We start from the raw sequence: 144,179 nt of genomic DNA on the forward strand, positions 1-144,179 counted from the left end.
TGGCCTGCGCGCGTAGTGGATGGCAGCTTGAGTCCGGAGCTCCGGAACACATCGGGGATCTAGCGGCACAAACTGACTCACCGGGACCCTTCCACCCCGTACGAACAGCCTGACACCCGCACATACCTCCGCAGCATGTCTCGGAAACGCAAGGAGCTGCGCAAGTCCCAGCGCCTGATGGACTTTTATCCACACAAGCTACAGGAGGGTAAGCAAAATGGCCACCGGCAATCCTCCACACCATTGAACAATGCGGCCTCCTCACTCCCCTCAGCTACCCTGTTTCCCCTAAAATAAGACCTAGTGTGATTGTCGGTGATAGCTGCAATAAAAGCCCTACCCCCCAAATAAGCCCTAGTTAAAGTCCTTGTAGGTCTTCTTTTCAGGGTAGTGCTTATTTTTGAGGAAACAGGGTAGGGCTTATTTGGGTGGTAGGGCTTATATTGCAGCCAACACCGACAATCAGGCTAGGTCTTATTTTAGGGGAAACAGGGTAGCAATGGTCATCATAATGACAGCTCCTCAGCAAACTCCCAGCTTAGCTCTCCCTCCCCCATATCGGGCAGCCCAGCAAAGGCCAAGTTTAAGCTGGATGGCGATGGATGCAATCAGCAGGCCTACCATGCTTCAGACTCAGGAGATGAGACACATGAACTTCCAGACTCCATTGAATCGTTCCCTACACAGCATCAGCCTGTCATGGACACTGTGCTGAAAGATATGCTATTATCCCTGAGAAGCTCACTCCAATCCGACATGGCACAATGCATGCATAAGTTTCACTCATCTATACAGGGAGTGGAGACCCGGGTTGAGCACATTGAACAGAAAATGGGTGAGTTTGCTAACACCATTAATGATCTGGTGGATTCACATGAGGAAAGAGAGGGGGATACTGAGTGGATTAAATCAAAACTCGCTGACATTGAGGACAGAAACAGGAGGAATAATTTGAAAATCAGAGGGATACCAGAGTCGATACAACAAAATGAGTTACGCACATATGTTTCCTCATTGTTTAACGCCCTGGACCCCAATCTTTCTGACCTTGATATAACTATCGATAGGATTCATCGTCTGCCTAAACCATCTTTCTTGTCAGAGCAGGTCCCAAGGGATGTGATCCTACGTCTTCACTTTTACCATGTGAAAGAACAGTTATCAATGCTGATGCGTAAAGGTGAGCATATTCCTACACAATACCATAACCTGCAGTTTTTTGCAGATTTGTCGCAATACACATTGCAAAAAAGGAAGAATCTGATCTCCATTACTAAGGCGCTCAGGAATCACAAAATCATTTACTGCTGGGGCTACCCTACTAAGCTCTCAATCGTGAAAGATGGTCGCACGCACGTCATTGACTCTTTAGAAAAAGGACTAGCCCTCCTAGAGCAATGGAAGATTATCCCTGAGTGATTGGCGGACACCAAGTCCTACGTGGACAACCATCACACATAAGAATACACATTCCCATGCATAACCCGGTTGGGTACTATGTTTACTACATTATCCCTGATGGTCTTCTCAAGACTGCCTTTAGGCTGAATAACTTTCTCCTCTTTTTTTGATTCGGAGCAGTTTGTCACTGCATACCGGTGCTACAAGTTTTTCCGCTCCCGTTGGAAGTGGTTAAGTTATGTGGCTTTATGATAAGTCACTTGGTTCTATGGTTCGCTTGTTTTCGTTACTTTACTTTGTTGTTTCTTACTTTTCTCTGTTTCAAGTTCTATTAATCGGAATTCGGAGACTCCAAGAAGTATCCACTGCTCAAGAGCACCTCCTGGCGCAAACGGATGTCAGACACAAACTGCAGTTCCAAGACGTTCGGCACAGTAAGTACTTCATATCCACTATTCAGATAGTATGTGCCCTCCTGTACTCTTCCACGATAGCATACGGGATGAGAATTCACCGCCTTCTGAGTTTAAAGTCCACTGCTACAAAGCAGCTTACTTTAGATACTACCCATGGGTATTAAAATTATCTCCATCAACACGAAGGGTCTTAATCACCCAGTTAAGAGGAGATCCATGTGGAATGAGGCAATCACCAACAAGGCTGATATCCTGTGTGCCCAGGAGACACACTTTATTGCGTCAGCCCCACCACGCTGCTTACACAAAAGTTTTCCCCACGTGTTTACTGCTAATGCTCCCACGAAAACGAAAGGAGTCCTAATAGCGATCAAGGACTCAATAGCTTTCTCTCCAATCAAGGTCATTAACGACGCCCAGGGTCGATTCCTCATATTGATTTGTGAACTCAATTCAACCACTTTCACCATAGTGAATGCCTACTCACCTAATAGGCGCCCGGTAAGCTTCTTCCATAGCCTGATGAAAAAAGTGAAAGCACACCAAAAAGGGAGACTTATCATTTGTGGGGACTTTAATGCTACCCCCGATCCGACTACGGATTCCTCCTCAGGCTCCAGGTGCACTGGCCCATCCTTGCTACCCTCACTCCATAGGCTTGAACTGTTTGGCGCCTGGCAGGGCTTTCACGCTGAAGAAAGAGACTTCACTTTTTTTCATCTCCACACTGGTCGTATTCCTGCATCGACCTGTTCTTGGTGGAACAGGATACTCTAGCAGACGTGGCCTCCACGACCATTAACACCATTACGTGGTCTGATCACGCCTCTATTACCTTGACACTGTCAGGGTCGCTAACAGGGGGTATATTTATGCAATTGGGGGCGAGGATCAAGAGGCAGCAACGTAAGCAGGTTACAGATTTAACTGAGCAGATTTCTAAATTAGAAACTCATAACAAACATAATCCATCCCGCAAAATATCCAACCAACGTAGTAAGCTGCGACATGAGCTGAGATTATTACTATTGGGGGATTTTGAGAAATCTTCCCGAAGGCTCAAAATGTCCTACTACTCTACGGGGAACAGGGCAGGTAAAAACTTAGCAAATAGAATAAAGGGACTGAGACATAAGACCAGAATTCCATTTATACTACACCCTGTCACACATAGCAAGCTTTACCACCCCCAGGAGATAGCGGACGCATTCAGCTAATACTACAGCTCCCTATATAATTAGAAAAATGACCCTCATACTGCCCAACCTACTCCTGAAGCAATTCAGGCGTTTTTGGACAAACTGAGTGTTCCTGCTGTCTCACAGGATCACTTAACAACCCTAAATCGCCCATTTACCACAGAGGAAGTCCATAGAGCTATTAACTCCCTCCCATGTAACAAATCACCGGGTCCGGATGGGTTCTCGGGGGATTACTACAAATTCTTTAAACTCTTATTGACTCCATATCTTGAACAAGTTTTTAACACTGCTGCTGCCTCTGCCTCCTTTCCCCCTGAGTAGGGATGAGCTTCGTGTTCGAGTCGAACGTACGTTCGACTCGAACATTGGCTGTTCGGGCGTTCGGCGAAATCTGAACTCTTGGTCCGTTCGCGTCAAAATTCGTATGGCGTGCGCGGACCACAATGCACTGCAATGGCGCAGTGCATTGCTGGCTCATGATTGGCCAAGCATGCACTGTGACCCCGCATGCTTGGCCAATCGCAGCGCCAGCAGCGAGGAGAGCCATGATTGGCCACAGGCATCCTGCCTGTGGCCAATCATAGCTCAGGCTGTGTAGTGCACGCCCCACACTATATAAGGCCGCCTTTGAGGCGGCCTCGTGTAGTGTGTTGGAATCTGAAGCAGTGGGTGTTCTGTGTACCTTCAACACAGTTACACACCAATCGTTTTTGGCTGATTTCCTATCTTGCTCTTGTGTAGTGGTTATTGTCTGTGCCCTGACCGCAGTATACACCACTACACTATATTCACCTCACCTATATAGCTAGCTAGTGATCTATCTTTAACCACTTAACAACCGCCTATTGCCGATTAACGGCTTTAGGGCGGTTGTTTAACTCTGAGAGGCCGTTAATTAACGGCCTACCAGAATTCGGCTCTCGCGCGCCCCCTGGGGAGCGCATTCGAGAGCATCCATGACCGCCGGGTCCACAGGACCCGGCGCATCACGGATCACGGTAAACGGCCGCTCGTCACGGCCGTTTACCATGTGATCGCTCCGTCAAATGACGGAGTGATCACTTGTAAACAAACCGGCGTCATGTTATGACGCCGGTTCCTCCCTCCCCTCTCTGTACCGATCGGTACAGCGGAGGGGAAAGAGATCGGTGTCAGCAGCGATGTGGGCTGCATCTGCAGTGCCCACATCGCTGCTCACCGAATTTAACCCCTCAATTCCCTGCCAATACTCTGCAATACCAGTGCATACTCTGCAGTACCCTGCCATTACTCTGCAGTACCCCCCATTACTCTGCAGTACCCTGCCTTTACTCTGCAGTACCCCCCATTACTCTGCAGTAACCCCCATTACTCTGCAGTACCCTGCCATTACTCTGCAGTACCCCCCAATACTCTGCAGTACCCGCCATTACTCTGCAGTACCCCGCCATTACTCTGCAGTGCAGTACCCTGCCATTACTCTGCAGTACCCTGCCATTACTCTGCAGTACCCTGCCTTTACTCTGCAGTACCCTGCCATTACTCTGTAGTACTCCCCAATACTCTGCAGTACCCTGCTATTACTCTGTAGTACCCTGCCAATACCCCGCCAATACTCTGCAATACCAGTGCATACTCTGCAGTACCCTGCCATTACTCTGCAGTACCCTGCCATTACTCTGTAGTACTCCCCAATACTCTGCAGTACCCTGCTATTACTCTGTAGTACCCCGCAAATACCCCGCCAATACTCTGCAATACCAGTGCATACTCTGCAGTACCCTGCCATTACTCTGCAGTACCCCCCATTACTCTGCAGTACCCTGCCTTTACTCTGCAGTACCCTGCCATTACTCTGTAGTACTCCCCAATACTCTGCAGTACCCTGCTATTACTCTGTAGTACCCCGCAAATACCCCGCCAATACTCTGCAATACCAGTGCATACTCTGCAGTACCCTGCCATTACTCTGCAGTACCCCCCATTACTCTGCAGTACCCTGCCTTTACTCTGCAGTACCCTGCCATTACTCTGTAGTACTCCCCAATACTCTGCAGTACCCTGCTATTACTCTGTAGTACCCCGCCAATACCCCGCCAATACTCTGCAATACCCTGCCATAAATTGCCATACCCAGCCATACTCGGAGATACCCAGCCATACTCGGTGATACCCTGAAATACCCAGCCATAGACGCCCCTCACCGCCCTCCGGTGCTTCTACCAACTCGCCAGTACGATCAAAGCCAGAATCTTTTTTTATTTTTTATTTCAGGCTTCCCAGCCTAGAGGTGAGATGTGGGGTCATATTGACCCCCAGATTTCACTGTAAAGAGGACCTGTCACCCCATATTCCTATTACAAGGGATGTTTACATTCCTTGTAATAGGAAAAAAAGTGATCAAAAATATATTTTTGGGGAAAAAAATGTCAAACTAAAATAAAGAAAGTAAAATGAACAATAAAAAAAAAATAAAAAATTAAAGCGCCCATGTCCCCATGTGCTCGCATGCAGAAGCGAACGCATGCGTAAGCCCCGCCCACATATGAAAACGGTGTTCAAACCACACATGTGAGGTATTGCCGAGAACGTTAGAGCGAGAGCAATAATTCTAGTCCTAGACCTCCTCTGCAACTCAAAACATGTAACCAGTAAAAAAAAAATGTATGAAGAAAAAATTACTAATCTGCTAAATTTTATAACAGAAACAAAGAAAAATTCATTTTTTCGCCGAATTTCCGGTCTTTTTTCTTTTATAGCACAAAAAATAAAAAAACTGAGAGGTGATTAAATAACACCAAAAGAAAGCTCTATTTGTGTGAAAAAAAGGACAAACATTTCATATAGGTCCAGTGTTGCATGACTGAGTAATTGTCATTCAAAATGTGAGAGCACCAAAAGTTGAAAATTGGTCTGGTTATTAAGGGTGTTTAAGTGCCCAGTGGTCAAGTGGTTAATAATAGAGCTTGCAGTCAGTAGTGTTAGGAGATAGTGCGTGCTGTCTGCGTGCTCTGTACCCAGTACATACCGCTATAATATAGGGCAGGCCCCTACTTTCAAACATCCAACTTACAAACATCTCCTACTTGCAAACGGAAGGAGACAGCAGCAAGTGAGATGAAAAAAGACGGATGGCAAAACAAATTATACAGGGGTGATAACCCTTCCCTATGTTTTCCAAAAAGCTTAAAAATAGTTTTTTTGACTGGAGCTACACTTTAAAAATGTACCAGTTGAAAATTACAAACAGATTCAACTTAACACAACAAACCTACACAGTCCCTGTCTTGTTTGCACCGCCTGTATACTGCTGTTCTGAGTATATAGGGCCTGGGGGCCACACGCATTTCCTTTTTTTAATATGGGTACAGGGTTCCCCTTAATATGCGTACAAGACCCAAATAGGCTGGTAATGGGCAGGGAGGGCTACCCATGCCATTTTTCTGAATGATTTTCAACCATATTGCAGGAACCAGATATAACATTAAAACCGCAAGCAGTTTTAAATGGTGTTATTTCCGTTAAATGTCATTTTGTGCAGGGACTGTTCTAAACACGGGAAACACGTGGCATTTCACAGGCATACTACAGACACCCCCCAGGCACCATATTTAAAGTAATATTTCACTTTTTTTTTCACTTTAATCGTCATTAAAATCAGTGCTCCCGCCAAAACGGCCGTTTTTAAAACTTTTTTTTGCATTGACCCATGTCCCCTGAGGCAGGAGTCAGGTCCCCAAACCCTTTTTAGGACAGTATCTTGCATATTAGCCGTTAAAATTAGCACTTTCCATTTCGAACGTTCGAGTCCCATAGACTTCAATGGGGTTCTAACGTTCGTAACGAACGCGGGGGCCGTTCGCAAGTTCTGGTGCGAACCGAACCGGGGGGTGTTCGGCTCATTCCTACCCCTGAGATGTTAACTGCTGTCATTGTAACATTGCCGAAGCCAGGCAAGGAGCCCAACACTCCTCAAAACTTCAGACCTATCTCGCTCCTTAACATCGACCTGAAAATATATGCTAAAATTATTTCTTTCCGCTTATTAGATCTCCTGCCCTCGCTTATACATCATGATCAGACAGGCTTCACCAAGGGACGGCAGACGTCTGATGCCACACGTAGACTGATAAACATTATCCATTTGGCCAGGTTACGGGGGAGGCCTTCTCTGCTGCTAGCCTTGGACGCGGAGAAGGCCTTCGATCACATTCATTGGCAATATCTTACCCAGGTTCTATTGAAATTTGGTTTCTCTGGTAGTATCCTTAATGCCATCCTGGCCCTTTACTCCAAACCCTAAGCCCACATTTACACCTCTGGAGTACTGTCTAGGCCGTTTATGATTACGAACGGCACTAGGCAGGGCTGCCCCCTATCTCCTTTCATTTTCAACCTATTAATGGAACCCCTGGCGATCCATATCCGATCTCACCCGGATATCTCAGGCTTTCACACAAGTAACTCAATGCATACACTCAGTCTATTTGCAGATGATATCATAATGATCTTGACAGATGTGGAAACTTCCCTGGCTTCGGTACATGCATCTCTCACTATGTTTAACGAGATATCTTATTACAAAGTCAATGACACTAAGTCATACATAATGGATCTGGGAGTGGACCCACAATTCCCCTATGTGTGGAAGCAGGATGGGATCAAATATTTAGGTATAACCCTTACGGAATCCACTGCAGGGTTTTTTGCAGCCAACTATTCTCCTTTCTTAGATATCCTCAGTGCAAAATTGCAGGAGATCTCAAAAGTAGAATTGTCTTGGACAGGCCACCTAGCAGCCTTTAAGATGTTGGTGCTCCCACAGCTGTTGTACCTGTACCGAGCTTTACCTATTGTAATCCCCAACTCCTTTTTTACCAAAGCACAATCTCTGTTGAACACATATCTATGGCGAGGTAAGAAAGCTCAATGTGCCTTTAAAAAACTGGTCAAGGCTAAAAATGTGGGAGGTATAGGTCATGTTATATTGAAAGATTACTACTCTGCAGCTGTCCTCGCACAAGCTAGGGCCTGGTTCCCCCATCCGCAGAGTCCTAGATGGGTGGAGTTGGAGAAAGCACAGATCAATGAGAGGGGACTGGTGGACCTACTTCTGTCTTCCACCTTCCCCACTCAGATCCATGCGCACTTAACGGTTACTATGGAGGCCACCCTAAACGTCTGGAAACAGTTTACATCTTTAGACTTTTCGGGACAGGTTTTAAAAGCAATTCCACTCCCAATCTCTTGTATTTCATGGCTAGTACCTGATCTTAATATGAGTAGGTGGGTGGCTAAGGGAATCATTAATTTGTCAGACATGATGACGGGACCTGCTCTTAAAACATTTGATGCACTACATGTAGAATACGGCCTAGAGGACAGTGAACATTACAGATACACACAGATAGTTCACTTTCTTACGAGAAATCCCACCCTACACGTACAATTACCATGGTGCACTGTTCTTTATCCCACTAACCGATTTACCACTATTAAGGGCATATCCATGTTTTACTGTCTTTTTCATTCTAAGACAAACTTTAAAAAATCCACTAATATTAGGGCGTGGGAACGCGAATTGGGTGCAGAATTTCCTGCAGACCAATGGATTAAGGCCTTACAAACAACCTTTAAGGCGACTAAAAGCACTAACCTTTGGGAAATGACCCATAAATTAATACTAAGATGGTACCTGACGCCCTACAGGGTCTCCAGATTCTCTCACCAGTCCTCCCCCCTTTGCTGGAGAGGCTGTGGAGAGACTGGAACTCTTTACCATGTCATGTCGGATTGCCCAGAGTTGAGGCAATTATGGTCTGGGACGTTTGGTCTGATCCCCACCCTTACAGGGAAATTAGTGCTACCTACTGCAGCTGTAGCAGTTTTATCCTTGGGTATTGAGCAATTACCACCACAGACTAGGACTATAGCCACTCATATTCTCCTTAGCACTAGATTAGTAATATTGCGTCATTGGAGAGAGATTAACCCTCCTTCCCTCAGAGAAGTCATTGAAACAACTAACACGCATGCCACATACAAAATTCTTTTTGCAGCCTCCCAGGGTAACTTTTTGCAGATGAGCATTAAATGGTCAAGTTGGTCTACGTGGTACGCCTCTCGAAGTTGTTAGTGAACACAACCTCTTTTTTTTTAATGTTGTTTACATGGTTTACAGAATCAATACTTATAGAAGTCTCTAACCCTTTCTTTCTTGTTATACTTCTCTTCAAGTGCTATTTGATGTACAACTCTTTGACTTTCTAGTATTCTTGCTCTTTTATTGCATGTAAAACTTCTCCGATATTGTATGAACACTGATTATCTTAATAAAAATGTATTGAAATTAAAAAAAGAACAGTGTGGGGGTCCCTCCTATTCCATATGATGCCATTTGGGTCATGTATTGATTTTAGGGGGTTCCCCCAAAATCCATACCAGGCTCTTATGTCTGGTATGGATTTTAGGGAGAATTCTATCCGCTGGCCTGAAAAGAAAACAAAGCCAGTTGAACACGGCCGCTCCCATCGCTTGGCATTCGCCTCATGACGGCACTCAGAGATACTGCCCTGTGACATCATAAGTTGACACCACGTCAACGCGGTCTCCAAACGCTGTCATGCGGGTGGGGTAATCCCCTTTGATTACTTAGCGGCAGGGGGAAGCGGCGCTGTCATTCTGCAATTGTGAAGTGGCAGGAGGCATTTTTTTCTCATGCGGGTGCGTGGTTATGGTTCTTTGTGATTGAGGATTGGTTTATGGGTTTACTTTGGCGGACATGTTTATGTATTTATTTTTTAATAAAGGGTTTGTCAAATCTTGTGTTTTATTTACTTTTGACATTGTTTTGGTGAATAAATAGAAGTACTCAATCACATTGGGGGCCCCCTTTTTAAAGGAGGCCTCCAGATTTGGATCAGCTGCCACCTGAACCCTCACAACCACAAGGCCAGTGTTGTTGGGAACATGCCCTTATCCTCATCAACATGGGAACAAGGTGTTTTGCCAGGGGGGTTCCCCCCAGCAAACTGCTATGGTTAAGAAGGGAGGGAGATCTTGCTCTTCCCCCTCTTTACTGGTCTTCTGGTCTGTATGGTTGGATAAGGGTCTGGAATGGATTTTGGGGGGAAGCCAAGTAATTTTTGTTTGTCGTGGGGTTCCCTTTAAAATCCATACCAAACCTATCTTGGGGGGGGGGGGTCTATGCATGTTTGTTTGTTTTTTGCCATGTGGACCCCCTTAAAATCCACACTAGACCCAAAGAAAATGGTATAGATTGGATTGGATTGCTTTTTTATTTCAACGTTGGCTCTTTTGTATATACTCTGCTGTCAGTGACTCATCCCTGTGGGTGCCAGCTTCTTAATAATGAATGACTCATCCTTGCTGCTGATAGCAGGGATAAGTCACTGGTTGTTAGGATGCCGGTGGGTGCTGGCTCCTAACAGCCAGCACAAATCACATTGTGAAACTGATTAAAAAAGCACATAGATGCAATTTTGATGCATGTCCATTGAAGTTTATGGAGCACAAAATTGCACTGCATCACGCTAAACTTGCAGAGGACCCTTTTCAAAGTCAGATCGCAATCACACTGCATGTGTGTGAATGGGCTCCATAGAAACTGATGTTATTGCACTTGTCATGCTATTCACATTAGAAATTGATCAGTATGAACCTGTGCCAAAGCTGGGTACACATTATAAGTTTTTTTTCATTCAACCCAATGAGCTGAACAATAAAAAAAAACCCTGAGAGATCGCTGTACTAACACAAGCTTACACAAAATGTCTCCCTCGCTGTGCTATTGTTTTCTGATAGGGTAACTTCCCAGGGCCGGATTAACATAGGGGCTATTGGAGCTGCAGCTCCAGGCCCCTTTCTCAAGATAGGCCCATTTGCCCAAAAAAAAAAGATTGACTTCGAGGATTGTAGCTCGGCGATCAGGAGTCAGAGAGACCCCACATTTGGGGGGTAGGTAGCCAAAGACCCACTCCAGCACTGGTTAAAATATGGGGCTGCTATCATCTTGCGCAGCCTGTCAGAAGCTACATACAGAGCGGCCAGTTTAAACACAATCTGGAACACTCTGCAGCAGACTGAGAGGATGAACTCACAGTGCTCATAATAATTATTTGTATATTACTTATGGAAATTAACCCCTTGCCACCCAGGCCCATTCTGAGACTTCTCTCCTACATGTAAAAGTCATCATTTTTTTTATGCTAGAAAATTACTCAGAACCCTCAAGCATTATATATTGTTTTAGCAGACACTCTATGGAATAAAATTGTGGTCTTTGCAACTTTTTATGTTACATGACATTTGCGCAGGAATTTTTCAAACTTTTTTTTTGGAAAGAAACCGTTTCATTCATTAAAAAACCCCACTAAAGTTAGCACTATTTTTTGTTGTGTACTAAGCGATGCTTTAAATTTTTTTTACAGGTTACACGTTTAGAGTTACAGAGGAGGTCTAGTGCTAGAATTATTGCTCTCGTTCTAACGATCGTGGCGTATGTAACCTGTGTGTATCTGGCTCTGATACTAACCAGTGCCTACCCAGGGACTGACTAGTATCTCTCCCCAGCCTGTCCCCACACACCCTCTCACCTGCTGACCTGTGAATGGGGCAATCACTCCCGAGGTGTTATTGTGTTCTGCCAGTGAATACAATGATTAGTGTTGCTAACTATAGCTGGCAGCACTGATTGTTTTGGGGAAAACCTGACAGGCTGGTTGTACTCAAGTCGGTTAATAGGTTGACTTGTGTAAAACCAGCTAGCCCATACATAGATCGACTATGGCTGGTCTCTGATTAATTGGTGTAATTTCAATCCATGTATGGCCCGATTAACCACTACGCAGTCCCTAAACATCCTTCCACAAACCTTTACATTTTTCCTTCCCAGATTACTTCATCCTCCTCTCCCATACATCGTGCCCACTGTCATACTCTCCACACTTCTCTCCTATACATAGTGCCCACTGTCATACCCTCCACACTCCTCTCCTGTACATACTACTCACTGTCATACCCTCCATACTCCTCACCTATACATAGTGCCCACTGTCATACCCTCCACACTTCTCTCCTATACATAGTGCCCACTGTCACACCCTCCACACTCCTCTCCTGTACATACTACTCACTGTCATTCCCTCCATACTCCTCTCCTATACATAGTGCCCAGCGTCATACCCTCCCTCCACACCCCTCTCCTGTAATTACTGCTTACTGTCCTACTCTCCACACTTCTCTCCTGTACATAGTGCCCACTGTCATACCCTCCACACTCCTGTACATATTGCTCACTGTTATACCCTCCACACTGTTCTCTTATACATAGTGCCCAATGTCATACCCTCTACACTCCTCTGCTGTGCATACTGCCCACTGTCATACCCTTCACACTCCTCTCCTGTACATAGTGCCTTCTGCCATACCCTCTGCACTCCTCATGTACATAGTGCCCACTGTTAGACCCTCCACATTCCTCTCCCTCACCTGCACATACTTCCCACTTTTATACCATCCATACTCCTCCCCTATGCCTCTTACCCACAAAAACTGTTCTTTAAAATTATACTGAATATCCTCAATGTTACCAGCTCTAGAATGGGCACACTTTTGTCAGTTCAACTAAAGGAAATCTCACAGTCCTCATATTTGTTCTGTCCCATTATTAGTATTTATTTAATTTTGTAATTACTACTGTGATGTATAGAGGAACATAGGGGATGTCAGCTACTCTAAATATAGCAATTGTAAAAAAGCGTTCCTGAAAATATTTTTGAAATGTTGACAACTATGCACTTAGGCACTGCCCAAGGGCCACAGGGTCAGTAGGGGGCCCCATGAGAGGCTCATGATATTAAAGCAGTAGTAAACTTTTCGAACATTACTACTTTTTAGAGGCCCTGGGGTAGGTATGCCATAATGTACAAGTATGCCCAGCATATTAGCACATTAGGGTACACTTAAATTGTCAGACTGAGCCCTCCAGTGCTGTGCTGTGATCAATCCGGTGGGGCCCGGGCACTAACATCTTCACCGGGTCTTCCTTCTGGGTTCTGTGCCTTCGGTCACTTGCCTTGGCCAGGCTGCATTGATGTCATTCCCACACATGCTCATGTGCATCCTCTTTCTCTCTCATCCTCGATCCCTTACCCCTCACACCTCTTTCATCCCCTTTCTCTCTCTCTCATCCTCCCTCTCTCTCTTTAATTTAATTTGTTATATCAAAAAAATGTTTGCATTTTTATTTACTTATTGTTTATAAAAGGCCCTACCAAAATCCTCAGCACCAGGCCCATGATGTTCTTAATCTGGCCCTGTAACTTCCCCTTCGCCAGAACACAATGATCAGTGCTGGCAGCCTTAGGTTGGGTGTCGGTTGGATACTGGTTTTCTAGCATGCCCATTCAACAGAAGCCATTGGAAGCTTCTGCAGTACACACAAGCCAAAAGGCGTCCCATTACAGATGAACCAAATTTTATTCGGCTGATTTTTGGCCTGTGTCTACCCAACTTAAGTCTTTTTCCTACAACTCCCTGGGTTCATTTCCCTCCTTCACTCAGCAGGGAAGGCCACACCTAATGAGGCAGAAGTAGCTTGGCAAGTAAGAGGTCCTTACGGTCAGATATGGAGTGGGAGTCAGCCAAGCAGGAGCCTAAAAGCAGGCAGTTTCTCCAGAAGAACCAGCTACTGCAGGAGAACTTTTTTCTCCAGAAGAACCAGCTACTGCATAATTATATTCATTTTTGCTGTTTCATTTCATGTATTGTAATATTTCTGGTAACTAATAGTAGTAGTAAATATCACTTTATCAGTAGCTAAATATTAGTTGATCCGTTAGTTATTTTCCTGGAAGCACCATCCATGTAGAAGTACAAAACGTGTATCTAAAGTAAGGGCTTTTAATATGGTATCAGGAAAATAGAGTAGATTATACATACCAAAAAAATTTGAATACAATGTTATTTTTATATATATATATATATATATATATATATATATATATATATATATATATATATATATATATATATATATATATATATATATATATATATCTCATCAATCAGAGATTATAAATGAATTAAAAAATACATATAATTACCTGTAAAATAGGGTCACAATGATATTTGAAAATATAATTTTAATAACATAAAATAATAATACATTCAAATAAATAAATGTTATAATACATTTACAGTTTTTGAGATGATATTGTTTATGGTATACTGTATATATAATAAAAATGCAACATTTTATTCAAAGTTTTTGGTATGTATAATGAATGTTATAATTTGCCGGTAGCACAAGGAAAGTGCTTACTTTCAACTATGCCATGTGGCAGACCTGTGTAAATCTTATATGTAGTTCAGTTGTGTAATTAGTTGCTTGACTCAAATTCAACTTTCAGCATTAACATTTTAAGAGATCATTTATTCACTGTTGCTGTTTAAATATTGCATGTATTATATTCTTTCTAGTAACTCATAGTAGTAAATAGAATTACATTAGTAGTGTAAACCTGAGCTAAAGCTAGATCCCTTTTGTAATAAAGTTTCATTTTGGAATTACCTGGTAGCCTTTCTGTCTTGAATCTTTTTATCAGTGGAAGCTGCCTGCTGTCATTTTCCCGATTGGCCATGGGTAATTTAGTGTCATTCATATGCAGGAGCTTAAGAGTACGCTCTCCTATGACATTCCAGGAAGCAATAGGCAGCGACAGGAAAATAACAAAGTCCCCTCACTAATCCCCTATCCTATTTTATCTGATGGACTGAGCTGCGGCTAAAGCAACAGCCTGTGACTAAAAGCAGAAGACACTTAACAAAATGTGACCTGTTACTGCCTGCGGATCTCGACCTGTGCACTGTGGGGTAACCTATGGTTAGTTCACCATGTGTATTTTGCTGGTCTTCTTTGGTTGCTTAGTGTTTGGAGGCCTTCCTTTATTTTGCTTCACCTGTCCATCTCAGTGCAGCTGCACTTTTCACTCACGCGGTGATGGATCAAAGTCTAGGTATGTCAATATTTGTGTACCCATACTCTTGACAATCCCTTTGTCATCTTTTAGGACATCATGCGTAAGCATTATATTTTATAATATGTTATTCCTTTCCATTCACAGTATGCTGTTGTTTCCTATGTTCAAAGGATTAACTTCTGAGCACATTATAATCTGATTTTAAAGAAACCATTGAATGCTTACTGCACTGCTCAGAGGCTGCAGAATTATAATAGTGCTAGATATCAGGGGATACTCGATATCCTGATATAAAATCGGGGCATACTCCCAGAAACTAATGCAAAATTGCCTGCCCATCTTTTGTAAAGAGCAGCCATTTTTTATAGGAAAAAATAAGGAAAATAACAGTTTTAAAAGCATAATTGAAGATAAACTACATTGTTGTGTCTTTTGTTCTCCAACAACAGTTCCTTAAAAAAACTACCTCCTGTGTCTCCCTCCCTAATTGACATACATTTTCCTGTTTATACCTACATTATGGTTGGTTTAGTATTGTCTTTGGATGATTTATTTAGAAAAGTTGAATCCTTGTATAACTGTAAAGAGTTGACATTACATATAATTTTTGTAAGTAAATTGCACCTTCACTTGTGTACCTACGTTTTTTAAGATAAATGAACCCATAGGTGTAAAATTATGGTGTCTGATTCTGATGATTTCATAAGCAAAGCACGCCAGAGAACCCCAGGCAAAATGCTCCTGGTAGAAAAAAATCTATGAGCCAAAATTGGTTACTCTTGGCCATTGGCTGGTATTCCTACTAGAAAATAAGGGTGCACTCTGAATGCATTGCCTTTCTTGCTTTTGAAATTCCCTAATACATGTAATCTGTTAAAAAAAGATTGTTCAGTAATTAGTAAATGAGTGAATGTGACATCAATTTTACTGTCCACTTTAAACTGGTTGTAGAGGACCAAAGTTTCACCAAAATGTATACGCAGTGATAAATCTGTCTATTCTCTCTCTTCTTTTCTGCACAGCACTTGCTGGAATATTTTTCTAATTTCAGATAGAAAAACAAAAGTTGTACATGTATGGTGAAAGTCTTTACAGAATATTAAAAGATTAGCTTCCATATGTTACAAATGATGATTCAATATATCACATTGCACGGTATTACTGGACAATACATGGACAGGCTACATATCTTAAAACCCCTCTCAGTCCATTTTTGCTGCCTGTGTTAAAGTGGAGATTTTTTTTAAGGTTGTTAATAATATTACTAATTCGAAGCTATGCAATTATTTTCTGTTTTGATGACAACTATAAAATGTATATACGACTATTACATTTTTTTGACTATGCTCACCAGGACAAATAGAGACATTTTCCCTGTGGGGACACAGACAGCAATACAAATTTGACAGGGGTTCAGACTTTTACCCACTCTACCGAAAATTTGGTTAAAAAAGTTTTAGCTCTACATACCCTTTACATATGTTTAATGCAAAATTGGGTTTAGTATTCTATATATGGAGGTTTTCTATTTATTCATTATATTTATGTATTTTTTTTTCTATTGGTTGAACTATATGGACTTTCTTCAACTATGTAGCTATATAAAATACAATTTCATTAACTGATACTCAACCTGAAACAGAATATTTAGCAATCAATGTAAACCTGTTCCAAGCCTGTCATAATTCAGAATAAGCATATAATGAAAATGCTACGCAATGAGAGATCTTGCTGAATTTATATATCTTAACTTTTCCTGGTGGTTTTGTTCATGACCTCCACCTCTCTCTTACTGCAAAGTGTCAGGCTTTTCCATCAATAGGTAGGCTTGAAAGGCAGATTGGGACAAAGCAGAGAGTAACCTTTACCGGAAACATTAAGATGTGCCTATAAAATCAGATGACTATATCTGTGGATATACTGACTTAAAAACGTTTTTTTTTTTCTCATGTCCATGATTTGAATAGCCTAGGTTTGTAAGCTACTTGCTTTACATATTTTAATGCTATTGTTTTCAATTACTATTAGGGTCCATTCACATCAGGGTGGTCTGTTTTTCATTTGAAGGGACTGCCTAATATACTACAGTAGACCAAAAATCAAGCCTAGCAATCGTGTTTGTGTTACGGTGCCATTCACAATGAATAACATTAATAAATACACCAAAATGTGTCACTTATTATTAATGAATCCCAATATAACATTAGGTAGAAGTTTTTTAAATACAATTGATTTGGCTTATTCTAGAGCAGATATTTTTTCACATAAAAACATTCCATATCATTTCATTTCAAAACCTTATATATAAGCATACTTAACATACATATACATACATAAAAAAAAACACATAAAAAACACAATCAACATAACACATGGATCCATCTCAAAATATATTTAAAAAATATTAAGGGTATTCCACCGTCTCACCCCTCTCCCACCCCCCCCCCACCCCCAACCCAGTGAGGAAAAAAAAAAGTACATCATATTTTATAGTGTGTCTCATTACACTTTTTACTTTATTATAGTAACCCCCCCCCCCCCCCCATTTTCTTGTTCCCAGACATATTGTCCTTTATCTTAAAGGACAATAAAGGATAGTTATTTTAACAAAGTTATAGCAATCAAAACCATATATATTTTAAGCACACAGTTATAAATATAATGTATTAGGAAAAAAATAGAAAACAACTGTTTTAATAGTCAATATTAGGATAACTATTCTTTTTGATACAGTAGTCCAATTCACATACAATGAACACCTAGCTATCTCTGACATCAAGTGTATATTTAATCATCGGCCAATTTAAATAGTACAGGCTACAGATGGCTTTACATGAGGATAAAATCACAGGCACATGAGCCAGTTACTAATGCAATCAGCTGCAACTAAGCAACGTATTGCGATTAAAAGCCAGTTAATTTTATTTACATTAGGGCAACAGAAGAGAAGGTCAAACCAGCCTAAGATGCCATTAATTCTGATTGCTATTAACCCATTTGGACCTTGCTCTACAGCTGTTTGGGCCCTTAGCCCAGTACATTTATTGTTAGGTTTAGAAATTGTCTGGCAGCAGTGTTACCAATTTTTTTCATTTATTAAAGGTTATACTTTGCTAAGAACTATATGCACTAAAAATAGTAAAAGCATACAATACACCACCTGAAGAAATTTTCCCTTTTACATTTAGCAATTGTATCTACTATATAATCAGTGAGACACTCCTATTAGAAGCCCAGGTGATTGCCAACACAGGTTGGAACCCGGTTCCACTACAGCAGTTGCTTCAGTATCTGTTTGCTCATATGTAAGGGGTGTAAAGTCTATGTAAAGTCATTGCAAACCTAAAGATTGTGTACTCTGCACAAGTGAGTTTAATGCTCCATCTACTGGAAACTAGAGTAAAACATACAGTGTTGGAAGGGGGTAATTTTGCTAAAGGAACTGGAGAGCTCTATCATAGCTATATGTTTTTTTTTTGCATGCCAAGGTTTGTCTTAATATGTACAACAGGGGTGGTTCTTCGTATATTGGGGAAGAGTTTCTACACATAAATTTAACAAACTTCCTGAATACTAATGCTGGCCATAAACGTGATTTTTTATGAATTTATATTACTTTCAACCAGCTTTTAGTCATAAAAATTAACAGCTGTGTCAAGGCAAACTACTATTATTGCTCCCATATGAATGATAACATTTAAATGTTTGGTGAAAGGTTGCATTGATCTCTGTAAATTAAAGATGGTTGGAAGTTGTTGAAGTTGTTAGAAAATTGCCAAATAGTCTACATACTGAAAAGGGCTCTTAGGAAATAACCTAGATAGCAAAGGAATTGTGCTGAAAGTTTGAAAATCACTTGCTAAGCCAATGCTAGTCTTGCCAGACTTCACAAGTTTGTTGCAAAATTGCAGCAAGTCTGCATTGCATGACTCCTGATCACCTTTCTTTGCAAACATTCTGCAAGTTTATTGCAAGTTCCGGTTCAGTTATGTTTTACAATAGTTATCCCCCCACAGGGGTCACTGTGGCTGAATTTTCATGCTATAGACTTGCAGAGCTCTTGTTGTAGACTCACCACTGCAACTTTGTTCTTGCTAAAAACTTGCCACGCAAATTTGCTACAAATTGGAAAAGTGTCAGCTAGAACTTGTTCTTCAAGTGCTCTGCAAGTATACAACTTGCCAGTGAAAATGTGCAGCAAGTTAAGACAGACGTACAATTCAACACTGCCACAAATTTGCCACAAGTTATCCTTGTGATCTGGGGAGCTTCTACCACCACACATTAGAACTTATAAACACTTAGTATCAATACAATTCCAGATAATCATCACCATTTAGAAATATGCCACATATTAAAATCAATGCATGTACCCCTTATACCGGTTCTTTTAATTAGTGAAATGCCTAAAAAGAAAATACACTAATAATCAGTCGGTTACTGGCTCCATATCAGGGAGGACTGCACATAAATGAGTAAAGTACAGCTCTGTTGGGAGAGAAGATGGTCAAAAAGTTAGAGGTGAGGGGGGATCAGAGGAAGCAATAGTAGGGCAGGGGGTGCTACTGGGGACATTAGCAGTAGTGTAACTAGAATACCTAAACCCAAGGTGAATAGTTTGGAGCCTCAGAACAACAAAGGAGAAAATAGTATGTGCCCGTCCAAATTAAGAAGCATGTACACAAATGCCAGACACAGCTAATAAAGTGGAAGAACTGGAGCTGCTGGTATATGAGGAGGATTTTGACTTTATGGGAATATCAGAAACCTGGTTTGATAGTTCACATGACTGTCAAGGGGTACTCCTTGTATTGAAAGGACAGGGAGGGTAGAAGGGGTAGGGATGAGCCCACGGTTTGAGTTGAACATAAATTTGACTCGAACATCAGGTGTCCGAACATTATGGGGCATTCGCGGGAAATTCGAGCGCCTGCGGAATGCTCCATAATGCACTGTGACGCAGTGCATTGACGGCTGCTGATTGCGCAAAGCATGCACCTGACCTGCATGCTTTGGCCAATCACATTGCACTCTGCTGTGAGAGCCATGATTGACCAAAGGCAGGATTCCTTTGGTCAATCATGACTCAGGGGGCTAAGTCCATGCCCCACACTATGTAAGGCTGCTTACATAGCAGCCGTACATAGTGTAATGAATGAGAGCAGCAAAATTAAATTTCTAAAGGAAAAAATGTAATTTAAAACTGCTTGCAGCTGTAATTACATATAGTTACAAAGTTACATAGTAGGTGAGGTTGAAAAAAGACACAAGTCCAACCCATGTGTGTGATTATATGTCAGCATTACATTGTATATCCCTGTAAGTTGCAGTCGTTCAGCTGCTTATCTAAAAGTTACTTGAAACTATTGATGCTCCTTGCTGAGACCACCACCTGTGAAAGGGAATTCCACATCCTTGGCGCTCTTACAGTAAAGAACCCTCTACGTGGTTTAAAGTTAACCTCTTTGCTTCTAATTTTAATGAGTGGCCATGAGTCTCGTTAAACTCCCTTCGAAAAAGTTTTATCCCTATTGTGGGTTCACCACTATGGTATTTGCATATTGAAATCATATCCCCTCTCAAGCGTCTCTTCTCCAGAGAGAATAAGTTCAGTGCTCGCAACCTTTCCTCATAGCTAATATCCTCCAGACCCTTTATGTATTGTCGGATCCCGGCAATATACATAAAAATCATTGAAAAAAACAGCATGGGCCCCCCTAGTCCATTACCAGGTCCTTCAGGTCTGGTATGGATATTAAGGGGATCCCTATGCCAATTTTTTTTTAATGTCGTGGGGGTCCCCCCAAAATCCAAACCAGACCCTTCAGGTCTGGAGTAGATTTTAAGTATTTTAAAGGGGAACCCCATGCCAAAATAAAAAAATGGCATAGAGGTCACCCCAAAATCCACATCAGACCCTTATCTGAGCACGCAACCTGGCAGGGTGCAGGAAAAGGGGGGACAAGAGAGCATCCCCCTCCTGAACCATACCAGGACACATGCCCTCAACATGGGGAGGCTGCTTTGTGGTCTCCCCAAAACACCTTGTCCCCATGTTGATAGGGACCAGGGCCTCATCCCCACAACCCTTGCCCGGTGGTTGTGGGGGTCTGAGGGCAGGATTCTTATCAGAATCTGGAAGTCCCCTTTAACAAGGGAGCCCCCAGATTCCGGCCCCCCTATGTGAATGTGATACTTATTCACCAAAAAAAGTGTCAAAAAAGTAAAAAATGACAGGAGACTGTTTTGGACACTTCCTTTATGAAAAAAATAAAATAAAAAGTGTAAATCCATCTTCAATCACAGCGCCGACGGACCAAAAAAACTGAAAAATTCTACCTCGATGGGACACATGATGTCAGAAGGAGATGGGGTCACCCTGGTTATGTCACCATGTGGCCCCTCCCTTGGCTATATAAGAGCTGTCAGTGCAAAAATGCTGCAGTTGTGGGGACACCTCCCATTGGGGCAGAGTTTTTGGGGGAGTTTTTTGGTCCATCGGCAGGGGGACGGAATCTGGGGGGCTTCCAGATTCTGATAAGCCCCCACCTGCTGACCCCCACAACCACTGGGCAAGGGTTGTGAGGATGAGGCTCTTGTCCCCATCAACATGGGGACAAGGTGTTTTGGGGAGGCCCCAATGCACCCTCCCCATGTTGAGGGCATTTAGTCTGGTCTCCCGACCCCTCCTTTTACTGCAGCCTGCCAGGCTGCGTGTTAGGATAAGGGTCTGGTATGAATTTTGGGGGGACTCCACAATATTTTTTTATTTTGGTGTGGGGTGTCCCCTCAAAACTTTTATTGCATTGATACATGTCCCCTGGGGCAGTACTCGGGTCACCATACACTTTTTATGTCAATAAATTGCATATAAGCCTTTAAAATTAGCACTTTTGGTGTCCCATAGACTTTAACGGTGTTCGTGTGTTAACACTAATTTTTTGCCTGTTCACATGTTCTTCTGCGTACCGAGCCGGGGGTGTTCGTCATATCCCTAGGGAGGGGATTGCCTGTATATAAAGATTGATTTTTTAGTGAACACGAGGGACGACATTACTAATAGGGCAAAGTAGAAGGTGAAATAAGAGTGGCTGGAGCTTCAAAGGGAAAAAAACATATGGGAAATGAATAGTGCATTGCAGAGTGTTGCAGGGTATTGGCGGGTGTTGCAGAGCATTGCAGGGTGTTGCAGGGTATTGGAGGGTGTTGCAGAGCATTGCAGAGTGTTGCAGAGTGTTGCAGGGTATTGCGGAGTGTTGCGGAGTGTTGCGGAGTGTTGCAGAATGTTGCAGAGTGTTGCAGAGTGTTGCAGAGTGTTGCAGAGTATTGCAGAGTGTTGCAGAGTGTTGCGGAGTGTTGCAGGGTATTGCGGAGTGTTGCAGAGTGTTGCAGGGTATTGCAGAGTGTTGCAGGGTGTTGCAGAGTGTTGCAGGGTGTTGCAGAGTGTTGCAGAGTATTGCAGAGTGTTGCAGAGTGTTGCAGGGTATTGAGGAGTGTTGCAAGGTGTTGCGGAGTGTTGCAGGGTATTGCGGAGTGTTGCAGGGTATTGCGGAGTGTTGCAGGGTATTGCGGAGTGTTGCAGGGCATTGCGGAGTGTTGCAGGGCATTGCGGAGTGTTGCAGGGCATTGCAGAGTGTTGCAGGGTATTGCAGAGTATTGCAGAGTGTTGCAGGGCATTGCAGAGTGTTGCAGGGTATTGCAGAGTATTGCAGAGTGTTGCAGGGTATTGCAGAGTGTTGGCAGGGAATTGAGGGGTTAATTTTCGGTGAGCAGCGATGTGGGCACTGCAGATGCAGCCCACATCGCTGCTGACACCGATCTCTTCCCCCTCCGCTGTACCGATCGGTACAGAGAGGGGGAGGGAGGAACCGGCGTCATAACATGGCGCCGGCTTGTTTACAAGTGATCACTCCGTCATTTGACGGAGCAATCACGTGGTAAACGGCCGCGATGAGCCTAAGGGGCTGAGTTCAGCACTCAATTGTCTAAACTATACGCAGCCAAAACCCCCTTTTCTACTTCTCAAGCTGACGCTCTGCTCCATCCTTTACAACTACCCCAACTATCTTCTACAAATCTCGACTCTATTGAAGCCCCTATCACTTTGACTGAAGTTCTGGCAGCCATTAAAACCCTCAAACCCCATAAGCGCCCCGGACCTGACGGCCTACCTGCATCCTATTACAAAAAATTCTCTGACACACTAGCCCCACTCCTAACTAACTCTTTTAATTCTCTTCTCCAAGACCAATCTCTAGGCAGGGACACATTGACAGCCATTCTTACCATGATTCCCAAACTCAATTCTGACCATTCAATATGGTCCAATTTTAGGCCCATTTCTTTGCTCAACGTAAACGTCAAGATCCTTGCTAAGGTCTTGGCTCTACGCTTGAACCCGTTTATAGGTAGGCTGATACATAAAGACCAAGTGGGATTCATCCCTCAGAGGCAGGCTAGTGATAATATCCGTCGTGTGATTCTCCTCCAACATATAGCAAAATCAAGAAACATCCCTATGCATCTGCTCTCGCTCGATATACGCAAAGCATTCGACACGGTATCCTGGCAATACCTTCACTACATTTTACAACGTTGGGGTTTCGGCCCCCATTTTCTACGTTGGATAGACGCTTTGTATACCCAACCCCAAGCTTACGTTAGATACGCTGGCTCACGCTCATTACCCTTCCCTATACAAAGGGGGACGAGACAGGGATGCCCCCTCTCCCCCATCCTATTCGCTCTGGCGATAGAGCCCCTGGCGGCTATGATTAGGGCGCACCCCGATATACGCGGTCTCGAACTAGCCTCGACATCCCATAAGTTATGCTTGTTTGCCGATGACGCCCTGCTTTTCATCACAGCCCCCCATACTACTTTACCTAATCTTTGTAAACTTTTAGATGGTTTCGCTACAATATCAGGCCTAGAAGTTAACCAAACTAAATCCAGAGCCCTCAATGTGTCCCTGCCAACAGATGAATTTATACGGCTGCAAAGTAATTTCCCTTTTTTATGGTCCTCGTCCTCTATTCCCTACCTAGGCATTCAATTGACAAGTGACCCGTCCTCCCTTTACCGTTCAAATTACCTCCCTTTACTCAGGAAATTTGCGAGTATCTTGGCTTCTTGGCAACCGCTTTGTGTCTCGTGGCTGGGTAGAATTACAGCGGTCAAAATGTCTCTTCTACCTAAACTACTCTATCTCTATAGGGTCCTCCCTATCACGGTTCCCCCATATTTCCATCGTGTTATACAAAATAAAACTCTTAAATATATTTGGGAACCAACCAGACCGAGAATCGCTAGATCCGTCCTCTTCCGCCACGGGACACAGGGCGGCTTAGGGGTGCCCAACTTCTCACAATACTATCGAGCAGCTCAGGTGGCCCAGCTAGCCCTTTATCACGCTAAGTCAGAAGTTCCCCTATGGGTTAGCCTTGAAGCTGTAGATGTCCACCCCATTGCCATTTCTAACCTACTCTGGTTACCCCATTCCAAGAGAGGCTCCCTTACAAACCCAGTAACTGTGCATTCTTTGAAAATCTGGGACGTAACTCGCAAATCCTCTGCACTCATATCCACACACACTCCATTACTATCTATTTTTGGTAACCCGCTCTTCCCCCCAGCTTTCACTGAACCAGGCCTTTTTACAGCCTGGTCCGGAGCAGGCATAACTAGAGTCTCAGACCTCCTGAAGGGTGGCTTGCCAAAAACAATCCAGGAACTCCATGAACAATATCACCTTCCCCGTACGGAATACTTCCGTTACCTTCAAATTCTACATTTCTTACAATCCCTGCCTAAGCCCAGTCCGACTCAACACCACATGTCATTCTATGAAAAAACATGCGACTCAGATCCGCATGCCCCAGGCATCATATCACAACTATATGCCCACCTCACTCTCCCCCCCCCTTCCCTTCCACTCTATGCAACGAGATGGTTGACTGATCTTTCTAGAGACCTAGACGTTGATACCTGGGACGAGATTTGGGCTAATACCAAAAACGCATCTCAAAATGTTGTTGCCTCAGAGGCTAATTTTAAAGTACTAATGCGTTGGTATCTAGTTCCAGCTAGAATCGCCAAATACGTTCCAGGATACTCGGCGCTCTGTTTTAGGGGCTGCATCGACATTGGCACCCACTTGCACATCTGGTGGACGTGCCCGATAGTCCAACAATTCTGGGAGGCGGTGTTTCAAATGGCATCTACTCTATTCAAATTCACTCTACAACCAGACCCTGTCTTTGCTCTACTTAACAAATCTCCTGAGTGCTGCACTCGTAATCAACTGAAGCTCTTCCTCCAACTCACCACCGCAGCGAAACAAACCATAGCACACGCCTGGAAGACCACAACTTTACCCCTGCCCGCTTTTAAGAATCGGGTAACACAGGCTATGATTCATTGCAGGATTGAGGCCAAATTCCTTGACCGCCTCCCCAGACATAATAAAATCTGGCAACCATGGGCCGATCACTTTTTGCCTCTTGATGTTGACTTAGATACATTGGACTGCTGACATAGCTTGTTCAACGTTACACGAATCTTTGTTCTTTATGGACCCCCGTGCCCGGGCGGACCGGCTGGCCTCCCCCCTCTGCCCACTCTCCTTCCCCTTCCCCACCCCCCTACTTCACATTTCCTACCTCTTTCTCTTCTTCTCCTTTTCTCTTTCTACCCCCCCCACCGAAAATTTTCCACCACACAGTACCACGATCCCTACATGGGATCGACCCACAAATTCAGGAAGGCTCTGTCCCTCGTCCTTAAGTATCTTTTAATTTATAACCTTCCTTACCATACATTGGTTGTGCTTTTTTTAATGTATCCTTCCGTGACCACTCTATTTTACTGTTCGGGTTCTGACGCCCATTGTGAATGTAAAATATTTGTTACATTATCGCAAAATGATCTGTAATCCCGCACTTCAACAAGTGATATGCACTGTGTAACTGTTATAATGCATGTTAATAAAATGTGTTACAAGAAAACTGCTTGCGGTTTTAATGTTATATCTGGTTCCTGCAATATGGTTGAAAATCATTGAGAAAAATGGCATGGGTAGCCCTCCCTGCCCATTACCAGCCTATTTGGGTCTTGTACGCATATTAAGGGGAACCCCCGTACCCATATTAAAACAAGGAAATGCGTGTGGCCCCCAGGCCCTATATACTCAGAACAGCAGTATACAGGCAGTGCAAACAAGACAGGGACTGTGTAGGTTTGTTGTGTTAAGTTGAATCTGTTTGTAATTTTCAACTGGTACATTTTTAAAGTGTAGCTCCAGTCAAAAAAACGATTTTTAAGCTTTTTGGAAAACATAGGGAAGGGTTATCACCCCTGTATAATTAGTTTTGTCGTCCATCTTTTTTCATCTCACTTGCTGTTGTCTCCTTTCGTTTGCAAGTAGGAGATGTTTGTAAATTGGATGTTTGAAAGTAGGGGCCTGCCCTATATGCTCTGCAGAAATGGCGGAACAAGGTGTTGGTTTTGCCACAACATTGTAAGCGCTCAAAGTGACTCTTGGTGGGCGCTGGAGCGCCCTGCTGTGAACGATTATATCAAGAATTGTAATTACATGCCATTGTTGAACAGTGGTAGAAAAATTGACCTTTGGTGGTTGTGGTGCTGGTGCCACAACACTATAAGTCCTCACCGTTACTCTGGGTGGGCACAGGAAGGGGCCCTCCTGTGAAATATTATATCAAGAATTGTAATTACATGTCCCTGTTAAACAGGGGCAGAAAAATTGGACCTTAGGCACTGGTGCTGGTGCCACCACACTGCAACCTCTGCCATATACTCTAGTTTTATTGCAGGAATTAGCCCTGCTGCAAAGCATTGCATCAAAAATTGTACTTAAACGCCCCTGTTAAACAGGGGCAGAAAAATTGGGCCTTAGGCACTGGTGCTGGTGCCACCACACTGCAACCTCTGCCATATACTCTAGTTTTATTGCAGGAATTAGCCCTGCTGCAAAGCATTGCATCAAAAATTGTACTTAAACGCCCCTGTTAAACAGGGGCAGAAAAATTGGGCCTTAGGCACTGGTGCTGGTGCCACCACACTGCAACCTCTGCCATATACTCTAGTTTTATTGCAGGAATTAGCCCTGCTGCAAAGCATTGCATCAAAAATTGTACTTAAACGCCCCTGTTAAACAGGGGCAGAAAAATTGGGCTGATGGCATCAACCAGAACCAGAAATGTTCTTCCAACATATCAGCGGAGGAGGAAGAGGATAGACAATCAACATAAAAGGACAGTCACTCAGCATCAACATAGGCAGTCTTGAAGGGATGTGGTATTTCAAAAAAAATTATTCGGTTACATCAGCTTCAGGTGCTTGGTAGCTGTGGGTGATCCAAGACTGATTCATCTTGATGAAGGTTAGTCGATCAACTGATTCGGTGGACAGGCGCACCCTGTGATCGGTAACAAAGCCACCAGCAGCACTGAAGGTGCGTTCCGAAAGAACGCTGGATGCAGGACAGGCCAGTAGCTCAATTGCATACTGTGCAAGCTCTGGCCAGTGATCCATCCTCAAGACCCAGTAAGCCAGAGGATTTTCGGTGGGAAAGGTGTCCAAGTCTGACCTTGCCCCTAGGTATTCCTGCACCATGTAAATCAGACGCTGGCGATGGGTGCTGGAACCGATCATACCTTGGGGCTGCGGACTAAAAATTGTCTGAAAGCATCAGTCAGACGGCCACCTTCTCCACCGCTCCTTCTGACCGATGCCTCAGCAGCACGTTGTCCAGGACCAGGAGTTTGTAACCTCCCAGTCTCTGGGAACGCGTTGCACAGACCTTTCTGCAAGGCCTCCCGGAGATGTCTCATCCTCTGCTCCCTCTGCGATGGCAAGATAAGGTCGGCAACCTTACCCTTGTACCGTGGATCAAGGAGAGTGGCCAGCCAGTAATGGTCCCTCTCCTTGATCCGAAGAATACGAGGATCCTTCCACAGGCTTTGCAGGATCAGGGAGGCCATGCAGCGTAGGTTAGCTGAGGCATTCGGTCCGGAGTCCTCTGGGTCACTAAAGACAACATGATCCGCAGCTACCTCCTCCCAGCCACGTACAAGTCCACGTGTTTCTTGGGACTGTAAATCATCCCTACAGGACTGCTGCTGCTGCTGCTGATGCTGAGTGCCAGCCTCCACCTCCATGCTGACACAATCATCCTCCTCCTCCTCTTCCTCCTCCTCATCCTCTTCCTGTGTGATGGGTGGCACAGCAGGAACACTGTCTGGATAAAGGGGGCCTTGAGAGGCAAGGAAGTCCTCATCTTCCTGCCTCTGTTCTGCCTCAAGTGCCCTGTCCATTATTCCACACAGCGTATGTTCCAAGAGGTGGACAAGAGGTACAGTGTCACTGATGCATGCACTGTCACTGCTCACCATCCTTGTGGCCTCCTCAAACGGTGACAGGACAGTGCATGCATCCCTGATCATGCCCCACTGGCGTGGTGAGAAAAAACCAAGCTCCCCTGACCCTGTCCTGGTGCCGTAGTCGCACAGGTACTCATTGATGGCCCTCTGCTGCGTGTGCAGCCGCTGCAGCATGGCCAATGTTGAGTTCCATCTGGTGGGCATGTCACATATAAGGCGGTTCTTGGGCAGGTTCAACTCCTTTTGGAGCTCAGCCAGCCGAGCACAGGCATTAAATGATCGGCGGAAATGCACACAGACTTTCCTGGCCTGCTTCAGGACATCCTGTAAGCCGGGGTACCTGCCCAAGAACCGCTGCACCACCAGGTTAAGGACGTGAGCTACACAGGGCACATGGGTCAGTTGTCCCTGTCGGAGGGCGGAGAGGAGGTTGGTGCCATTGTCGCAAACCACCATTCCTGGCTTAAGCTGGCATGGCGTCAACCATCTCTCGGCCTGCCACTGCAGAGCTGACAAAACATCCGCCCCAGTGTGGCTCCTGTCCCCCAAACAAACCAGCGCAAGCACGGCATGGCATCGTTTTGCCTGCGTACTTGCGTAGCCCCTGGAACGCCTACGGAGCACCGCTGGTTCTGAGGACAGAGCACTGGAAGAGGCCATGGAGGAAGAAGAAGAGGAGGGGGTGGAGGAGAGAGGTGTGTCACAACCAATAGTAGCATTTTGGAGGCGTGGTGGCGGAACAACCTCCAACACTACTGCACCTTGTCCTGCATCCTTCCCAGCTGCCAGAAGAGTGACCCAATGGGCCGTGAAAGACAGGTAACGTCCCTGTCCATGCCTGCTGGACCATGAGTCAGTGGTAACATGCACCTTACCGCTGACCGCCCTGTCCAGCGAGGCAAGGACATTGCCTTCCACATGCCGGTAGAGAGCCGGAATCGCCTTCCGTGAGAAAAAGTGGCGTTTGGGGACCTGCCACTGAGGAACCGCACATTGTACAAACTCACGGAAGGGGGCCGAGTCTACCAACTGAAAAGGCAGCAGTTGAAGTGCTAGCAATTTAGCCAAGCTAGCATTCAACCGCTGGGCATGTGGATGGCTGGGAGTGAACTTCTTCCGCCGGTCCAGCAGCTGGGGCAGGGACATTTGCCTGCTATAATCGGACGTGGGTGTACCGCTAGCAGAGTTCCCGGAAGCACTTGGCTGTGACACACCTAATTCTACACCTTCATTCCTCTCAGAGCAGGTTTCAGAGAGGACTCAAGGTCTAGTGGGGTTGGAGATGCCAGCTGATGAGGAGCAAGGAGAGGTCCGCTTTGTTCTTTGGTGTGGGTCTTTGAGGTACGCTTGCCAACGAGCTGCATGGCAGGTCAACATATGTCTGGTCAAGCATGTGGTGCCCAAGCGGCTGATGTTTTGGCCACGTGAGATACGCTTGAGACATATGTTGCAAATAGCAGCGGTGCGATCTGATGCACTCGTCTCAAAAAAGGCCCACACCAAAGAACTTTTAGAATAACGCGCAGAGGCAGCGCTCTGCACAGGCGGAGCTCTGCGGTGTGATTCAGTCGATGTGCTGCCCCTAAGCTGGCCCCCGGAGGGCATCCTGCCTCGTTGGACATGTGCCTCCTCCTCCTCCTCCCTCCTTCCAGGCACCCACGTGGAGTCAGTGCCCTCATCATCCCCTCCCTCTTCATCGCTGTAGCAAACCTGGCAGTATGCTGCAGCTTGTGGAACATGACTGCCAGATTGCTGTCCTTCTTGAGCATCCCCTCTGTCTGCGCTCACGCTACTGCCTTCCTCTAGCTGAGTGTCATCATCAGAGGCTACAATACACTGGGCATCCTCCTGGAGCATGTACCCAACACTGTGCTCAAAGAGTTCAGGAGACTCCTCAGGAGGACGTGGTGGGTCTAGGGAAGGAGTCACTGATGATGACATTGAGAGGAGGGAAGACGATGCGTTGGCAGCTGCTTTGCTACTACCCTGAGACTGGGTGAGAGAGGATGAGGAGAATGAAGAGGGCTTGGTCATCCACTCTACCAAGTCGTTGGCATGTTGCGGCTCAACATGTCCAGCTGCCGAAAAGAAGGACAAGCATGTCCCATGGCCACGTGCTGATGACAATGCACCGCGTCCACGACCAGCACTGTTGTCTCTAGACACAGAGCCTGCTTGCCCTCTTTTATCGGCTCACGCCTGTCTGCCTCTCCTTGCTGGCATTCCAGACATGGTAATGGCCTGAAGGGAGTTGGGTAAAACAGCAGTTGGGTAGTGTATATTGTGCTGGAGGCACACAACACCCACTAACTCCTGCAGATGCCTTTATTATAGAACACCAGAGATAAAGGGGTATATACAGATGTATACTGTGCTGTGCTGGAGGCACACACAACTTCCAATAACTCCTGCAGATGGCAAGTGGGCTCAAATAGAGAACAGCTATGTAGGTGGATATAGCGGTATGTACTGGGTACAGAGCACGCAGACAGCACGCACTATGTCCTAACACTACTGGGTACAGAGCACGCAGACAGCATGCACTATCTCCTAACACTACTGACTGCAAGCTCTATTATAAAAGATAGATCACTACTACTAGCTATATAGGTGAGGTGAATATAGCGGTGTATACTGCGGTCAGGGCACACAGACAATAACCATAGAACACCAGAGATAAAGGGGTATATACAGATGTATACTGTGCTGTGCTTGAGGCACACACAACTTCCAATAACTCCTGCAGATGGCAAAAGGGCTCAAATAGAGAAGAGCTATGTAGGTGGATATAGCGGTATGTACTGGGTACAGAGCACGCAGACAGCACACAGTATCTCCTAACACTACTGACTGCAAGCTCTATTATAAAAGATAGATCACTAGCTATATAGGTGAGGTGAATATAGCGGTGTATACTGCGGTCAGGGCACGCAGACAATAACCAGAGAACACCAGAGATAAAGGGGTATATACAGATGTATACTGTGCTGTGCTGGAGCCACACACAACTTCCAATAACTCCTGCAGATGGCAAGTGGGCTCAAATAGAGAAGAGCTATGTAGGTGGATATAGCGGTATGTACTGGGTACAGAGCACGCAGACAGCACGCACTATCTCCTAACACTACTGACTGCAAGCTCTATTATAAAAGATAGATCACTAGCTATATAGGTGAGGTGAATATAGCGGTGTATACTGCGGTCAGGGCACGCAGACAATAACCACTACACAACAGCAAGATAGAAAATCGTCCGAAAACGATCGGTGTGTACTGTGTTGAAGGTACATAGAACACCCACTGCTTCAGACGCCAACACACTACACGAGGCCGCCGCGATGGCGGCCTTATATAGTGTGGGGCATGCACTACACAGCCTGAGCTATGATTGGCCACAGGCATCCTGCCTGTGGCCAATCATGGCTCTCCTCGCTGCTGGCGCTGCGATTGGCCAAGCATGCAGGGTCACAGTGCATGCTTGGCCAATCATGAGCCAGCAATGCACTGCGCCATCGCAGTGCATTGTGGGCCGTGAGCGCCATGCGAATTTGACACGAACGGACCAAAATGTTCGGATTTCGCCGAACGGACGAACAGCCAATGTTCGAGTCGAACGTACGTTCGAGTCGAACGTACGTTCGACTCGAACACGAAGATCATCCCTATCACTGACCTATGACTGAATATTGTCTACTGTGATTGTACAAAATAAAGAACCGTTTCTGACAAAAAAAGAAATTTGAAAAAAAAAAGAAAATGATCTGGGGGTCTTAGTAGATCACAGGCTTAGCAATGGCATGCAGTGCCATGCTGTAGCAAGTAAAGCCACCCATTAAAAAGGGTATTTACTCAAAAGATACAACTATAAATATACCAGTTTACAAAACTCTGGTCTGGCTTCATCATGATTATGCCGTCCAGTTCTGGTGACCAGTCCTCAAGAAGGATGTGCTGGAAATGGAGAGAGTCCAGAGAAGAGCAATGTCCTGTGTACCTTTATTAACAAAAGTAGGTAGAAGAAGGAATATTCAAATTTTTGTCTGTCTAGGTATAATAGGGTGAGGGGGAGCGATCACTCAGTTGAATGATTGCTTCCATGATTTTCTTCCCTTGAGTTATTATTAAAGTGTATCTATAGGCAACACCTTTACATTTGGATTGAGTGGAGAAGGGTTGGACCCTCTGCTTTTATTTCTGTCTGTATTCCCACTGGGGAGATTTTTACTGGTAACCATTGAAAGAAAAAGGGGATACATCCAAAATAGAGTTGTCCCTAGAATAAGAGGTAAAGAGAAAGCTTTAAACAAGGACATCGGTTATCGGTTCCTGGGGACAAGTGTCTTACTTTGGGAGATTTCCTCTTACTTCCTTCTCTGTCTCTGGGACAGGAAGTGAATGAAAATTTCTCCAATGCACAAAACACCCCAAAAAAACTGGCAAGTGGTCTAACTCTGTCCCATTGTTTAGGTGGGCCTTTGCACAAAAAAGTTATTGGTAAATCCGAGGATTATATCAGATTCAAAAAAAGTATGGTGAAGGCTTCTGACATTACATTGCATATTCTGTATAATAAATCGCAGCACTCAGCACAATATCAAAAAACCCAAAACACTTGAAGTGTTATAATAGTGAGTCCAACATTGAAAATATAAAAAATAACCAAACATAGAATAGTTCTTATGAAGAGATATCAAGTGATATGATTTAGGTGATCTCTCTCCTCAAGTGCTTCAATCACCCAGTGCGACCTCCACCAATGTCAGAAAACGCACTCACCAGATATAGTTGCTGTCTAATAAATAGAACAGGAATAATTGCATATGACTAGATCCAGGTCATCTGATGTCACTTGATATTTCTTCATAAGAACTATTCTGTGTTTGATTCTTTTGAATATTTTCAATGTTGGACTCACTATCATAACACTTCAGGTGTTTTTTTGTTTTTTTGTTTTATATTGTGCTGAACGCTGCAATTTTTCTTTGTTATTGTTATCACAGTGTTTTGTATATCTACACTAATTGCTAGCATCTATACCATTAGCGCTGACACATTTTTTTTATTCTTTCACTGTATAATAATACGTTTAATGTATATTTATTTTAACTATGAGTGTGCCTCTACATATTTTTGTTACAATTTTATTTTTTTACCACTTGAGACCCGCGCTATAGCCGAATGACGGCTACAGCGCGGATCTCCTTTTCCGGAACCTGAGGGAACCTGAGGGGCGCGCGCGGCGCGCTCTGTGATCGGCGAGTCTACGAGACTCGCCTGATCACCGATCCGTGCAAGGGGTCGATCCCGACCCCTTATCAGGTGATCAGCTGTCAGCCAATGACAGCTGATCATGTGATATAACGGAGCCGGTAATCGGCTATTATTCCTCCTCGCGCTGACAGCGCAAGGAGAAAAAAAAAAAGCCGATCACCGACGGCCGTGATCGGGACATCAGTCCCGATCACGGGCAGCCCTGCCAGTGCCCACCTGCCCCCTGCCAGTGCCCACCTGCCCCCTGCTTTGCCTGCCTAAATAAAAAATGTGTCCCCCCTGTCAGTGCCACCCAGCAGTGCCCACAGTGCCACTCAGCAGTGCCACCCAGCAGTGCCCACAGTGCCACCCAGCAGTGCCCACAGTCTGCCTAAACAAAGGTGCTGCACCCCAGTGCCACATATCCGTGCCCAGCAGTGCCGCCCATCAGTGTCCAGCAGTGCCACCTATCAGAGCCACCTATCAGTGCCACCTATCAGTGCCCAGCAGTCCCATCTATCAGTGGTACCTATCAGTGCCCCTTAGTGCCACCCATCCGTGCCACCCATCTGTGCCACCCATCCGTGCCATATTATCTGTGCCCATCTTTGCCCATCAGTGCCGCCTTATCTGTGCCCATCGGTGCCGCCTTATCTGTGCCTATTAGTGTCGCCTTAACTATGCCTATCAGTGCCCACCAGTGCAGCCTATCAGTGCCCACCAATGCAGCCTATCAGTGCCCACCAATGCAGCATATCAGTGCCCACCAGTGCAGCCTATCAGTGCCCACCAGTGCAGCCTATCAGTGCCGCCTCATCAGCGCACTTCAATGAAGGAGAAAAATGACCTGTTTGCAAAATTTTATAACAAACTATTAAACATGATTTTTTTTTTTTGCATCTTTTTTTGGTTATTTAGCAAAAAATAAAACTCCCAGCTGTGATTAAATACCACCAAAAGAAAGCTCTATTTGTGGGAAAAAAATTATAAAAATTTCATTTGGGTACAGTGTTGTATGCCCGCGCAATTGTCATTCAAAGTGCATCAGCGCTGAAAGCTGAAAATTGGTCTGGGACTGAGGGGGGTTTAAGTGCCCAGTAAGCAAGTGGTTAAACAACAATATAGTGCACATAATTGTATCTTAGTACCTTTTTAAAAAATATCTAATGTCTAAATGTCACTGATAATTTGAATAGATAACATCAGGTTTCGGAAAGGCATTGGGCATATAAAGTGGATTAATATTCTTTCTGGATATCAATGAATATATTTTAAGTAGGGATAATGGCAAAACTTTTTAATTTTTGGATAGAGTAAGGGGGAAGGGTTATAACCCCTGTCAGTATTTTGCTGTCTGTGCCCCATTGGGAAGATTTCTGTTCACTTTCTGTACCATAGAAAAAACAGGAAGTGAAAAGAAATCCCTCAGAAGTAAGAAGGATGAGTTCCCTCTACTTTTGTTCTGGTGCTAAGCCGTAATTTGGGATTTTCTTTCGCTTTCACTCTTGGTGAAGCATTACACAAGCAGCAACAGGAACATGACTAGTGCCTAGTTCTAGTCTGACTAGTTCTAGTCCCTCTCTATTCTATCCAAGAATGTAAAAAATATTTTGCTCTTAGTTATACTTTGAATAAACGTTTTCAGGCTCAGCCTAGGTTCACATTCAGAGATCAAATCGCATGACAAGTCGCAGCCTATTGGCGGCAATGGCACTGTTCCAATCGGTGCGATACCAATTTTGTGGTGCCGCCTCTATTTGCAAAAGTAGTTCCTGCACTACTTTTGCCGTTTTCAGGCACAATTTCTATAGACATCTGTGTATGTAGCCACACAGAGGTCTATATCAAGTAGCACCTGAAATTGCGCTGAAATTGCTACTTTGAAATCTCGCTCTTTCAAGTGAGCATCAATTTGGAGAAATTGTGAATAGTAACCAATTAACTTCCAACTTCAGCTAATTCAGTTAAGCTTGAACAATCAATGCTAGATATCTCTTTGTGAGTCAGCAGATATAGGGGTTTATTTATTAAAGACAAATCCAGTTTGCACTACAAGTGCACTGTAAGTCCATCAGACTGTTTCCATCAGAATATCCGACGGACAAAGTTTTAGAGCTGGGCTATAAAACTTTCCGACAACATGATCCGATAGGACTTTGTCCGATTGTGTGTAGAGAATTCCGATCTGACAAAGTGCCAAGCATGCTCAGATCAAATTCCTAGACCAACACTAGTGGCTACTAGCCTGAACGTAGTCCCGTCGTAACGAAATAACGTCGTCACGTTACGTACGATCGGATTTTCCGACAACTTTGTCCGATCGTGTATATGCAACACCAGTTTCGGACAAAATCCGTCAGACAAAATCCGACGGATTTTGTTGTCGGAATGTCCGACCGCGTGTACAAGGACTTTGGCTTTATTCCTCTGTTTCACCTGGTGACCACAGGGGCACCTTTGGCCAGCAGCATTGTCAGTCTGGGGGGGAGGGGAGTGTTCATTGGCAGATTTAAATACACTAAACATATTGAAGCTGAATTCCAGATAACACTTTGTAAGCTGTTACACCAAACAGTTTTTGTTTTCCTTTTGAGATTAAGGTTTTACATAAATAAATAAAAGCTCCCCGGTAGTAAATGGTTTGTCTGAACCCTAACGCTGCACATCTGCAGACAGCTTGCTTTGTTGAAAAACACCAGATCACCAGGTAAAAATAAACGAAAGAAAAAAAAAAACGAATGCAGCTATTAAATTTAGGAATTGGTAAGCTTTAATATATACACGTTTGTTTCTGGGTTTAATACCGCTTTAGGAAGATTGTTTACAGAGCTCAGTAGCTCTAGCTTAAAGCTGAACTTAAAGCTGAACTCCAGGAATTCAACAACTCTGTAAAAAGGGCAAGAACACTATGTGCTAAATTTAACAAGGTGCCTGCCACTTTGTGGACTTACAGTATCTATTTAGTTTATGGCTGACAGGTTTATAGTGCTCTAGTTTCTGGAGCTTCAATGCTGAATGCTCTGAACTCAGCTCCTTCAAATGTAGAGTCCATGCAGATGTTATGCTCATCCCTTCCCTCTTCCGGTTTAATCACAGAAGCCTTTGTATTATGTGAACTCATTCACAACATACAAAGGCTTCTGTGAATGGGCAGCAAAGTAGAGGAAAGGGCATAAGCTGCTGCGTGTGCTTTTCCCCTCCCACAGCCTTGGTGTCTCTTCCAGAAGCTCAATAAATCTGTCAGATATAAATAATAAAGATACGTCCAGGAGATGGCATGCACATTATTGGACTTGACACACAATACGCGTGCCATTTTTACAAAGATGCTGAATTCATGGAATTCAACTTTAAATATGTATTATCACAAGTGGATGCATCAGAGGAGTAGATTACCCCTTCTCTGTTTCTCTGCTGGAGGTTTTTATTAAGAGTCAAGGTACCTAAACTAACTGCGGCATTATCTGTAAAACCCATAGTACTTTGGGAATCCTATGTGAAGTAGTACAGTTTTTTTGGTAAAACAAAGTGAAAAAACTGTAAAAAAAAACACCAGTTTAAAACCTTAACTAAAATTGTCCCAATCTATTATTTTTTCCTTTTAATGTAAGTCCTATGTAAACAGATGCAGAATAAACACATGCAGAGATCAAGAAAGAGTGTGCTTGCAATGTCTATGCTGTGTAACTTCCACTTTCCATCCTGAAGTAAATGTTTGAATCTATTTGATGGGAAACCGAGAAAGCTCTCAGTAATGTAATTTTTTTTGTATCAGTTTTTTTTCTGTGTGACTGACAGTAGGGGACACCTTTTAAGCTTTTCCAGATGTGTATTCCAGGATCACCAGATTAAAGTCAAATGAAACTGGAGTGGACTTATGCACCCCAGCAATGCCTGAATGAAAAACGCAAAGTACATGTAAAGCCTAACTGAATTACATTTTGTTTGCTAAGACATGTGTAGCACCCTCTATCTTAGATAGGATGTGATAGAGGTAGTGTTTTTTTTTTTTCAGTCAGCTGAATTTAGGCAGGCCTAGCAGTGTGCTAGGCCTGTTCATTTTGATCTCGGGCTGGGAGTGGTTTTGAGAATAGCAGCAGGTGACTGACATGCACTTAATCTCTCTGGCACCTCCTCTGTTTCTGGAAGGTTCTGGAAAAGAGGCAGGGCAGAGGATTGGAGTGGCATAGAATGTATCTGGGAGCCCTGACCAATCCCCAACTAGGATTGGCAGGAGGCAGGCCTCCTATATATACTCATGGTCAGCCTGCCGAGGGAGGAATTGTCCGGTCGAAAAACTAGCTATGGAGTGTTAGGCTGTTGTGGCACAGTTGAAATTTGGGTCTGCAGCTCGGGAGTAGGGAAGGAACCCCTTCATACAAAATCTGTCTCAGGTTATCCTGAAGAGGAGCAGAAGGAGAATAGTAGGGATCATTGCCGGGCAAGTCACAAGAAGGGATCCATTCTGGAGTTGGTGAGTGACAGGCACAGTGTGGAGATCTGGAGAAGACATGCCAGGATTAGATAGACTGAGGGAGAGACTGTGATGGCAGCTATTGGGCAGTTGGGACTTATTCAGAGTGAGGCTTAACCATGTGCTGTAAAAGGATTCTAGGATTGCGCAGTAGAGAAAGTGGAGCTGACTCAAGTGATGTGCTGGAGGAGTACGGAGCTTTAGAAACTGCCAATATAGATCCAAAATCGTTTGTTCAAATTACAATATCAATTATCTGAGCATCCCATGTCACTTTTCCCAATCCAAATTGAATCTCCTATAAAAAAAAAAACAAGAACAAGCAGAAGGACTGTTCATTGTCTGGCGATGTTTGTCTGGAAGTGAATGCCTGGCTAAGCAGGTTGACTGATGGAACTACTACACTCAGCGACCCTACTGGGGCACCTCTACACATAAATGAGTGCCATTAAAAAAACATGACAAAAATCCCCAAAAAGAAAACGTGTAACATTTTGTTGAAACTCAGCATAGATACTCCTCATTTAACGACTTACCTGTTGAACGACCACTCGGACTTACGACCAGCTCTCCCCACTCAACGACGTGCTGTACATCATTGTATTGTACAGTACAGTACAGAATGTGCTTTTGTGTTCTGTACTTATGCAAATTAAAACAATGTTATTGAGCTGGCGTTTGGTGTTTTAACATTTTTATCACAATACAATACAGTACAGAACAGTATTTTTCACTCCATAAGACACACTTGACCATAAGACGCACCTAGGTTTTAGAGGTTGAAAACAAGAAAAAAAATATTCTGAACCAAATGGTGAACTAAAATATTTTCCAGTGCCCATGAAATACAGCCTGACCATTGCCAAAGAAATGCCGAGTGACCATTGCCATAGAAAATGCAGAGTGACCATTGCCATAGAAAATGCAGAGTGACCATTTCCATAGAAATACCGAGTGACCATTGCCATAGAAATACAAGAGTGACCATTGCCATAGAAAATGCAGAGTGACCATTGCCAAATAAATGCAGAGTGACCATTGCCAAATAAATGCAGAGTGACCATTGCCATAGAAATTCAGAGTGACCATTGCCATAGAAATGCAGAGTGACCATTGCCATAGAAATGCAGAGTGACCATTTCCATAGAAAATGCAGAGTGACCATTGCCATAGAAAATGCAGAGTGACCATTTCCATAGAAATGCAGAGTGACCATTTCCATAGAAATGCAGAGTGACCATTTCCATAGAAATGCAGAGTGACCATTTCCATAGAAATGCAGAGTGACCATTGCCATAGAAATGCAGAGTGACCATTGCCATAGAAATGCAGAGTGACCATTGCCCTAGAAAGGCAGAGTGACCATTGCCAAAGAAATGCAGAGAGACTATTTCCATAGAAAATGCAGAGTGACCATTGCCATAGAAATGCAGAGTGAACGTTGCCACAAACGCAGCCTTACCTGATGTTATCCATTTGGCCTAACAGAAGACAGAGCAGCCCGAGTGGCCGAATGCTCTTTTTTCTGTCTCAGAAACTAGCCGGAAGATCGCCCAGTGCCCACGGAGGTTTGGAAGTCTGTCCCCCGCTCTCCTGCCTCTCTTCCGGTGGTGGCGGCAGAAGGCGATGCAAGCGGTGGCAGGTGTATATATACACACATATAAACAAAGTGTATTATATACATTTAAATTAATATTGGAACATATCATATAAAAACCACAAACTTTCAACACTGAAGTAGGCATAATTCATCAAATTTCCCATTAAAACTCAAACCTCCTGCAAGGTTTCGCAGAGAGTTTCTTAAAGGGATCTGAGCAAAAGATGATTGTGTAACACAATATATAGGCTTAAAGATATGATGCGCTGCCAGGTTCCAAGGTGAGGAAGGATAAGACAATTAAGTCTTAAGGCGAATCCCCCCCCCCCCCCCGGGAAAAAGGAAGGAAAACTCAGATCAAGCCTAAGGGAGCCCCGTTTTTTGGGCAGGCCTGTTCACAAAACATTCCATCATGCCCAGGAGAGAGAAATTCCTGCTGATGGAGTCACCGTTCAAAAAAAAAAAATATTTTTTTTGCAGAAAAATAGCATGGGGTCCCCATATTCCATGGAGGGTTGGTGTTTGATCTGTAATGTTTCATTGAAAACTTTTCCATCTGCTGCACTCCTCCAAACATTGTAAACATGATATTGCATGTATGCATCAGTGACCATGACCAATGTGTGGACAGGCTTGTCTGTCTGCTGTGTTGCTAAAGGTCTTGCCACTAAATGTTTCCTAGATATGCTGTTCTTCCCATAAAATAAATGATTGTTCTTTTGCATTCCTCTAGATCAACTGTGGGTATAGGAGGCTTTCTATATGTGTGCTTTTTTTGTTATTGGTTGAAATAGATAAATTAATGTCGTTTTTCAATCAAACTATGTAACTATAAATAACATTTGACAGGATAGTGACAGATGGTGCTGTGTAGGGATGAGCTTCGTGTTCGAGTCGAACGTACGTTCGACTCGAACATTGGCTGTTCGGCCAATTCCGAGCGTTTGGGCCGTTCGCGTCAAAATTCGAGTGGCGCGCGCGGACCACAATGCACTGCGGTGGCGCAGTGCATTGCTGGCTCATGATTGGCCAAGCATGCACTGTGACCCCGCATGCTTGGCCAATCGTAGCGCCAGCAGCGAGGAGAGCCATGATTGGCCACAGGCATCCTGCCTGTGGCCAATCATAGCTCAGGCTGTGTAGTGCACGCCCCACACTATATAAGGCCGCCTTTGAGGCGGCCTCGTGTAGTGTGTTACTTAGCATCTGAAGCAGTGGGTGTTCTGTGTACCTTCAACACAGTACACACCGATCGTTTTTGGCTGATTTTTAGTGATCTAGCTTTAACCACTTAACAACTGCCCGATTAACGGCTTCAGGGCGGTTGTTTAACTCTGAGAGGCCGTTAATTAACGGCCTCCCAGAATTCTGCTCTCGCGCGCCCCCTGGGGCGCGCACTCGAGAGCATCCGTGACCGCCGGGTCCACAGGACCCGGCACATCACGGATCACGGTAAACGGCCGCTCGTCGCGGCCGTTTACCACCTGATCGCTCCGTCAAATGACGGAGTGATCACTTGTAAACAAACCGGCGTCATGTTATGACGCCGGTTCCTCCCTCCCCTCTCTGTACCGATCGGTACAGCGGAGGGGAAAGAGATCGGTGTCAGCAGCGATGTGGGCTGCATCTGCAGTGCCCACATCGCTGCTCACCGAATTTAACCCCTCAATTCCCTGCCAATACTCTGCAATACCAGTGCATACTCTGCAGTACCCTGCCATTACTCTGCAGTACCCCGCCATTACTCTGCAGTACCCCGCCATTACTCTGCAGTGCAGTACCCTGCCATTACTCTGCAGTACCCCCCATTACTCTGCAGTACCCCCCAATACTCTGCAGTACCCGCCATTACTCTGCAGTGCAGTACCCTGCCATTACTCTGGAGTACCCTGCCATTACTCTGCAGTACCCCCCATTACTCTGCAGTAACCCCCATTACTCTGCAGTACCCTGCCATTACTCTGGAGTACCCCCCAATACTCTGCAGTACCCTGTTATTACTCTGTAGTACCCCGCCAATACCCCGCCAATACTCTGCAATACCCTGCCATAAATTGCCATACCCAGCCATACTCGGAGATACTCAGCCATACTCGGTGATACCCTGAAATACCCAGCCATAGACGCCCCCCACCCCTCACCGCCCTCCGGTGCTTCTACCAACTCGCCAGTACGATCAAAGCCAGAATCTTTTTTTTATTTTTTATTTCAGGCTTCCCAGCCTAGAGGTGAGATGTGGGGTCATATTGACCCCCAGATTTCACTGTAAAGAGGACCTGTCACCCCATATTCCTATTACAAGGGATGTTTACATTCCTTGTAATAGGAATAAAAGTGATCAAAAATATATTTTTGGGGAAAAAAATGTCAAACTAAAATAAATAAAGTAAAATGAACAATAAAAAAAAAAAAAAATGTTTTAAAGCGCCCATGTCCCCATGTGCTCGCATGCAGAAGCGAGCGCATGCGTAAGCCCCGCCCACATATGAAAACGGTGTTCAAACCACACATGTGAGGTATCGCCGAGAACGTTAGAGTGAGAGCAATAATTCTAGTCCTAGACCTCCTCTGCAACTCAAAACATGTAACTAATAAAAAAAATTTTAAGCGTCGCCTATGGGGATTTTTTAAGTAGCGACGTTTGGCGCCATTCCACGGGCATGTGCAATTTTGAAGAGTGACATGTTTGATATCTATTTACTCAGCATAACTTCATCTTTCACTTTATGCAAACATTGGGCTAACTTTACTGTTTTTTTTGTTTGTTTTTTAAGCACAAAACTGTTTTTTCCCCCCAAAAAACGCGTTTGAAAAATTGCTGTGCAAATACCGTGTGAGATAAAAATTTGCAACGACCACCATTGTATTCTCCAGGGTCTTTTGGTATGCATATGCTGTGTGTGTGAAATAACCTGATAATATGACAATTTTGTGGAAAAAAAAAAAAAGGAAATAGGCCGTCAGTACTTCAGGTGTGATCAATTTTCAGATATTGGCACCATAGCTTGTGGACTCTATAACTTTCACAAAGACCAAATAATATCCACCAATTTGTACTTATTTTTACCAAAGATATGTAGTAGTATGAATTTTGGCCAAAATTTATGAAGAAAAAATTACTAATCTGCTAAATTTTATAACAGAAACGAAGAAAAATTCATTTTTTCGCAGAATTTTCGGTCTTTTTTCTTTTATAGCACAAAAAATAAAAAACTGAGAGGTGATTAAATACCACCAAAAGAAAGCTCTATTTGTGTGAAAAAAAGGACAAACATTTCCTATAGGTCCAGTGTTGCATGACTGAGTAATTGTCATTCAAAATGTGAGGGCACCGAAAGCTGAAAATTGGTCTGGTTATTAAGGGTGTTTAAGTGCCCAGTGGTCAAGTGGTTAATAATAGAGCTTGCAGTCAGTAGTGTTAGGAGATAGTGCGTGCTGTCTGCGTGCTCTGTACCCAGTACATACCGCTATAATATAGGGCAGGCCCCTACTTTCAAACATCCAACTTACAAACATCTCCTACTTGCAAACGCAAGGAGACAGCAGCAAGTGAGATGAAAAAAGATGGACGACAAAACAAATTATACAGGGGTGATAACCCTTCCCTATGTTTTCCAAAAAGCTTAAAAATAGTTTGTTTGACTGGAGCTACACTTTAAAAATGTACCGGTTGAAAATTACAAACAGATTCAACTTAACACAACAAACCTACACAGTCCCTGTCTTGTTTGCACCGCCTGTATACTGCTGTTCTGAGTATATAGGGCCTGGGGGCCACACGCATTTCCTTTTTTTAATATGGGTACGGGGTTCCCCTTAATATGCGTACAAGACCCAAATAGGCTGATAATGGGCAGGGAGGGCTACCCATGCCATTTTTCTCAATGATTTTCAACCATATTGCAGGAACCAGATATAACATTAAAACCGCAAGCAGTTTTAAATGATGTTATTTCCGTTTAATGTCATTTGGTGCAGGGACTGTTCCAAACACGGGAAACACGTGGCACTTCACAGGCATACTACAGACACCCCCCAGGCACCATATTTAAAGGAATATTTCACCTTTTTTTAACTTTAATCGTCATTAAAATCAGTGCTCCCGCCAAAACGGCAGTTTTTAAAACTTTTTTTTGCAGTGACCCATGTCCCCTGAGGCAGGAGGCAGGTCCCCAAACCCTTTTTAGGACACTATCTTGCATATTAGCCGTTAAAATTAGCACTTTCTATTTCGAACGTTCGAGTCCCATAGACTTCAATGGGGTCCTAACGTTCGTTTCGAACGCGGGGGTCGTTCGCAAGTTCTGGTGCGAACCGAACCGGGGGGTGTTCGGCTCATCCCTAGTGCTGTGTGATACAGCATTCACTGCAGGCATACTTACACTTGGGGGCCAGCAGGGTGACATGTCAAAGGAATGGTCTGTGCATGTGCATGCAAATAATGATGTACGGCTTTCCAGAGTGTATCTCTATGCATTGCCACAGTGCTGAGAGAGCAACCCCCTGTGGTTACAATGCAGAAGGGCAGTGCTATGCAGTGGACCTGAAAGGCTGCTAATATCACTGCTGCTTAGACAGGGTGATACGCATACTAACATTGGCCCAAGCAATGTAACTTTGCAATAAAAATGATACCTAAACTTCAGCTTTAAAGCTTATAATATATGGTAGTGATAGGGTTTGCAGACTTTAAATACTCAGTAGGTAGGCTGTGCTTCCTGCGTGCACCTCAAGGTTGTCATTTTTCAGTTTTTACTGGAGTTTACACATATTTTGTATATTTTAGAATTTTATTTTAATAATTTTCAGTATCTATCCAAAAAAACTACAACCATACAGTGCCTTGAAAAAGTTTTCACACCCCTTGAAATTTTCCACATTTTGCAAATACAAACGTAAATGTATTTTATTGGGATTTTATGGGATAGACCACCACAAAGTGGAACATATTGTGAAGTGAAAGGAAAATCATAAATGATTATGTAATTTTTTTTTTACAAATAAATATTTGAAAAGTGTGGTGGGCATTTGTATTCAGCCCCCTTTACTCTGATACTCCTAACTAAAATCCAGTGGAACCAATTGCCTTCAGAAGTAATCTAATTAGTAAATAGAGTCCACCTGTGCGTAATTAAATCTCAGTATAAATATAGCTGTTCTGTGAAGCCCGGAGAGGTTTGTTAGAGAGCCTTATGCCTTGTACACACGGTCAGACTTTTCAACGGACTAGGTCTGACGGTCTTCCCGACAGACTTTCGTGGGAGGTCTGACAGACTTTCTGAATGAACGGATGGCCACACACGACCAGACTAAGTCCGTTCAAAAGTCTGTTCATTTTGAACGTGATGACATAAATGGGACTAAACAAGGAAGTTCAATAGCCAGTAGCCAATAGCTGCCCTTGCATCGTAACTGGTCCGTCAGACTAGCACACAGACAAATGGTTTTCCCGATTTTTAGTCCATCGGACTTGAGTCCGTCGGATAGATTCGAAACATGTTTTATTTCTAGGTCCGTCTGACTTTTGGGGAAAAAAAGTCTGCTGGAGCCCACACACGATCACATTTTTCTGATGGATTCCGGTCCACCGGACCAAGTCTACCGGAAAGTCTGATCGTGTGTATGCGGCATTAGGGAATAAACAGCATCAGGAAGGCCAACATCTCATGGAGCACGGTTCAATCCCATATCTAAAAATGGAAAGAGTATCACACGACTGCAAATCTACCAAGACATGGCTATCCATCTAAACTAACAGGCTGAGCAAGGAGAGCATTAATCAGAAAAGCAGCCAAGAGGCCCATGGCAACTCTGCAGAGATCCACAGCTCAGGTGGGAGAATCTGTTCACAGGGCATATATTAGCCATGCACTCCACAAATCTGGCCTTTATGGAAGAGTGACAAGAAGAAAGCCATTGTTGAGAGAAAGCCATAAGAAGTCCCATTTACAGTTTGTGAGAAGCCATGTGGGGGACACAGCAAACATGTGGTAGAAGGTGATCTGGTCAGATGAGACCAAAATTGAACATTTTGGCCTAAAAGCAAAAAGTTATGTGTGGTGGAAACTAACACTGCACATCACTCTGAACACACTATCCCCACTGTGAAACATGGTAGTGGCAGCATCATGTTTTGGGGATGATTTTCTTCAGCAGGGACAGGGAAGCTGGTCAGAGTTAATGGGAAGATGGATGGAACTAAATACAGGGCAATCTTAAAAGAAAACCTGTTAGAGTCTGCAAAAGACTTGAGACTGGGGCAGAGGTTCACTTTCCAGCAGGACAACAAAGCTAAACATACTGCCAAAGCTACAATGGAATGGTTTAGATCAAAGCATATTCATGTGTTAGAATGGCTCAATCAAAGCCCAGACCTAAATCCAATTGAGAATCTGTGGCAAGACTTGAAAATTGCTGTTCACAGACACTCTCCAGTCTAAATCCAATCTGACAGAGCTTGAGCTATTTTGCAATGAAGTATGGGCAAAAAAGTCACTCTCTAGATGTGCAAAGATGGTAGAGACATACCCAAAAAGACTTGCGTCTGTAATTGCAATGAAACGTGGTTCAACAAAGTATTGACTCAGGAGGCTGAATACAAATGTACGCCACACTTTTCATATATTTATTTGTAAAAAATAAATAAAAACATTTATCATTTTCCTTCTACTTCACAGTTATGTGCCACTTTGTGTTGGTCTATCACATAAAATCCCAATAAAATGAAATTAAAGTTTTAGTTGTAACATGACAAAATGTGGAAAATTTCAAGGGGTGTGAATACTTTTTCAAGGCACTGTATCTGCTTATGAACATTTAATAACCTGCATGAATTATCAGCTCTGTTTTTGGTGAAACTTGACTAACCTATTGTAGAAAATTGTGAAATAGAAATATATCAATTAATTGTGCATGATTCTAATTTATTATTCATAACAATATAACATATGATTTATTTTATTTTTATTTATTTTTTCAAAACAGGGCAGTTCTTTGTAATGATCCAGAGATGACTTTAACACCGGTGAATATTCCGACAGACACATTTAAACTTCGAATAGAAAAGACATCTATCAGGCGTGTGCAAGGAGATGCTTTTTATCTACTCTCAAATCTTGAGTTTCTCTGGATGCCCTATAATTCAATTTTAGGCCTGAGTGTAGTGACATTGCGAGGCTTGCGCAAGTTGCAAGAACTTAGACTGGATGGCAATGACCTCACATCTTTTCCATGGGAAGCCCTAGCCAGCACACCCCGATTACGGTTGCTAGACTTGCACAATAACGAATTGTCATCGATACCTAAAGATGCTGCACGTTTCATAAAGAACATTACTTACCTGGATCTGTCTAGTAATAAACTGGTTACACTCCCTCAGGAACTAATTGCATCCTGGCTAAACCTCCACTCTGCGTCATATTTCTCCAGTGATCACTCTACATTAATCCTTGGTAAGTACTGTCTCTATATGAAAATGTCGCTTAAAGGGAACCAAAAAAAATCTGTTTTTACAAAGATATTTTAAAAGTCTTGCTGTGTGGATAATTCAATAGAAGTGCTGAAATGCAAACATTTCCTGGAGAAAATGCTGGTCTACACCTGCTTCATTGCTGGCCACATATCTAACGTTCTAGGTGTTCTTAGTCATATGATTTTAACTACAGGAGAGGATCAGATAGTCTGAACTTTAAATCATTCCTTCCACAAAGATGAACTTGAACAACAGCTTACAGGGATGTGAGCAGGGCTTTGAGCAACATTTTCACCAGGTGTTTGAACCCATCTGTTATTTTCTATTTATCTATTCAAGCAACACTGTTAACATCATTGTATGTTACCATTTGAGCAAAGGTCCACTTTAATGCTTTTTTTTTTTTTAAGTGCTCTTTTAGGTAGCGTTTAATAAGTTGTTTGTACTGAAAATATCAGAATAGTTTTGTGAATAATTATGAGAAACTTGAGTCTTGCTACACTTCTCAAACTGCTTTTTTTTCAGTGCCTTTGTTGTTCCTCAGGATTCAGTGAGTTCAAACACATAAATTTGTAATGCCAATGTTATGAGCAGTTAAAGAGGAAGTAACGTGAGGGTAAATTGGTGTCGCGCTGTTCTAATTTAGGGTATTGTTCGGAAGGGGATGATTCCCTATGTTCCTAACTCAAAAGAGAAGGGGGGGGGGGGGAGGTAATGTAGAGCTAAAAGATCGCAAAAATAGTACGAGAGGTATTTGGGATATATTATCCAATAACACAATATAGAACTCTTCCCCTATAGCATAGAATACTTATGGTATAGTTATATTTATATAAATTGCCAAACACACAATAAAATAAACCCAGAAAGTTAAAAATTTTATAAACACACTACAGGGGTGTCTTCACCTAAACACCAGACAAAGAATAATAGTGCTTATTTAACCAAAAGTAAACTTAGAGTAATCGTGATACATGAATAACATCAATGTGGTCAAAGAAATCATAAAAGTAGACACACTGCAGAGCCAACTGTGACCTGCAGTATAACCATAATACAAAGTGAAAAAACAGGCTCAGCACCGTCACCTGCAACAATCCAAGCAACCAAAAGTGCTGTGTGCTTCTGAAAGTGATATGAATAAGTGAATAAATAATTAATTACAATGAAATATCTATTGGTGCAATATATAAGATAAATGTATAAAATGAATTTAAAATGAGTGTGAAAGCAAGTGACTGAAATAAATTAATAGACGTGAATTTCATAAGGTAGAACAAACAATTATGATGTGAGAAAAATTTAAGAAAAAAAAAAAATTTAATTTTAAAAAAATGTTTATATAAAAAAGTAAATACCCTATAGAGCCTATTAATCATGTATGTAATGCCGCGTACACACGGGCGGACTGTATGGCCTACTTAGTCAGTCGAAACACATTTCAGCGGACAGTCCGCTCGTGTGTGGGCTTCAGCTGACTTTTTCAGCGTGCAGTCTTTTTCGAAATTCTGTCCGTCATACTTTGGTTTCAGCGGACAATCCGCTCGTGAGTAGGCTAGTTCGACAGACTAAGAATGGCGCATGCTCAGAAAGGATTTACACGGCGGAAGGGTGCATTGCTGTGTATTGGACTTCCTATTTCTAGTCCCGTCGTACGTGCTGTACACGTCATCGCGCAAGCTTTCGACGGACTGTTTGTGCATCCGTGTGTGGTCAAGTCCGTTCATTCGAAAGTATGACGGACTGTCCGTCGGATTGTATGATGGACTAAGTAGGCCATACAATCCGCCCATGTGTACGCGGCTTAAGGTATAGCTTGTTGAAAAATCAAACAATTCCTAAAAGTGCTAAGTGCAATATAACTTAGATAAAGATACGCTAAAACAAAACTCTAGAGCAGCATATGTGAAAACAAAAGTGCATACATTCAGATTTAGTACACGCACTACAGAGTCAAGTTCATATGTGTAATAAACTGCAAGTGGATCAGTGGAATGCCGCATCCACTTGGGCAAATCAGTCCAAGAACACAGGCGGTGAAAGGAAACAGGTGAGGGCACTTTAAAAAATATATATATATAGTTCCTCAAAGTGCTTGTGCTTTTGTTATAAATGTGCAATCTGATTGAAGAAACACTGCTTCCCAGTGAGTTCCTCTTTCGTGACCATACACTCAGGTGGGCAATGGGCCCTTACCTTATGGTAAGGAAAAAAGCACCTTAAGCTGGAGGTCTCTTTAAGGTTCTTCCCACCAGGTTAAAACTTCTCCTTTCCAGTGTCTTCGGAACTCCAGGGGCCACAATAAATGAATACAAGAGGGGTACCATGGTAATTCTCCTTTCCTCTGTCTAAAAAAGATCCACTATATTGTGTAGGGTATTCTCTTCCATATCTGTTTTCTTCTTCTTGGTTCATCAATGGTGCATAGTAGTTGTAAGTTGTTATTGGGCTCCTTTCTCTTTGGCATTGATTGGTTATATAGGAGCCTTTTCTCTCTTCGTATCTATGATCTCGACCTGTGCTCCGGTCCCTATATGTCTCATAACCATAGGGTGGTCCTCCATTTTCTCTGTAGTCTTGTGGGGGTCTCCTATATTCCCTTTGTTCTTGTGGTGGTCTGAAATATCTTCGTTCCTGCGGGGGTCCTCTATATTCTCTGTATGTATTTGGCGGTTTGTGCCAGTAATTACCATTTTGGGGTCTTCTATTTTGCTTCCCATAGTATGTTTTTTTCCAATTTTCCCGTGGTGTTCTGTCATTATGTGGTCTTCTCTCTCCTCATCATAATTGTTTGTTCTACCTTATGAAATTCACGTCTATTAATTTATTTCAGTCACTTGCTTTCACACTCATTTTAAATTCATTTTATACATTTATTTTATATATTGCACTAATAGATATTTCGTTGTAATTAATTATTTATTCACTTATTCATATCACTTTCAGAAGCACATAGCACTTTTGGTTGCTTGGATTGTTGCAGGTGACGGTGCTGAGCCTGTTTTTTCACTTTGTATTATGGTTATACTGCAGGCCACAGTTGGCTCTGCAGTGTGTCTACTTTTATGATTTCTTTGACTACATTGATCTTATTCGTTTATCACGATTACACTAAGTTTACTTTTGGTTAAATAAGCACTATTATTCTTTGTCTGGTGTTTAGGTGAAGACACCCCTGTAGTGTGTTTATTCATTTTACATTTTTAACTTTCTGGGTTTATTTTATTGTGTGTTTGGCAATTTATATAAATATAACTATACCATAAGTATTCTATGCTATTATGCTATAGGGGAAGAGTTCTACATTGTGTTAGTGGATAATATATCCCAAATACCTCTCGTACTATTTTTTTAGATCTTTTAGCTCTACATTACCTCCCCCCCCCCCCCCTTCTCTTTTGAGTTAGGAACATAGGGAATCATCCCCTTCCGAACAATACCCTAAATTAGAACAGCGCGACACCAATTTACCCTCATGTTACAATTAAGTGGATACGGTTTGATCCATCTCTGTGAACGCTGCAGTTCCTCGATTTATCACATAATAGTGGCAGCGCAGGAATAACTACCCTATCATAAAGAGGAAGTAAACCCTGATGAGTTTATTTCCTCTTTCATTCCCTGCAAAGGTAAAGCATAATGGACTACTATGCATCGCATAGTAGTCCATTATGTGTCACTTACCTGACACAGGAGCCAGCGATGTCACCGCTGTCCCCTGTAGTCCGGCGCATCCATCTTCTCGGTGGGTCTCGCTGCTCCGCTGCTGTCATTCGGAGAAGCCACGATGATGTCACTCCCGCACATGCGCACGGGAGCCGCCATGTGCGGCACGTTCAACGTTGACGGTGCCGCACTCAGTGCGCCTGCGCACCGCTGTCTATGGTGCATGCGCCGTAGACAGCGGTGCCTGTCTTTTGGCAAATATCTCCTAAACCGTGTAGGTTTAGGAGATATTTCTTGGACCTACAGGTAAGCCTTAATCTAGGCTTACCTGTAGGTCAAAGTGTGTTGTAAGCGTTTACAACCACTTTAACTGATAAATTAAAATGTTGTAACATGTTACACCCATATTCAGGGTGGAACATGTAACACGTTACAAATGTGCAAGCCCCTCGTACCCCCCAATCCCCTATTTTGGCCACGAGCAAGGAATCTTCCCAGTCTGACTGGGCAGTGTTCTGTGGATGAATGGACTACAACTTGTAGTTCTCAATGAACTACCATGACGCATTTAAGCTCTGTGGTAGTTTATTGATTTTACTGTCAGTATGAAACTGCCTGCCCATACATCGTGCGGGCAGACAGCTTACATTGAGAGTCTGCAGGAGACCTGCATGACATGCTGATCGCTGATGCAATGCTTTTCAGGCTCCTAAAAATAGTAAATGTAAATTTTTTTTGCAAAAGGTGGACTTTTCCTTTAAAACAGTAAATCTTATCAGCGGTGTTCCAATGCAATTCATCACATGCAAATTTTGTTTTTGTCTTGTAACATATTCACCCAAAGTATTTTTAAGGGAGGACTTGCAAAATATATACATGTAGTACACAACAATTTTTAGGAAAGAGATTCAGAATGAATTTATGAAAGATTTTATGTATCCTTATTTGTTTTTATGAAGATGTAAGTTCTGATCTGTCAAGAGCATGCACTCTGTTTTAGCAGCAGGTGGCAAAAGGTTCTCACCAAAGTGTAGGCTCCAGGGTGTCTTATCTTCTCCAAGGGTGGTGACAGTGTTGCTGTTTCACTTTAGACCAGTGATTCCCAACCAGGGTTCCGTGGAACCCTAGGGTTCCTCCAGAGGTTGCTAGGGATTCCTTCAGCATTGGGCAATTTGGGCATCCCCGATATGTTCCCATTGATACCATTGATCTTTTTAACTATCTGTAAGGGGATAATTCTTCCCAATGACCACAAGTGTAAGGACCATTCTTTCCACTGACCATCACAGTATCATAATGTATCATGATTTAGCAGAGGTTCCTTGAGACTGGAGAACTATTTCAAGGGTTCCTCTGTGTTGAAAAGGTTGAGAAAGGCTGCTTTAGACAATCAATAGACTGTGACCACTGGAGATTGCACAGGTAGTGACAGCTAACATTTTGGACTGGACTAAAATGAAGTAGCGAATCGTAAAGCAGGAGAAAATCAGAACCGGATAAGGGGCAAGAAAATTTTTTGAGCGTGGGTTAAAAATTATTTAATTTACTCAGCATTTCTTTTTATGGCATCATAATGGGTAAAGAACAAATTAAGAGGCACAAGACATAGGGTCAATGTAAACACTTTGGAACTCCTGACTTAATTGGGTGGAAGATTACGGCTTATAGTATCCTCTCTTACTGCCTTATATACAGTATATATATATATATATATATATATATATATATATATATATATATATATATATATATATATTGTGACATTGGGGTGTTTAGCTCAAGTGGTTAGAGGCATTTTTCAGTCCACATTTATTAAAAGGAAAAACAAAATAGTCCATCCAGGAATCCCACGCAGGGGTCCAATCTTAAATTAAATACACACAATCCAAATGAAAAATGCTAGCCCACCTGGCTACTCTTCAGCAGTAGTGCTGCTATAAGTACTTGCCCCTCAAACGAGCTGCTTGGATACACACAGTCTTAGGCTCCTTGGACGCACACAGCTTCAAGCTCTTTAACACACAGCTTTGGACTCCTTGGACGCACACAGCTTCAACCCTTCAACGCACACAGCTTTGGGCTCTTTGGACGCACACAGCTTCAACCCTTCAACGCACACAGCTTTGGGCTCTTTGGACAAGCACAGCAGCAAGCTACTCCACTCCACCATCCTTCACACTCCATTCCCAACAGCCCTTTGTTATGTGGTCTGTGTGCAGCTGGGCACACACCCTGCTCGTTATCCTCAAGACCTGGACACAGGGCTGGAGATATGCAAACTCTGTCTCTTTTTCCTCCGATTTCATAAGGACAGAGCCTCGCTCTGTCACATACCCCCCCCCCCTTTGTTTCGATCCGGAGGGAGGAACACCAGCACCCATCATGATGGTTGGGACACCTCTGTGCTGGCTGTCAGCCACGTAGGCCCAACCTTTTTTCCGGGTGTGCTTCCAGGCACGCCTTACCCTGGATCGCAACGGGGTCCTACAGTTCTGTATCCGCAGCCTACTTCCTCTGTCCTTGGGGTTCCTGAGCTCCCATTTATTTTCTGGTGGCCCACCGCCTTTCCTGCTACTTCCTTTCAACTCTGTTTCCAGATTCCGTAGGGAACCTGCTTCAGACACTACACCTGATGAGGAACTACCTTTTCCCTCACTGGTACCTGTGTTCCCCATCACAACAGGTCTCTTGGGTTTTTTCCAACTCCTTTGCCTTTACCCTTGACCACCAACTCCCCAGAGCTTAACGTCTGTGTATCACGCTCATTTTCCAAGAAATTATTCATGTTCATATCAAGGCCATTATTTAAACTAGCATTCAGGAATACACCACCATTTCTCCAATTACCAATACTGTCAGTTCTTTCTTGCTCGGGATTTGTTAGGGCCAGGCCCAAGGAGGGACAACACACAGGTGAGCAGCTATCCCCTATGGTATCTTCACAAGCCTTCACTTCACCTGTTGTCCAAATCTCTGTGGGCAATTGTCCTAACAATTGACATTGAACAACGCATGACCTATTTTCACCAGTATCAATCTTTGCCAGCTCACACTTTTCCATGTCACAATTTTTGTTCCTCTCCATTCTATATTTGAGAGCATCTCCAGGTACACAAACTTGTACCTCTCTGCAGGTGATAGACAGAATCTCTGCTTTTGCCGTGTCCATATCTGGCCCTTCCTTCTTACGAGGTCTAGCAGGTGACGCAGTATCCACACCATTTACTGAACCCTGCTCAGCCGCACCTCGGACTGCACCAGCAGACATGTCTATCACTGCACCAGGCGGAGAGACCTCTGATGTCTCCAGCAGCCCCCTAGAGCGCCTTCCGTACTGAACCGTATCCGGAAGCACTCTCACAGGGAACGGTGAGATCACTTTCCAGACTATTAAGCACCATACCACCCAGTTCCACTGGTGATTAATGTTACCCAGCACAGCTTGCATTACCTGGCTCCACCCTTTGGCATCATGCAGCATTACCACATCTGACTGTAACAGAGGCACCCAGGTGTACAAGGAATGTGCTTTCATCAGTTCAAGTAGTTCTACTAGCATATCTGTAAATTCTACACACTCAACATCAATATGCAAAACATTTTTGGGGACCTTTCCCTTATCAGAGACATAGAGGGGCTCATTCACTTCAGCGTGAGGGGCCACGACATTTAAGGGGGCCTCCACCTCACTGGAGGTATCCATCACAACCTGATGCTCCTCTGGAACACTGTTAGATGCATGTCTCCCACTCATCCCCTCTAACTCACCAGTAAGCCTCTGCAAGTCAAAATTTATTACCGTGTCACCTTGACACTTGACATTTAGCGGCTGGGTTGTGAGCACCACATCTGCCATGCATGCGCCCTGATCTGGTCCTTCCGACAGGAGGGAAACATCCCTTGCAGTGACCAACGCCCCCTCAACCATTGGTCGCTCTGCAATCTCCCTGTCTGGCATAGCAGTTGTTGTATTCAGACCCCTGTCACTCAACATAGCCTTGTCTAACATGGCTAGTAATTGTTTGTCCCAATCCATTGTGCTTCCATAATGAGGGCTCAGCAGTACCTCTTCTGCTTTAGGAGGCACCTGGGATTCTGCAGCACAATCAGTACCTTTGTCAGTTCTATATAAATCACATTTTGACAACATGCTTTTATTCTTTGCTAATGCTTCATCAAACAAGGCAGGGTGCAACACACCATCACCACCTTGCTTCTTGGGCACAAGCACACTCAGCTGTGTACCTTCAGCTTTGGCCAGTGGACTTAACCCTTTACCAACTGGGTTACACATATGGTAAACAGACTGCTCACACAAACTATCACTGCATGGTGTAGACCCAGTCTGTTTCCCCAGAGCAAATTCAGTGCTGTCCTGGAAAATCTCTGGCTCAAACGCATGGAGAGCCCCTGAGACTTCCATGGACAACCCCCTGGCTCTGCGTCTGGTTACCAAGGGAGACATCCCTCTTTCCTCATTACTTTTGAGCAAATCAGAATAAGTACATTTATCATCGGCAATACCTTTACCATCAGCATTGATAGACATAGCAGTATTATTAGCTTTAACAGGCTGTTTTTGGTCAGTACACTCAGCACCCCGTGTACCGCTCAGCACACCACCCTTCCTCTCCAAAGGCATTATTTTGGCTATTAGGGCTGCTCCACAGTTGTCCTGGGAAACCACGTGCCTCACCACTGCGGGCTCCTGGTAGGTTTCCCTGGGCATCTCTGTAGCACCAGTCACTAGGGAACATGGCATACAAACTGTATTGGTCACCCCTAGGTTACCACTTCCAGCACTCTGGTGGATTACACCAGGCACACACAGAGTCCAGTCTTTTTGAGTTCTTAACCTTGCTGCAGGTTGAGCTTCAACCTGTGTCTCCCCACTACTCAGGGTAGCACACTGCAGCAAGTCCATTTTTACACCTTCTGCTGATCTTCCAGCCGGATATACTCCCACTTCACTGGACTCAGTCCCACAAACTGCAACAGTCTTACCATAATCTGTAGCAGGTAACTCTGAATTCATTTGAGTACGTTGTCTCTCCTTTATCACACTTTTACTGGCCAACTCTCCCTGGTGGCCATGGAACGAAACTGCAGCAGCCACTTCTGACTCCTTAGTACCCCCTGCAAGCACAACAGGTACTTCCTCACTGTTGCCAGAGGTGACTGACAACATGTTTGCACAAAAATCTAGGCTTGCGGACAAAGACTTCTGCCCAGTAACTACATCTCCAGGCATGTTCCATAACCTGGGACAAGAAAAAATACCATTCCAGGCATGGTACATTTCTGCACATGTCTTTAGTGGGACGCCATTCCACATCTCCACTGTAGCTCCTCCTTCCGGTTAACACTCCATCTCCTGTTGCCAAGGGAGATGGCACTCTTCCAGCTGAACTTTGCTGGCTCTCTCCAACATGATAAATTGGCTCCTCCTTAAGCCACTTTCCACGATCCTTATTAGACATAGCCCATGATACAGAGACAGCCCGACTGGCTTCCTCTGCGTTGCTATGGGCAACCACTCTCATCCTCAGCCTTTGATCAGCCTCGCTCCTTGCATATAGCATGGGCTTCTCTCTGCTGGATCCAGTCTCATGCTGTGACACATTCACATCTTTCACAATAGCTGTTTTAACTGCATCAGCTTTGCCAGGGGCAACAACAGCCCTCTTCCAGTTATGGACATCCAGCGGCTTTCCCCTTGCACTGAGGGTTGGCTTCCTTTCCTCTGTAGCTTGGTTCAGTGCTGCTAAATGCCGCTTGCACCAATCCACTGCAGATTCAAATGCTGGTGGACTCTCCATAACAGCAGTCACCTGTGCACTCATTGCACCAGTGTTGCTAGGGACAACCCCAGCCCTTTTTCTCCTTGATAAACTCTGATCAGGTATGTATGGGGCTCGTTCGGGCTGTAACATCCCCTCCAACCACAGAGCTCTCTCTCTCATTTCAGCAAACCTTGCCTCTTTTAGGAGCTTTGACCGCCCCATACTTAGAGACTCCAGAACAACTTTAAACAATCCAGGAAAATGAAAGTGTCTCTTTTAAAGCAAGTTGCTTTTCTCTTCATGCAAGCTTTCCTCACCTGCACATTGCACACACTGATTGTGCTGTCTCATGCACACAAACACAGTTCATAGCAAGAAAAAAAAAATTTGACTTTTCATTCACAGGTACACCACCTGCAACACGCAATGCCTTTTGCCTGGCTGCACTTCCACACACAGCCAATAGTTCCTGACTTGAACTTACTGTAGAGCAAGGACCCAGATTCCACCGTCTTGTGCCCGCATTCTCCACCACTTGTGACATTGGGGTGTTTAGCTCAAGTGGTTAGAGGCATTTTTCAGTCCACATTTATTAAAAGGAAAAACAAAATAGTCCATCCAGGAATCCCACGCAGGGGTCCAATCTTAAATTAAATACACACAATCCAAATGAAAAATGCTAGCCCACCTGGCTACTCTTCAGCAGTAGTGCTGCTATAAGTACTTGCCCCTCAAACGAGCTGCTTGGATACACACAGTCTTAGGCTCCTTGGACGCACACAGCTTCAAGCCCTTTAACACACAGCTTTGGACTCCTTGGACGCACACAGCTTCAACCCTTCAACGCACACAGCTTTGGGCTCTTTGGACGCACACAGCTTCAACCCTTCAACGCACACAGCTTTGGGCTCTTTGGACATGCACAGCAGCAAGCTACTCCACTCCACCATCCTTCACACTCCATTCCCAACAGCCCTTTGTTATGTGGCCTGTGTGCAGCTGGGCACACACCCTGCTCGTTATCCTCAAGACCTGGACACAGGGCTGGAGATATGCAAACTCTGTCTCTTTTTCCTCCGATTTCATAAGGACAGAGCCTCGCTCTGTCACAATATATATATATATATATATATATATATATATATATATATAATATGCCTGGAGTTCTTTGCTCACTTGTGGGCTTTACTACTATATATGATATTTTCACTATAATACTATATAAGTACATTACGCCCCTTTTCCGCAAGTGCCTGCCCCCTTCCGCAAGTGCCCCGCTGCCTGCTGGGAAACACACAGATCCCAGAGGCAGCGGGGACCGTCGTCATTGCGCAGCGCGGCTCGCGCATGCGCAGTAGGGAACCGGGAAATGAAGCCGAAAGGCTCCATTTCCTGATTCCCATACCCAACATGGCGGCGGCAGCACTCGAGTGTCGATCTAGAGATCGGCTTCGGGTGCCGACATCGCGGGCGCGCTGGACAGGTAAGTGTCACTATTTTAAAAGTCAACAGCTGCAGTATTTGTAGCTGCTGACTTAAAAAAAAAAAAAAAAAATGCGGATTCCCAGCGGACTCCCACTTTAAGGAAGGTCAGTTGATCATTTCAAGGTAATGAATAAGCACAATGTAATCATGTGAAATGCATCTACCTGATGCACTTGCTACTGTCCTGTGGTGTGTGACCCTTTGCTTTTATTGAAGAAGAATAAAGGACCTGTTTGTCACTTTGGCATTGTCATGAACAGGTTTGACCAGAACCGCGTGATCTGCGACATCGGACCCCAAAACTTATATAAGTGAATAGTTACGCTTATTTAAAGATAAGTGATAACAATATATAAACACCTCCAATACACACAGTGAACAACGAACCAAACAGTCACCCACAAACAACAAATAACTATATACAACAAACTGAAGTACCAGAATCATAAACATTTAGCCAGGCCAGGGTCATTCACAGGGAGTCAGCAGATGGGGCCAGGAAAAGGACAGGAGAGGGAGAAGGTAGGCGGATCAGGCTGCAGAGCAGGGTTGAAAAGTAACAGGAACATAGGAGGGACAGGATCGGGATAGGCCCAGGATCAGGATTGGGATTGGGTACAGGCTCAGGTCCAGGATCAGGATAACAGGCTCGCAGGTCAGGGCACAAGTCAATGCTTGCTGGGTATTTAAATGCACACCTGCAATTAGCCTCAGGTGACACCTGATCGCAGGAGGTGCTCTCTGCTCCACACTGCCAGGATACATCCATTGGTGGGCCCTAGTACTAGATAACATAACACCAGCAGGGGGAAGCTCTCCTGACAGTTCCAAACTGTCAGGAGACACCTGCTGGTGGACCTCAGTACTGCATGTCAAATGATAGATATTACCAGCAGATGGAACCTTTCCTGACAGGTGTGCAGCTATTCCTTTCTCCATATACAGTAATGGGTTCCTGAGCAACCAATTTTCCCATGATGCAATATTGGGTGCCAGAGCAACCAACCTCTGGGGCCCCATTTTTTAGCACTTTGTAAACCCTGACCATAGTGACTTGAAGGTGGAGGAGCTGGGAAGCAAAGATAGGGTAAGCATAAGCCAAGGCCTTGGTGCACTGCACTGGATAATGGTGCAGTTCTATCCCCAGAGAGTGAAATATCTCACTGCTAAAAAATTGCCCATGGGATTTTTACATGAGTTGTACCACACAAAAGTAAATCAAGAAAAAAAAGTTCTATAAAAAATATAAACTTTTATTAAATTACATAAACAGCAGAGAACAGTTAGTAACAGTCTTAAAACTCAATGCATTTCATGAAGCAATGCTCACTTCATCAGGAGACTGATGTTTTATATGGAGTATCTGAGAGACTAAGCCAATTAATTAAAGAAAAGGTGGTATGTAGGAATTGATGCAAAAACGATAAAAAACAGAAAAATGTTGGTCACTCAAAAATCTATATATACAGGGCATAACTTACCTAATTGATACATATAAACAAATGTTTTTATGTTGTTATCTGATGACAGCAGGAAGATGTGGCAAGGACACTCCAGGAATAATGCCCTGCCTGGGTGCCCTGGGAAAGATGAAACAGCAGCAGGCGGGAACACAACCGCAACAGACAACCAGGAAAACAACTTGAATGTCACAGGACCTCAGACATAGGGATGGCCGAACTGTTCACCTGGCGGTCGTTTCACGGCGAATTTTGCGTGTTCGCGATTCGCCAGATTGGCGGACTATTGCTGCTGTTCACCCGGCGGACATATGTGTTTACAGTGTGAAAGAACTTTGACTCATGAAGACACATCCATCATGGGGTACAGGACAGCCAATTGAGACATTTCAGCACATGAACAATTGGACATTCCCCCTACCTTATACTGTAAATAGACCTGATCTGGCGGCCATTTTACATTCTGTCTTAGGTCATTATAGGGAGAGGTTGCTGTGTGGAGCAGGTAGAGACTGTAGTGACACAAATTGCTAGCTATTAGGTCCACAAAAGTCCTTTTAATGACTGGTATGGTATAGGTGTAGTACAGTATATAGGGTTCAGTGCACTGCTGTGCTGGTGATTGCAGCAGCCTGTCTTTTGTCAGTGCAGGGAGGGACAGGACGCTGTGTGCAGCAGGGACAGTCAGTTTAATCACTAGCTATTACTATTAGGTCCACAAAGGTCCTTTTAAGGACTGGTATAGGTGTACAGTATATAGGGTTCAGTGCACTGCTGTGCTGGTGATTGCAGCAGCCTGTCTTTTGTCAGTGCAGGGAGGGACATGACGCTGTGTGCAGCAGGGACAGTCAGTTTAATCACTAGCTATTACTATTAGGTCCACAAAGGTCCTTTTAAGGACTGGTATAGGTGCACAGTATATAGGGTTCAGTGCACTGCTGTGCTGGTGATTGCAGCAGCCTGTGTTTTGTCAGTGCAGGGAGGGACAGGACGCTGTGTGCAGCAGGGACAGCCAGTTTAATCACTAGCTATTACTATTAGGTCCACAAAGGTCCTTTTAAGGACTGGCATAGGTGTACAGTATATAGGGTTCAGTGCACTGCTGTGCTGGTGATTGCAGCAGCCTGTCTTTAGTCAGTGCAGGGAGGGACAGGAAGCTGTGTGCAGCAAGGACAGTCAGTTTAATCACTAGCTATTACTATTAGGTCCACAAAGGTCCTTTTAAGGACTGGTATAGGTGTACAGTATACAGGGTTGTACAGGTATAATATACTTTCTTCCAAATATAGAAAGAATATTATACTTGACTGCTGCCCTATTCTGCAGCAGTCCTTTATCAGTCTAGGGACTGAGGTACAGTCTGCAAATCACTAGCTACTAGGTTCACAAAGGTCCTTGTAAGGACTGGTATAGGTGTACAATATATAGAGTGCTGGTGCAGGGCTGTGCTGCAGATTACTGCCCTATTCTGCAGAAGTCCTTTATCAGTGTAGGAAGTGAGGTACAGTCTGCAAATCACTAGCTACTAGATCCACAAAGGTCCCTGTAAGCACTGGTATAGGTGTACAATATATAGGGTGCTGGTGCACTGCTGCTGACTGCTGCCCTATTCTGCAGCAGTCTTTTATCAGTGTAGGGACTGAGGTACAGTCTGCAAATCACTAGCTACTAGGTCCACAAAGGTCCTTGTAAGAACTGGTATAGGTGTACAATATATAGAGTGCTGGTGCAGGGCTGTGCTGCAGATTACTGCCCTATTCTGCAGAAGTTCTTTATCAGTGTAGGGACTGAGGTACAGTGTGCAAATCACTAGCTACTATGTCCACAAAGGTCCTTGTAAGGACTGGTATAGGTGCACAATATATAGGGGGCTGGTGCAGGGCTGTGCTGCAGATTACTGCCCTATTCTGCAGCAGTCCTTTATCAGTGTAGGGACTGAGGTACAGTCTGCAAATCACTAGCTACTAGGTCCACAAAGGTCCTTGTAAGGACTGGTATAGGTGTACTATTTGGTGTGCAGTATATAGGTGTGTAATACACGTATAAAATACTTGCACATATAGATAGCATAGTGCACTTCCACTGTGCAGAATTGTGACTTCTGAGCGGTTCTGCAGCGATACTACAAAGAGTGACAAACGCAATTAAAAAAAAAGTATTATAACTGGTGTGATAGACCAGTGGCCCCCAAAAACCACAGATTGAAGCGGGGTGTTATATACCTTCTTCCACATACATACTGCACTTCTCTAGAGACTTTTGCCACAGGGTCATTTAAAAAATGACAGGCAGAGGAAGAGGCAGGCCCTTCCACAGCATTGGTAGGGGTAGGGCAGGAGCAACAGACTTGAGCGAAAGTGGCAAATTGCAGAAGGTGCGTGCGAGTATGTCAAAGGATGCACCAGACTTGGTTGAGTGGTTCACTCAGCCTTGCTCTTCTGCACTCTCCTGCTCAGTGCTCTCTATCACGGTGCTGGTGTCAGTGCACTCTATCTCAGTGCTGGTGTCAGTGCTCTATATCACGGTGCTGGTGTCAGTGCACTCTATCACGGTGCTGGGGTCAGTGCACTCTATCACGGTGCTGGTGTCAGTGCTCTACATCACGGCGCCGGTGTCAGTGCTCTATATCACGGTGCTGGTGTCAGTGCACTCTATCATGGTGCTAGTGTCAGTGCTCTATATCACGGTGCTGGTGTCAGTGCTCTATATCATGGTGCTGGTGTCAGTGCACTCTATCATGGTGCTGGTGTCAGTGCTCTATATCATGGTGCTGGTGTCAGTGCACTCTATTACGGTGCTGGTGTCAGTGCTCGCTCTCTATCACGGTGCTGGTGTCAGTACACTCTATCACGGTGCTGGTTTCAGTGTACTCTATCACGGTGCTGGTTTCAGTGCACTCTATCACGGTGCTGGTGTCAGTGCTCTATATCACGGTGCTGGTGATCATCTCCTGCACCCTCTTCATAGCCTACCCTGACCTTTCCTCTCCTCCATTGCCTTCATGCGCTTCTGAGTCCTGAATTGTCAAAATTTCACAGATAAAAAAAGAATGCTTGTAGTTGTCAATCCCAAATTCACTTCATACATGTGTTATGTCAGTGGCCATGTGGTGGGACTATGTGTGCACAGCTAGTAATTATTTTGTGGCTGAAAATATGACTTGTAGGTTTTTAAAGTTCGCCTACCATTGAAGTCAATGGGGCCCACCGCAAACTTTGCGGTTCGCGAACTTTCGGCCACGTTCGCAAAACATCCCGTCGGAAGTTCATCCATCTCTACTCAGACATCACACTTTATCCCAGCCACTTTAACCTCTTTGAGGTCCTCTGACATTCGGGCTGATTTCCTGGTTGTCTGTTGCCGTTGTGTTCCCCCCTGCTGGTGTCCCATCTTTCCCACAGCTCCTGGGCAAGACATTATTCCTGGAGTGTGCTTGCCGCATCTTCCCATTGTTGCCAGAGAACATCATAGTAACATTTGGTTATATTTTTCAATTGGGTAAGTTATGCCCTGTATATATAGATTTCTGTGTGACAAACATTTTTCTGTAATTTATTACTATTTTATATTTTTTTATTGATTTTTTTTTCTTTATATACTTTGTGTGGTGTGCAAAAATCCCATGGGAATTTTTTTTTTTTAGCATAGGTAAGCATAAGCAACACTCTAGGATGGCATATATTTGAACATTTTGTTTTGCTCTTAATCGGCAGAACACATGTTTATCTTATTGTTGAAAGCATAAGCCATAGAATACCGATTAATGTTCAACATAGCATCATTCAGTGTTAAACAGTAGCCGTGAATGCAAACAAAGATCTGCCATAATTACAATGTGAGAAAAAAGATGCTTACTGATCAATAGCACCTGCTTAAAGCTTGCAATTTCAAGGAAATTCAAAAACATTGCCAGTTCATTTGATTTCTAGACAATATCAGGGTTTTCTGTTGGGTACTGCTTCTTCAATGTTCTGCTTTCAGAATATTTGAGTTTCCTCGCATCTTGCCATCCAAGCTAATTTTCTGCAGTCTACCTTCAGATATTCTAGAGCCTTTACCCTGACTAATAGTGGCCCCCAGATATTTGAAACTCTACCTGCCCCAGAAGGACAACTCATCTATAGCTATTATTATACTTTTTTATTTTCTAATGGACATATTAATTGTTGTAGCTCTTCCCTCTATATGTTAAGTGGTTCCTTCAGATGCTGTTATTTGCTTGATATCATCATTAAAGGTCAGCTGTATGGTGGGCAGAACTCATTCACTAGCTGTCTAAATTAAACTCTAAATTAAATTATCTTGTTTTATTTGCAACACTGTGGACGATATTATCTAGCAACACCTTTACCAGCAGGGATAGAACGTTGTCCTCTGTTTCGTTATGCTCTAGCAGTTGTGAAATACGCACTGGGAGTTTGATGTTTTTATTTACTTTCTACACACCCAATAGGTGTTGTTGGACTCCTGCATTTAGACTTGATATGATATTTCTGGGAGACCATGTAGAAGGGTCTATCCCCACCATGCTTTGTCTAGAGAGAAGGTAGCAATGGAAGGTCCATCTCCTGCTGCCTGAGGTAAATTTAGCTCCACAGAGGTTCAGTTCGTGCTTCAGGTCTGCTGCCAGGAGAAGGAAGCTAAAGATGATGTGTTCTGTTTAGTCAATTGCTGGTCTTAGCTTAAAGGTCTACAAATAGCCTGTGACAAGGGCTGAAGATAATTAAAGGCAGCTGTCCATCTGGTATACCGAATTTGCATTAGCCTGTAATGGAGATTAAAAGTACTAGCAAGCAGAGGGAATTTTTGCTATTGTTTTGGGGTAACCTTTATCCCTAACCCTCTTTTACCTGGACAATTGAGCCAACACATATTCAAAAGAAGATTGATCAAGTGGAAACCTGTGTGTCAGTCACCCACCATTGGTGGGTTAGTAAGTCAGTGCAGGGCAAGTCACCAGCAGAAAGGCTAGGTGGTTCAAGTAACTCCTGAGGGGGTAAGTACAAAACTAAATAAAAAAATAATAATTTCCCTGCTATTAGAATTATATCCAGCCAGCAAAGATCTTGATTTTATAAGGAGTCCATAGCTCTTCATGTACAGAAGGTGGCAGGCAGTCCTATAGGAGGAAATGAAAGGAGCCAGTGTAATGTAGGTTATGGTGCTTCCTTATTTGTTTTGCTGTACTACATGCATCTAAACAAAATTGTGTTCACCAAGCAGGTTTGCTAAACTTTACAGTTAAAGTTTAGTTAACATTTTTTATATGCTATACTGCACCATGGCCATATGGTAACTTACCTCTAATAAAAACGAGTGTCTTATGTGTTGCTGGCTACTTTAAATGGCAGAAATCTTACCTTCACTGGAAGTTCACAGCTGCAAGCATCCAATATCAGTGAAGACATGATTTCTACATTAAGAAGCAACCAACAGGTTGTAGGACACCCTTCATTAGAAGTAAGTTTCTGCTGCAGTATACAAAAAATAAAAAATAAACGTTATCTTTAAAGTGGGCATATACTCTATTTCTTTTTATGAGGAGGTAAGTAAAACTACTAGCTGCCATAACCCCATTATCCTCATCTTCAGCAGGCGGTTTGCTTTCACATAAAAGTGGTCTCTACGGCGGATTCGCCACAAGATCACTTTTCAGCGGCAGGAGAGGGGCCCCCCTCCCGCCATGCTCCAGTGCCCTCCATCGCTTTCCTAAGCTGTCGGCAGCGGCGGAAGCGATCAGATGTTTTCTCTAGCCTGACATGGAGATAAGTGAGGGGAAGATGGCCCCCACCCGTCTCCATATTATTGCATTTTTTTATTGCATTTTAGTGTAAATATAAGATCTGAGGTCTTTTTGAGCCCTGATCTCATATTTAAGAGGTTCTGTAATGCCGCGTACATACGGTCGGAATTCCGGCCAGAAAAAGACAAATGAGAGCTTTTCATCGGAAAATGCGACCGTGTGTATGCTCCATCGGAATTTAGCTGTCCGAATTTCCCGCCAGCCAAAAATGGATAGCATGCTCTCAATTTTCCAGAGGGAAAAACGTCCTATTGGTAATTCCGATAGTGTGCATGCATGGAATTCCGACATGCCAAAAATCACGCATTCTCAGATTCAACTACGAGACAGAAGCTATTGGCTACTGGCTATTGAACTTCCTTTTTCTAGTCCCGTCGTACGTGGTGGACGTCACCGCATTCTTGGCGGTTGGAATTTGCTGTGACCGTGTGTAGGCAAGACAGCTTGAATAGAATTCCGGTGGAATTCCGTCGGGAAAACCATCAGAGCTTCTTCCGACGAGAATTCAGATCGTGTGTACGCGGCATCATGCTTTTTTTTTATTACAATGGATCTTTACATTACTTGTAATAGGAATAAAAGAGATACAATTTTTTTTTTAAAAAGCTTTGTAAAAATAAAAAATAAAAGGTAAAATAAATAAGAACACTTTTTTTAAATGTGCCACGTCCCAACGAGCTCACATGCAGAAGAGAACGCATATGTGAGTAGCGCCCACATATGAAAACAGTGTTCAAACCACACATGTGAAGTATTGTCGAAATCGGTAGAGCGAGAGCAATCATTCTAGCCTTAGTCCTCCTCTGTAACTCAAAACATGCAACTTGTAGTATTTTTTAAACTTCCCCTATGGAGATTTTTAAGGGTAAAAGTTTGTCGCTATTCCACGAGCGTGCACAATTTTGAAGTGTGACATGTTGGGTATCAATTTACTCGGTTTAACATTATCTTTCGCAATATTAAAAAATTGGGCTAACTTTACTGTTGTCAAATTTTTTAATTCAGAAAAGTATATTTTTTCCCCAAAAAAATGTGCTTGCAAGACTGCTGCGCAAATATGGTGTGACATGAAGTATTGCAACAACCACCATTTTATTCTCTAGGGTGTTAGAAAAAAATATGTAAAATGTTTGGGGGTTCTAAGCAATTTTCTAGAAAAAAAACTGTTTTAACTTGTAAACAACAAATCTCAGAAAGAGGCTTGGTCCTTAAGTGAGGTATGGACTCCAGAGAGAGGTACTGTATATCATTATGCCCCTGTACAAATCATTAGTAAGACCTCATCTGGAATATGCAGTTCAGATTGGGCACTAGTTCTCAAAAAGTATATAGAGGAACTGGAGAAAGTGCAGAGAAGGGGAAACAAACTGATAAGAGGCATGGAGGAGCTGTTATTCAGTTTAAGGTCATCACAGAGGGCAAGGGGCACACTTTATGTCTAGAGGAAAAAAAGATTTCATCTCTAAATACGGAAAGGTTTTTTCACAGTAAGAGCTGTGAAAATTTGGAATAGACTTCCTCCAGAGGTGGTTCTGGCAAGCTCAGTAGATTGCTTTAAAAAAGGCCTGGATTCTTTCCTAAATGTACATAATATGACGGGGTACTAAGATTTATAGGTAAAGTTAATCCATGGAAAATCCAATTGCCTCGCGGGGGGATTAGGAAAAAATGTTTTCCCCTGCTGTAGCAAATTTGTTTTGGAAATCCCTAATTACAGGGATATCAGTACCCCCCCCGGTACGGTAGGATTTTTAAGGCAAACAAAATTTATATAAAAGAAAAATATTTATTCAAAAAAGAAATTTTATACATAAAAAAGGAAAAAAAAGGGACATGTACATAGACTATAAAAAATCCATGCAAAACATAGATGCATGGATATATGTACATACACCTATATATATACAATCTCTGAATACAGTACATTCAATAATCATAAATTATTGCTCTCAACATGCTCTCAACATTATATATATATACACTTATAAATTTACTGCCAGAATTAAGCAAGAAAAGGATGGATCACCGCTCAAGGATGCACATCAGACCATACCAAGGAACCACAAGTGGCTGGTATCCCATGAATACACAGGTCTGTGTTTTAAAGCAGAGTATCATTGGAGACATATACAATGTCTCCACTACTGGCATCTCATCAGGCAAAAGGCAAATGCCACTTCCACTTTTTATCATCCCAGTGCTGCTCCTGCTTACTGTGGTGGACTGTGGATGGATCATTAATCTTTTATGGATATGTTCACATTATTTTTTACTCTCTGGACAATTAATCTTTATAAGCACTACATGCATTATATTGATTTATTTTACAACTTTTAAATGGGTTTCACCTCTATTTGTTAACCCTTGGTCTGTGTTTTTTGCCCTGTATCATCCTATTTTCGACCTGCTCTCACTGCAGACTTTCATCAATACTCCCTGGCAAGAGCTTACTTTAGGTGGAACCAAGGTCAGATTGTGCTGACCAGAGAGTAGTGAAGATTGATGTACTGACATCAAGAAGACAAATAAAAGCATGGCAAAAAAGTTGCATTTCTATATGTTTAGCATCATTGCATGAGGTGCTAAATGAGCTGCAAAGAGTCAGCAAAGGTGGCTGGGGGGCCTCTGTTATAAGGAATGATCACATAAATTTACATTATTCTCCCTGGAGAAGAGATGTTTAAAGCAAAACAAAACTTTGTTCCACAATCAACATTAATCATTTTTAATCCCTATGCTGCTAGCATTAGAAAACAGAACATATATTTTATTTATTTGTTTTTTAAGGTTTTTTTTTGTTTTAATTATGTCATACATCCTATGAGTCTTTAGGAGGAGAGGTGTAGGAACTTTCTTAGCTAAGAACACCCTCCTGTCTGCATTCTTGAGCTAAGGCCAGATGAATTCCAGGAAGTAAATGCTACATTAATCACCTGCCCTTATTCAAGATGGCCAAGGCTAGAAATGCCAGGAGGGTATTTTGCAAAATGATTTTGGCACAAAATAAAAACGGAGACATGGATGGATGGTCATTTTGCTTTGAATATTAAAAAAATAAGTAAATGCAGTTCTCAGTTTGTGGTGCTCAAATTCAGTTTAGTTCAGGATCACAGTAAACAAACCTAAGCCCTTGTACACATGGTTGGACATTCCGGCGGAAAATGTCCAATCGGACCGTGTTATCGGATAATCCGACCATGTGTGGGCTCCATCGGACTGTTTCCGTCGGAATATCTGACCGACAAAGTTTTAGAGCAGGGCTATAAAATTTTCCGACAACATGATCCGATCGGACTTTGTCTGATCGTTTGTAGAGAATTCCGATCGGACAAAGTGCCACACATGCTCAGATCAAATTCCTAGACCAAAGCTATTGGCTACTAGCCTGAACGTAGTCCCGTCGTAACTAAATTACGTCATCAGGTTACGAGCAATCGGATTTTCCGACAACTTTGTCCGAATATGTGTATGCAACACCAGTTTCTGACAAAATCCGTCGGACAAAATCTGATGGATTTTGTTGTTGGAATGTCCGACCTTGTGTACAAGGGCTTAAACTGGTGAGTATATCATTAGGAGAAAACTATTTCATTGTAGGTATCTAATGAAGACACACAGCCACACAATGACGTTGGACAAGAAGCAGTTTAATTTTAAACTGTGTAATTGTCCCTTTACTTTTAGAGTAGCAAGGATGTGGAATTCCCTTCCGCAGTTGGCAGTGTCAGAGTATTATCATTGAATGATCATTAGGGAACATATTTAAAGTCCCACATACATTTGGTTTAAGTACTGGATAGCCATACTTGAAACTACAATGAAACGTTACAAAGCAACACTTTGTACCCACCTTACCTATTTTTTTTCTTCAATTTTCAGTCTCTATAGTTGGCGGTGCTGATCAGTGTATTCTAAAGGTAGGGGAATCACCTTACTAGCAAAAATATAATAGAGCAGTGGGAGAGATTTTGCCACCCACATGGGGGAATTGAGTCATTTTCTTTTGTTTAACTTCCTGGTTGAACAAAAAAATCAGTAAAATATAACCAGCCTTAGGCTGTTCCATTGTTCCTAAAAAAACATACACAATGATCCTATGAATTTTTTTTTTCACAGATAGGACCAAAAATGTCCTTTCTAAAAGAGTTGTGAGATGGGGATGGCATCACCATCTGAAAGTAAAGCACACCATAAGCTGGAACTGTTAACAAATTAACACGTATCAAAATAAGGACTAGTCAGTACCGTATATAACTATGAGTTGTCCATCCCTGATTTTATTTCAGTTTCCCAAGAATGTAATTTAGCATTCTTTTCTAGGTACGTTTCTATACACATGAATGTTGAAGAAGGCTGGGAAAGGGAGCTTCAAAGAAATTCTAATTTTATAATCTGCTTGTCAAATGTTTGTAAGATTTTGCTATGATTTGTTTGACTTTTTAAACAGTTTGAGATTGTGTTGTATTAACATTGTATATCCATCTCTTCAGAATAATAGGATTTTAGACTTACCGTAAAATCTGATTCTCTGATTGCATTGACAGACATAGTGCTCCATTATTCAGAACCATAGGGTTATATCGCCCCCCTACAGGAGTAGGACACTAGGCAGAAAAAAGACTTGGCTATGCCTATGGGCATATGCCTATAGTTGATATACACCCCCCTGCTATAGGCCTTCAGTTTAGTAACAAGCAGTGTCAGAAGCATCAAAACTCCTTAGAGGGGTTGGTGCTGTGTCTGTCAATGAACTCAGAGAAACTTATTTTACGGTAAGTCAAAAATCTAGTTTTCTCATTTGTTCATTGACAGACACTGCGCTCCATTATTCAGAACCAAAGCAGAGCCAAACATGAGGGGACAACGAAAAATCCCAAGCCTAACACAAGAGCCAACCAGGTAACAGGAGCTCAACACAGAAACAAACTGGAGCCTAACCTGAACAATACCCCTTCATGAGGGAATAGACCCTCTAAACAGCAGCCTGCAACACCTTGTGGCCAAAAGAAGCATCCGCAGATGGCAGCACATCCACGTTGTAGAATTTTGTGAAAGTGTACACCGACAACCAAGTGGCTGCCTTGTAAACCAGCGCAGCTGACGCCTGATGATGGAAGGCCCAAGAAGCAACAAGCAGCCAAGTAGAATGCACCGTAACAGGGAAAGGAGGAACCCAACCCCTGATAGAATAGACCAGAGTCATTGTCTGTCTGATCCGTCTAGAGAGGCCACAGAAGAAGCAGACAGCCCTTTTTTGACCTGTCCATGATCACAAACAGTGAATCATTTCCGAAAAGACCCTGTGACTGCCAAATACACCCGAATGGCCCCAAACACATCCAGGGCATGTAAGGGGACACAGGGAAAGCAATACAACGTCCATAGTCAAAAGGAATCAGAGGAGGGAACCACGGACAAGGGCGTAGAATCACTTCACCTTTGTGGATCACCAGGTAAGAAGTATGACATGGTAATGCCTACAGTTCTGACACTCTGTGAGTAGAGGTGATAGCAACCAAAAAAGACACCTTCTGGGAAAGAGAAAGCAGAAGAATCTCATGAATATTTCCAATGGGAGGCTCCTGTAGAACCAAACGCACCAAGAGTAGATCCCATGGCAGTAGAAGCATCCACAGTGGTGGAGGCAGATGTCAAACCCCTTGATTAAGACTACACACCAGGAAGTGCGAGACCAGGGGACACCGAAGAAACCTGCCAAAGCAGACACCTGGCCCTTGATGGTACTCAAGGCCAAGTTCTGCTCAACCTCCCTGTGAAGGAAGGTCGAAATCCGAGCCACCGAGAAAGAACAAGGGCAAATGGCAAGCGCCTCACACCAGGATATGTATGCTATCCATGGCCTTGGTAAATCTTCCAAGAGGAAGGCTTCCTAGCCTTCAGCAGCTGACTCACAACAGCCAGGCCTTCAAAAATCATCAACTGAAGCAGGATGGAAGATCGGCTCTTGGGACAGTAAAACCTCCCTGAGAGGCAGTCACCAAGGGATGTCAGCAACCAAGCACATCAGGTCGGCGTACCAAGACCGACTAGACCATCTGGGCCCACTAGAATGACCGGAATCCCTGCTGCCTCGATCCTGCACAAAAGCCAGAGCCGAATCTTGAGAGGAGGAGAGGTGTAGATCCAACTATAGCGGCCCCGCGGGGGCCACCAAAGTGTCTGCAGAGTCCACCAGAGGAGCCCTTGACCTTGCCAGAAACCTCAGTCCTGCTCTGTTAAGCTGGGACGCCAACAGGTCTACCTCAGGAGTGCCCCATCGGAGACATATCCGATGAAACATGTCCTGTGAAGGGACCACCCCGTGCACCAACACTTGCCGACTGAGGCACTTTATGCCAGGATCTTACTTGAAGGAGCTTGTATGGAACCGCGCAAATGGAATCACCTCAAAGGTAGATACCATCAGGCCCAACACCCACCTGCAGGACTGCAGGGAGGCCCACCTGCGAGACAACAGTAGTTTAAATGCACCATGCAACTTTGTCCAGAGTAAGAAACACTCTGGCCAGAGATGAAACCAGTCAGGCCCAGATAATTCCATTTTCTCGAAGGAGCCAGAGCAGACTTCAGGTAGTATAGAAGCCAACTGAAAACTGAGGTCTGTATAGCGAGCTACGTCACCCCTCCAGGTACCCGCTTATGTAACCACGCCAGAACGGAAGCCAACACCTTTGTGAGTAAGCAAGGGGTGGAGGCGAGACCAAAAGTCAACACTGTAATCTGAAAATGCTCTTTTTCCCACAGTAAAATGGAGGAAGTGTTGGTACTGGCCACATATTGGAGTGCGTAAATAAGCATCTGTGATGTCAACAGAAGCCCGAAAGTCCCAATGATGAAGGGACACCACCACCGTGCGGATGGACTCCATTCTGTACCCACTGGAACCGGGACAAGCACACCCTGAAGAAACAGGGCTTGCACAGCCCCAAGAAGAACTGCCTACAGTCCGGTGACCAACGCCAATTGGAAGGAAAAAACCCTTTTCTGGGTTCAAGGCCAGAACACTAGGACATAGGAGAGGGTGCGCCTTCATGCTGAAGGGGCCTTGAACATTGGTCTAGGGAGCCCCGCTCTCAGCACACTAGACCAGGTCCTTTGCGTGCCAACAAGAAGGACTATGAGGCCCCTTTGCCCATTTCAGACTGTGGAAGACATTTACGCTTCCCTCCTGTGAGACTCGTAACAATGTCATCCAGGGTAGTCCCAAACAGACAATTACCTTGAAATGGTAACCCAGCCAGAGCTTTTTTAGAAGCCCAGTCCGCAGACCAACACTTAAGCCCCAATACATGTCTAAGCACCAACACAGAGCTTAGCAACCAAGGGAACTGCATCCAAGAGGCATTGCATACAAACTGCAGCCCCCAGACCAACTGGTCCGCCAATTCAGCGAAAGCAGAGGGAATCTGCTCCCCTTCCAGGTATGTCAGCCAGATCCTTAAAAGCTGGAGACTCCTCTACCAGAATCATGGTCGCCTTGCGCAACCTAGAGACAGGGGGATCCACTGCTAATGGAACAGTCCACTCTTTAAGGAGGGACTCCACAAGGGGTACTTCAAAGCAAAGCGTCTTTGGAACCACAAAGGGAGGCTTTGGACACTCCCAGTCTTTACGAACAAATATTCCAAAAATAGGAGGGAGAAGGGAAAGCAGTCGAGACCAATGAGGCAGGTGAGGGCAGGGGGCTTGCCATTTACTAGCCTATATGCCCAAGCGCCACCTGTGAAAATGCAAAGAACACAGGGGGGCGCCGACTGAGACCTCTGCCTGGGTGCTGACCCAGGCTCCTCACAAGGAGCAGCAGCCGAGACCCCGCACTGGGGCACCTACTGATACTCCACACAGGGGGCACCATTGGACCCTAACAGGGGCTCTGGCTGAGGCCCCTCACAGGGAGCATTCACTAAGGCCCTCACGGGGGGGCATCCACTAAGGCCCCTTATAGGAGGCATCCACCCTCTAGTAGAAGGCATCCGGTGTGGCCATGCACACTAGCAGGCCATGGTCTAGTAGACCTCAAAAGCTACAGGCAAACATTTTTGGCTGCCCCCTGCAAGTGCACAGGCCCATGGGGGGGACCAATCCAGAGCCAAGGAAGGAGAGTGGATGCCCGAAACGGAAAGTGCCGACCCCTGCCGCACGGTTGGTAGTCCACAAAAGCCATGGCCTACATTTTTGGCCTCCCACCGCCAGTGCTCGGAAGGCCGGTAGCCTAAATTAGTGGAGGGCCGCCTCAGGGGGCATGGATCTGTGGATGGCTCGTCACCCACCCAACCATCAGGTGCCAAGGTGTACCCCCCATAGTGACAACCCTGGAAGGGAGAAGTGTGGACAGAGTGGCCGAAGTACCTAAGCCAGAGGCCTGGGCCTCACCCAGGGAAAGGGGGGTGTTTTTGTTTGTTTTCATTTTTCTTAAAACCATATTTGTATCCATTCACACTTAGAATGTCCGACCGTGTGTACAAGGGCTGACAACCAAATCCGTTGGATTTTGTCCGACGGATTTTGTCAGACGGATTTTGTCCAAAACTGTTGCATACACACGGTCGGACAAAGTTGTTGGACAATCCGATCGTTCAGAACGTGATGACGTAATTTCGTTACGATGGGACTACGTTCAGGCTAGTAGCCAATAGCTTTGGTCTAGGAATTTGATCTGAGCATGCGTGGCACTTTGTCTGATCGGAATTCTCTACACACAATCGGACAAAGTCCGATCGGATCATGTTGTCGGAAAATTTTATATCCCAAACTTGGTCCGTTGGATAGTCCGACGAAACAGTCCGATGGAGCCCACACACGGTCGGATTATCCGACAACACGGTCCTGTTGGACATTTTCCATTGGAATATCTGACCGTGTGTACAAGGGCTTAGACTTGACTTAGATATTTTATAGATAGGCAACTCCTATCATATTGATTAGTGGTTCCAAATTAATAATAACTACTGCAGTAGGGAACAGACACAAAAGATACGCTCAGCATCTTTCCAAATAACTGTTCTCCTTTATTATGAAGGTTTTTATACACATGATTATGTAGGTATCACATTAATATTACAATTGTACGTTTATGGTAACAAGGAGCATTACATAGGCAGGCTAATTCTAATCAGGACTCAAAAGAATGCAAAACATGTACTGAAAACATTATTAGTGCCGTGTGCACAGTGGGGGCAGTGTGCAATACATATAAAATAGAATACAATTATATACAGAACTTTTTTTACTACATTTTTCTTCACACCATATTTGTGTCCATTCACAGAAAACCTTGTATTTTTCCAATGAATACAAGACATTCTCTGATTGGAAAAAGGGGAGATTGTGATATCACCAATCAGCTTATCCATCTCGTTCAAACAGAGAACACCTTGTATCCATTATAAAAAAAAGTAAAAAAAAAAAAAAAGCCTTTCGTGAATGTCAGCAGTGCCAACCAAATGCCCCCATGGTCACTATGCAAAAGGGAAACAGCTCTGAACAGAAACAGGAAGATTATGTTGTTCGCTGTAGTAGCTTCAAATGCTACAGTGATTTCCAGCTTCCACAGTGGTCTCTCAGGTATGAGATATGCAATATGATGTATGAGTATGCAACTATGCAAAGACTATACCTATACTTTAAATGCATTTTAGTGGTGAGTGACTTTTTGTATGTGTTGGTGGGCTAGCAGGCTTTTCTCTTTCAGTGGTGGTGTTCATCACGATTGACTATATTTTTAGATGAAGTGATTGATGATGGAGGTACACAGTGGGGCAAATGTATTTTATTACTTTTTGTTTTCTTTTATTCACTACTTACTACTTTTTTTCTTTTTTATGGGAAGTATCTTGGGGCCTCCATATTTTTAATGGGGGTATCCAGATTCTGAAAAGGTCCCTGCCCACACACCTTCACAACCACTGGTTTTGGGAAAGAGGCCCATGTCCTAATCAACATGAGGACAAGGTGCCTTGCCAGTGTGCTTTTGAATAGGGATGGGCTTTATGTGCGAGTCGAACATTGACTGTTTGCCGAATAGCAAACAATTTGGGGTGTGCACAACAAATTCGCAAGCTGCGGAACACCCTTTAAAAGTCTATGGGAGAAATCAAAAGTGCTAATTTCGGGGACCCGGGTCCTGCCCCAGGGTACATGTATCAATGCAAAAAAAAGTTTTAAAAACTGACGTTATTTCAGGAGCAGTGATTTTAATGATGCTTAAAGTGAAACAATAAGAGTGTAGTATTCCTTAAAATTGTGTACCTGGGGGGTGTCTATAGTATGCCTGTAAAGTGGCACATGTTTCCCATGTTTAGAACAGTCTGAGAGCAAAATTACATTTTTAAAGGAAAAAAGTCATTTAAAACTACTCGTGGCTATAATGAATTGTCGGTCCCGGCAATACACATAAGTCATTGAAAAAAACAGCATGGGATTCCCCCACAAGGGAGCCCCGAACCAAAATTTAAAAAAGAAATGTGTGGGGGTCCCCCTCAAAATCCATACCAGACTCTTCAGGTCTTGTATGGATTTAAAGGGGAAACTCATGCAGACATTTTTTTTTAAAAATGGTGTGGGGTCCCCCCAAAAATCCATACCAGACCCTTATCCGAGCACACAACCTGGCAGACCAAAGGAAAAGAGGGGGGAGAGCGCCCCCCCTGAACCGTACCAGGCCACATGTCCTCAACATGGGCAGGGTGCTTTGGGGTAGCCCCCCAAAGCACCTTTTCCTCATGTTGATGGAGAGAAGGGCCTCATCCCCACAAGCAAATAAAATAATATTTTTATTATGAATTGGTAATTTGTGTATACATGGAAGTTCCCAGTTGGCATCAGCAGAGTCTCAAATATTTAAGGTAGATTTAAAGGGCCTTACCATCAATTGTACTTTATTTAATTCTCTTGATAGTGCCTGTACTGGAAAGAACAGCAAATATAATTTATGTTATATTGCTTGCAGTTTGCAATACAAAGAACGCTTTTTTTGGTATAATACCCAATTTTATCTTCAAGCTTATATTGCTTTTTATTTTCTACTCCTTTGCTTAGTTCTTTTTTGTTTTCTCAAGCTGTCTACAAATTTCTTTTAACACAACATAATCTGTGGATTTATACTGTTTTACTTTTCTTTTCTAAATCTGTATATATTTCAACTCTTTAACTACATTTCCAGTTTGGTCTCTAAATAAAAGAAACCACATCCCCAATCTCTACATTGCATTGTAATGCATTGCATGGTATATTTAGGGGGAACTACATGTTTGGAGGCATTGTATGGTGTTTAGTAGGGATGAGCCGAACACCCCCCTGTTCAGTTCGCACCAGAACCTGCGAACAGACCTAAACTTCGCGTGAACTTTAGAACCCTATTAAAGTCTATGGGACTCGAACGTTCACAATCTAAAGTGCTCATTTTAAAGGGTAATATGCAGGTTACTGTCCTAAAAAGTGTTTGGGGACCTGGGTCCTGCCCCAGGGGACATGGATCAATGCAAAAAAAAGTTTTAAAAACGGCCGTTTTTTCAGGAGCAGTGATTTTAATAATGATTAAAGTGAAACAATAAAAGTGTAATATTCCTTTAAATTTCGTAGCTGAGGGGTATCTATAGTATGCCTGTGAAGGGGCGCATGTTTCTGGTGCTTAGAACTGTCCCTGCACAAAGTGTCATTTGTGCAGGAAAAAAAGTCTTTTAAAATCACTTGCGGCTAAATTGTCGGGTCTCCGTAATACAGAGAACATTCAATGAGTGTTCTCTGTATTAGCCGACAATTCATTCATTCATTGATTAAAAAAAAAAAAAAAAAAGCGTGGGGGTTCCCCTAAATTCAATTACCAGGCCCTTCAGGTCTGATATGGATATTAAGGGGAACCCCGCATCAAATTTAAAAAAAAAATTGACGTGGGGGTCCCCCTAAAAATCCATATCAGACCCTTTATCCGAGCACGCAACCTGGCAGGCTGCAGGAAAAGAGGGGGGGACGAGAGAGCGGCCCCCCTCCCTCCTGAACCGTACCAGGCCACATACCCTCAACATTGGGAGGATGCTTTGGCACCCCTTTGTGACCCCTCAAAGCACCTTGTCCCCATATTGATAAGGACAAGGGCCTCATCCTCACAACCCTGGCCGTTGGTTGTGAGGGTCTGCGGGCGGGGGGCTTATCAGAATCTGGAAGCCCCCTTTAACAAGGGGACCCCCAGATCCCGCCCCCCCCTGTTTGAAATGGTAAGGGGGTACAAAAGTACCCCTACCATTTCACAAAGAAAGTGTAAAAAATGGTTAAATAAGACAAACACACTTTTGAAAAATTCCTTTATTAAAAATGAAAAAAATAAAAAAAAGATTCCAGCGGTGCTAATCCACTCTTACTATCCAGCGACGGATCTCCGGGGTCCAGCGATGGATGATCATATCCAGCGACGGGGGATCTCTCAGTCCAGCGCTGTCCATACATCCTTCTTCTGTCTCCACTCCGGAGACACTGCAGAGAGCCCAGCGCTGACGTTTCTTTTATTAGGAGGGCGGGGCCACCCGTCACCTGACCCCGCCCCTCTGACGCTGGAGAGGGAAGCCAGGGGTTCCCCAGTGACGTGTGGGTGACCCCGCTCCCTCTGATGTAACGCAGGTTTCCGTTACATCAGAGGGGGCGGGGTCACCCACATGTCACTGGGGAACCCCTGGCTCCCTTCACCAGCGTCAGAGGGGGCGGGGTCAGGTGACGGGTGGCCCCGCCCTCCTAATATAAGAAACGTCAGCGCTGGGCTCTCTGCAGTGTCTCCGGAGTGGAGACAGAAGAAGGATGTATGGACAGCGCTGGACTGAGAGATCCCCCGTCGCTGGATATGATCATCCATCGCTAGACCCCGGAGATCCGTCGCTGGATAGCAAGAGTGGATTAGCACTGCTGGAATCTTTTTTTTATTTTTTTCATTTTTAATAAAGGAATTTTTCAAAAGTGTGTTTGTCTTATTTAACCATTTTTTACACTTTCTTTGTGAAATGGTAGGGGTACTTTTGTACCCCCTTACCATTTCAAACAGGGGGGCCGGGATCTGGGGGTCCCCTTGTTAAAGGGGGCTTCCAGATTCTGATAAGCCCCCCGCCCGCAGACCCTCACAATTAATGGCCAGGGTTGTGAGGATGAGGCCCTTGTCCTTATCAACATGGAGACAAGGTGCTTTGAGGGGTCACAGACCCCCAAAGCATCCTCCCAATGTTGAGAGTATGTGGCCTGGTACGGTTCAGGAGGGAGGGGGGGCCGCTCTCTCGTCCCCCCCTCTTTTCCTGCGGCCTGCCAGGTTGCGTGCTCGGATAAAGGGTCTGGTATGGATATTTGGGGGGACCCCCACGTAAAAAAATTTTTTAAATTTGACACGGGATTCCCCTTAATATCCATGTCAGACCTGAAGGGCCTGGTAATTGAATTTAGGGGAACCCCCACGCTTTTTTTTTTTTTTTTTTAATCAATGAATGAATGAATTGTCGGCTAATACAGAGAGCACTCATTGAATGTTCTCTGTATTACGGAGACCCGACAATTTAGCCGCAAGTGATTTTAAAAGACTTTTTTTCCTGCACAAATTACACTTTGTGCAGGGACAGTTCTAAGCACCAGAAACATGCGCCCCTTCACAGGCATACTATAGATACCCCCCAGCTACGAAATTTAAAGGAATATTACACTTTTATTGTTTCACTTTAATCATTATTAAAATCACTGCTCCTGAAAAAACGGCCGTTTTTAAAACTTTTTTTGCATTGATCCATGTCCCCTGGGGCAGGACCCGGGTCCCCAAACACTTTTTAGGACAGTAACCTGCATATTACCCTTTAAAATGAGCACTTTAGATTTCTCCCATAGACTTGTATAGGGTGTTCCGGCTTTTCGAATTTGCTGCGAACAGCCCAAATTGTTCACTGTTCGCTGAACAGGCGAACAGGCAATGTTCGAGTAGAAGTTGTACACCAACAATATTGCGCAAACGCAAAATTAAAGAAAAATCAAAAAATGTAGAAATATATAAGTAATGAGCTGCTAACACGCTAAAATTAGGGATTTTTTAGCTGGAAAACATGTCAAAATTATAGTGTAAGCGCTCAACCTATATATGTTTCTTATAGTGCTACAAAATGATATGTGCTCAAATATGTCAAAATATATATAAAATTCCCCAAAGGAGGGGGATAATATTCTATTATAGAAAATGAGAAAAGATATATAAAAATATATAAGGTGACTTATACATATATATATAAACCAAAAATGGTGACTATGTGAGTATTTTATCCCAAAAGAAAAAACAGTGACTATAAATTCATGTAAAAAATAATCACAGTGATAAAGTCCATAAATGGATATATAGTCCAAAAAACGTGCAAGGTGTCAATCTGAACATGTTGTAATAACAGCCAGGGTTCTGTGATGTTATGACCGAAGAAGACAATATTTCACCCTGTGACGATCCCACCACCGTATAGGGTACAGGCTTACCGGATCTGTATGACCCTAGCAGACATACGCCTCAGGGGTCAATCAAAGCTTGTGATCCCAGCCAAAATGGTCTCAAGGATTAGATGTATCAGTCATGGCATATACGATCCCAACAAACGACTAGATGTAGTCACTATTCCTCATGTGCATATACAAATCCGACAACGACTCAGGCATGGAAGATGAAGAAACAAGGCCAACATGGCATAATAACGTTTTTTTAAAAAAACTTTAATAAAATTTTTTTTGCTAAAACTCACATTTCCAAGATGGACAATAAAGCATGTCAGAGAGAAAGAAGTGGCAGTAGCGGAGTCCTTTTTTCCCACAAATAGAGCTTTCTTTTGGTGGTATTTGATCGCCTCTGCGGCTTTATTTTTGCGCTATAAATAAAATAAGACTGACAATTTTGAGCGGGACTGCGACATTGCGGCGGACAAATCTGACCCCAAGTGACACTTTTTGGGGTCCTGTTACATTGTTACAGTGATCAGTGCTAAAGAAATTGCACTGGTCAATGTATAAATTACACTGGCAGGGAAGGGGAGGATCAAAGGGTTATCTGTGTTTTGCCTCTCTGTACCGGACACACGCATGATGCCCACTGTATCTTATGCACAGGCCGACGTACAGGTACATCGGTTCATGCAGCCGGGTCACCATGCCACACTATATGTGCGGTGGGCAGCCCGGAAGTGGTTAAACAGGATCTCAGTCTAGCAACAGGAATCAAAACCTTATTATGGTTTCAGCATCTAGATATATCTGCAGACTTTCACTTAAATGGAAATAACAGATTTGAATAAACTTATCCTTCACACTCTGAGCCATTAAAATTTGATCCATTACATAAACTCAACATTGCATATCTAAACTGAGCATTGATTTCCTACATTAAAATTACTTGGCTATATACTATTTTATCATGTGCTATAAAAAAAAAACGGTTATTGAAATGTAATTTTCACCTGTTGAATTTTTGGCTGCTTAAAATGCTGAAAGGTAGGCTGTATGTGTTATTTTGTGCACTGCAGAGACTTGTACTGATCCATAGTGATTTATTCTAATAGCTGCAATTAACCCAAATTAAAAATAAATCCCACATAATTCCATTAAAACAAAGATGTCATTACCCTGCTATAAATTATGCATGGTTTTACCAATACAGTTGCATAATATTAAACCCCAACTCCAAACAGTGTTTTTTAGTTATTTGAGTGTGGATGGATTTAAAATGTATTTTAAGGTGTTACTAAACCCAGGACCCTGCATTCACTATATCTGGTCTCCCATAGTAAAAAGAACCTAGAAATGCAATCATTTTAGTAAATGTAAACTGCTAAATGCCTATTCTCAGCAGCAGTTAGAGCAGTCTTGTGATTTCTGTCAGTGTCCAGCCGAACACTGGTTAAAGCTTGTAGAAGGAGTTTTCAGGCCGTCCTATTAGACTGCAAGACCCCTAATCCTCTGTCTGGATAGCGCTGGTTGGCCCTAAGCAGATCACATGCACCCTCCTAAGAAAAAAAACCCTCTCTAGCAATACACACCAAACTGAGCATGTGCAGCCTGACTCCATAGGCTCTGTGTTATCAGGAAATGATCACGGTTCAGTGGAAGGAGGGGAGAAGCAAAGAAGCCAGGATCAAAACAGCCTTTTTATGCCACATTCACATGACTGGACTTTGACAGCAAAGGTCCGACGGAACGAAGCCGTCGGACAATTTGATCGTGTGTGGGCTCCATCGGACCTTTGCTGTCCAAAAATCTGACGGACTTTAGAAATAGAACATGTTTCAAATTTTTTCGCCTCAACTCCACCAGACCCAGTTCCTATCGAGAAATCTGCTCATGTGTATGCTAGTCCGATCTACAAAAACCAACGCTAGGGCAGCTATTGGCTACTGGCTATGAACTTCCTTATTCTAGTCTGGTCGTGCGTCATCACGTTCGAATCCATCGGACTTTGGTGTGATTGTGTGTGGCCAAGTCCGTTCATTCAGAAAGTCAGTCGGGACTCCGCCAAAAGTCCGTCGGGACCTAGTCCGTTGAAGAGACTGGTCATGTGTATGCGGTATTATACAATGCAGAGGTTTAAACCCTTAGAGTCAACAGTGAGTGTAATAAGCATGCTTTACTGCAAATACATACTGATTTTACTGTTGTGGGTGTAGTAACACTTTACGTTTTTATTTTAGTGTTACCCTTACTTTCTGTCTATTTATAAGTGTTAGAACAGGAGGGGGGGGGGGATTTCATTTTTAAATAATGTGCTGAGTGGGGAGGAATTAGAATATCTGTCTGATTTTTATTGACTGTTGTGCTAATCAATATGTAAACGGTTATATATGCAATCCCAACACAGAATATAAAGAAACACTGCAAACACCCAGCAAACATAGTGAATTAATGCTGTGTTAAGATAACATCTAAAGAATAAAAAATAGAGAATTATGACCAGAATATTTAACAAAATGAGAGATATGAGAAAATGAGAAATTAGAGATTTTTACAGCTACAAAATCTCCCAAGCCTGCAATTAATGGAAAATAAATGTTATGTTAACCCCTTCCCACCTGCAGTCTGTATATTAACATTCTCCAGCATGAGATGTCATCCTGAGAATATATTAATAAACATTCTCTCTCCTGAGAGCCACTAGCTGGCACTTTGTTTGGCTAGCGGCTTTTAATCTAGGCTGTTACTGGCGGCTCAGATCACCACTGATGATCAGAGTGGCCTTCGATCATGTAATTACTGTTAGTTATGACATGTGATCACATGCATGCTTGAGGCCTCTTTGATAAAGTAGGCCCTCAGCCTGCAGATGAACCCTGCCAGCTTTAGGCTGCAGGGGGGTCTATAGTGCAATCTATTTATTAGTGTGAATGTCAGATATAATTACAGTAAATTATTTAAAAAAAATAATACATTAGAAAAATGAAAGCCAAAAAGGATTTTTGTATATTTTTGCTCATTTGTCAGCAAGTTAAAGAAACAGAGCCATGTCTTTATTAAAACAGTGTACAAGATAAATGTTATTTAACAAATATACAAAATATTTGGGTCTACACATTAATCATAGAGTTATAGTCAAGTTAACCAACACAATGCTGCTGAATTAGGCTTGGTCAGATAGGCATTAATTGACTCTGGTCACATAAGGGTTAAAGCAAAAGTACTGTTGTCATTGTACAAACTGCAAAGAAAAACAACATTTCTTTTAACATATCTTCTAAAATTTTACAGGTTTGCAAGATAATCCTTGGTTGTGCGACTGCAGTCTTTATGAAATGGTTCATTTCCTCAACTTCCCATCCCCAGCTGTAGCATTTATAGAACCACGCCTGAAGTGTTATTCACCACGCAGCCTTGCAGGTGTACAATTTAGTCAAGTGGAATTGCGAAAGTGTCAAAGTCCTGTAATTCACACTTCTGTAGCAAAACTCAAGACGGTCATTGGTAGTACTGTTCTGCTACGGTGTGGTACAATGGGAATCCCAATACCTGAACTGAGCTGGAGAAGAGCTGATGGGAATCAAATTAATGGATCAGGTAGGATCACTAGAAGTTTTTTTTTTAATTGCCCTAAGCTTATAAGGTGCATTTGTTTTAAAGCTTGATACATTTAGTCCCTTAGCATGCAGGTTGAAGCTTAAATCTGGCTATTTTTATTAATTGAAAAAAATGGCCCTTAAAGAGGAAGTAAACCCTGATGAGTGTACTTCCTCTTTCGTTCCCTGCAAAGGCAAAGCATAATGGACTACTATGCATCGCATGGTAGTCCATTATGTGTCACTTACCTGACACAGGAGCCAGCGAAGTCACCGCTGTCCCCTGTAGTCCGGTGCATCCATCTTCTCGTGGGGTCTCGCAGCTCCACTGCTGTCATTCGGCGAAGCCGCGATGACGTCACTCCCGCGCATGCGAGCTGACACGCGTGGCAGTTCCGTCATTGAAAATGCCGCGTTCAGTGCGCCTGCGCACCGCTGTCTACGGTGCATGCGCAGTAGACAGCGGTGCCTGTATTCGGGCAAACCTATACGGTTTAGGAGATATTTCTTGGACCTACAGGTAAGCCTTAATCTAGTGTGTTGTAAGGGTTTACAACCACTTTAATAGTTTTCATAACAAAAATACATCTATAGCTGCAATACATACCTTCAATCTAAATTAGGCAGAGTGCAACACCGCCTACAAGGATCTTCAAATCCCCCATACACTTTATTCACAGTCTATAGATGCTGCCTGGAGTACATTATACTTCTTTTCACCACTGAGGACATACTGTGAGGGAAATACAATATGGGTATCACAGTATATTGATGTTAGGAGCTGCTTCTATCTCTGCATCATTACATTGTGGTAGCTGCTGCCTCTATATCATTACATTACACTGTGATGCCCTCACAGAGAGCAGCTGTTGTCTGCATTATTAAGGACTACCCACCACTGGGAAAGAAAGAGGACCATGCTTGTCCTGTGGCAGTCCTGAAGACATTCGAAAAAGGTACGTAACCAAAATGTATACTGCTAGAAAGTCTGCAGTCCACCTTGGGTTTCCATTGCTATTATTCCATTGAAAATTCATGACTCTTAAGCTGCGTACCCACGACCGGTTTTCCCATCGGAAAAAACTCAGAAGGTTTTTCCAACGGAGTTCCGACAGCGTTCCACTGAAACTGTCGTGCGTACACATGATCACACCAAAGTCCGATCATTAAGAACGCAGTGATGTACAACACATACGATGGGACTAGAAAAAGGAAGTTCAATAGCCAGTAGCCAATAACCTCCATTTCGTACTTTCTTCAGAGCATGCCTCAATTTTGGTCCATCAGAACAGCATACAGACGAGCGGTTATCCGGATAGGAATTGGTTCCGTTGGAAATATTTAAAACATGTTATATTTCTAGGCCCGTCAGAATTTTCATTAAAAAAAGTCAGATGAGGCATACACACAAACGGAATATACGATGAAAAGATTCCGTCTGACTTTTTCTGTTGGAACATTTGGCTCGTGTGTACACGGTATTACACAGTAAAGATGACCAGAATCCCAAATCCTCCCATGTAATTATTCAATACATTTTTTACTAAGGCCTTTTTTTAGAACAATTTTGTTTATTTTTGTGGAAATGATCATTGTGCAACTGAGAAGGTTCTGGCACTGGAGAAAAGTTTTTCATTTGTTTTTTGTTGTCTTTTTTTTTCTGGTGCTGCAACAAAAATGGAGTAGAGATCAAATTAAAGTGAAGCTAATGCAGTGGTGGAACTATTATCATAGCAGCCGCATGGCTGCTATGGGGCCTGCACCTGGGCAGGTCCCAGTAGGGCACCAGGGATTAGGAGCTATGGGTCTGAATCCCCATCCATACCTCAGTCAGTATAGACCTGCAGAAGCAGTGACAGCTCAGCTGGTATCTGCTGGCACTTGTTACAGAGAGTTTGCAAAGGAATGCTTACAAGTCATGAGTGAGAGACTGACAAAGAAATTGAGGTTGGAACCTCTTTGTTTACAAGTGACAACAGTGATCAGCTAAGGTGCGGGGCTGCACCCTACAGCCAGCCATGGAGCTCCATCGCATGCAACCCCTTCTCAGCACACTTCCTTCTTTTCACTACAAGAGAAGCCACACATAAAAAGGAATAGGCAGGATCTGTGCTATCTGTCCCTGTGTTGACTTTAAAGGAGCAATGATGGAAAGGCTGTTGACTGTGGAATAAGTGTATGGGGGATTTGAAATTCCTTGTAGGTGATGTTGCACTATGCCTACTGAGCTGTATAATAACACATGACTGACTCCTGCACCCAGGACTTTGAACAACCCTGACCCCTGCGCTCTACTCTACTGCTTTGTTTCATTACTCACATCTGATCCCTTCTCTCTGTGCCCTGGGTTATACCATACAAAGTCCTGGCTAATGCACATTATATGATTGGCTATAGTCAACACTAGACATGTGCGGTTAGTTTAATTCTGAATTAAAATTCAGACTAATTTTCAAATTAGAATAGTACCGAATTTGAACATATCCAAAATAACGAAAAAAAATTTGTACGAAATTCGAATTCGACTAATTTTCGAATTTAAAATCTTTTCGAATTCAAATCACTTTCCAATTTCCAAAGAGAATACAATAGTATACAAAATAAAGGAATAGGATAGAAAAATAAAACTAATTTTTTTTTTCTATTTTATTCTTTTTTGGGGAAATTGGAAAACTATTTGAATTGAAAAACTATTCAAATTCAATTTTTTTTTTTAATTGGAAAACTATTCAAATTTGAAAAGTATTCAAAATTGATTCAAACACTTTTTGAATCAATTTGAAAACAGATAAATTAAACAAATTCCTAAAATGAATTGAATGAATTAAACAAATTTAACTAAACAAATTAATGTAATTAATGTAAATAACGAATTGAAACAAAACAAAACACATTTTTTCGTTTTTCGTTCTGCAACAGTCCTTATCACTGCAATGGAAATAATACCACCATCCCATGTCCTTTGTCACATGTCACAGTAAATATGGTGTTGTACAATGGTGTTTTTTTATGTTGGAGGCCCATTAAAATTTTGCTAAAGGGCACTGTCATTTTCTATGCTCCTTAACTAAGCCTAATATGACTGTCATGCATTTAAAATACTATAGGTCAGTATGTAATTATCTTTTTACTGGGAAAAAAAAGTATAATTAAATAACATGAAGGAATATCCAGAGTAAAATGCTTTAGTTTATTTTCTTTTGTTTTTATTTATATTTAATTGTTAAATCTTAAATAATCATATACTTACAATTTGAATGAAATACAGTTTGATTAAAATTTCATGTACTACCAATACAGGTTTACTGCTATTATTTCAACTGTTAGCCACAGATACTAAACTTTAAAACGTTACCACATTTAGATTTTTTTTTAACCTTCTAATGAGCACTTAACATTTGGTGTCCTTAAATTACCTTAATGTATCGTGCATTTCTGACTTTTGAATTTTTAACAATTTAAAGTACATCTATATGTTCAACCACAGGAGGGGGGTACATAAATGTACATATAAGTGTGGATTTAACATCCACCATTTTTCCACTATAAGTGCTAACCAAGCACATACTTCCAGCTAGGGACTACTAACCCGTAAAATAAAAAATGTTGCGCTCACTGTAAAAAACGTTTTCTCAAAGTCCTTTGAGGGACACAGCTTGATAATAAGTAACCTACAGCAGAAATTGAGTCTAGACACAGAAAAGCACTTGAGGCCATCCCCAAAGGTTGCTCCAACCATTTCCATACCAACAATAGCATATGAAGGGAAAGAGTGGTGTTTCTCAGTGAGAAAATTTTTATGGTGAGTACAAACAACCTAGGGCAATCCAAAAGAAGTCCAAACTGAAAAGGAGGCACATCCAAAACAATACAGGCAAAACAGCCCAAAAAGAATAAAAACAAACAAAAGGCAAAATAAGGGCATGAAAGAGATGCTTGCTAAAGCTTTCGGCTGAAACTAGCATCAATGACCTTATAGAATGAAGGGAAAGTATGTACAGAAGCTCAGATGGCATTAAGAAAGTATGAGCAGAAGTCTTAAAAGTCTTAGCCCTTGTACACATGGTTGGACATTCTGACAACCAAATCCGTTGGATTTTGTCCGACGGATTTTGTCCGAAACTGTTGCATACACACGGTCGGACAAAGTTGTCGGAAAATCCGATTGTACATAACGTGATGACGTTATTTCATTACGACGGGACTACGTTCAGGCTAGTAGACAATAGCTTTGGTCTAGGAATTTGATCTGAGCATGCGTGGCACTTTGTCCGTCGGAGTAGGCTACACATGATCAGAGTATGTCCGATCGGAGCATTTTGTCGGAAAATTTTACCGGCAAGTTGGAAAAGTTGGTCTGTCGGATATTCAGACGGAAACAGTCCGATGGAGACCACACACAGTCGGAATATGGGACAAAACGGTCCGATAGGACACATTCCGTCGGAATCTCTTACCGTGTGTACAAGGGCTAAGACATAGAGGCCTGGTGACAAAAAAAACCCCCAAGAAAACTCACTGTCCTAATAGAATGGTCATTTACAGGCAAAAGAGGAATTTTAGCCACAACTTAGACCTCTGTGGCTAACCATAAGACAAACAGAGACAAGGACAGGTGGAAAAGAGCAGGGGTGCAGGGCTGCCGCAGAGAAAACACCAGCATATATAAAGAACTGGGGAAATTTGTGCTAGTTGGCTGACTAGAGCCAGGATTCCAGAATTGAGAATCTGATTTCCATATATAAGCAGTTGTTAAGCAGAAAATTTTTCTAAAAGAACAAAAAATATTAGGCCAAATATGTCCTTGTGGACACTATACAAAACTGAGCAGAATTCCTGTGCAGGGATATGGCCTTTAATTAATTTTTTTTTTTATCATTTTTAAATACCATTTGTCACAGTGCAAAGATTTGCCTTCATTTACTGTCCCAGACATGCAAAACGAAACCTCAAATTGAGTCCTGGAATGGATTTCCCTACTGGAATATTTCCCCTTTACCTCTTGTTCTGGACTCAACAATACATTTTTGGATTTTCCCCTCATTTTTAATCTCTGTGACAATTGTCTTAAGTACACATAGAGGGGTTAATATCCCCAACAGGGGCGTAAATAACAGCTTGGGAGGGTCTAATGCTTCCCTATATTATCCAAAATAAATTAAAGAAGTTTTTCCTAGATATACTGTATACTCTTAACAAGTTGCATCATCTATGGTATGTTTGTTAGATATTCACCCCCAAAATCATCAATATTGTTAGAGTCATCCCAAAGTCAGAATGATTTTCTAATTAAACAAAACTGTATATGTTTTAATTTTAACTTGTTACTCATTATTCTTGTAGTATCTTAGTCTTACATGCATAACATTTTTGTCACCTGTAAGCCCTTGTACACGCGGTCGAACATTCCGACAACAAAATCCGTCAGATTTTTTCCGATGGATTCTGTCTGAAACTGGTGTTGTCGGAAAATCTGATTGTTCGGAACGTGATGACGTTTGTACGTTACGACGGGACTATGTTCAAGCTAGTAGCCAATAACTTTGGTCTCGTAATTTGATCTGAGCATGCGTGGCACTTTGTCCGATCGGAATTCTCTACATAGATCGGACAAAGTCTGATCGGATCATGTTGTTGGAAAATTTTATATCCAACTCTCAAACATTGTTGGTCGGACATTCAGATGGAGCCCACACACGGTCGGATTATCCGACAACACGGTCCGATCGGAATTTCAGACCGCGTGTACAAGGGCTAAGATAAGCAATATTTATAGAATAAGATGATTTACTTTTGTAATAAAGCACAGAAACATAAACTCCACAGCAATCTGCATTTATAAAGCAACAATAAAGTTAAACTATTCAGCAGTTCTGTTTTTAACTTTCATCTCTGTCTAATTTAAAGTAGATCAGGCCACCGTTTTACTTACTGTTTTGTTTGTACTACTGATAGAAAAATATTCTTAGTTTACTACCAAGTTCCCTTTGTCAGAGTAAAATTTTGATCATTCTAGTGATCTAATGATATAGTCTTAATTTTGCTTGAATAGAAAAGGAAAGTAGAAAGTAGGCGTTCCTAAAGAAGTGTTAGGGTCCTTTCACACGGGGCGGATCAGTTCTGATCCGCCCCGTGGATGTCTGTTTGCTCAGCGGGGATCACTCCGCCGATCCCCGCTGAGCAGGGAGATGACAGGTCTGTCTCCGCACACTGCGCAGGGACGGACCTGTCACAGCGCCGCTCTCCCCTATGGGAGATCGGATGACGACGGACCGCAGTGCCCGTCGTCACCCGATCCGATCCGCAGACGGATGGAAAAATAGCTTTTTCCTCCGTCACACTTTTTCGGATCGGAGCGGGTCGGATGTCAGCGGACATGTCACCGCTGACATCCGACGCTCCATAGAGCTCTATGGAGTACCCGTTCAGGTCCGCCTGAAAAACTGACAGGCGGGCCTGAACGGGACGTTAGTGTGAAAGGGGCCTTACATGCTCCTGGTCCATGTTTGGATACTCGGGTAATTAGACATTTAATGTATGTATCATTTATTGTATGCATCAATTTGAAACAGTACTGAGAACTACATATAGAGTATCATTTTGTCATGCATTATACCAGATTTCACCAGCAAGTGAGTTCTGAGATCAAAATTATGGCAGAAAGAAGCTATGGAAAAGATTTAAGAATGCTTTCTAAAAATGGAAATCCTCTTTACTCTTCTGTTTTTTACAAATTCTTTGGTGTGTTTGTTTATTTATTTATTTTTAAATTTGCAGTTCACCAGGAAATATCTAGTGATGGAATGAGTTGGTCCATGTTAAATTTGCCCACTGTCGCTTACAAAGATTCTGGAGAATATATCTGCAAGGCTAAAAACATTCTTGGAATGACAGAGGCATTTATTTCAGTTTTTGTCACTGACTCCAACACAACTGATGAGCCAAATGACAGCGGTAAATGGCAATCAAGTTTTATATATTGAGCAGGTTATATTGACATTGGGCTTCTTGGCTAGAATTAAAGTCTGTATCATTACCCAAGTTAAGGTCACTTCATGTTGTAAACATAATAGTGTTATTAAAAACATATATTGGTGTGCAGTATTATACATTGCCTTGAAAAAGTATTCACACCACTTTTCCACATTTTGTCATGTTACAACCAAAAACTTAAATTTATTTTATTGGGATTTTATGTGATAAACCAACGCAAAGTGGAACATAATTATGAAGTGAAATAAAAATCATAAATGGTTTTCAAAATGTTTTACAAATAAATATCTGAAAAGTGTGGTGTGCATTTGTATTCAGCCCCCTTTACTCTGATACCCCTAACTAAAATCTAGAGGAACCAATTGCTTTCAGAAGTCAATTAATTAGTAAATAGAGTCCACCTGCGTGTAATTTAACCTCAGTATAAATACAGCTGTTCTGTGATTCCCACAGAGGTTTGTTAGAGAACCTTAGTGAACAAACAGCATCATGAAGGCCAAGGAACATACCAGACAGGTCTGTGATAAAGTTGTGGAAAAGTTTGATGTAGGGTTAGGTTATAAAGAAATATCCTAAGCTTAGAACATCTCATGGAGCACTGTTCAAGCTATCATTCAAACATGGCTGTTCACCTAAACTGACAGGTCAGGCAAAGAGAGCATTAATCAGAGAAGCGGCCAAGAGGCCCACAGTAACTCTGGAGGAGCTGCAGAGAGCCACAGCTCAGGTGGGAGAATCTGTCCACAGGACAACTATTAGCCCTTGTACACACGGTCGGAGAGTCCGACAACCAAATCCGTCGGATTTTTTCCGACGGATCTTGTCCGAAACTGTTGCATACACACGGTCAGACAAAGTTGTCGGAAAATCCGATCTTTCAGAATGTGATGACGTAATTTCGTTATGATGGGACTACGTTCAGGCTAGTAGCCAATAGCTTTGATGTAGGAAATTGATCTGAGCATGCGTGGCACTTTGTCCGATCGGAATTCTCTACACATGATTGGAGTATGTCCGATCGGAGCAGTTTGTCGGAAAATATTTCCAGCAAGTTGGAAAATTTGGTCCGATGGATATTCCGACGGAAACAGTCCGATGCATACCACAAACAGTCGGAATATCCGACAAACTGCTCCGATCGGACACATTGCGACGGAATCTCCGACCGTGTGTACAAGGGCTTAGAGTTGTGCACTCCACAAATCTGACCTTTATGAAAGAGTGGCAAAAAGAAAGCCATTGTTAAAAGAAAGCCATAAGAAATCCATTTTGCAGTTTGTGAAAAGCCATGTGGGGGACACAACACACAACAAACACGTGTAAGAAGGTGCTCTGGTCAGATGAGACTAAAATTTAACATTTGGGCCTAAAATCAAAACGTTATCTGTGGTGGAAACTAATACTGCACATCCCTCTGAACACACCACCCCCACTGTGAAACATGGTGGTGGCAGCATCATGTTGTGGGGATGATTTTCTTCAACAGGGACAGGTAAGCTAGTCAGAGTTGATGGGAAGATGGATAGAGCCAAATATAGGGCAATTGTAAAAGAAAACCTGTTAGAGTCTGCAAAAGGCTTGAGACTGGGGCAGAGGTTCACCTTTGCTGTGCTCTCATGTCTAGTGTAGTCAGTTTATAATAGGAAAGCAGAGTGACTGTCAAGAAAACCAGGTATTTCACACAAAGGAAGCAATACAACAAGAACAGGATACATTTTCATACAAGTACTTTGTACAGCAGGCACATATCAGGAATATAACAGTTTGGGTTGACGTATTCTTTAACACAAGGCACTCATTTTTGTTCAGCATTTTTTGTTTCTCAAGGCCTCAGCTTAAATCCTTACCCTTATATAAATATCTATATATATATATATATATATATATATATATATATATATATATATATATATACATACATATATATATATACTAGATGGCCTGCACTGTATATATAGTCTGCACTGAATGCACTGTAATATATATATATATATATGTATATATATATATTTCCTGCACTGTATATATTTTCTACACTGACTGCACTGCACTGTATATTTATATATACTAAACTGCCTGCACGCCACTAACTAACCTGCCTAATGTAGCTCAAGTTCACTCAGTCTCCTCCACGTATAACACTACATACAGCTGCCATGTAAGCAGCCTTATATAGTGCGGGGCGTGGACTTAGCCCCCTGAGCCATGATCATGGCTCTCCCAGCAGATCACACTGTGATTGACCAAAACATGCAGGTTAAGTGCATGCTTTGGCCAATCAGCACCCGTCAATGCACTGTGATCTTGCATTGCATTATTTGGCGCTCTGCAGCACTCGAATTTGCCATGAACACCCAATATGCTTGGTTTGTTTGTGGACAAACGAACTCCCAATGTTCGAGTTGAACTTACGTTTGATTTGAACATTGGGGCCATCTCTAGTGTCAACACCAGCCTCTGCAATTTCTTGGTCCACACCAGGCCCACTGAAGCAGCATGATCTTCTGTAACTATTATTGGATCATGAAGCTCTAGGAACAGGCTCCATAGAGGCAAAAAATGTGCAACAAACTGGAATACATTGCTCCTGTGCCAAATGAAACTTCATAAATGATGGTTTCATTGCCAATTAGCTATTTATATAAATTGATAAAATTGCCACCTGTATTTTAAAAGAGAAACATGGGGATATTTTTAAATTTTAAATCCTACTTACCAAGGTGGAGGCAGCATCTTTCCCCAGCTGGCTCTAAGGCTGAGAAGTGAGTGATCAAACACCACTGATTGCTCAGTTCTCAGAGCTCCATGAGCAGAGAGCTGATGACTGTCAGTCACGGCTCTCTGCTCTGCCTCCATGCTCACTGGAGTGCTGGGCTGTGGAGGGCCGAAACACCAAAGCAGCTATTCCAGCTGCTGTATATGTAGACAAATTTGAGGTGACATAGGGGCAGAAGGACAGGATGTACTACACACATTTTTTCTAATTTGATGAATATATGGTTCATCCAGTGTCCACAACTGTGAATAATAGAAATGGTAATAACATATAAATCTAATTCTGGGTTTTATACAAGAGTTTCCTGTACGCTTTTAGCAAAAAAACACGGAGGTCCATGTTTCAAGATAATTCCCAATCCTGTGTTTATGGTGGCTGCAGTGGCTGTTAAAGAAAATCTGTACAGGAGAAGTTTATCGAGCCTGTCATTGCTGATGTCTCTTGAGGCTCAGTTCACACCTATGCAAAGTAGAATGCAGCTTACACTGCATCCAATTCGCAGAACATTTGAAAATATATTAATTTGAATGAATCTGGTTCACATATGTGCGTTGCATTCGCACTCCGCATTGTCAAAAAAAAAAAACATGTACGTGCGAATTGCAGGCACATAATCAATATGGGAACACATCTTATTAACAGATGCGTTCCGTTCTGACCACAAATTCTCTCCCTCTTCTCACTACACCTCCCCCCTCTCCCAGGTCAGCTGATCGTCAGCTTTTTCTCTTCGCAGAGAAATTGGAACTAAAATTCGCACAGAACTAGTGTGAACCCAGCCTTAAAGTGTTACTTACTAAATCAAGAATATGCCAAACTAATGCCGCGTACACCCGATCGAATTGTCCGACGTACTTAGTCCGACAAACAATCCGGCGAATAGTCTGGCGGACTTTCTACCGAACGGACTTGGCCACACACGGACACACAGAAAGTCTGGCGTTTGCTAGCGCGATGACGTACAGCACATACGACGGGACTAGAAAAAGGAAGTTCAATAGCCAGTAGCCAATAGCTTCCTTTTCGCACTTGCTTCTGAGCATGCGTCATTCTTAGTCCGCCGGACTAGCATACTGACGAACGTATTGTCCGCTGAAACCCAAGTCCGGCGGAAAGATTGGAGTGCAAAAATACTTTCTAAGTCCGCCGGACTTTACGCTGAGAAAGTCCGCTGAAGCCCACACACGATCGAATTGTCCGGTGAAATGCGTTTCGGCGGACTAAGTACGCTGGACAATTCGATCGTGTGTACACGGCATTAGAGAACCAAGTTTGTATTCTAGTCCAAAATTAAACATTAAGTATTAGCACTCTGACATACACATCATATGCATTCCATTTGTATTGTGTTATAACTAGCACTTCCTCAACAAGAGCTTAATCTCATTATTGATTGAACCATTCCCTGTGCAATGTAACCCTTAATATTTTCCTTTTAGCTATTGGCACCTCTACAGTTTATCGTATCTTTGCTTTTGCAGGCAAATATTTATCTGCAGAAGGGAACAATGGAATGCAGCATTTCAAATTTAGTGGTCCCCAAATTCAAGACAGCAATGTGCAGAATATAAATCCTAATTCAGTCATAAGACCAGACACCAAGGATTCTGGCAACATTATACTGAGTTCTCCTACGAAGCAACCAGAGACTGAACGTTTGGTAAGAGGTGTTAAAGTTATTGGCGATACTGACCACAGCGTGTCCCTTGCATGGAAAGCTCCTCTTGCCAAAAATGTGACCGTATTTAGTGTTTTATATGCAATATTTGGAGAGAGGGATATGCGGAGAATAAATGTGGAGCCTGGCAAAACCAAAATTACAATAGATGGTCTGATACCACAAACAAAATACATTGCATGTGTTAGTGTGAAAGGACTGATCCCCAAGAAGGAACAATGCATTATCTTTTCTACTGATGAGGCTGTAAGTGCTGGTGGCACACAGAAACTGATAAATGTTGTGGTGATTAGTGTGGCCTGTGTTATCGCTGTCCCGCTAACACTGGTGGTATGCTGTGGAGCTTTGAAACGACGGTGCAAAAAGGGATTGGTCCGAAAATCTAAAGACCTTCAGGATTCCTATGTGACATTTGAGAGTCTTTCTACCAGTAACAAAGCAAAGACAGCTGAAGGAGAATACCTGACTAGACATAATCCAGATGAATCAAATAGACTGCTCTCTGCACGATCAAGTGTAGACTCTGAGGCCATTCCAAAAACTGATGAACAGCCAAATGAATTCTTTTGTTGATGGCTATTACGGGACATTTTCAAGCTGAAGTGTGTATGCTCAGTTTGTATACAGACACAATGAGCATCAAAAAATAAATTCATTCACCATGTGCCAGAATTTGGGGTATAAAAACTAGTTTTATAAATTACCAGGTTTAAGTCTAGATATACGCTGGTTTAAAAGTAACTTTCTTCCAGGTAAGTGACCTCAAGAAATACACAACAGTATCCAGCTGTATCTAAGGAGCAATTTGAGAGCTCCTTGTTTCTCAGACTATCATTGGTTGTATCAGCTGACAGGATATGTCCTCTGACAATTTTATATTTAGCATTTTGGATTCCTTGTAAAATGCATGATGGAAATGTTCAAATAAGATGATGAGACAGTTTAAGCTTATAAGTTTTACTTGCTGAGGGAGAGGGGGTATTTGCTCTGAATGGGCAACGTGATAATGACTCTTTAACCACTTACGGACCGCCTACCGTCCTTATACGTCGGCTCTTTGAAGAGGAATATCATTATGGCAGCAGCTAGTTGCCATAACCCTGGTATCCTCTTCTTCAGCGGGCGGTCTGCTTTCAGATAAAAGTGGTCTCGTGGCAGATTCATCACATCACTTTTATTGGGGGCTGGAGAGGGACCCCCCTCCCGCTGTGCTCCAGGGGTCTCCACCGCTTACCGGACCCGCTGGTAGCGGCAGAGACAACCGAATCCTCTCATATGAACAGTCTGGAGCCAAGTGTGGGGAAGATAACCCCCACTCAGCCCCATAGCATTGACTGGCAGAAGCAACGTCACTTCTGCCCAATGCTCTTAAAGGAGAAATTTTTTATTTATTTTATTTTAAATTAAAAAAAAATGTATTGCATTTTAGTGTAAATATGAGATCTGAGGTCTTTTTGACACCGATCTCATATTTAAAAGGTCCTGTCATGCTTTTTTTCTATTACAAGGAATGTTTACATTCCTTGTAATAGGAATAAAAGTGACCCAATTTATTTTTATTTTTTAAAAGACAGTGTCAAAATAAAAAATACAAAGTAAAATAAATAATAATAATAAAAAATGTTTTAAAGCGCCCTGTCCCACCGAGCTCGCGCCTAGAAGCAAACCCATACGTAAGTCTCGCCCGTATATGAAAACAGTGTTCAAACTACATGTGAGGTATCACCACAAATCATTAGAGTGAGAGCAATAATTCTAGACCTAGACCTCCTCTATAACTCAAAATTGGAAACCTGTAGAAAATTTTAAACGTCACCTATGGAGATTTTTAAGGGTAAAAGTTTGTCACCATTCCACGAGCAGGTGCAATTTTGAAGCGTGACATGTTGGGTATCAATTTACTCGGCGCAACATTATCTTTCACAATAAAAAAAAATTGGGCTAACTTTACTGATATCTTATTTTTTAATTTAAAAAAGTGTATTTTTTCCCCAAAAATGTGTGCTTGTAAGACTTCTGCGCAAATACGGTGTGACATAAAGTATTTTAACAACCACCATTTTATTCTCTAGGGTGTTAGAATTTTTTTTAATGTTTGGGGTTCTAAGTAATTTTCTAGCAAAATAAATTTTATTTTAACTTAAACGTAAACATAGAGTCTGAAATTAGGCCCAGTCCTTAAGTGGTTATAGTGCAAAACTATCATACTTACCTGCTCTGTGCAGTGTTTTTGAAAAAACAGCTCAATCCTCCTATTCTCAGGCTCCTAGCCAGCGCTTCTGGCACCTGAGCAAGCAATGGGGGCACCTGGGCATGCTCACACCTGAGCCATGGCTCCACATAACCATTCACAGAGCCGCAACTCAACCCTGCCCCCTTTCTCTCTTCATTGGCTGTGATTGACAGCAGTGGGAGCTAATGGCTGAGGAGGGAGAGTCTCCAGAGAGCCAAGGCTCTTGTGCACATCACTGAAGGAAGATCAGGCTCAGATAAGTATTAGGGGGGCCCCTCAGGTTGATACACAGAGAATTTTTTTTACCTTCATTCAAAGTATGCACAAAGGTAAAAAAAACCTTCAGCCTTTCCAAAAATTTTAACTGTCCAGTAAAGAAAATGAATGCCCATGCATGCTCCCTAAGTGATATATGATAGAAGGGCAAGAAGGAATTAAATAGGATGGTGTGCAATTTTCCATATACATTCTTTTTATAAATAGGGTCCATAGGCAAACTGTATATGGATTAAGAACTGCAAACATTGACAGAGCCACATTGTAGGTTGAACTGGATAGACTTGTTTCATTTTTCAACCAGGCTATGTGACATTTTTACATCTAATACACTCAAGTCACAAAGCTTTAGTAAAAGATACGGTTCTCTATTTTCACCCATGTGACTCAAAATGAGGATCCCCATCCTGATATGCTAGCTTTGTCAAAAGTAATTCCATTACAAAGATAGTTTGACGACAATCCATGTCAAACCGCTGAAATTTATCCAGGTGCCTCACTGGCTCATCGCCACCAGTGCGATATATCCAGAACACGAAGAGCACACACTGGTCATTGCTACACATTAATACAGCAAAGTACAACAGAACTGAGGGCTACTGATGTGTTTCTCACAATGTAGTAATTAATCTATGATCAAGTGCTATACAGAATGAAATGTGTTAGTATACTGTACTTTGTAGAGGTTAAGAAGAAAATATTTACACACCAATCATTGGTTTGTGTACTGATCAGTGTTCTGGGTATCTGATAATTTCTGGTTACAGTATATATATATATATATATATATATATATATATAACTTTAGGCCAAGACAACGAGAATGATATAATCTATACTTTTTAAGCCCATTACTCATCAGTGTAATCCATGTTCATTATTTTATTAACAAAAAAATGCACATTTTGATGTAAACTATATAATATATACACTTGTACGGAAGGTTAAATTTGATTGCCCTGACATCCTTCTATTTATGTGTTTTGTATAGAGGTCAACTATATCATCTTTTGTGTTTGTCTCTGTGTAATATATGTGCTACTGAAATAAATTTTGATATCAATGTCAAGCTGTTGCATTACTTTTCTCAGGTCATCAAAAATGATGCTGTACATGCTTGTTATGGAACATTTCTCCACTTGTAGATTTTAAATTGCTTTGAAGTAGTGCCGCAAGATGCAAAATCTGTTTTTAAGACAGCACTACTGCCTTAATTAAAATAGGCAGACATATGGTTTTGTTAAACTGAAAGTGAAGGTGAGAAACAAAACCATAAACATGTTCACAAGATGTGTCGTATAAACAACAACAAACAACAATATATATATATATATATATATATATATATATATATATATATATATATATATATATATATATATATATATATATATATATATATATATATATATATATATATAAATTGTATATATATATATATATATATATATATATATATATATATATATACTCATTAAAATGACCTGCACTTTGGCATGAGACACAATAAGTAGTCTTATTGTCCAATCATCCTCAAAAAAGGAATTATTTGCAATCTCTTTCTGAGGAGGTCAATAAAGTAGTAACAACACTGTTAATCAATCTCTATTATTTGAATGGAAATGTGATGCTTTGGAGGAAGCAGATGCAGATGGCAAGGAGTGTCAAGGTTGCAAAGGCCATTTAAACTGTCAGGAAAACACAATGACACTCAGCAGACTAGTTTCAGTCTAGTTTTCTTGTGTAAGTCATCTATTAAAAGAAAGGACAGATATTGAGAAAGTAACATGGAAAGAGCCATAGACCCCACTCACCATGCCTGATACTCTTTAGCTCACCAGAAACCTAAACCACCTTAGAAGCTATTGATGTTTTTCTCTGCCTGACAATACCAGTCATTGCATGCTTAATTAACCATGAATATCAATTGTTCTTTTGTTACACAACTCAAAGACATGTGGAACTACAAATCTAATTTTAACCTTTGGACTTGCAATTTCATGTAATTTGCTAGAAGTTTAAACATCTGTAAATGTTAGGATTGAATAAATAATAATGATCAATAATCATAAATAAGTAAAGCAAGTAATACACGCTTGAGAAAGACATTCCTGCCCTGGAAAAAATAACAATTATCTCTCTACCATAACAATATGAGTAATAGAAACACCATACACTTTTTTTTTTTAATCCTTCTGAAAATGTATAGAATATACTATATGATAAATAAATAATTTTTGTGCTTGAGAAGACAGCTACACAAAAAAATTAAATAAATATATATATATATATAGATATATATATATATATATATATATATATATATATATATATATATATAATCAAACAGGCACTGACACCCATCCTGCGCCTGGAGCAGCTGTCTTCTGCATCTACATCCACCTTAGATCTGCGTGCAGGCAGCCTATGTAAGTGGAAGCAGAAGCGGCGGCTGCATTGACACAGCTGCATTTGACATGCATGCAGGAGCGGGAGCACAGATCTGAATGCAGACAATGGGGTTGATTTACTAAAACTGGAAAGTGAAAAATCTAGTGCAGCTGTGCATGGTGCAAATCAGCTTCTAACTTCAGCTTGTTCAATTAAGCTTTGACAAAATAAAAACCTAGAAGCTGATTGTTTTTTTATGCAGAGCTGCACCAGATTATGCACTCTCCAGTTTATAGTAAATCAACCTTAATGTATGTTTGGATCCATGCACCTGATCCTGCAGGGATGTCACATTTTGACATGCCACTGTGTCTGTGCAGCCACTGCATGTGCATATACCTCTCTCTATAGGCTGTCTTCCCGCAGCTCCAAGGTGGATGCAGACGCAAAAGACAATGGCTTAGCATGCAGGATGGATGTCAGCACCCATCGGAATGAGCCCTTAGGCACAAAGTTGCCTGACAAGTCGCCCCAGTGTGAACCGAGCCTTATGCCGTGTACACATGACCGGACTTTTTGACAGCAAAGGTCCGACAAAACGAACCCGCTGGACAATTTGATCGTGTGTGGGTTTCATCGGACCTTTACTGTCTAAAAATCAGACAGACTTTAGATTTAGAACGTTTCAAATCTTTCCGACGGACTCGAGTCCGGTCGAAAAATCAATTCGTCTGTATGACAATAAATAACTTAAACTCTCTTTCGTGAACAAATGCCCTAGGCTAGTACTGTATCCTAAGAAAAAATGATAAGCCGAACAACCCTGGGTTCAGTTAGAGAGGGATTTGCTGAACTTTATGTGCTATTATGCAAGGGGTGTTAAAAAAACAGCATGGGGGGGGGGGGGGGGGGTGTGCACTGCTATAGGGTACAGACATGTACCAATGCAAACATTATCAGGAGCAGTGATTTTTTTTTAGCAAGTAACTTTGTCATTGCCAGATTCACAGACCCCCCCTCCCCCCCCCCCAGGAGTCTTTTATTTATTTCTGAGACCTTTGTAGTTTGTGTGCTTTATTTTTATTTATTTAAAAGAAGTTGGCAATCAATGTAATTTTTTTTCTCTTAATAAATTAAATTTTTGCTGTACTACAGCAAGAATGAAAAATATTGCATTGAGTCCTCCATTGAGTCCGGTATAGGTTTTAAGGGAGTATCTCACACAAACCAAAAAAAAATAAATGAGGTCCCCCAGAAAATCCATGCCAGACCCTTAATCCAAGCATGCAGCCTGGCTGGCCAGGAAAGGGGGAAAACAAGCGTATGGCCCCTCCTAAATTGTACCAGACCACATACCCTCAACCCTCGTCCAGTGTTTGTGGGGATCTGCAGGTGAGGGATCTTCAGGAAGCCCTCTTTAATAATAAGGTACCCCACCAAATGTGAATGCGTAAGGGGCACATAGTACCCCTTACATATTTTAAAAAAGGGTTGTAGCCTAGAAATAAGAACACACAAATATTTGACAAGTCTTTAATTAAAAAAATCTAAACCCCCCAAAATTTCTCTTGTTCTAAGTCAATAATCAATCATGATGCCTGCCGTCAACTACTGCCCTAAATTTTTTTTGTTTTAAAAAGACAACCTGACGCTTATGACAAATCCCCGATGGTGATACTAGCTGAATGACAGATCTACAAGATGTTATTGGCTATATAAATAAAGGAGAGGGGAAAGTGATGATATCATTGCCCAAATAATATGATCATGTGGCCATTTTTGGCAATGATGTAATGCTCCTTTATTTACCCATTTGCTTAGGTGGTCAGGGATTCCTGGCCATGTAAGTGAATGAGTCAGGTGACATCAGTGGTTGAGCAGCTGTTGCTTCCTTAGCAGCCATTTGCAGTTGAAAGCTGCTATATTCATCTATGCTGCATGTCCTAAAAGTTCAGCATTCAGAAAAATGTCTGAACGACAGTGCTCAGTCTGAACTCCTATCTTAGAGTATTTATTGCACCATTATCACAAACACAGTCACAAGCTTAAAATTCACTCTATCGACAAAATTACTGATGCAGGGCAGTGCACACTAAAGGGAGAAATGTAAATGTCCCATTAGAGGCTAAATGTGAAATGTATACAAATCTCAGAACATCAGTAATGCCGCATACACAAGATCAGACTTTCCAAAAGTCCGGCAGACTTAGAAAGAAGTTTTGACTCAAAATCCAGCCGCCTGTGTGCTAGTCCCTCGGACTTTGGGGGGGACCCCCACAAAGTTTTTTCGGCGTAGGGCTTCCCCTTTAAGGCCATACCACATGACAGGGCCATCGAGGTGTCAATCTCGCCGGTGGAGGCGGCGACATTGACCTCCTTCGTTAGTCCCATCTACCTGGAGCTGCGTTCAAAATGAACGGACTTTTCTCTGTGTGTGGGCAAGTCCATTCATTTCAAAAGTCTGACGGACTCCCACCATAGTCCGGCGGTATGCCCGCTGTACCTAGAAAAGTCCGGTCGTCTGTGTGCTCGTTCGGAAAGTCCGGCGGACCTCCTCTGCAAAGTCTGGCGGTTTGTCCACCAGACTAAGTCCGCCGGATAGTCCGATCATGTGTATGCAGCATTACACACACACACACACATTTGTATAGAATAGGGGCTTTCAGTTGGTGTCACAGTTGCCATGCATCATCTGACGTGTTTCATCCCAGTCAAAGGATTCCTCAGAGGGGGCACATGCCCTTAGTCTTAAAAAGGTAGTTAAGCCCATCTCAGGTGCACAAACGAGCAACAACAAGTCACTCATTGGGAAACAAATATTTTATGGCAGTTAAAATCTCAGTCAGTGAGTGGCATAAGAACACTTTATTCATGTTTGTCTTGTAACATTGGTGACCAGAGCTTAAATGTAGACACAGTTCAATATGTCTAATTCTTTCAGCATTGTTAAGAATTGTTGTCTAATTCAAAACCTTTTAATTTTTTTGCCATCAAAATAACTTTTACAATCATATGAACAGAGAAGGGAAACAATACCCAAATCAAACATCAGTAACTAGATAATACAGAAAAGCATGTCTTGTATAACTTATTGCAGATCAAAATTGCTTGTTTTATAGTCAATTCAAATATACATGTTTACATCTGAAATTGGCATAGATGTCCAAAGATGATGGTGGATTTCTAGAATGCCTTCAACTGGAGGTGCACATTCCACCCAAAATTTTGGATAATATTATTGGCAACACACAGGAATCCACAAGTTAAATAAATTACATGTACACTTAGATCATGATGCTTATAGAATATGTTTATAGTCCATAAGTTTATGTTTACATCTGAAATTCACATGGGTTATTCTGAAGATGTTTAGCATTTTGATAGATTTCAAGAAAGTCTTTAAGGCGAGGAGCACATCCCAACCAAGCATCTCCAAAATGTTCATTACCGGTGAACAAGAAATCTCCCTTCCCTTTTTTGACTCCACATTTCAACAAGGTCCTGATAGGTCTGGTCCATGTATCAGCGGATTCATGATGCTGAAATATACTGTTTTGCTGTCTGTATACTTTTATAGCCTTGATGTGCACTTTGGATATATAGGCTACCACATCATGTGAGACACTCTCAATGGATCCACTTACCACTTGAAAAGAAAAAGTTAGATAATAAGTGCAATGTCAACTGTTAGATTTTGTTTAAAATGCAAAATCTAGAACAACTGAGGAAAAAATTTCTAATAAAAAAAAAAAAAACATTTTGGGTCACTTACCATAATCATTCTTGCAAATGGCCATAAGAAGGTCTTTGCTATCACAAGGTCGGCACACATCTAGATTTCAGGTAACAGAAAAATATACAAATGTTTTTTAATAGGTTTAAACATATAATGATAGTTTTAACAGATTAAATATTCTTAATATAGTGGCTTACTTCATAATAAATTCTGTTCAGAAATGAAAACTGTATATAACTGTATAAACTGTATATAAAGATTCATATAGAAAGAAACCAATAGAGATGCCTGAGATCTTTTCGGCAATTACAATATGAAGCACAGCACACAATTCATGGCAGTAACACGATGTTAGCACTTTCTCATTTTTCTTTTACAGTAAATAACATTCAAATCACATTTATATCATTATGGCTCCATGCACACTGAAGCTCAAAAAAGCTATTTCTGGACGCCAGATTGCTGGCAGAAAACGCTGGTTGAAAAACCTGCTTTTAACAGCGTTTTATACTAGCGTTAATGAGCGTTAATGAGCGTTTTACAGCGTTAGCGTTAATGGGCGTTTTTTATAAAAATACACAGAGGACACTCCAAAAATCCCACAATGCATTGAAAAATAGAATGCCGAACACTAATGAACGAGCGTTAATGAGCGTTAATGAGCGTTAATGAGCGTTTGTCGTTTTTTGCCGCTGAAAAACGGCACTTTGAACGCGAATTTCTGGCGTTCAGAAAAAAGCCCATAAACTCCACTGCTCATTAAAGCTGAAAAACGTCCATGTGTGCATGGACACATAGGCTAACATAGAGTGGAGTTTATGGGCTTTTATAAAAAACGCCCAAACGCCAATAAACTGCAGTTTATCAGCTTCAGTGTGCATGGAGCCTATATCTTTAAGGTTTTTTTTTCATTAAAGAGTTTAAACCAACAAAGGAAAACAGAAAGCATGTAAATAAAAGACACAAGATAACTTACTATCAGCAGAAGCAAACTTTTGGAGTAAGGGTCCAGAATGTTGGTTACTCATCACTTCATACTGGAATCCTGCTTTTCTTCTACTTAAGTCCTTTTGGGGACTTGACTGTAAGAAGAAAGAGACTCTCTGTGTAACATCCATCCCAAAGCAATAAATCCTCTGTACTTCAGATGCTTCACTAACCAATAAGTGCAGCTCTTCGTTCTCTTCAATATACATATTAGCACCTCTAAACTCCAAAAAAGGCTTTATACAGACATTTGTATGCCTGCTGTTTACCAAGCTAGGCTCAAGAATTACACGCAAGGCTCTGGTTGGGTAAAGCCATTCTAACGAGCCTTCTGCACAGCGTAGGTGAATTTGTTTCACAGCTCGTGAGCGAAAGTCCCAGGTAAGACCACTGGAGAAAAAAAAAGAAAATTGTTCATATTAATCTATCAGTAAATAAAGTAAAAATAGGTATAAGCAATCATATTATGTAAAAAATAAGAATAAAATTCTGATCACTTCCCCAGAGTAGTACAGTGTTACTATGAAAACACTGTATTTCTCTGGTCACAGTGTGGGAGAAACAAATCGTAAAAGAAGATATATATTTTAATATAAGATTATATTTTTCTTCAGTCAGTGTCCCTGATCACTGCCACACCAGTTATATGATAAAAAAAGTTGTATTTTTGTTTTTATTTCTTCATTTGCAAAAAAATTGTATATATATATACCATAGTTTGTGGACTCTATCACTTTCCTTCAGACTAAATAATATAAACTGATTTGGGTTATTTTCACCCAAGAAATGTAGAGGAATACATTTTGATCCAAATTTATGGAAAAAGATTATTTATTTGCAAAATTTTATAACAGAAATAAAGAAAAATTTGTTTTTTACTTCATAATTCTCTGCCTTTTTTTGTTTATTTAGAAAAATATGAAAATCCATTGGTGATTAAATACCACCAAAAGAAAGCTCTATATGTGTGGAAATAACGATAAAAATTTCTTATGGGTATGATGTTGCATGGCCGCGCAATAGTTATTCAAAATGTAACAGCACTGAACGCTGAAAATTGACCTGGTCAGGAAGAGGGTAAAAGTGCCCAGTACTGAAGTGGTTGAAGGGGGCTACCAGATTCTGATAAGCCCCCCACCTGCAGACCCCCACAATCACTAGGTCAGAGCTGTGGGGCAGAGGCGCTTGTCCTCATCAACATGGGAGCAAGGTACTTTGCCAGGAAGGACCCGCCCCCTGACAAAGTACCCTCTTGTTGAAGGCATGTGGCCTGGTATGGCTCAGGAGTGCAGGCGCACACTCGCCCCAATCCCTTTCCTGGACTGTTAGGCTGCAGGTCCAGATAAGGAATCCCTGGCTGTGAGAACACTGGTCGATAGAATGCTTATGGGTGCTGACACATAACAACCAGCCCTTCATTCATACATTCTTTAAACAGCACATAGCTACAGTGGTGTGAAAAAGTGTTTGCCCCCTTCCTCATTTCCTGTTCCTTTGCATGTTTGTCACACTTAAGTGTTTCGGAACATCAAACCAATTTAAACAATAGTCAAGGACAACACAAGTTAACACAAAATGCAATTTGTAAATGAAGGTGTTTATTATTAAAGGTGAAAAAAAATCCAAACCATCATGGCCCTGTGTGAAAAAGTGATTGCCCCCCTTGTTAAAACATACTATAACTGTGGTTGTCCACACCTGAGTTCAATTTCTCTAGCCACACCCAGGCCTGATTATTGCCACACCTGTTCACAATCAAGGCATCACTTAAATAGGAGCTGCTTGACACAGTAAGGTCCACCAGAAGATCCTTAAAAGCTACAAATCATGCCGAGACCCAAAGAAATTCAGGAACAATTGAGAAAGAAAGTAATTGAGATCTATCAGTCTGGAAAGGGTTATAAAGCCATTTCCAAAGCTTTGGGAATCCAGCGAACCACAGTGAGAGCCATTAACCACAAATGGCAAAGACATGGAACAGTGGTGAACCTTCCCAGGAGTGGCCGGCCGCCCAAAATTACCCCAAGAGCGCAGCGACGTCTCATCCAAGAGGTCACAAAAGACCCCACAACAACGTCCAAGGAACTGCAGGCCTCACTTGCCTCAGTTAAGGTCAGCGTTCATGCCTCCACCATCAGGAAAAGACTGGGCAAAAATGGCCTGCATGGTAGAGTTCCAAGGAGAAAACCACTGCTGAGCAAAAAGAACATCAAAGCTCGTCTCAATTTCTCCACAACACATCTTGATGATCCCCAAGACTTTTGGGACAACATTCTGTGGACCGATGAGACAAAAGTGGAACTCTTTGGAAGGTGTGTGTCCAAGTATATCTGGCGTAGAAGGAACACTGCATTTCATAAAAAGAACATTATACCAACAGTAAAATATGGTGGTGGTAGTGTGATGGTCTGAGGCTGTTTTGCTGCTTCAGGACCTGGAAGACTTGCCGTGATAAAAGGAACTATGAATTCTGCTGTCTACCAAGAGATCCTGAAGGAGAATGTCCGACCATCTGTTCGTGTACTCAAGCTGAAACGAACTTGGGTTCTGCAGCAGGACAATGATCCTAAACACACCAGCAAGTCCACCACCGAATGGCTGAAGAAAAACAAAATGAAGACTTTGGAGTGGCCTAGCCAAAGTCCTGACCTGAATCCTATTGAGATGTTGTGGTATGACCTTAAAAAGGCCGTTCATGCTCGAAAACCCTCTAATGTAACTGAATTAGGACAATTCTGCAAAGATGAGTGGGCCAAAATTCCTCCAGGACGCTGTAAAAGCCTCATTGCACGTTATCGCAAATGCTTGGTTGCAGTTGTTGCTGCTAAGGGTGGCCCAACCAGTTATTAGGTTTAGGGGGCAATCACTTTTTCACACAGGGCCATGATGGTTTGGATTTTTTTTCACCTTTAATAATAAACACCTTCATTTACAAATTGCATTTTGTGTTTACTTGTGTTGTCCTTGACTATTGTTTAAATTGGTTTGATGTTCCGAAACACTTAAGTGTGACAAACATGCAAAGGAACAGGAAATGAGGAAGGGGGCAAACACTTTTTCACACCACTGTAGATCACAACTTATTTAACAAATGTATTTATATTTGTCGTTTTGTGAATTAGTTAATGTAGTATTTACCAGGCATTTGTTATCTTGTGCTAAATACCCAAAAAACTAATAGTGAATTAACTTTTCCAATATTGCATGCAATATTTGGATCAAATGAGTCGCATAACCCAAGAATTGCATGATATTGTATAATGAATTGAGCAGTAAGTGCCTAGCTCAGAAAGAAAAATTTCAAAAGATTTGGCTTTGGCACTGGCAGCATATTTATTGAAGGGAAGCGGTGTTCTTGACAGAGTGGCTACTGAGTTTTATTGCTCTGTCAACATTTGGGAGATTTACTATCACTTTTTGTGTAGTCACTTTTACAAGAAGTGAGGGCAATTAAAACAAAACAATAAACTGCAATAAAATCCCAAGAGTAAATCAAATGGTGCTACACACTATCACCAACACCAACCAACAACAAAAAATGTTTGCTTTGGACTTCTCATTAAATAGTTAACTTTAGACATTCAATTTATTCCCAAAAACCTAATTAATTGAGAAAGCTTTTCTTCTCACAACACAAAATCTTACAATCTAACACCCTCACAAATATTTTCTACTAGATTGTCCTATTTAGCTTAAAAATAACTCGTCGAAACACAGGGTAATAGCAAGCAAACCATCTACGCAAAACCAGGCTTCATCAGTATAGCTAAGCGTACAAAAAACAGTGAGATGAGTTTATCCCTTACTGAAATAATTATTAAAAATTTGGCTTTCTATCTTCATGTGAACAATAAACAGTCTGCTTTGACATACTGTCTTACAGGATACTTTCTTCACCAGGAGTGATAACATGTCCCTGGTATGTCCAAATTTGGGCTGACTGCCGGAATGTTATTATAAAGCAAAACTATCAGGATACTGCCATAACAAAAAATACATATAGCACCGTTTTGGTATTAGAATATGGAGGAGCAATACGGATTGCATAGGGGTTGGGGAGCGGGCTTTACAGACAGTTACTGTATAGTCTGTTTGAAATGATAAACATGGTGGTAAACATGGACCACTTACAAAACAGCAGCCCCAACTCATAGGTGATAAACCCTTACTGACCAACAAAGACCATTATATAGAGTGTGGTCTGCACCAACTTATCAGCACATTGTCCATTCAAAACTTCCAACAACTTTTCCTTACACAATCTTAAACAAAAGACATAATGAATGATTCCAAAGAAAGATATGTCAGAATGGAGAAATTAAATAAACGCTCAGAAACTACTTACCAGTCACTAACAAACTCGCCACATACTCGGAGACGCTACAAAACCCCAAATACAGACAGACCCTGAGCATATAAAATACTGAGCATGCACAGCCTGGAAATTTAATCAAGATGGCATAGACAGATGCACAAGCCCAAAAAAAGTTGACTGTGCCAGCGTCTTCCTGAAGGATGAAACCCACTCCCTGTTACAGTGCCCCAAGTACTCAGTGGTGAGGGACACTCACTTCCGGACACTCTTAGCTCTCATCCTGGACTTCACTGAACTGAATTGAGGGGGAAAGAAGATTTGTAGCAGGGTATAAGACTGACCGAGAGGCAAATTGAAAATTGCTAACTTAATAAAACCCAAACCTGCACTCACCCCTACCCTTGTTATCCTTTAACCTAATAACATTCCTGCACTCACCTCCTATTGCATTCAACCTCTCATTTATCCCTAATAATAACAACTTAGGAGTTATTCATTCCAGCCCAATCCCCACATTCAAACTCAAAAAACATTGGCAATGCTAAAATCTATTTGGTGCTAGCAATGAAGCTAATTTCAATTTTAAAAAGATGGAAAGAGAGAGAAAGAAAGGGGGGGGGGTAGGGAGAGAGAGAGAAAAAAATGTTTTGGAGAGTGAAAGAATATCAAAACCTAGCTAAACCCAGCAACAGTAACATATGCCAAAATATGATTAAAATATATTCTGCCTAATTATGTTATGGCATGGTAAACAAAAAAAATTAGGAAAAAAAATTATCTGGCAGTTTTATAAACTAGCAAAACTGTTAGAAGGAATTTCTCCGATCAGAAAAAAACTAAGTCCAGGACAGCACAATTTCATGTCACACAAGAGAGCCTCTTTTAAACAAGAAACAAGTACAAAAACAGTATAAAATTTGTCTCGAAAATACTGGCTCCACTATTTCCACTCATGTCAGTATACCATACCTTCCTTTCCAACTGCAAAAGTCCCCAGCAATGAAAACAATTCCTCTGCTTAGCAGCAGGATGCATATTTGGAGAAGATCCAGCAGCCCAGACCTCTTCATATTATGATGTCTTTGTCTTCTAAGCTACTAAGAGATCAAGACAAGCTAAGTGTGGATACATCTGTCTATAGCAGGAAAGCCAAACCTCTTCATCAGCATCTCCATTATAACTCTGACTCCATCCACAGATCTTGCACAGTTCATGAATTCCTTAAGAAAAACGAAAAAAAAGAAAACCCCAAAAGATTGAGTGATCTCTATTGTATGTAGTAAGTCACAAAACGAATTACAATTAATTACAATCAATTATTAGAGGTTTATAGATTGTGACTGATGTGCCTTATTCAGCTTTAAAGTTATTTTTAGCTGCACTGCACAGATGTTTTTTCCCCCCTAACAATCATAGTTATAAAGTGGTGCTTCTTTAACCGACAGATGATTTTTTAAGTAAAAAAAATAAAAATTACATCAGTGCTAAATAATTCCACAGTGTATAGTACACATCTTTTGAAGTGAGTACTGTAAAGTTTGTTAGAGTAAAATAATAAAAATAATAAATTATTTGTAAAATAATAATCGGATTTTTGTTTTGTAATGTGTATAAAGATGCAAATTTGCATTTTTATAAATTTTTTTGCTAAAAAGTTACTTAGAACCCCCAAATATTATATACTTTCTGAAAGTAATGGTCCTGATGAATAAAAATGGTGGCTATCACAAGATATTTATGATCAGTTTTTCAAACACAAAATTTCAGGAAAATATCCACTTTGATGCCTTTTAGTGCACACAAACACTATATAAAATCCAATTTTTGGTAGAATATAAAAGATGATGTTATGCCAAGTAAATAGATTAAAGAAGAACACAGATATATGGTGCAATCCCAGGCATTAAATAACCAAAACTCCCCACATAAAAAGGGGTTAATCAGTCCATAAGAAAACTAATCACAACACAAAGATAGGCAGCTCCACAGAGATAAGAATTGATCTTTGGAATACAGTATACAAACACAAGGGGGCGCCAGTAAGTGCTGTATTAAAACAACTTTAAAGGATTTGTTAACCCCCCCCCCCCCAAAAAAAATAAAGATCCTGCTCCTTTAACAACTTGCTTATTGGGCACTTAAACCCCCCTCCTGCCCAGACCAATTTTCAGCTTTCAGTGCTCTCACATTTTGAATGACAATTACTCAGTCATGCAACACTGTAACCAAATGATTTTTTTGTCCTTTTCTTCATACAAATAGAGCTTTCTTTTGGTGGTATTTGATCACCTCTCGTTTTTTTATTTTCTGCGCTATAAATGAAAAAAGACCGAAAGTTTTGAAAAAAAATGAATTTTTTTTCGTTTCTGTGATAAAATTTTGCAAATTAGCAATTTTTCTTCATACATTTTGCCCATAATTTATACTGCTACACATCTTTGGTAAAAATAACCCAAATTATTGCATATTATGTGATCTGTGTGAAATTTATAGAGTCTACAAGCTATGGTGCAAATCAGAAAAAAAAGATCTGATGCACTAAGGCCCATCTCATTTCTTGAGACCCTAACAAGCCAGGAAAGTGCAAATGCCCCCCAAATGACCCCCTTTTGGAAAGTAGACATTCCAATGTATTTAGTAAGAGGTGAGTTATTTAAAGATGTCATTTTTTCCCACAATTCTTTGCAAAATTAAGATTTTATTTATTTATTTATTTTTTCACAAAGTTGTCATTGTAATAGCTTATTTCTCTCACATGGAACGTGCATACCACAAATAACACCCCAAAATACATTCTCCTACTCCTCCCGAGTATAACGATACCACGTGTGAGACTTTTACACAGCCTGACCACATACAGAGGCCTAAAATTGAAGTAGCACCTTCAGGCATTCTAGGAGCATAAATTACACACATTCTCAATCACCTATTACACACCTCAATCACCAGTTTTGAAGGCCCTGGAGCACCAGGACAGTGGAAACGTCCAGAAAATGACCCCATTTTGGAAAACTAACAACCCAACGTATAATCTGTGAGGCATAATGGGTCTTTTGAATGGTTCATTTTTTTCCAGAAGTTTTTGGAAAATGTGGAAAAAAATGAAAACGCATTTTTTTTTAAACAAAGTTGTCCGTTTATAAGATATTTCCAACACATAGCATTTACATAGCAAAAATAACACCCCAAAATACATTCTCCTACTCCTCCTGAGTATGGCAATACCACATGTGTGAGATATTGTCAGCAGTGCCAAAAATATTGGTCCTGGTAGTGGGCAGGTCCATGTGGTGTGGTCAGTGCATGCCAAAATGGGGATAGGGGTAGAGGCTTCTCCCACCCAAATCTCTTTGAAGCCTCCGAGTCTCCAGACCCTAATCTAGGAATAAGAAAACAAAGAAAATTGTTTTCTTCATCCAGAAAAACTATACTGGAGCCCCTCACATACAGGGAAGGGCTGGCAGCCTTAGGCCTGGGGGGCAAGTCCAGTCAAGTGGCCCATTGAACCACCGAATCAGCTCACCATCCATGCCCACCTGGTTTTATATGGATGATTGATATTATGAAGCAAGAAAAATATGATACAATGTGGTAATTCAATTTTAAATACTTTTTAATGCAAAAGTAAACAAAGTACAGGAGCAAGTACTATTGCATAAACTAGACCGACAATGCGTTGTGCAAGTTAACCGAGAACACTCGGGTTTAAAATGTCACAAAACTAAAAAAACTTGAAACTGTAAGGAAAACAAGTCCGTCAATAGGGCATTGTCGTCATAGTGCAATGGCATATATAAAGACCATCCATAGGAAAAATAGCCTCTTTAACTCTGTGTTGCGAGTATGGCAGAGAAATCCACTTCAGATGGAAATAAGCCATTGAATAGTTCTGTCCTAGAACCAAAACTGCATGGCAACATGGTGGAGTGCTCTGTGCTGATTACCATTTGGCTTGTCACCAAGTTGTTCCAGACTGTTCAACCAATGTGCATAGTCACATGAGTAGCCGTACATTCAGGAGGATCATATTCAGCAAAAGATAAAGATGGTATTTGGCATGTAATAAACCTTTTGTGCAACTGCTCCGGCAGCCTAAAAGAAATAAGAACAAGAAAACACACTAGAGCGTGTGCCAGGGGACTGTGCAGCATATTCCAGCAGTGTAGGAGAGTAGAGGAGCCACCCAGGCCCATCGCTAGACTGACATCCAACCGAGAACCCCACAAACAGTGCCAGGGGTAAGAAACAGGCAGAGAATACCCACACGAACAGGGTGTTCCTTAAACAGGGCATCTGCGCTGCAGGCGAAGCCAATCCTTATGGATAAACCTTCCCACTTAACTTTTTCAAAAAATATAGAAGCCAAAGAAATATCTATATAAAACGTTTAAACTAAATACTCGTTCAAACAGTTAGCAAAGACCTCATTAAGGAAGAACTCTGACGAATAATTTCCAATACATCAGGAAACTGGACCAATTCTAGAAGAGCTCTCTCCACTGACATGAGCATTAGGGCATCAAGCAGTTCTTGTCCCATTGTGGCTCGAAGTCGGTTCTTGATGATTTTCAACTTGCTGAATGCTCGCTCACATGATACTTGTGTAAAAGAAAGGGTCAACAGGTACTCATAGGTGATTGAAATATTTTCATAAGCTGCAGAATAAAGGTTGTATTTTAGCAACAACCTATGACAGCAAAAAAAGCACTGCTTGCAAGAACCACACTTTGATTCCTTTTGTACCCCAACTAGTTTGTCTGTAGGAGAAATCCTGTCATCACCATCATCATGATCCTCCTCATCATCAAGAATTATTTCCACATTCTGTGTCTCATCTTCAGAAAGACATCCTGTAAGACTAGGAAATAGGTTGGCAAAACTTATTAATTCAGTTTTGAGAGAACATTCATTTACTCTGGCTAACTTAGAAATTCTCTCTAGTGCCCCTCCATCTAGAATTTTGGGATCTGTCCTAATTTTCTGAAAAGTGCGAGGATCCAAGCATTGAGAATCCATGATCAATTGCTTATTTTCTGAAAACCGCTCAGTTAAGCTTTGTATGATTTGGTCCAGAATTGGTCTAAACACACTAGCTCGAAAGTATTGTATTTCATCCTCAGGTCGTTCATCATATGAAGATTCTCCAGCCAAGCGTTTTTTTCGTGACACTCTTCGAACTGGAAGCATAGTCTCAACTTCCAAGGAGCTGAGAATGTCACTTTCATCCATCAATTCATTCGTTTTTTTTGCAAAGTGTTCAGCCTTTTGTTTAAGATGGCTGAAATCTATTTTTTTCAGTTGCTCAACTGCACTGTCGATCATTTGCCATGCTACCATGAAATCAAGGCCACTGGTTTGTAGATATTTTGACACTGGACCTATAACATCAAAAACCTGCAAAAATATGTTTGCTGTTAAGATAGTCCTAAACTGACAAAGATTGTCAAAAAGGGATGAGGCCTCAGAAGTGGTTTTTGAATCAAACAAGTTGCTCTGGGAAATTACATATAAAACTTCAATGGTGTCTAGAAAAAGAGAATGTTTCTCACCAAAAATCCAGTTAAGGGCCTTTTCTTTTGCCCACCATCTTGTCTCTCCAAGTTTTTGTAACATTAAAAGTTTTTCCTGTCCATGTCTTTTTTTGTTTAATTTGTGTTTATTAGAGAATAAAGCATAAGAAAACAGTGACATACAGTGTAAGGTCAGCAATATACCATACAAAGTGAGTAACATCAGGGTTACAAAAGATACATGTGACGGAACCTATAACTATAACTTGCCAACCACACACTTCAACTAGGGAGCATCTAAATACCAGCGAAGCACACCCGATATGCATAACGGAAGTGCTCTCCAACCCAAGCGCTTGGGTAGCAATTATAACAATCCCGCAACCCTTGATAGACCAACCATCGTGTTTTGAACCAAGTCACTGAAGAAAAAGAAAGAGATGAAAGAAAGAGCAGAAGACAAAGAGAGAGTATAGTCTGAGAAATTAAGGAGAGGGGGGGATGAAGAAAGAAAAAAAGAGGAGAAAAAGGAGGGGAGACAAAGAGGGGGAAGGAAAGACGAGGGGAGCTGCCTGGTCCTGTCTCGAGCCAAAAAATAAATAACACTCAAGAAAATAAAAAATAAGAAAGAATAACATCCGAACCTAAGGGTTCACCCAGGGTGCGCCATTATTTGCACATAATCTGATGAGTACTTAAAGGCTACCCAGCAGGCCCAAATCCGTTTCCCCAAGTCCGCTTTTCCTCGGAGGGAGTAGGTAAGATCTTCCAGGTGATACGTACGATCCACTTCCAATAGCCATTGGCGAAGGGATGGGATCGTGGATTGCTTCCACTGACGTGGAATAAGCGCTTTTGCAGCGTTAAGCAGATGAGGGGTCACAGACTTCTTATAGGCCCCTGCTGGGGAGCCTGTGCAGTGAAATAGTATTACCCAGGGATCATTCGGAACCTCATACCCTAAAATAACCTTCAGCCAGTGTAAAACCGCTACCCAATACGGTCTGATCAGGGGACAAAACCACCAGATATGGGCGTGAGAGGCACATTCCCCACAACCTCTCCAGCAGAGAGGTGACGTTTGCGGGAAGAGTTTATGCAGGACAACCGGGGTATAATGCCATCTCGTTAACAACTTATAGTTCACCTCTGCAGCCCTTGAAGCCGTAGAAGACAAGTGGGCCATAGACAAGATAGTGAATTTTTGTGCCTCCGAGATCGTGCTGTGCAAATCATGCTCCCAATTGGCCAAGAAGGTGGGGAGACCTTTAGACGACAGAAGCTGTAGGGCGTGGTAAAAAAAGGACAAGGGCCGCTCCACCGGTTGGTCTTCTATAAAAGCAGATTCAATGGGGGTTAAATCCGAAAGAGAGCGAAGAGGTTTCGGGAGGGAATGAACAAAATCCACTAGTTGTCTGTAAGTCCATTGATCCATAAGAGTCGCCCTCGCAGAGGGAATCAGTAGCGACAAGGGTAGAATACCCGCATGGTTGGTAACATGGTGCAAAAGGGGAGAATCCGCCAGCTGCCAGGAATAGATTCTGGGGTCAATATTTCCCGGAGGGAAGTAGTTATGTCCGGTCAAAGGCATGATGGGGGAGTTTGAGAGCCACCCATGTTTACTACAGAGCAAGTCCCAATTCCGGAGAGTAGAGAGGGTCAGAGTGGAGGTATTAGGAGCCACCGACCTATATTTCCGGGGAATCCAAACTAGAGTGTATAAGTCAGTGCCACTGAGTGCATGGTCGAGAGCAACCCACAGTTTTGAATATTTATGAAATTTCCAATCCGAAATCCTGCATAAGACAGTAGCCATATAATACAATTTAACATTCGGCAGAGCCAACCCCCCCAGCCGCTTGGGCCTATATAAAAGAGCTCTGGACAACCTCGGACGCCTTCTGCTCCACACGTACTGACCAATCAGAGACTCCAGGATCCCGAAGAAACTCGCCGGGATACCCATAGGGACCATCTGGAAGAGGAACAACACCCTGGGCAGGACATTCATTTTAATCACCCCAATCTTACCTAGCCATGAATGAGCAACCTGTGACCATCGACGTAGATCAGATCGAATGGCGTTAAGGAGGGGAATGTAATTAGCACTAAAGAGGGCTTGGGGCTTGGAGGTAAGATAAATACCAAGGTACTTCATTTTGTGGGCTTGCCATGTAAATGGGAAGGAAGCTTGGAGACGATGAACCTCCTCCACCGGGACAGTGACATTTAGAATTTCCGACTTGGACATGTTGATTTTAAAATTGGATATAAGGCCGAATTGTGCGAAGGCAGACATCAAATTGGGGAGGGTAATCAGGGGTTGTTGGACATAAAACAGGATGTCATCGGCATAGGCCGCATATTTGTGTTCGGTACCTGCAACAGTGATCCCATGAATGTTTGGGTTATTTTTAATTGTAGAGAGGAAGGGTTCTAAAGAGATGGCGAAGAGGAGCGGGGAGAGGGGGCACCCCTGACGCGTACCATTATATAGCGTAAACGAGTCGCTTAAGGAGCCATTAACCCGAATTTGAGCCGTTGGGGATTGATATAAAGCTGCGATGTGGGACAAGAGAGTCCGCCCGACTCCCAGATGAGATAGGGTGGCCATCAGATACTCCCAGTCCACCCTGTCAAACGCTTTTTCAGCATCCGTGGAAAGTAACAGGGTGGACTGGGAGGTCTTCCGCACAAAGTCCATCAAGGAGAAAGTGCGAAGGGCATTGTCACGTGCCTCCCTACCCGGAATAAACCCAGTCTGCGCATTAGAAACCCAGCGCGGGAGGAGAGGAAGTAACCGATTCGCGAGAACTTTAGCGTATAATTTAGCATCTACGTTCAGGAGGGATATTGGGCGATAGCTCCCGCATAGGCTAGGATCTTTCTCCGGCTTAGGAAGCACAGAGATATGTGCGTGCAAAGTTTCAGGGCGAAAAGACCCCCCCCTCGATATCGTGTTCGCGTAAGAGGCCAGGCGGGGCAGCAAGGTCCCTGCAAAGGTCTTATAATACAAGACCGTAAAGCCATCTGGACCAGGGGCCTTGCCACTCGCCATAGCCCTCAGTGCCACACTGAACTCCTGGACCGAGAGTTCCCCATCCAAAGAGTCAAGGACCGCCGGGTCCAGCTTGGGCAAATCCGCCTGCTGTAAATACTCCCGGATTAAAGACTTTTTAGTCTCCACATCCGGCACCGCTGAGGGAACTCGGTAGAGAGCTTGATAAAATGCCTGGAATTCTTTGGCAATTCCGGAGGTCTCATACGTAAGTGTATCAGAAGGGGTTTTAATTTTTTCAATATACGTCCTAGTCTTAGTCAGACGTAGAGAGCGCGCCAGAAGCCTCCCCGGCTTATTACCCCATTCGTGATAAGTTTGGGACACTCTACGGGCTTCTCGCTTCCACTGCTCATGAAATAAACCCTTCAATTCCTCCCTTTTCTCCGTTAGTAAGTGAAGGGTAGCTTGCGCCAAGCTGGCCTTATGTTGGGATTCAAGAGAAGCAATGTCCGACAATAGCTTAGACTGTCGCAATACCGCTTCCCTTTTCCTCCTAGCCCCTAATTCCATAAACTTACCCCGTATGTGAGCCTTATGGGCCTCCCAAAGTGTTCCCGGGGAAATGTCCGGTTGGGCGTTATCAAGAAAATATTGGGTGAGTTCATCCCGCATAGATATGATGTCTGCCTCCTCACTAATCAGGTTCTCATTCAACTTCCAGTTGGTAGCTTTATGGGGCAGTGAAGAAATATTAAGGGTAAGTAAAATAGGGGCATGGTCAGACAGGGGCGAAGATGCTATATTGGAATTTGCCAAGAGAGAGAGATGGTGATGGTCAAGGAAGAAATAATCAATCCTGGAGTAAGATTGGTGAACACTCGAGAAATATGAGTAGTCCCTCGCCCTCGGATGCATTGTCCTCCAAACCTCAATTAACTGAGCGTCAAAGAGGCGTTTACGGATAAACGCCAGGCTTTTATATGAAACCGAGGACCTTCCCAAGGAGGTATCAAGCAGGGGCTCCAACGGTGTATTAAAGTCCCCGGCTAGGACAACGCATCCGCTAGCAAAGTCCCTCAGCCCTCTCAGCGTTGCAGCTATAAAGGTGGCTTGGTCACGGTTCGGTGCATAGAGGGTCGCCAGCGTACACTGCAGTCCCCCTAGGCTACCTTTAAGGAACAGAAAGCGTCCGAGTGGGTCACATAACATGTCAATCAACTGAAAAGGAGTACCCCTGCGGAACCCTATGGCCACACCCTTTGCTTTGTGCACATCAGATAAGCTATAATACCACGTGGGGTATTTCGGCGAGAACAATTTCACCGACGAAGTGTGAGTAAGATGGGTTTCCTGCAGGAAGACCACGTCCCCCCGCAGGCGATCCAGCTCATGGTATAAGTTATGGCGTTTACCAGGGGCGTGTAAGCCCCGCACATTAAATGATAATAATTCTAACGTGGCCATAGGTTACCGCCAGGGTCTAGAACAAATACACTGCAATCACGAGACAGGACCAGAGGCAGAGGGGTAGGGAGACAGAGGGGTAAAGAGAGAGGGTAAGAAAAAGGCGGAAGAGAAGAAATAGAGAAGAGAGAAGAGAGAATGAGCAGGTCAGCAAAAGCAATAGCCATCATCTCCTCGGCACCGGGGGCCGAAGCCCCAATCAGTCCGAGGGCAACACGAGCTCGCAGCCGCCTGCACCGAAGCGCGGGGGCAGTCAGACAAACCCCCACCCCCCATCCCCCCACCGAGAGCCCGGCAGAGGTCCGGAGAGAAGGATCCATCCGATGCCCCCCCTCCAGGCACAAGGAGGGGCCAGCCAGCAGCAGCAGTCCACGGCCACCCATAACAGGAGTGACATGCCGCAGCCCCGACCCCGACCCCCACATAACAAACATATAATCACGCTTATACATATAAGCACCTTGCGTAAGGAAACACTAAAGTAAATGAACCACCCCCTGTAACTAAACATAGAACCAGAGGCAAAAGTGGAAATAAGGAGCTCAAGCTTCCCACATACACATTAATCTTATGATATAAGGAAGGGAGTAAGTAAGTAACCGCCAGACATAAGTCTCACAAGCACTTGTTCCACGAATCCCGGGCAGCTCCAGGCCCCCCTACGTCGCATATCACGTGCAACGCAGCAAGTAAGGGCGTAAGTGCAAAAAATAAAAAAATAAAAAATAAAATTGTGAACCAAAAATAGAACCGAAAAACAGAGAAAAAGAACAAACGCCATGCAAAAAGGAATGAAGGCACGGTAATGCACTAAAATGTACTTGCGAAACCAGGTACGACCGGTCGATAGGACCAAACATCCGATCTAAAGGCAATAGCCAGCATGCACACTACGGCTGACTAGCCGGCAAGCCGAAGGATGGACCACGTTGCTTGCGAGACACCTTTTGCCAAGTCGCCTCAGGGACGTTCTCCAGAGGCGGGATGCCTTCCTGCCAGCCCGGGAGCTCAGGCGGAGAGATGTTAAGGTCTGCACAGAATTTCTCAAGGTCCTCAGGGAACCGCAGAAGCACCGTTTTCCCATCTCTACGAGCAATTAGGGCAGCCGGGAAGCCCCATCTGTAATTGATGGAGGCCGAGCGCAGTTGTTCAGTTAGGGGCCGCAGGGCCCTGCGGCGTTCCAGTGTCTCCCTGGCCAGATCGGGGAAGAAAGAAAGCGATGCTCCGTCAAAGTCCAACACCTGCGTTCCCTTAAGCTTCTGCATAATGCGATCCTTTTCCTCAAAGTAATGAATCCTGCAGATCACATCCCGCGGATTGTCCACATCCATGTTACGTGGCCTAAGGGCCCTATGCACGCGGTCAATTTTTAAGGGATGATCTGCTGCATTCCCTAGGAGGCCATTGAAAATACCCCGGACCGTAGGGAGAAGATCCTCATCACCGGTTGCCTCCGGCAACCCCCGGATACGGATGTTGTTCCGGCGGTTCCGATTTTCCTGGTCCTCGATCTTGTAGAGGGCCGACCGGTGTGCTATAGCAAGGGAACGGGTGGTCGCCTGCAAAGATCTAATGGCGGTTGCATGCTTGTCCAAGCGTAGCTCCGTCTCCTCTACGCGGTCCAACACTTGCGCCAGGTCCGAACGGACAGCGGACACTTCCCGCTTAATAGATTTTTCGAGCCCCATGAGCATGGAGGCCAGCTCAGACTTGGTGGGGAGCCCGCTCACCAGTGCTGCTACCTCCGAATGTCGCGGATCACGGTCTTCATCCGCAGATCCCACCGACGAGGCCGGGGATTGAGCTCTGTGTTCAGGCCTGAGGCGGTGGGCGGGGCCGGCAAGCCCGCTCGAGCTCAGGGGAGAGCGGCCTAGACCATCCATGTCACCCACCTCGTCCGGCTCCGCTAGAAAGCGCTTAATCGACCCGTCGGGAGCTCCCTTTTTCGGCAGGGACTTGCCGGTTTTCCTGCCCATCGTGCCCGAGCGTGCTGAGGGGTTCATGCGGTGATAAGGTGCGTTAGAAGCGGGGTCAGGGCCGGAGCTCAGAGACGACACGTCTTCACTGCTGCATAGCGAAATGACGCCCCCCTGTCCATGTCTTTTATCCAGTTGATCTTTCCAGAGATTCATTCTCTTGTAGGAGTCTCCAATAAAGGTTGCCAAGCGATTTAGGAGACCAAAAAATTTTTTGGCTTCCAATACTTGACAGCAATCTGAGACACACAGGTTGAGGATATGACAATAGCACCAAATATAGACTGCATCTGGCACTACCTTTGCGATCTGTGCACGTAGTCCCACATACTCACTCCTCATATTTGCTGCACCATCAAATGATTCGCCAGCAATTTTTTGGAAATTTAAACCAAGCACATCAAAACAGGACATCAGAAGTTCATAAAATCCTTTCCCAGTAGCATCTTTAACAGGGAGAATCGCCACAAGCCGTTCTTTAATTTCTTCACCTTTTACATATCTCAACCACTGTTGCTTGATCTACGATTCCAACATCCTGTGTGAAGTCAACCTGTATACTGAAATGTTTCTCTCCTATTTCAGACACAATTAAGGTTTTCATGCATCAAACTATTGCTGAAAATACTTTTTTTACTGTCTTACTGGACAAAAATGTTATAAGAGATCCACGTCCAGATGTCTGTTTTCCTGATGTTTTTCTGTCTTTCAATCGCTGTTTTCTTTTTTCACTTTCCTGAAAGCATTTATCAAGGTGATTATTTAGGGGAACATCATACTGCGATAGAAGTAGGACAATTTCTAGAAAGTTCCCATGGTTTATTTCACTGTTATATAAATTGTACAGTGATTCATTAGTGCCATGGGCACGAAATGGCAAACCCTGTTTTCCAAGCAATTTTACTATATCAAATATTCTGTTTAATACCTCAATATTTTGAAGTATCTCCATTTTTCTTTTGCAGGCATGAGCCTGATTTAATAATGTGTCAATGCTTCTATTCTTTTTCATGGTGAAATAAGCACTAACAGCATCACAATGGCTTTTAGAAGCTTCATGCTTATTTGCTGCCTGATAGCAATGCCGAAAATTAGTACAACCATTAGTGAATGAGGAAGAGGAATCAGAAAAGGCAATGCATATACTGCAAAAAAATGCTTCCAACTTTCGACTCTTCATTTTACAGCTTAGCCATGAACACTTAATACGATCCCCATTAGGCTTTTTGCGGTAATAAAAGTCCACTTCTTGAAAAGGAAGATCTTCGCATTCAGTCCTGGTTGGCTGAAAAGGGTGTTTTTCAACAAAATTTATTTTTTCTCCTATGGAACATGCAGGAGGTAGACTAAAAGGTATTTCTGATGGATCACTTATCACAGTTTCTGATATGTCTTCTTCTGGTGCGATACATTCTAATTCAGGAAGGTCTTCAAAAGCATCTGGGTCATTCATATGTGATTGCTCTCTGCACTCTGACACCAGCTCCTCCTCATCCACCTGTATTTCTGCTTGTGCGCTCACATCCTCTTCGCCAGATACAACTGGCATGCTTGAAAAACTACTTGGTCCGGCAGAAACCTCATCAACAGCAGATCTTTCATGTATACCACCAGTCTAAAATGAATTTTTTTGTCAACTTCCAAAAAAGTTCTACATGTAACAAAGAAACTCAATGCATGGCAAAAAAAAAAAAAAAACATGGAAGAAAATGATATAATTGATACTTACCTTATATGTAAGATTTTATGAGATTTTAAATAATTACAAACGTATATTAAATTAAAAAACTGTGATCATCAAGGAAAGTCAAGTATGCACACTCCTTGATCATCCATCTTGAATTTTAAAGTGTTACTAAACCAAGAACTTGCATTCACTATATTTGTACTCCCACAGTGCATAGAACATGGAAATGCAATTATTATAATAAATATAAACTGCTAAATACCTTTTCTTATCAGCAGTATATAGCAATCTTGTGACTTCTATCAGTGTCTGGTAAAAGCTTATGAGGAGTTTTCATTCTTCATCGATCCTCTGTCTGGACAGTGCTGATTGGCCCAGTGCCATTCACATACACCCTCCCAAGGAAAAAAAAGCTCTCCAGCAATGCACACCAAACTGAGCATGTACAGAGTGCCCCCAATGCTCTGTTCTATCAGGAGAGGGATTGGAGACAGGGAGGATCAGAAAAGACAGGATCAAACAGCCTTTTTCCACAATGCGCAGGTTTAAACCCTTAGGTTCACATAGAGTGTAACACGCATGCATTACTGCATATACAGACTGATTTTACTGTTGTGGGTTTAGTAACACTTTAAATGTAAAACTTCATCATGCACATTAGAGTTGCGCGATTCTGGCCAAAATGAGAATCACAATTTTTTTGCTTAGAATAAAGATCACGATTATCGCTGCGTAACATCATCTTTCACATTATACAAAAAAATTGGGCTAACTTTACTGTTTATTTTTTTTTTATTCACCACAGTGTATTTTCTTTTTTTTTTTAATTACTCTTAAAAGACTGCTGCGCAAATACAGAGTGACATAAAATAATGCAACAACTACCATTTTATTTCCTAGGGTCTCTGAAAAAAAAATTAAAAAAAAAATTAAAAATATTACATTATATATATATATATATATATATATATATAATTTTCTAGAAAAATATACTGGATTTTAACAGATTTTTTTTTATTTTATTTTTTTATCTCTGTTATCAACTTGGCAGGCTTCCTTTTTTTTTTTTGTCAGCTGTCAGAAGTGTGTAGGGAACTCTCTGAACTTATATAGAATCAGGAAATGCAGTTTTAAGATCGTGAGGACAGTTGAATCGTGATTTTGATTCTATAGCGATTAATCGTGCAGCTCTAAACAGACTAGGTATGTTCCCTCTTGTTATCAAAGAGTGAATATACATTTCTGCCACCTAAAACGTAAGAACCAGCCTTAACTTTTAAACTTTTCACATACCACCGAAAAAGTGAGTTTCATTTGTTTAGGATCCCTTCCTGCTAACTCAAGTTCTTTGGACCATTTTTCTTGTACTTTCTGAGCACCACCCTTCTCTTTAGATTTTGTTGTTTTACTCTCCATATTAATCAATATGAAACTGTAAAATGTATTAAATACCAAAATATGACAATGAGTTAAATAAATCCAGCAAACATTACTAACTCCGCATCTCACAAACACGCTCATACATGAAATCCAATAAATCACAAGAAAACTAATCCAACTGAAAATAATATGTTGCTAATATTATGGGGGAAAAAAAACAAAGCAAAACACATATCTTATGTAGGACACTTCTGCTCACTTTAGGAGCAAACGTATGTGTAGTATGCAAAATCTGCCTGAAACACTAGGCCACAAAATAACAGTTATGACCCAAAGCATACATCCAAATTAACAAAGGAATGGCTTCACCAGAAAAATATCAAAGTTTTGGAATGGCCCAGCCAGAGCCCAGACCTGAATCCCATTGAAAATCTGTGGGGTGATCTGAAGAGGGCTGTGCACGGGAGATACCCTCGCAATCTGACAGATTTGGAGTGTTTTCACAAAGAAGAGTGGGTAAATATTGCCAAGTCAAGATGTGCCATGCTGATAGACTCATACCCAAAAAGACTGAGCACTGTAATAAAGTTAAAAGGGGCTTCAACAAAGTATTAGTTTAAGGGTGTGCACACTTATGCAACCATATTATTTTATTTTTTCTAAAAGATTTTATTTAGTTTGTTGTTTAACTGAGTTGTACAGTTTATAGGTCACATAAGGCCTTCATGTGAACTGGATGTTAAAATAATGTTCTAAAGTAGCTTTGCAGCGAGTTTTGCAATGTTTTTGCAATAGCGTTTTTAGCATTTTTCCACGTTAGCTTTTTCTTTTTTCAATGGATGAAAAAAGTCAAAATATGCTGGTGAGTCACGTTTTGAGCGTTTATCGCTATCTATCTGCTAGAGCTGGGCGATTTTCTCCCCCAAAAAAAATGATGGACACCGTGCCGGTCCTGAGGAGCTGCGCGCAGGAGTTTTTAGGAGAGGCCAAGGCTTTGGCCTAGTCCGCAGTGTCCGGCCTCGTGGACTAGGCCAAAGCCACGGCCTCACCTAAAAACTCCTGCCCCAAGCTCCTCAGGACCGGTGCGGTGTCAGCGCCAGTCCTGTCGAAAAAAATCAAAATCAAAAAAAAAAAAAAAAAATCGATTTGCTGAAAATTTGAATGGATTTGACCTCTAAACTCGATTCAAGATTTAAATAGATTTTTTCCACAGCCCTACTATCAGCGTTTTTTGACGTTTTTTTACAGCCAAAAAACTTCTCTCAGAACCCACTAGTTTTGTGTTTTTTTTTTAAAGCCAAAAAATGCCTCAGTAAAAAAACTGCTGATAACAGCCTATGTGTGCAAGGACACCTAGGATAACATGATGGGGAGTTTATTGACTGTAGAAAAAAAAAAAGTCTGAAGCCAAAAACAACCACTTAAACATCCCATGTGCATGAGGCCTAAGGCTGGGTTCACATTGCAGCGATGTGGGAATGCTGCGAATCTGCTGCGGGTTCCCGCATCGCATACCTCCCGGCGGAAGTTCACAATGCCCTATGCGAACTGCTGGCAGTGTCAGTGAAACATTAATGACACCCTTAGATCAGTTTGCATATCGCAGTGCGATCTGCAAAATCAGACAGGAATCGGATCGCATGGTGTGAACACCCATGCAATCCGATTCTGCTGCGGACCAAAAAAAGGGTCCTGTGTGAGTTTGGGCCAGATGCAATGCGAATTCAGCCATACTATCTGTATGGCTGAACTCGCATTGCACAGAGATCGCATGTGATTCGCAATGCAGTGCAGTGCGAATCACATCCAATCTCATACACCGCTGCAGTGTGAACCCAGCCTAAAGGTAGAAAAAGTTCTGAAATTATTTATCTTTGTCTCATTTGTTTACATCACAGAAACATGACGTTTTTAACAGGGGTCTGTAGACTTTTTATATCTGCTGTATATTTTATCAGCATCTAAAGTCCAGGGATCTCCAAACTACCGCTCTCCAGCTGTTGCAGAACTATGCATCCCATGAGGCATTGTAAAACTCTGACATTCAAAGACTTGACTAGGCATGATGGGAATTGTAGTTCCTGAACTGTATGGCCAAAGTTTGGAGACCCCTGAAACCACAAAATTCCCACAAACACTGAACAATAATGCTGTACAGTACGGGCTGGTTCAAACTGCTGTGATGTCAGACATTGCATGTGATTCACATCGCACTGCTGTGCAGATCACATGCAATGTCTGTGTGATGTGAATTCAGCCATACAGATTGTATGGCTGAATCTGCATCGCATTGAGACCAAACACGTAGAGAACCTTTTTTGGGCCGCACCAGAATTGGATTGCATGGGTGAATTGACAGTTTGCACTGCGATACGCAAACGGATTTAGGCGTGTCACTAACTTTATATTGACACTACCAGCGGTTCACATAGGGCAGTATGAACTATCTGTGAGTCAGGTGCGATGCGGGAAGCCACAGTGGATTTGCAGGGTTCCCACATCGCACCAATGAGCACCGAGCCTATAGGTGGAAATTATTCTGCAACAACATGCCTACTTCCCAGATACATCACTGGTATACAAGTCTAGCTTCAAAACATACAACAGCATGCACAGCTCTCAAAACACACAGACCAGTGCCCATCAATGCAGCTTCACGGTCACCAATATAGACAGTGCCCATCAGTGCAGCTTCACGGTCATCAATATAAACAGTGCCCATCAATGCAGCTTCACGGTCACCAATATAGACAGTGCCCATCAATGCAGCTTCACGGTCACCAATATAGACAGTGCCCATCAATGCAGCTTCACGGTCACCAATATAGACAGGGCCCATCAATGCAGCTTCACGGTCACCAATATAGACAGGGCCCATCAATGCAGCTTCACCGTCACCAATATAGACAGTGCCCATCAATGCAGCTTCACGGTCACCAATATAGACAGTGCCCATCAATGCAGCTTCACGGTCACCAATATAGACAGTGCCCATCAATGCAGCTTCACGGTCACCAATATAGACAGTGCCCATCAATGCAGCTTCACGGTCACCAATATAGACAGTGCCCATCAATGCAGCTTCACGGTCACCAATATAGACAGTGCCCATCAATGCAGCTTCACGGTCACCAATATAGACAGTGCCCATCAGTGCAGACAGTACCACCCATGAGTGCAGCTTGATTAATGGTCATCAATGCAGCCTAATCAGTGCCAATCAGTGCAGACTCACCAGTGCAGCCTGATTAGTGCCCATAAACACAGCCTCACCAGTGCAAAAAGTACCCATTAGTGCAGCCTGATCAGTGCCCATGGGATGTGGGGGTCAGCTGGGGCCCAGGGTGTCAAGGCCTGGGTCTGTCTCACAGCCCTCTATACAGAACTGGGAGCTCAAAATCTCTCCAGGCAATTGCAGGAATATATTCTTGTGGGATAGCGAACTCACAGGTCTATGTAGCATAGCAAATCTCTGCATGCCTGTCCTAGCCCTCAGTGCCCACTGCCCAGAGTCTGAATTTCCAAATACACTTCAATGTGTGACTGGGTTAAATTCACAGAAAGCACGGAGGGCTACGTTCAAAACAGAAGAACCAAAATGCAGTTGCGCCCCTTCTCTCCTCTCCACCCCCTATATGCATCTTGCTGCAATTCACCCGCTGCCTGACCCACCACTAAGATGGGGTAAGTGGCAGGCATGCAGCAGGCGGGTGTCCTCCTGGATCAGTCCGCTCCACTGACCGGGGGGGTCTAGGGGGTGGCTGTGTGCGTCTGCTTCCTGCCGTGTGCACGGGAGGAGGGGATTGGTTGGACTAGTCCGCTGGTGGGGAGGAGGGCGTTATCCAAGTCCGCTGGGGGGGAGGAGGGCGTTATCCAAGTCCGCTGGGGGGGAGGAGGGCGTTATCCAAGTCCGCTAGGGGGGAGGAGGGCGTTATCCAAGTCCGCTGGGGGGGAGGAGGGCGTTATCCAAGTCCGCTGTGGGGGAGGAGGGCGTTATCCAAGTCCGCTGGTGGGGGGCGTTAAGTCCGCTGGTGGGGGGCGTTAAGTCCGCTGGTGGGGGGCGTTAAGTCCGCTGGTGGGGGGGCATTAAGTCCGCTGGTGGGGGGGAGGGTGTTAAGTCCGCTGGTGGGGGGGAGGGTGTTAAGTCCGCTGGTGGGGGGGAGGGTGTTAAGTCCGCTGGTGGGGGGGAGAGGGGGAGGGTGTTAAGTGCGCTGGTGGGGGGGAGAGGGGGAGGGTGTTAAGTCCGCTGGTGGGGGGGAGAGGGTGTTAAGTCCGCTGGTGGGGGGCGTTAAGTCCGCTGGTGGGGGGAGTTAAGTCCGCTGGTGGGGGGCGTTAAGTCCGCTGGTGGGGGGCGTTAAGTCCGCTGGTGGGGGGAGGGTGTTAAGTCCGCTGGTGGGGGGGAGGGTGTTAAGTCCGCTGGTGGGGGGAGGGTGTTAAGTCCGCTGGTGGGGGGGAGGGTGTTAAGTCCGCTGGTGGGGGGGAGAGTGTTAAGTCCGCTGGTGGGGGGAGAGTGTTAAGTCCGCTGGTGGGGGGAGGGTGTTAAGTCCGCTGGTGGGGGGGGGGTGTTAAGTCCGCTGGTGGGGGGAGGGTGTTAAGTCCGCTGGTGGGGGGGTAGGGTGTTAAGTCCGCTGGTGGGGGGGAGGGTGTTAAGTCCGCTGGTGGGGGGAGGGTGTTAAGTCCGCTGGTGGGGGGAGGGTGTTAAGTCCGCTGGTGGGGGGGAGGGTGTTAAGTCCGCTGGTGGGGGGAGGGTGTTAAGTCCGCTGGTGGGGGGGAAGGGTGTTAAGTCCGCTGGTGGGGGGGAAGGGTGTTAAGTCCGCTGGTGGGGGGGAGGGTGTTAAGTCCGCTGGTGGGGGGGAGAGTGTTAAGTCCGCTGGTGGGGGGGGAGGGGGAGGGTGTTAAGTCCGCTGGTGGGGGGGAGGGTGTTAAGTCCGCTGGTGGGGGGCGTTAAGTCCGCTGGTGGGGGGCGTTAAGTCCGCTGGTGGGGGGCGTTAAGTCCGCTGGTGGGGGGAGGGTGTTAAGTCCGCTGGTGGGGGGGAGGGTGTTAAGTCCACTGGTGGGGGGGAGGGTGTTAAGTCCGCTGGTGGGGGGGGAGGGTGTTAAGTCCGCTGGTGGGGGGGAGAGTGTTAAGTCCGCTGGTGGGGGGAGAGTGTTAAGTCCGCTGGTGGGGGGAGGGTGTTAAGTCCGCTGGTGGGGGGGAGGGTGTTAAGTCTGCTGGTGGGGGGAGGGTGTTAAGTCCGCTGGTGGGGGGGGGGGGTGTTAAGTCCGCCGGTGGGGGGGAGGGTGTTAAGTCCGCTGGTGGGGGGGAGGGTGTTAAGTCCGCTGGTGGGGGGGAGGGTGTTAAGTCCGCTGGTGGGGGGGAGAGTGTTAAGTCCGCTGGTGGGGGGGAGGGGGAGGGTGATAAGTCCGCTGGTGGGGGGGGAGGGGGAGGGTGTTAAGTCCGCTGGTGGGGGGGAGAGGGGGAGGGTGTTAAGTCCGCTGGTGGGGGGGAGGGTGTTAAGTCCGCTGGTGGGGGGGAGGGTGTTAAGTCCGCTGGTGGGGGGGAGGGTGTTAAGTTCCGTTGGTGGGGGGGGAGAGTGTTAAGTTCCGCTGGTGGGGGGGAGAGTGTTAAGTCCGCTGGTGGGGGGGAGAGTGTTAAGTCCGCTGGTGGGGGGGAGAGGGGGAGGGTGTTAAGTCCGCTGGTGGGGGGGAGAGGAGGAGGGTGTTAAGTCCGCTGGTGGGGGGGGAGAGGGGGAGGGTGTTAAGTCCGCTGGTGGGGGGGAGAGGGGGAGGGTGTTAAGTCCGCTGGTGGGGGGGGAGGGTGTTAAGTCCACTGGTGGGGGGGGTAGGGTGTTAAGTCCGCTGGTGGGGGGAGGGTGTTAAGTCCGCTGGTGGGGGGGAGGGTGTTAAGTCCGCTGGTGGGGGGGAGGGTGTTAAGTCCGCTGGTGGGGGGAGAGTGTTAAGTCCGCTGGTGGAGGGGAGAGTGTTAAGTCCGCTGGTGGGGGGGGAGGGTGTTAAGTCCGCTGGTGGGGGGGGGTGTTAAGTCCGCTGGTGGGGGGGAGGGTGTTAAGTCCGCTGGTGGGGGGGAGGGTGTTAAGTCCGCTGGTGGGGGGGTGTTAAGTTTGCTGGTGGGGGGGTGTTAAGTCCGCTGGTGGGGGGGAGGGGGGTGTTAAGTCCGCTGGTGGGGGGGAGGGGGAGTGTTAAGTCCGCTGGTGGGGGGGAGGGGGGGTGTTAAGTCCGCTGGTGGGGGGGAGGGGGGGTGTTAAGTCCGCTGGTGGGGGGAGGGGGGGTATTAAGTCCGCTGGTGGGGGGTGTTAGAAAAAAAAAAGACGCTGCCACTGCCAAAATGTTTAAATACCTTACTTCAGGCTGGGGAGCGTTGTTTGGGAGCACTGCGCCAGGTCCTTGCAACTCTTCGGGGGTGGGGGCGATGAAGCAGGTCTTGTCTGTAAGCCGACTGCAGCTAGCCACGCTTCCCAGCAGGTCACGTGACGTGACGTTCTTGACGCCGGGCGTCCCCTCCCCTGACGTGCCACACACACCTGGCCTGCCTCTGGGTCTCCTGGGAGGTGGGAGTTGTAGTCTGCTGCGCTCACACCTCTAGGAGCTTTAGCGCAGCTGGACTACAACTCCCACAATGCAGCGCAGGCTGCGGGGGAGACTGTTTATAGAACTCTGTGACCCGGGCCGCTCCAGTCACAGCATTTAAAAAAAAAAAAAAAAGCAGCCGTTTAAACATAATTTAGACACCGGCCTGGGGGGAAATTTCCACCCTGCCCCCCGGCCCAGCCCGCCCCTGCTCACATATGTGAGACCCCATGTTGAATCCCACTAGTCCAGTTGCAGAATACAAGATCAGTCCAAGAGGCAGGCAGATATTGTGGTCAAACAGTCCAAGGTCAGTTCCAGATCAGGCAGCGGTATGTACAGAATCGGCAGGCATAAGAATGGTCGAATAACAAGCCAGGGTCAGTTACAGAGCAGGCAGTGGCATAAGGGGTGTGAAGGTGTATGAAGGCAGGAACTGAGGATTATGTTTACCATACTTCACTAAAGATTTATTGAAGTATGGTAAGGGCAAAAACAGTCACCTATGCAGAGGCCTGGTTGGGAAGGACATTGTGCACAATAATAAGATGTGTCTCTTCTGACTCCTGCTCTGGTACACACCTTACATTTTTTGACGTCTTTGGCCTGTTGGTTTTGGATGGATTTTATCGGGAAAGTGGTGCTCGGAGAGTCGACTAATAACATCTGATCGGATATTTTCTGGTGGGACGTTCGGGAAAATAAGGGCAGTGAAAACTTCCTCCTGGTAGCCAAAGAAGCGTTTGGGGTTTTGGGTGGAGTTGCAGTAAATGACATAGGAATTGTATATGGGCAATTGAAAAAAATAAATTGAAAATATATTAAGAGGGGGTTTGCGCTATGAGTAGAAAAAGTATGTTAGTGGTATGAGCTGCCTCTGCCATATATCACCACCACATGGATGGAAATATATTACATGTATAAGGAAAGAGACAGATCTGGCGGTATACCTTTAAAAGATTGGAACAATAAAGAACTATGTGTACTTCTATTATTTTAACCTTTATTGTGATTAAATAAATATATATTTGTAAGGTGTAAGCAAGTGCGCCTATCAAAGCCACATTCTAGTGTATAAATATTAAAGATAAATCAAATGATATCCGTGCAAAATTATACCAATCTTAAAAAGAAAAAACGGAATAATAATGACCGTGCAAAAATTATACCAATACAAATATATGAATCAAATAATGTCCATGCTTAATTGTGCAAAAATAAAATAAAAATTGTGTGTGTATATATATATATATATATATATATATATATATATATATATATATATATATATATATATATATATATATATATATCAATGTATACAAGCCCAGTACACAATCATTACTCTAAAGTGCTACTAGACTATTAATTTGTGACAATACAAACAGATGAATCAAAGGTGCAAAACTATAAAAGTGTAAAAGTCTCTCATAAATAGTTAGCAAGTCCTCAAATGCACAGGTGCAAGGAAGCACTAAAAGTTTCCACAAAGTCCCAAAAGGTTTATACAGACAGTTCGTGCAGGAGATGTGAGGTTAAATGCTGAGTATCATTCCAGTGTGCGTGACAAAAGAATTTTGATAATGCCCTCACCAGATACCCTGCCCCTGCAGGGGTGATATAGCCTCCACAGTGCCACTATGTGGATCTCTGGGGGTTCGTTTGTCATCCACTGTGGGTACTTCCGTATAGATTCTCAACAAAAAAAAGGGGTCTCCATAGTGTGAACCGTTTCAAATGAGCAATATTTTATTCAATAACAGGGTTATACTCACATTACATATGTATCAAAACTGCCAATAGCATAAAACTCCAGCAACATAAAACACGTCCCGTTGTTGCTACAGCTGAAACTGAATGGTGCACGTCCTGTGGCCATGCCCTACTAGTTTTGGCACACCAACATCATCTGGAGCGGCCATTTTGGTGCACACTTCACTTTATATAGGGTGCAATACTCTTCTGCCCCTGCGTGGCGCGTAGAGCGCCATCTTTATCATGGGAATACCATATATTCTCTTGTGCGTCTGCGCGGCTCATAAAACGTCATCTTTTTTATGGGAATGCCAGCCCGAAGGCTGTAAATGCACTCCCAAGGAGGCGGAACCCAATCTCCTAGCAGATGTAGCCTGCAAAGGAAGAAATTGTGTGGAGCACTGCACCCTATAGTACATGCCGGCGTCGCCAACTCACATAGACAATTCACCAGCCTTACCTACACATTAACATTGCAGACTATATGTCAGCTGGCCGCGCCGGATAATTATAACATCCGGCGCGGCCAGCTGACATATAGTCTGCAATGTTAATGTGTAGGTATTTAGTATTAGTATCTAGTATTTATACACTAGAATGTGGCTTTGATAGGCGCACTTGGTTACATCTTACAAATATATATTTATTTAATCACAATAGAGGTTAAAATAATAGAAGTAAACATAGTTCTTTATTGTTCCAATCTTTTAAAGGTATAGCGCCAGATCTGTCGCTTTCATTATACAAAAAAATAAATTGCTACTTTTTTGTACCAATGGTATGTCCGTCTTGTGGCAAGGTATGGTTCCATCATTTGGTCATTGAAGTCGACTCCCCCCCATGAACAAGTTATATTCATAAATGCATTTTGTTTTTTTTATGAGGCCATTCCTTCTGGGGATTTCCACAGACGTATCATTGTGGATAGAAGACAACATATATACATCCCTTCTGTCCCTCCACTTCACTGCCAGAATCTCCTTGTTTCGCAGACTTGCCGTTTCTCATTTTCTCAGCTTCTTATTCACAAGACTTTGAGGAAAGCCCTCTGCCGATTCCTTTTTACAGTGCCACATGCTGGCGTCTTCTTCCAGTGAAGGTTGTGGAACAGGGGCAGAGATGTGTAGAAGTTGTCTACATACAGGTGGTAACCTTTATCCAGTAGGGGGTATATGATGTCCTAAACAACTTTCCCGCTGGATCCCAAGTAGTCCGGACAATTAGGGGGCTGCAGCTGGGTGTCCTTCCCTTTGTGCGACCGAGCCACAGGGTACACATATTCATTCATAGTGTACAATTTGTAGACCTTCACACCATAGTGGGCCCTTTTGCTGGGGATAAATTGCTTAATTTTAAGCCTGCCGCTAAATTTAATAAGGGACTCATCCACACATATGTGTTGGTCCGGGGTAAACAATTTGGGGAATGTTTCTGAAAAATAATTAAGTATTGGACGAATTTTGTAAAGCCTGTTGTAATTTGGGTCATTTCGTGGAAGGCACAGGGTATTGTCACTGAAATGTAGGAACCTCATGATCATCAGATACCTTGTTCTGGGCATTACAGCGGAGAAGAGCGGTGTGTGGTGGAGGGGGTGGGTTGACCAATAGGTACGCAATTGATTTTTTTTGTTTCCTTTTTTTAGTCCCATGTTAAATGTGAGTCCTAAAAAAAACTTGAACTCCTCCACTGTTAGGTCTCTCCATTCGTAGAGACGGGCATAATAGGATGTTGGATTTTGCAAAATAAATTTTTGTACATACAGGTTGCACTGGGCCACAATTGACGCCAACATGTCCTCCGTAAAAATTAAAGTAAAAAAATGTATTGGGGTAAAATTCTCTGTGTCCACCTGGACTCCTGGCAAGGGCAGTGAAAGGGGGAACATTGGCCTCTCCTGAATTAGGAGGAAGCCACAAAGGGTTTTGAAGGGCATAGGGAAGGCCGGCATGGGTCCTAACCCTTTGGGGCTGAGATGACACCCCACTGGTACTTGGCCTTTCTTGCCGAGGCACTGCGGTGCTGGTGGATGGCACTTCAGTGCTGGTGGATGGCACTTTGGTGCTGGTGGGATGCCACTGCCTCACTAGAAAGCCTTTGTTTCATGGGCCGGATATCTTCCTCCTCAGATTCAGTCAGTGTTTCACTACTGAGGACTGGCTCATAATTTATGTTGGCTTCAGAATCCGAATTTGAAAGGGAATCTGAAGAAGAGAGCTCCCCGTTGCTCTCGTCGGCCGTGGAAAGAATTTGGTACGCCTCCTCAGCGGAAAAAACTCTTTTAGACATAGTTGGTTGCTGGTGTTGATGAGACTGCACAGGTGTGTGCTAAGCCTGCACTGATGGGCACTGATGAGGTGGCACTGATGTGCACTGATGAGGCAGCACAGATGGGAACTGAACGCACACATATGTGCACGGATGAGGCGGCACAGATGTGTACTGATGAAGCAGCACAGAGGTGTCACAGATATGCTCTGAGGTTGCACAAATGGGCACTGATGAGGTGGCACAGATGGGCACTGATATGCACTGATGAGGTGGCACAGATGGGCACTGATGAGTCAGCACAGATGTGCACTGATTTATTGCACAGATGTGTACTGATTGTACAGATGTGCACTGTTGAGGTGGCACAGATGGGCGCTGTTGAGGTGGCACACAAGGGACACTGTTGAGGCGGTACAAATGGACACTGGTGAGGCGGCACAAATGGGCACTGATGGGTTGGCACAAATGGGCACTGATGGGTCTGCACAGATGTGCACTGATTTATTGCACAGATGTGCACTGATGAGGCGGCAGATGGGCACAGATGGGCACTGCTGAGGCGGCACAGATGGGCACTGCTGAGGCAGCACAGATGGGCACTGATTTATTGCACAGATGTGCACTGATGAGGCGGCATGAGCACCGATTGGTACAGATGGGCACCGATTGGTACAGATGGGCACTGATTGCCACTGATTGCCACTGTCAGGCACTGGCGGGCAGTGTCGGACACTGGCAGTGCACAGATGGGCACTGGCAGGCATTGACGGTGCACAGATGGGCACTGATGGTGCACAGATGGTGCACTGATGGCACAGGTAGGTACAGGTGGGCACAGGTTGGCACAGATGGGCACTGGCGGTGTACAGATGGGCACTGGTGGGGTACAGATGGTGCACTGATGGCACAAGTGGGCACAGGTGGGCACAGATGGCACTAGAACTAGTACTGGGCACTGTTAAATGCAACTCGCAGAATCTCTCTCCTCACACACTGTCTCTGTGTGAGGAGACAGATTCAGCAATGAGAGATGATTTCATATGTTTACATTTGAGATCATCTCCCATTGGAGGCGGCGATCGCGCTGTAAACGGCCGCTGTGATTGGCTGTTTACAGCGATCTGTGATTGGCTGTGTCCAGGGGACACGGCCAACACAGATTTTCCCTGATGCGTGCTCCCGGGAGCGCGCGGGGAGCCAGGAAAAGGGACGACGTCAATAGACGTAGTCCCGGCTATGTAGATCTGCGCTGTAGCCGTCATTTGGCTATAGCGTGGATCTCAGGAGGTTAAAGCATTTTACACAGCACAGTGATAGTGTTGTGTCTGCCTGTCAGCTCTGTGTCATGACCCCCCCCCCCCCCCCCCCTCCTGTTACTGTTAGGCCCCTTTCACACTTGTGTGACCTGAAAATTTTGCTGTCATTTTTTGACACGATTTTGATGCAACTTTAAGCAATGCCTGTGTAATCTTGAGATCTATGGACCTCTAATCGCATCAAAGTTGAACCAAAGTAGTGCATGGACCAGATTTCAATGCGCCGGCGATCACGTGACTGGCGGCTCTCTCCTTCAAAATCATATCAGCAGGGGATTTTTGGCCACTCCCACTCTAGCTGTCAGATGGGGAGAAGAGAATACCAGCCAGTGTGATTGCTGAGTGACACATTGAAATCTGGTATTTACAGATTTTTTTCAAAATAAAACACAGAGGCAGGGGGATACAGGCTTAGGAAACCAAGAGGATTATGCAAAGTCATAACAGTGGGTTAATAACCACTTTATTATGGCAGCCAAATATACACTCACATAATTCCACATTTAAAATGCTTGTCAATATGAATACATCTGTAAGAGAGATTGTGCACCCACAACGGATCTGTCAGCAGCAGCAAATATGGAAAAGCCAGAGAGCCACACGTCAGCTGGCTGCCATATTGAAGTTGTTTTAAAGTGGTAGTAAAGGATTTTTTTTATTTATACCTACATGAAAGCCTATAATAAGGCTTACCTTTCCCCCAAGCATTTGGGGGGCTGCGCCACAGCCTGATTGCTTCCACACACACCCCAGTACTGGCGCCCCTCCATCATGTATTTCAGTCTCTGCTTGGCCATCTGCGGGCCCAGGACCGACATGACAGGTGGTGGTGGGTGGAGGGAAGGGAGAACAGGGAAAACACATCCGCTCTACTCCTCTTCTTGCTGTAACCAGGAAAGCTACGCGTATGACGTTATGTCCTGGTCACCCTGTCACTTTTTCCAGCTAGCATAGCTGGGAAGGGAGCAAAGAGGAAGAGAACCTGTCACCTAAAAATCATCACATAGGGGACTTTTTGTCCCCTATGTGATGAAAAAAGTTAAAGTGGTTCTAAGAGCAGGTTTTTTTTTAATCTTAATGCATTCTATGTATTAAGATAAACTTCTATGTGCAGCAGCCCCCCCCCCAGCCCCCCTAAAACTTACCTGAGCCCCATCTCGACCCAGTGATGCTGAACAAGAGACTCGGCTGTCTGGGACTCTCCTCTTCATTGGCTGATACAGCAGCAAAGCGCCATTGGCTGTCACTGCTGTCAATCAAAGTTAGTGAGCCAATTAGGACAAAGGGAGCAGGGCCGGGGCCATGGCTCTGTGTCTGAATGGACACAGGGAGCTGCGGCTCGGCTCGGTGGCCCCCATATCAAGCTGCTTACTGTGGGGGCACTCAACAGAAGGGATGGGCCAGGAACGCCGGCAAGGGACCAGAGAAGAGGAGGATCTGGGCTGCTCTGTGCAAAACCACCACACAGAGCAGGTAAGTATAACATGTTTGTTATTTGTTTTTAAAAACACTTTAGTATCACTTTAAGCAAAAAAAAAGTTTTGTTTTGTTTTTTGCAAAAAAAATAGTAACACCCATGTACATAAAATAATCCCCTCCACAAAAAAAGTTTGAGGCCCCCTACCCCCACATATATGCTTATACGGACATAAATGCACCCAACGGGGACACCTACACGTGAAAACGTTGATTGCGAAACACATGTTACATATCATCACACACGCCAGAGAGAGGAAAAATTCTAGCACAAGACCTTCTCAGTAACACTAAACTGATGACCTATAAGGGTGCTTTTGAAGCATTGCCTATTGAAAATATAGTGTACTGAAGTATGCCACAATTTCATAAGTGCACAAAAATGTAAGGTTTTTAAATGCTGGGTATTATTTTATGCAGTGCAATCTCTTCTTAAATAGTTTAACGCAAACTCAAAAAAGTCACTATAATATGTTTTTACTGAAATTTTGCATTTCCTAGACCTTTGCGGTAATTTATCAAGAAAAAAAGTTGATGGTTGGGGTGGGGGGCGTTTCAGAATTCTCTGCCTATTGACTCCTGAGATGTAAATCCTGCCCTGCGTGAGCCTATAGCCTGATAAGGATGCTGGGTAGTAGCTACTGGTTGAGAGCAACACCAGTAGCTCAAACCAAACTTTTCCCAGTGAAACTATAGGTGCAAGGTGAAAAAAAGAGGCAAGAGGACAGGTAACAAAATGAAAAACAAAAACCATAACAGTTACTATATAGTTCAACATGTAGGAACAAGATTAGTTGTAAGGGCAACAAAACTATCCCCTACAGAAAATAAATCTCAGGTAGAGTGTGTGGTAGCTACATAGAGATAACAAACTTTGGCCTGGTGATTGGAATTAGTGTAGTGTGGCCTCTTAGAGGGGTCTTTCCTTGGGCTACAATGCACCCTGGTACCTGAGGGGAGTTTATCAGCACCCCCTGTGCATTTTTGATGCATATGTAGAAAAGATTTTGCTCCCCATCAGGTTGATTTCAAACGCAACGTGGCGGGGTAGGCCAGAGTAAATTGTATGCCTTGTTTAACCACTTAACAACCGCCCTATAGCCAAATGACGGCTACAGGGAGGTTTCTTAACTCTGGGAGGCCGTCATATGACGTCCTCCCAGAATTCCGCTCTCGCGCGCCCCCTGGGTCCATAGGACCCGGCACATCACGGATCACGGTAAATGGCCGCTCATAGCGGCCGTTTACCACGTGATCGCACCGTCAAATGACGGAGTGATCACTTGTAAATAAACCGGCGTCATGTTATGACGCCGGTTCCTCCCTCCCCCCCTGCAACACCCTGCAACACTCTGCAACACTCTGCAATACCCTGCAACACTCTGCAATACCCTGCAACGCTCTGCAACACCCGCCAATACCCTGCAACACTCTGCAATGCTCTGCAACACTCTGCAATGCTCTGCAACACCCACCAATACCCTGAAACACTCTGCAATGCTCTGCATTACCCGCCAATACCGTGCAACACTCTGCAATGCTCTGCAACACCCTCCAATATCCTGCAATGCTCTGCAATGCAATACTCTGCAACGCCATACTCTGAGATACCCAGCCATACCCAGCCATAGTCGGTGATACCCTGCAATACCCAGCCATAGACCCCCCCCCCCCTCCCGCCGCCCTCCAGTGCTTCTACCGACTCGCCAATACGATCAAATCCAGAATCCTTTTTTTTTTTTTCAGGCTTTGAAGGTTAGAGGTGAGATGCGGGGTCTTATTGACCCCATATCTCACTGTAAAGAGGACCTGTCATTATTCCTATTACAAGGGATGTTTACATTCCTTGTAATAGGAATAAAAGTGATCAAAAAATTTATTTTTGGGGAAAAAAATGTCAAACTAAAATAAATAAAGTAAAATGAACATTACATTTTTTTTTTTTTTTTAAAGCGTCCCTGTCCCCATGTGCTCGCATGCAGAAGCGAACGCATACGTAAGTCCCGCCCACATATGAAAACGGTGTTCAAACCACACATGTGAGGTATCGCTGCGAACGTTAGAGCGAGAGATATAAATTCTTAATAATCCTCCTCTGTAACTCAAAACATATTACCAGTAAAAAAAATTAAATCGTCGCCTATGGGGATTTTTAAGTAGCGATGTTTGGCTCCATTCCACGAGCCTGTGCAATTTTGAAGAGTGACATGTTAGGTATCGATTTACTCGGTGTAACTTCATCTTTCACATTATGTAAAAATTGGGCTAACTTTACTGTGTTTTTTTCTTTTTTTTTTTTTCTCTTTCAATAATTTTTATTGAATTTAACTCTTTGGTAAATACATCATGTATAATCAGAAAATAGAAATAAAGCAAAAACATAACATAAAAAACAGAGAATTCAAATAAGGCAGGATGCATCAATCAGGAAAAGACAAGTTATACAAGGTATCTTATACAGATATATTTGGGGCTATTATATGTCATGAAAGACTTGGAGTGTAAAGATCCACTTCATTTAAAATTTATAATAATGATATATATAAAAAAAAAAAAGGGACACAAAAAAAAAAAAATATATATATATATATATATATATATATATATATAAATATATACATATATATATATATATATATATAAATATATACATATATATATATATATATATATATATATATATATATATATATATATATATATATATATATATATATAAAACATACATACACATAAATAAAAGGGAAATAGGGAAAGAGAAAAAAAAAGGGATTTGATTAAGGTTTAAATGGGAGGTGTAGAAGATTTAAGTCATAAACATAGCGGCAACTTCTAAGGAGACCCCCAAGGTCACCACTCCACCCCAATAGGCTCACACTGTGGAGTGGGATAGCTCGGGGAACTCCTGCCGAAGAACCCCCCATCTACGTCCCTTTAAACCCCCGGACAGCACCCAGAAATTGTGCTCCCCGGAGAGAAGCGGACTGCCAAACTTCAAAATTCCCAATTCAATTCCAAATGAACTCTTTAGAACTAGTAAACTCCAGTTAGAACCACAAAGGTTAACTGAGGAAGAATATAGTAGAATAAGGCAACATCAAAACCATAACTAAATATGAAAATCCTGCTAAAAGAAAAGCAAAGAAAAAAAAAAAAAAAGAGAAGTAGAAAATGAATTCAGGAGAAAGAGGGAGGGTAAGGAAGGGAGAGATGTACAGGATTCAGGGTCCTGGCTCCATCCATGTGAAATTTAAGACAGAAGGTGTCCTGGAAACAATTGTACTTTGATGTGTTGGGCCCATGGATCCCATGTCAATTCAAATTGTTGAATGGTATTCCTTAATTTAGCTACTATTTGTTCTTGAACCATAATCCAGGAGATTTTGTGCCTGGTAGCCACAAGGGAAACCCTGGAAGTTTTCCAAGCTTTTGCTAAAGTGATCTTGGCTCCCAAGCACATAAAAAAGATTAGTTGTTGAGTATGTTTAGGGATATTGTGTAGCCTGCGGTTCAGAAGGATATATGAAGGATCTTGTGGGATTGGGGCTTTCGAGACCTTCCTCACTAGATGTATAAAGTTATTCCAAAAATTTTCGTATGCGGGGACATGTCCACCATATATGTAACATTGTACCTAAAAGACCACATCCTCTGAAACAAAGCGGTGAAATCTCTGAATACATCTTTGAAAGTCTCACAGGAACATAATACCATTTCGTTAGAATTTTGACATTAGCTTCGATTAAGGAAATATTCAAAATACCTTTGGAAGAACGTCTAAAAATTCGGAACCACATTTCCGTATCTAGTTGGATGTCCAAGTCTTCCTCCCAAGAACGAGCATATGTCGGTTTGTCACTCCTATCTGCCAGGGACGAGTAGATGAGGGAAATACCTCCTTTGCGGTGACCTTGTTTTAAGCACCATTGCTCGTAAATCGTAGCATTGTAGCTATTTGATTTGTCAAGTTCAAGAGAATGTATAAAACGTTTAATCTGTGAAAGTCTCAATTGTTCTGAATCGGGCATCTCTAGTTTAGAGTAGCAGTGTCCCATTGAAATGGGTCCATTTGGTGTAATGAAATGTCCAATTCTGAAAAGGCCCTTGTTCAACCACCATTGAAAATCTTGAGTATTCAGGCCAGGAGGGAAATCAGGGTTATGGAATAAATTTACGAGAGGTTTCAGTGGGGAAATCAGGTGTTCGTTTTTATATAGTCTGTCACATAGTGCTAGGGATTGAGAAAGTGTGGGGGACAATATGGCAGGTCTTTGTTTTGTTGGTCTCCATAATAGGTGATCTAATGTGTAGTCAGGTACTGCCTGGTTCTCAATAGAAACCCAGTCTGGGCTATTAGTTTTAGTATATATTGCTGAAAATTGTGCTAGTTGTGCTGCTTGATAATATAAAAAGAGGTTAGGAAGTCCTAAACCACCTTGGGTTGTCCGGCGGAACAGGATGTCACGCGTCAGTCTATGACCCTGTTTTCCCCAGACAAATCCAACCACTTTTGATTGGAATTTTTTGAGGGTCAACTTTTTAATAGGTATGGGAAGGGCTCTAAATAAGTACAAAATTCGAGGAAATAAGTTCATCTTGACTGCATTGAGCCTGCCCAGCCAAGACAATCCTTCTTTAGACCATTTAGTTAAATCTGCTTCTAAAGATCTGAAGGCGGGTGGGTAATTAGCATTGTATAAATTACTGACACATTTGGTGAGAGAAATACCCAAATAGGGAATCCTATCTGTGGCCCAGGAGAAGGGAAAGAAGGGCGCAAGTCGGGAGATGGTTAATGAGGGAACTGAAATATTAAGAGCAACTGACTTGGAAGTGTTAACTTGGAGACCTGAGATAGTTCCAAAGTCCCGGAGGAGATGAAGTAAGTTGGGGGTGGAGATTAGGGGTGAGGTCAGAAATATAAGCATATCATCGGCAAAGAGAGCACATTTATGCTCTTCTAAACCACAGCGAACACCTTTAATATTTGTATTTGCTCTAATGGCGATGGCTAGAGTTTCTATAGCTATGATAAAGATTAACGGTGACAAGGGACAACCCTGTCTAGTACCTCTACAGATATCTAATGGTTGAGAAAGGTGGCCTAATAGACGTACTTGAGCAGAGGGGGTTGAATATAGGGATTTTAGAATGTTCATAAAATTTGCCCCGAAACCCCATTTGGTGAGAATTTCAAAAAGATATGGCCATGAAACAGAATCAAATGCCTTCTGTAAGTCCAAAGACAGCAGAAGGCCTTCTTGTGTCTGGCCCCCGTCCCATTGCGAATTCAATAGTGATATTAAGTCAATTGCCCTTCTCACCTGATCCGTTCCCTGTCTCCCCGGGATGAAGCCCACCTGATCCTTATGAATATAGTTAGATATAAAACTGGACATTCTGTTAGCTAATATCTTAGTCATAATTTTAAGATCATTATTGATCAGCGAGATGGGTCTGTAATTTCCCACTTCACTAGTATCTTTACCAGGTTTCGGTATAACAGAGATAAATGCGGTATTAGAATCATTCGGGAGGGGGGCTCCATCCCGGAGAGAATTAAAGAACCGGGCCATGTAGGGAGCTAATTTTGATCCAAAAGTTTTGTAATATCTGACGGAGAAACCGTTGGGGCCCGGTGCTGATTCAGATTTAAGGGTTTTAATGACGTCAAGTATTTCGGCAGGGGTAAAGGATTCATCCATTAGTTCTTTATGAGATTGATGTATGTAAGGTAGATCGAGGTGATCCAGGAACTGATTCCTAGCTTTGGAATGTGTATGAGTTGTCTTAGTGTAGAGGTTTTTATAATAATCAGGAAATGATTTCAAAATTTCTACCGGATTTTGAGTGAGGGTACCCGAAGATTGTCTAATTTTAGGGAAGACTGAGGTACGAGTTCGAGGACACAATTTACTCGCGAGTTTGGCACCTATTTTATCCTTTTGGTAATAGAAGCGAGCTCCTGTCCATCGCAGATGTTTTTCTGCTGAGGTAGTGAGTAAAAGATTAAGTGCGATGCGTGTCCTATCAAGTTCAGCCAGGCTCTCTGGGGTAGGATGTCGTTTGTGACTTTTGCTAAGTGTTTGGAATTCCTCTTTGAGTCGTATAAGCTCTGCAGAGTGTTCCTTTTTGAGACGGGCTGAGAGTTGAATTATTTTACCCCGCATAACCGCCTTGTGTGCCGCCCACAGGGAGCCTGGCGAAATTGAGTCTGTATCGTTATCTGTAAAGTAGTCCGAAAGGGCTGAGTTTAATACCGCACAGTGAGCTTGATTGTTTAGTAGAGACTCATTAAGCCGCCATTGGAATGGTCGTTTATCTCCTCCTCCCCCACGAATAATTAAAGAAACGATGGAATGGTCAGAGAGAGAGGAATCATAAATTTTGGAGGATTCGACCAAAGAGATGAAATGTGGAGGAATAAAGATATGGTCTATTCTGGTTAATGTATTATGAGGGATAGAAAAGTGAGTATAGTCTTTGGATCGGGGATTCATTTCTCTCCATATGTCTATTAGGCCTGCTGATTGTATGGAATGTGCAACCCTAAGACTGCTTTTAGGAGGTCTTTTGGGCATTGGCTTTGTAGGATTAGATCTGTCTGAGGAAAGGTCAAATGGAATGTTCGAATCTCCCGCCAGTATAATAAATCCCTTAAGATGGGATTTCAGCATCAAGAGAGTCTTTTCAAAAAAATGGTCCTGGCGGGAGTTTGGAGCATAGTAGGAAACAAACGTGTAAGTCACTGTATTAATTGTCCCAGAGACCAGGATGTATCGGCCTTCTGGGTCTCTAATCGTTTTGGAATGATGAAAATGAACTTTGTTGGCAAAGCAAATCGCAACCCCTCTTGTTTTATTGGGAGCATTAGCTGAATAAAATTGAGAAAAGTTTTTGTGTAGGAAAATGGGGTTATAAGAAATGGGGAAGTGCGTCTCCTGCATCAA

General features: G+C 43.0%; 2 protein-coding genes across 2 annotated transcripts; one reads left to right on the plus strand and one right to left on the minus strand.

Moving 5' to 3' along the window:
• Positions 1 to 14,730: 14,730 nt before the first annotated feature.
• On the plus strand, positions 14,731 to 98,469 carry LRIT1 (leucine rich repeat, Ig-like and transmembrane domains 1). Its single transcript, XM_077454888.1, has 5 exons — positions 14,731 to 15,036; positions 46,711 to 47,177; positions 83,140 to 83,445; positions 90,222 to 90,398; positions 94,695 to 98,469. The coding sequence occupies exons 1-5, from the start codon at positions 14,915 to 14,917 to the stop codon at positions 95,462 to 95,464; spliced, it is 1,842 nt and encodes a 613-aa protein (XP_077311014.1). The 5' UTR covers positions 14,731 to 14,914; the 3' UTR covers positions 95,465 to 98,469.
• Positions 98,470 to 102,756: 4,287 nt separating this feature from the next.
• On the minus strand, positions 102,757 to 109,901 carry LOC143930522 (meteorin-like protein). Its single transcript, XM_077454889.1, has 4 exons — positions 109,799 to 109,901; positions 104,504 to 104,904; positions 103,564 to 103,623; positions 102,757 to 103,437 (listed from the first exon to the last, which is right to left on the minus strand). The coding sequence occupies exons 1-4, from the start codon at positions 109,897 to 109,899 to the stop codon at positions 103,124 to 103,126; spliced, it is 876 nt and encodes a 291-aa protein (XP_077311015.1). The 5' UTR covers positions 109,900 to 109,901; the 3' UTR covers positions 102,757 to 103,123.
• Between the last annotated feature and the right edge of the window lie 34,278 nt (positions 109,902 to 144,179).

The sequence above is a fragment of the Lithobates pipiens genome, unplaced genomic scaffold, assembly GCF_037356315.1.
Source record: "Lithobates pipiens isolate NorthernLeopardFrog02 unplaced genomic scaffold, aLitPip1_a1.2 Scaffold_25, whole genome shotgun sequence".
NCBI lineage: Eukaryota > Metazoa > Chordata > Amphibia > Anura > Ranidae > Lithobates > Lithobates pipiens.

Bases quoted from the DNA above. Each gene is read 5' to 3' on its own strand.
- LRIT1 (XM_077454888.1), top strand. From the start codon at position 14,915: ATGTGTATTTTGCTGGTCTTCTTTGGTTGCTTAGTGTTTGGAGGCCTT. The intron at 47,178-83,139 runs GTAAGTACTGTC...AAAATTTTACAG, and splicing joins TCACTCTACATTAATCCTTG to GTTTGCAAGATAATCCTTGG. The intron at 90,399-94,694 runs GTAAATGGCAAT...TTGCTTTTGCAG, and splicing joins TGATGAGCCAAATGACAGCG to GCAAATATTTATCTGCAGAA.
- LOC143930522 (XM_077454889.1), bottom strand. From the start codon at position 109,899: ATGAAGAGGTCTGGGCTGCTGGATCTTCTCCAAATATGCATCCTGCTG. The intron at 104,905-109,798 runs GTATGGTATACT...TTTTTTCTCCAG, and splicing joins TTTTGCAGTTGGAAAGGAAG to TGGTCTTACCTGGGACTTTC. The intron at 103,624-104,503 runs GTAAGTTATCTT...CCTGAAATCTAG, and splicing joins AAAGTTTGCTTCTGCTGATA to ATGTGTGCCGACCTTGTGAT.